Here is a 144,179-nt window from a genome sequence, read left to right on the forward strand (position 1 = left end):
GTTTTGTAAATTGATGTGTTCATTTACACAAATATTTTGTGTTTTGTAATGCAGGCTGGAGCGTCAAAGACCAGTGGTCAAGTGCCCTAGCGGATAGACGTAAGTAAAACACGGAACATATTTACAGAAAAACGTGTACACTTTTATAGATAGTAGATGTATACTCATGTTATAAAGCAAGTTTTCTCGTAGCTAATGTCACAACTTTCATTTTACTCAGAAACTGTATGGGTATCCTAGTCAATATGTCGTACCATATTGGATTTTGTTGCAATCTAATTTTTTCAAAGGTTAAGCCTGGTGAAAAACAAGACGCTAACATCTTGCAGAAAAGTTCAAAATGGGTGACAACACCGTACGGTCGGAAGATGTGTTAGGACAAAAATGGGATCGTTGCCTTACAGACACCGGTTTACAATTTATGACTGGTGCTGGTATTGGGCTAGTACATGTATTTTCATTACTTTTCTTTAAATGTTGCCCGTGGCCTGGCACTTTGGGCGGGGGGAATGGTCTTGGTATGGGGTATGCAAACTGTCAGCATGACTTCGAGGCGCCATATATCCTTCATGGGACTCCGAGGCGGAGAATGCAGCTGGAAGCTACCTTCTGACGAGCGATCTGCCTTTGTGACATTTAGCATTATATTGTGTACTAACGGACGTGATAACAAGCCATTTTACTACGTTGTTAATTAACATGTTGCTTAATGGGATAAGATCTTATTGAAGCGTGGACACTTGTAAATTGTATGTTGTGTTAGTTTTGCTTTTTCTGTAAACTTCATATAAAGGTCTTTTTGTTGCCATGCATTTGAAGTTGCAGGCTGGATTTTTGTTGTTATCACAATGCGTGATATGCATATATCTTACTGAATAATAAGGAGCAAGCTTTAATAATAGTGCTGTCGTGTCACGTGATTTATAAGCAGATAATAGTGAAATAAAATCGGTGCTTTGTTGATTTAAACAGCGAAAATAACCATTTTAATAGTGTTTTCTCAATTTCATACTAAAGATTGGGTCAGAGTCAAACTATTGAAATAAGGTCATTATTTGGACAATATCAATTTTTCTGCAATATTTACAAATAAAACACATTAACAATAAAAAAAGGTATTTTATTGTTTAAATTGCATGTCAATATTGTATATTACAGTATTGTTCTGGTGGAAATTACCTATGCATCTTTATTGGAAATAGAAAATTTTAACGTCATTTGTGACTGAAAATTTGCTATTTCTTATTATTTTAGATGTTACACTGTGTTTTAAAACTAATAGACTGATGTTCATTAGAATGTTATATACACAATGATAACTCTCAACAAAAGAATATTTGTCAACATACCTTGATTTCATACTTCGCAATGATGTTTTTAGTCCATATTTAAGTGCACATATATTGTATATATGTGTTTGTTATGAAGTAATATCTAAACATGCTCAGATAAACATGCAAACGTGAAAATTCATAATAAATGCTTTATATACTTTGATTGTTCAAATGTTCACCAGACATTCTGTTATTGTTATTTTTTTTTTATTCAATATATTTCATCTGCCAACATACTACTCGCCGTGGTTCTTGGGTAATATGCGCTCCGTAATTCAGAAAATGATGCAGCAAAGAACGTAATATATTTCTGCTTACATCTCCAAACAATCGAGTAGATATTCGGCATTGTGTTTTCATTAACCTATTTTAGGACAGCTGTCCGATAAGGATGCGTTTCCTACTTAAAAAAGTATCCCAATGACAACTCTTTTCAAAATGTATATGTCTGGAACTTCTGCATACTTATAAGCTATTAAAATCACATTAGTCCAGTAAGCATTATTGAACACCATGGTTTGCGCTGGTTTTTCGACTAAAAATAAAACAACAACAGCATCTAAACAACAACAGCATCTAAACAAAAAAGTGTCGTTCGGTCGAAAGTGGAAACAAACGCTCACACCTTAAAAATATATCAATATGAATTCAATTAAACTCGTATTAATAAGCAAAGGCGTGTATTGATATCACCCGCCGAATGTATAAAATCTTTATATTAAGATGGTTAAATGGATATAACTCTGAACTAACCAAGCCAATCAACGTAGAAGCCATAATTTTGTATTCGACTATAAAAAAAAACTTGCAAATGCACAGTCACGGTATGATAATACACATTTACTTGAACTATCATAAAAATTCTTACAACTATAGCTACTGAAAAACATGTCCAAACATACAAAGTCCTCAATTTCAATCAAGTCAAGGGGACATAAGTCAGGAGTAACCAATTCGACCCAAACCAAATAAACGCGTGCACCACCACAGTATGATGATGCACATTTAGTTTTAGATTCAATAGTTTAGAAGAAGGACGGAAAACGCCGAACTACGGAATCCGGATATTGCCATCTATAATATCGCCCTTCTTTCATCAAGGGCGACACACGAAGCGATACACGATATTTTGCGCGACAGTCGCGGCGACGCACAATATTTTGCGCGACAGTCGCGGCGACGCATGATATTTTGCGCGATACACGAAGCAACGCGCAAGAATGAACCACGAAATACCGCCTATGAAAGGGCGACGGTCGCCTTCATAAAGCGCGATGGTCGCGTTCGTAAAGTGCGACGGTCGTGTTCAAAAGGGCGACTGGTGCATTCTATTTTTTGAAAACGTCGACAGGCGATATTATAACAGCGATTTGAACATAACAAATATCGCGTGTCGCCGTGACTGTCGCGCAAAATATTAAGTATCGCTTCGTGTGTCGTGTGTCGCCCTTGATGAAAGAGAGCCGAGATTATAGATGGCACTATCCGGATTCCGTACTGAATCAATATCCATTCGCCTTTGACGAATGATGATACACTGAGAAACAGCTCCGGACATTAAAAGTGGAAGGACGGAGAACCACACAAAAGCAATATCCCTGCGACTTCGGCGAAATATGATGAATATTTTAAATAGGTGATGTGAAACAGCTCCGACGGACGACCTTCCTGAATTTCAATCAATTTAGCGGCCATAACTGAATAACGCGTGCATCGCAGAATGATTGAACACATTCATGTTAAGTTTTATGAAATTCAATAAATAATTATTAATAAACAGCTGCAGACATCGCCAAAACAATTTCCCTCCACTGTCGAAGAGGGGTAAAAAGCCATCATAATGGAGGTGCTGTCGTTTTGTCTTCTTAAAAAGAGTAGATGTATTCAGAGTAAATCCGAATTCCATAGTCGACTTGCAGTAATGGACGATGGTGTCATTTTAAGAGCCATTTACTGTGGCCATAGTCGACTTTATAGTAATGAACAATGGTGGGATTTTAAGAGCCATTTACTTTGGCCATATACGTCTTACAGTAACGAACCTTGGTGCGATTTTAAGTGTTATTTACTGTGGCCATATTCGACTTCTAGTAGAGACTCTAATAGACTATTAATAGGTAAGAACAATAATTCGATTGTATAATAATCTTCAGTAGTGTAAGATGAGGTGTACTAACGAATGCAATTTGAATAATTATTTTCTCACGCCGAGGCTAGACTCCGAGAAGGAAACAATTAAAAAAAATAGACGATTTTTGTTTAATTTATTAGTCCGTTGGTACCGTACAAATTACGAACACGCGTATTTTCTTTATAATTTAACTTAAATCTTTTTTTATCCTCCTACAGCTTAATGATTTTATTGAACAAAATATGACTCATACAGAGAAGATAAGGTTTTCTCCACGGATATTTTAGATAAGGTTTATTCCACAGATATTTTTAGAGCATAGGGACTACTTTTTTGCCTTTCACCCCTGATTGCGTCATTCAGGTCATTGGGTACGCAGTCGTTGGACGAGTTCACGAGTGTGTGTGTTTGCGAGAAGATAATACACGGCTGAGCCGGGCCGAGCACTTATAATCGGCCCGCAGGAAGCATAACGGCCCGAGGTCTTTAGCGACCTAGGGCAGATTATAACTGCCCGGCCAGGCTCAGCCGGGTATTTAACGTCTTTAAAGCATAATATATATCTTACTTTTATACTACATTGTAGATGGGCACAGGTTTTGAGTCATACAATCATACTTTTTTGGTCCTTCACTAAAATGTATTAAGAACCAGCTTTCCGTACTTATATTTTCATTGAATTGATTACGCAATTTATGACGTATCTCGTGTGAAGTTATTTAAATGAAGAAACAAGCTAGACGCTTTGGATTTAAGGACAACAACAATTCGGACTTGGATGGTTTTTGTTTAACAGTTAAATATTTTTTAAGCATCGAACGATTAGAGTGTGTGTTTACGATGGATTATGAATGTGAATAACAGTGTTGGGATATAAAACTGGAATGAAACTGGTGAGACTGCATTTTCGATTTCGTTAAAATGTCGAATGTACTCGAATAAAGCGATGTTTTGTTGAACGATTGATTGATTAAATTTAAGAAAAGTATCAGTTAATTGTTCTTTAACTGTTCGAAGGAAATCGATGTTGAGTTAAAAGGGTAATTCCTTTGATGAATAAGTCGTTCCTTTGTCAGTCGATCAAAGAATGTCTATTCACAAAGAATTGCCTGCTTGCATCCAGTGCGTTAAAATGAAAAAGATGGATGGCGATGAAGAAATGTGTCCAGAATTTTAACTCGTCATGGAAGCAAATTAAACTTTACGAAAATAAACATGGTTATTAGATCTACACAACTTCACGTTGGTCTCTACACATTTTGTTAATTTCAAAATGGCAACCATTTTTGTTTTCGGTATTTTACTGTGATGAAACCAGTATTGTAGTTTGAACACAACCGTCTGTGCTCTATGTGACTGTGTAACATTTGGAACGCTGATTTAATTTGAATCTATGGCGTATAGCGATATTTTGTCTCGTTACTCTTCTTTTGCGTGGAATTCTTAAGGACTATTTCCAGTTCCGTAAACGGGAAAGATCACAATTAATATTACTACGCAATGTTAGATTCAGCTAATTTAATGTGTTTTTGCTTTTATTTGATAAATTAAAGACTACTAATTTTATTGCATCAGGAATAAATTACATATAAAAAATATTGTAGGATTAAGCCTCGCCATGTAAACCTTTCTTCACTCGTGTGATAAATTTAAGTACACAAGCACACTAACATAGTATTCTATATGAACATCATGCATACACTATTTAGCGTTGAACTGTTTTGCTAAATAAAACAACTTTGTTGTGTAATTTAGTGTTTCACTGCCTTTTTTGCCGACGATGGAAAAGAGATGTTAAAAACGAAAGTCCCCATTCATTTCCGATGCTAAAACATGTGCTCTTGAACCTGGCTTTAGCTGTGAATTACACTGACAGAGCCAGGCACATAATTATCCAATGATCCAATCCCGAAAGTAGTCAGCTCGTACCTAAGTCAACACGTACCTTCGGTCAACTCGTACCCGATTTGGTTAACAGACAGACACAGTTTATTCAGACTTATACAATATTGCATCGTCTTCATACTAAATAATACAAATTATATTCTGTCACGTGAATGCAAATAAAAACATAACATTATATAACATAAAGTCAATACAAATGAACATAATATATGGTAAGAACACATAAGTTCTATCGAGGGGGTGGTGAAATCTAGTCAACGGTATTATTTAGGATCGTATTTCTTACAACTAGAGCTTCTTTGATATATTTGCAAACGTTGGAAATTACTAATCTATCACAAGAAACTAATATTTTGTGGAATTTATGCACAGATGGGTTAATATAAAATGTACTGCTAATATATTTTTTTTCTTAAATCAGTGTAACATCGGCATACACAAATGAAATGATATTCGCCTTCCTAATCAGTGTCATTACAACATAAACGTTAACTCGTACCCGATTTTTGGACAACACGTACCCCCACTAGTCAACTCGTACCCGCTTTGGTCAACACGTACCCTCGTTAAAATTATTTATATATATCAAAGACGTCGAATATGTTGTTTCTTTATATGTTTTTGATATGAATATAGGTTATATTTTTTTATTCTTGCTTTTTGTGATTTTTTTTTCAAAAATATACAAGTTCATTATTTTTCACACGTGTATAATTATAAACGACGTGTTTGTCGTGCCTATAACTGACACGTGCTGCAGTTGTCGGCGTTTTGTTTGATAAAATGTTGACTAATAACATATTTATGACAACAGGACCGTCATCGATTTGTTTAACAAATTGTTTGTCGTGCATCTAAAATGACACGCTCGGTAATTGTCGGCATTTTCTTTGATGACATGTTTGATTGAAAACACCGCATGAAGACATAACCAATTAAAGGTATGATCCACTTTGAAGTTTTATGAGTAAGTTTTTCTCACGTTTATATGAGAACATCCACTAATTACTATATAAAGGTTTTGCAGACTGTCTTTAATCATTAATCATTAATATCATGAATCAAAATACGGACTTTGTGTTTCGTGTCTTGGAGTTAATTTCATTTATTGTTTATTGTGGATTATAATTTATATTAAGTGTTTTGTTTGCCTAATCTTCAACATCATGGATGAGGGAGATAGTGACTGTGTTTGTGTTGATTGTGGATATTTTGTTTCAGATGAGTGTAAGGCAATTATGTGCGAAGAATGTGATAGATGGCAACACAAACACTATAAATCTGGTAAGTAATCCCTTTATTAACTATTTGATAAGTTCATTCGAGAAACGGACTACTACGGAGGCGTAGAAATGAGGAATACAAACATATTTTTTTTTATAACTGATGGTATTTACATCTTTATAAAATATAGCGTCAGTACATTCGTTTCCGTAGATTTAATTGTGGGGACGTTTTATGTATTTGTTTCAGTTATATAATTGTAGGGTCGTTTGGTGTATTTGTTCTACTTATATAATATTAATAAATATCATGTGCTTCAATTATATATATAAATAAGTATGTAGGATGCCTTATTTTGTGTTTGTATTTGTACATAGGGATGTATCATGGTATTGTAACGGCTATAAATATTTGTAAACGTTTAATTTTAATAAAAACTATTGTCATTGCCATAATAGAATTTGGCATTAAGCAAATTGGGTGTATTATGGTATTGTAACGGCTATAAATATTTGTAAACGTTTAATTGTAATAAAAACTATTGTCATGGTCATTAAAAAAAATTGGCATTAACATTATTTTTGCCAGTACTTTAGAACAATTAACAGGGATATTTAAGAATTGATAACATGTATAGCCGTGACGGCGTTAAAATCAATAAAATGCACTCATGTTTACAGAAACAGCTTAAAATATTGAAAAATAAATAAAGAGTTTTGTTGATTGTATATTTTTTATATTAAGCAATACCGAATGCTTCATATAAGTCCTTATCATTTTGAAAACAAAAGGAATTTTATGGATATTGACAGAAAATGTACGTTAAACCTATCTTCGCGTGAGAACGAAACTCGATATATAATAAGAGTATTTATCCATGTATTTGTTTACATGTTTTGAAAGCGCCCTTCAAAAGTCTTCTATCCATCCATGCGTTCGTACGACGTGGTGACCACGCAAAGCAGCTACCCCTGGTGTTTGTCTGCATGACCGGTAAGCGTAGTCGTACTCAGGATTACGTCCGTGACCTTCAGGCCGTCGGTCGTATGGTTGGCGGGGAAGTGGTTGTAGATGACTTCGTCGTTGATTTCGAGCGTGCTTTATGGGCAGCTATCCGAGAGATGTTCCGTGGAGCTTCCATCCACGGTTGTTCGTTTCACTGGGGCCAAGCTGTTTGGAAGAATGTTGTGGTACGTGTTACTTTTAAAACATGATTTTCTTGAGTGAATTGCAGGCTACAGATTATTTCTCGGATTAACACTGAAAAAGATATTCAAACACAAACAATAAAGGGAGTCGGTTAGGCAGAAAAAAAATCAAAGTACTGACAGTACTGGTGTGACGATGCTTTTGAAGAGGATGGAATTAAAAGCATCAACTTAACTGATCTACATCACCACAATTGTGTATGTGGGTACGAAAATTTTGGGTACGAAAAAAAAATGGATACAAAATTTTTGGGTACAAAAATTATGTCAAAATAAAATTGGGTACGGAAAAAAATTCGTTACGAAAAAAAATTGGGTACGAAACAAAATTTGGTTCGAAAAAAAATTTGGGTACGAAAAACATTTAGGTACGAAAAAAATTGGGTACGAACAATTGTGGGTACAAAAACATTTGGGAGTACGGGGAAGTAGTATCCGTGGGAGCTTAACCCATTCAGCGAAACCGGGAGGCGAGTTACATTCTCGATCGAATATAACAAGAAATATCTTTAAAAAGATATTCGACGTGTATTTTCTGTACCACTTATCTTAAAAAAACGTTTTCTTACAGTAAAACGTTTGTGGGTTATAACATAACGTTACGTAGCAGATATGTTCAAAACTTGACATGCTCTTTAATTACACATGCTCTTTAATTTCACATGTATATCATACCAAACTTTATATGTCGTTGTTTCCTTTTTTTCTCTTTTGATTATTGTATTTTCTCATATTCAATAAGCTTAGGCATGTTTGTTCGTTAAGTACGGCAATAATTTCATGATGATTCCCGAAAGTAGGTATGAGCACATAGTCGAATACGACTTGAGGTAGCGCACCCATAATGATTTCCCGCGATTTCTTCGAAGATTGAAGAGTCTGTATAAAGTTGCTGTTGCCGAGTGGTTAAGGCGATAGACTTGAAATCTTTTTGGGATTTTCCCGCGCAGGTTCGAATCCTGCCGACAACGCATACTTTTTGCGACGCGTTTTTATTTCTTTTCTTACGTTATTTGATTTAATTTAGCATATAAGCTATATTGATTGTTAAATATGTTGCAATTTTTATGTACATTCTTCACTTTTTAAAATTAAAACAACGTTATGGCTATGGGTGATTTACTGCTGAAAATACGAATCATGCATGTTGCCTTTTTATTTTTATTTCAAAAAGTTAAAAGTTAATCTGTCTATTTCTTGGTAGTTTGGCTGTATATAGTGTATCTATAAAAACTAAGTTCAAAATATTACTTAAATGATACTATTTTGAATTTTATGACACTTTGTTTTTAACAAACCAAATTTCTACTTGGCTGAAACCACTTCCATTTTATGTCGCTCTTCCATAGATAACAAGTTATGAAAAGTAAATGTCTGTAAAAGAAAACTTATTTCATCTTGTTTAAACTTTAAACATTTTACTGCATCTGTACACACCAACTGCATGACCATATTTGGAAATCTGGATGAATTGTGGAACTTTCATATACCCCAGGGGTGCAAATAAACTGGACAGAAGCCGAGCGTTGTGTGGTTTTGAAAAAAACAGTATATCGTTAAAAAGCACGGAAATCCTACCTAAAAATTTGCATGTAGTTCAGTGAAATGATGCTGATTAAGAAAATAATACATTAGATTATATTCGGAATGGTGCCCCTTTTGGGTGCGCTACCTTGAATACGTGAGAACCCATGAACACATGGTAAGGTTAACTAAATCTCCGCGATATGACCTAATATGTGTTTAAAACAGCAAACAATATCCAACAAACGAATGAATTATCAAACATAGTATGTGCACTGTTGTGGCCCTGTAATTTCTGTTTGAAAAGTTTATTAAATATGCAAAATGAGAAAGCACGCATAAGAGCGAATTTCATACATGTCGTACGGCTATTATGCTATTTATATACCATACTCGCTATAACGTTTACAAATGGCAGGTTCGAAATAATTCGTTTTCTTTACACTCATTATCGCGTTAAACGTTAATAATACACGTTTTCATTCGCAATTTATTTACAGAATCACGACAAATATCAAATACAATACAGAAAATGCATAGTTGTTTCATTTATCTATAAACATATAATGGCTTGAATATACCTGATTTAAAATTAACGTTTTCAAACTATTATTAAATCTTTTTCCCAGAATATGATGTCCTATTTATAGTTGAGCTTCCTTTACCTTTATCAATGACAATCAGCGAGGTATGCCGATTAGAAAAATCGAGCTATCTCAATCGACTGGCTCGGTCTTTTACATAGGTCGCCATTGTGAAGATTCTTTTCATGGTATGATAACTTAGACGAGCTGCTTCGCAGCATCGTCAATTAAGAACAGATATAATAGGGATTTAAAGGTTTTCTTAAATTTTACAATAGTGCAGATTAAATCAATTAAGATAGTAATGACCCTTGTTAAGTAATGTGTTAATCAATATTTAACAAAGCTGCAGATTAGGTTAATTGCGATATTAACGACCCATGTCACGTAGGTCTTAATAAGTATTTTAAGTGTTGATTAATTGATTAAATCATGGACCACTCAATTTTCAGACGAACCAGAATTTGATGCAAAATTTGTTAATCTATAAGTATTTTATATGTATGTTGTGTGTTATGTTTTACTCAAATTTACGAATAAAAAATAAATCAAAACGTAACTATCGTTTTTGTTTTCAGTTTAGTTGATGTCATCTTACTTAATCCTTAAGACAACCTGAAATGGTAAAGAGAACCAATACATATTACGTGCATATATCTAAAATAAGTTCAACAACTCGTACCATCAATGGAAAAAATGACCAATCTGAAAGATGACTAAAGTAGGAGTTAACCAAATCGGGTACGAGTTGACTACGGTACGTGTTGACTTAGGTACGAGTTGACTCGAATTCCTTCAATTCCATCAGCGAAGAAAGGGTACCACAGGACTGGAGACAAGCCAACGTCACTGCCATCTACTAGAAAGAAGCTAGGCAAGATCCTGCCAATTACCGCCCGGTGTCCCTTACCAGCTAATGTTGTAAGTTGCTTGAGCAGTTATCTTCAGCCAGACACTCAAGCACCTAGACAAGCATGAAATCCTACACGACTGCCAGCACGGTCTCCGAGCTAGGAGAAGTTGCGAGACGCAACTTCTAACCCTCACCCACGAGCTTGCAGAATCACTTGACAAGCGGATTCAAACAGACTTGATCATACTCGACTTTAGCAAGGCGTTTGACCGCGTGCCACACCAGCGTCTACTCAAGAAATTAAACCATTATGGAATAAGAGGAAACACCTTAGATTGGATATCGTCCTTCTTACACGACAGAACGCAGAGAGTTGTGGTCAACGGGCAACATTCAGAAGAGGTCCCAGTAGTCAGTGGTTTCCCTCAGGGTTCTGTATTAGGACCTATATTGTTCATAATCTTCATCAATGACCTACCTGAGGGGCTGCTGTCAAGAGTTCGCTTTTTCGCCGACGACTGCATTCTATAACGCCAGATCAAAACTGACCTTGATCGTCAAGCGGACCTGGATGCACTAGCCAGATTGGAAGCCACCTTGGTTATGGATTTCCATCCACAGAAGTGCAATGTTCTTCGAGTAACAAAGGCTACATCCCACCTTAAACAGTCTAAATTTTATACTGAAAGGCATCAAACCATCCATCGACAAAACAACTAAATACCTAGGTGTGAATCTTGACTCAGAATTGTCTTGGATGCATCAATATGACAGAATTACAAAGAGAGCAAACAACATGCTCGGTTTCCTGCGGCGGAATCTCCGAAACACCTCTCAACAAACCAAGACAAACTCTCAAGTATCAGATTGAGATGGTACAGCGTCGTGTAGCGCGCTTTATTATTAACAGTTTCCATAATACAAACAGCGTTGATAGTATGCTGGAAGAGCTTAACTTGGAAACACTCGAATCACGCCGCACAAAACATCAACTGACAATGCTCTACCGCATAATAAACAAGCCGGCTGACAATGATGCAAACAAGTACCTGACACCACGAAAGAAGATGCCTAGACACCCGCACGGATCCGGCTTCTTACCAGTCAAACCTACATCGGATAACTTCAAGTACAGCTTTTGCCCACGTTGTATACCACTTTGGAACGATCTACCAGCATCCGTTGATGATGCCCCCTCTCTGGCATCCTTCAAGAGTGGGCTAATCAGCAAAACCTTCTAAGAGAGAACACTCCTAGTTACGAAGTAAGCATTCAAATGACGGACTTGAGATATGTTGGCGGGGCCCTGTGCCCTGGTACCGTCACGGAACCTAATTTGGTGTTGAACTAATGTTTGTGAAAAGAAACTGGGGTCACTACTGCACTTTCTTACTGTTTGCTAGCAGCACGACACCTTTACCAGGACTTCAATTCTATTCTACCTTTACTATTGTAGCTTTACGCTTTACTTTATATTATTATATTGCGCACCGTCAAAAAAATGTCAAGCCATGACAGTTTGAAGAAACCATGTATATATATATATATATATATATATATATATATATATATATATATATATATATATATATATATATATATATATATATATATATATATATATATATATATATATTTATTTATATATATATATATATAGATAGATGTAGATGTAGTAGATGAAATTCTTGACAGTGGTGTATACGGTTTTAATACAAATATACCGGTAGAACTAATTGAGACCTATCAATTTACGTCGAAACATTGAGAGTGCTTATACGCTTTTCATTTAATCAAAAAACAAATGAACTTAATTTGCAGCCTTTGCATGGTCGTATACGGATTTTAATCCGTTAAAGAACTAATAAGACCTCATTAATCAGCGTCCAGCTTACACGGTTACAAGTGAGGTTTTAAATAAGCGTTTGCTTATGCCTATATTGAAATCTGCTTTAATTTGTTGGACGCAGATGATTAGGGATCTATTGCGCATTTATTGCAATAAAAACCGTAGACGCATATACGCACCGATAATTAATTAGGGGTCAATAAAAAATAAAACTAAATTTAAAAGTATAAGTGCCCTGTGACGCTCGTCGGAAACATTCATATTAATACGGTTCATACTTACCAGTTTATCGTCTCAATTAAACCCATATAATAACCCTAGGAATGCCCAGTGAAGGTTTTTTTTTTGCGTATTTCGGAGTAATAGAGCTTCATTAGATCTCTGTTGCAAAAACAATTCTCAATATATGATGACGTAGTGCACACTGTTTTACAGTCTGCGTTTTCCAATCCAACTGCATCTATCATTTTTCACGCAACTGTCAAAAGAAAACTAGTTTGTAACATTCGTTTTCAAAGGATTGGAAATAGAGGCGTACACATCAATTTTGACAGTTGGAAAGGATGCATGGGTCAGTATTTTTACAGTGATGTATGCTGAAAGAAAATTGTAATACAGTTGAGCAAACAAGTACACAAACTGCATTAGATAGGCTTCGCAACATACAATACATAACTATCCATCAGTATTGTTTTGTTATAAAATAATCCTAGCGGAAAAAGAGCACCACTCTTAGTACATCTATATGAACTTTTTATACGCCTTTTCTGGTATCCCTCAATGACCAAATAACGGATCGTTAAATAGAGTTACAGAATTCCTTAACTAATGCAAACAATGCAACAACGTTACTTAATTCCCTTGAAATCCTTGTAAAATTTGCTTATTCATAGCATGATTAACCAGGCAAATCCGATAGTTTCATACACACTGCAAAAATATTCACTACTTGCGTGATTTCACGCCAAAGTGAAAGTAGTCCATTGCAATTGGCAATAAACATGTTGTGTTTACACTTGTGGGTTCGCCTGCTTCTTGAATATGTGTGGAAATTTGTTAAAGGCGACCAATAAATTGTTATAATCTATGTGATATGGATAAATTTTGAATACTTTATTAGTTGAAGTGAGATTTTGAAATTTATTAAAACATGTTTGTTCATCATTTTTGTTGTATTTGTATTAATTTTTCCATCCTGGTATTGTAAGTTAAACAAAATACTTGAAGCGCATGAGTTTGTCGTCATCTCGAGAGTCTCGTTCTAAATACAAACAAAATCACCGGAACAGGTCACCAACCAATACATATTTATGGGAACCCCAGTAACACTACTTGAACTCTCAGGTCCACTATATATTGCGCTACTGTTAACTACTGTGGGCAATATTACCTCTTTGCGAGTTTGGTTATTTAAAAAACTAAAGCACGCAATATGGGTCATAACTTTGACTGGAAATACCCTCGCAATGCATGCAGCTATCTGGGAGACAGTAGAAAAATCTGCCCATGAGCATAAGTTGTCCAGCGTGGCTAGATTTAAAAAAAGAACTCGCAAAAGTATCAACATAATTATCTAGGCCAAATTCAAATCTGTGTCATGCATGTCAAAAAACTTGGTCACCAGGTCAAATCTTCGTAAAAACCTTGTAACCATTCTAAAAGCAAAATTCATAACACAATCTTGATGAAACTTGGTCAGAATGTTAATTTTTAAAATATCTAGTCCAAGTGTGAATGTGGGTCAAGAAGCCACTGTATGACTCAATCTTGAAGGAAGCTTGGTCTAAATGTTTATAGTCACAATATATATTCCTTATTATAGTCTTGGTCACATGTGTAAATAAACTAGCTGCAGTTCATCTCGAACAAAAATCGTATGAAAATGCCACATGTATGGCTCAGTTATGATGAACTTCAATAGAATTTTTTTAATCAACTCTGAGGAAAACCTTGTTACCACTCTTTTAGTTACATTTATCAGTAAATTGTGCTGAAAATTCGGCTCAATTTTTATTTTGATAATATCTAGGATAAATAAGTTTGAATCAGGTCATGTATTATCAGGTAAAATCTAAGAAGAAGGTTCATAATCAGTCTTTCTTGTCAGATTGTTTATTTGCACAAAACGTTACGGCCAAGTTCGAATTTAAGGTCACGAGATGTCAAAAGCTAAGACAACTTGTTAAATCTGTAAAGTCTTATCAGCCATATTTACACTATAGTCTAGTATAGGAGCAACATTTGTTACTCGATCTTGATGAAACATCATCAGAAAGTGTATCATTCAGGGGCGTAGCTAGCATTTTGTTAGCTGAAGGCCCGAATATGATACATAAAATGGTGGTCCGGGGGTCCTTCCCCGGAAATATTTTAATCCTATAACGCCTGTGGTGAGATTTGAAGCATATCTTGACAAATAATAAGATAAGAAAATATCAGACTTCTTTGATATTTTACAGTTGTATCTCAATGTCAGAGAACTAAATTTCGTTTTTGTTAGGCATCAAGGGACCGAACCAACCCGGATTCAGTAAATGGATCGGGATACGGGGGCAAGTGCTCCATTTTAAATTTCCGCGATCATTAACATCATTCGGAATGTTTCATAAAAATTCAACGATAATCGATTACAATTTACTTTAGTGTTGAAAGGGAGACAAGTAGATCTACATATAGATCTATATAAACTTGTATCAACAAGTCAAGTGAAAAGAAGAGAGATTGAATCTATGCACATAGAAAGAAGTAGAGTTGATAATTGGAAGATATGTCCTTTGAACACGACCAGAATCGATTGTCTGAGGATTATGTTAATATGAAATGCAGATTTTTAATTCCTCACCCCCTCAGGGTCAACATTTTAATGCGTTTTTCGAAGTTGAAGCATTTTTATTTTTTTCATGTTTCAAAAAAAATTGTAGGCCAGGGCCAGCTGTGCCTAATAGCTGCTACGCCCCTGTCATTCCAATATCATGTTTTAATGTGGGTCAATAAGGTTTACAAAAATACGTCACCAGGTCAATCTTTGACAATTGGTGTATTTGAAGAACTCAGATGTGTGCTTTTATTTATTATTAGATGAATTTGTGGAAAGAATACTGCATTGTTATCAAATATTTAATGTTTTGATGTCGATGAAGTAAATACATGATAAGCCACATGAGGACACACATGATGTGATCACTTGTAGTAAAACTTGTATTTACGAACACTGTAATGTGGCTTAATATACGTGCTATTCATGACAAACATTTCATGAAGTGGGTATGCGACTTTTAAGTGAAACAAAAAAGAACAAAACAATACTTAAACTTTTTTATAAATATAATAAATAAACTAAAATTAAGTTCTACCTTTATTATTTCAAAGTGAGGATATAAGCCGAATATCTAAAAAAAATCTTGTTTGAACTCATCAAGAAGTTCTTATGAGATTTGATCCAAACAAACTTCAACCAAAACAACACAATGTGTCTATGCACTCCCAACTATTCTTGTCTTAAAGCAGCACTGAATTGATTTGTTTGTTGTTCATATTGTTATTAGTAACGTATATTTTAACTTGAGGCGCTTACACCGTGAATTTATTCTTCAAATAATTATGCAACATATCTCACTTACATAAAAAAATTAACCTTGCTACAACCCTTATATTTTTGTAATGGACACATGAAAGATCGCAATAAAATTAAAACAATTACAGACATTAATTTGTTATTGGTTGATGCTTAGTATTTATACTTGTATCGCAAATTTGCTTTGCAATGTTAAATAAAGACATTTTCAGGATCTATAAAAAAGATACCAGGTACTTACTATTTCCAGAAAACAAACTTTATATACCGTCTCATTTTTTCTTTGGCTTTCGACACAGTTGAGCACGACTAATAACTAGGGTATTACCAAAACTAATAAATAGCACATCTATTTTATTCACCTTTTACATTAGTCAATATGTCATCAATGTTTCATTAGTGTACTCTATGTTAACATGATGCATTGGGAAACAATTCATAAAATTTGCAATTCATGATATGGATATGTCATAGGAAATGTTTGAATAGCACCTGCAGCTTTGACTTGTGCAGTGTGTTCCACAATGGCAATTTTTGATTACCAAGTTTTTTATTTGATACACGAACAAAAAAATGTAAAATTGTATTCAACCATAAAACAAGTTAAAATAAAAAGTATAGTATATATATTTAAGATGTTAACCGGATTTCACGTGTTAATTCATTACATGTAAACGTCTCTACTTGCTGTAATACTGACACGTGATTGGCACTAGCTTTATTTCAGAATTTTAACATTTAAATGGCAAAAAATCGGTTCATGTATATGAGCAGTTATCTTAGTTATGTGGAAAAGTGAATGATTTATGCACATACCGGCGCAGTGATGTAATGGTAGAATGCTGGTCTATGAGTTGGATCCCGCTCAGAGCGCTAGATTTATCTGAGCAAAGAAAACATCATACGCCTGCTCCTCTCCACTCAGGTGGAAAAATGCATTCGAGTGTAAACGGACGACACGAAAAATCAAATTTAACTGTAGTCACAACAAAGACAACACCACATTCTGTCATTCCTATTTCGTATCAGTTTAAATAAATGGTATTTTGTGACAAATGTCACCGTTATTTTCAAACATTTTCAAATTGTTTTCTTAAAGAATCAATTAAACTCTAAAACTTCAAAAAGTGTTAAAAGTCTGATCGCCAAAATAATGAAAACACATAGGTAGCTTGCAACTCCAGGAAACTGAGTAATATTAATATAATATAAATGCCTGACCCAAGAACGCGCAAGCATACGTTCACATAATTGTGAAGAAATTTATTTCAAAGATGGATGTTTAGTGGATGTGGGCTTCAAATAAACTTTTCAATGTATATTTTAGATTTAATTACAAGGAATCGATAGATGAGAGATGTTTTCTTGTAGATTTAACAGGTTCTTTTAAACGCATGTGTGTCTACCTTGGAGGTCGTTCCGCGTCTAAGCAGTGCCAGTTTAAGCTGTTTTGGGGCCCAAGGCTGCACATGTTACGGGGGTCACATTCCCTCTGGTCCCCTTCGGTATTGTGATAATCATATTTGATACTACCACTACAAAGATCAGAAAACTTGCATTTGTACACAGTTGACAGTTACATTATATATATATCAAAACAAGTTAAACCATGTATAACTATTTTATTAACTGAACTTAACACACATGTTACATGTAACAGATTCCAGCATATAAGCCTGTTCTACGAAACTCCAGCTGACCAAAGTCAATGATCAGCTGTGTCAGTCTAGTTCTCGGAGAACTTGACATTCAATAGACAGTAGCCCCAATTTGTTTAACATTTCCTGACTGTTTCTGTATAGTTTACCTGTTATTCTTTTCTGTGATCACAGTTGTAGAATATTCAGAAACAGTGAGATATCATTGTGGCAGGTGGCAGTAATCCGATAAGTCAGTGAAATACCATATAGGCTAGTATGCTTATCTTTCCGTAGACTTATCGAGGAATGGTTTGTGAATAAAATTCCGCAGGTTATAAACATAGTGTAAATTGAGTTTGAAAACCGTGACACAGTGTTAACAACATAAGGAAGCCAGTGATGGGCTCTGCAAATATTGGATATACACAATGAAGCAATGTTGTGCTACATATCTCAAGAGGCCCCCACTGGTGCATCCACATAGCATAGTGAATCAAAGCGAAATAAACGGTTCAGATGTTGTCATGACCATACGGGCAAGCCATATAATAAACAGTGAAATTAATGGTTCTAATTTGATATACACCACAGAAAAAATTGATAGCATAGTAAATCTAAGCGAACTAAACGCCTGCAATATGATATATATATGGAAACTGGTAAAATCACACAGAACGTTGCTAATGTAATCCTGATAGAGTCGTTAAATGGCGTAATAAAGAAAGGTTATACATTTGGAAACTGGCCTTCCGTTGGGGCCCCTGCAACCTTGTTACCCTAGTGCTTAATCTGGCCCTTCATTTCAGGCTGCATTATATGGGGACCCGGAGTGAGCCACATAAGATTTCAATTTTGGTGTAGTCTTGTGCTGTGATGAAAGCTGGAGTACCCGGGGAAAATCACACCTGTCCAGTATGGCGACCTACAACCAAACTCACATGGTGCCGGGAGCGGGCATTGAATCCAGGTTGCCTATGTGATTAGCGCTTGTACCAAATACTGGGCTAACCAGACAGCCTATTTGTTAATAAACAAATACATGCAAGAGGGGGTGGCGGTAATTGAAATACCGCTCTAATAGCATACCCACAAGAATATCGGGTTAGAGTACAGATTATAGAAATAATAAAAATGGAAGTTGTTTTTGGACTGTAGTTTGCCTAAGATACTGCACAATTGCGATCTCATTCAATTGAAAATAAAGAAATTATAAACATAACTTTATAAACAGACGTAATATACTGTCTCCGTTTGGCTTTCAACACAGTTGAACTCAAATAACTAAGGTTTTATCAAAACTAAAAATGCACATGTATATGTGCTGCTTTTGAGCTCACCTGTTATTTGATCGTGTGATGTCCGGCGTCCGGCGTGCGTGCGTGTGTCCATCAACAATTTGTTTGTGTAGACAGCAGAGATCACAGTTTTCATCCAATCTTTATGAAATTTGGTCAGAATGTTTATCTTGATGAAGTCTGGGTTGGGATTGTATTTGGGTCATCTGGGATCGAAAACTAGGTCGCTAGGTTAAATAATAGAAAAGCATTGTGTAGACAATAGAGGTCACAGTTTTTATCCAATCTTTATGAAATTTGGTCAGAATGTTTATCTTGATTAAATCTCGATTGGGATTGTATTTGGGTCATCTGAGGTCAGAAACTAGGTCACTAGGTCAAATCATAGAAAAACATTGTGTAGACAATAGAGGTCACAGTTTTTATCCAATCTTTATGAACTTTGGTCAGAATGTTTATCTTGATGAAATCTGGATAGGGATTGTATTTGGGTCATTTGAGGTAAGAAATTAGGTCACTAGGTAAAATCATAGAAAAATATGTTTTTATGAGACAATAGAGGTCACAGTTTGTATCCAATCTTGATGAAATTTGTTCAGAACGTTTATCTTGATGAAATCTGGATTGGGATTGTATTTGGGTCATCTGAGGTCAGAAACTAGGTCACTAGGTCAAATCATAGAAAAACATTGTGTAGACAATAGAGGTCAAAGTTTTCAACAGATCTCAATGAAATATGGTCAGAATGTTTGTCTTGTTAAAATCTTGGTTAGCATCTAGGGGCAAAAACTAGGTCACTTGGCCAAAGTTTTAAAAAATTGCGCAGACAGTAGAGGTCAAAGTTTTCATCCAATCTTAATACAATTTGGCCAGAATGGTAATCTTAATGAAATCTGGGTTGGAATTGTATTAAGGTCATCTGGGGTTAGAAACTAGGTCACTGGGTCAAATCATAGAAAAAATTGTGAAGACAATAGAGGTCATAGTTTTCATCTGATCTTAATGAAATATGATCAGATCTTCATGAAATTTTGTCAGAATGTTTATCGTGATGAAATCTGGATTGGGATTGTATTTGGGTCATCTGGGGTCAGAAACTAGGTCACTGGGTCAAATCATAGAAAATATTGTGTAAACAATAGTGGTCATAGTTTTCATCTGATCTTAATGAAAAATGGTCAGAATGTTTATCTTGATAATATCTGATTTTAGATCGTATATGGGTCATCTGGGGTCAAAAATTAGGTCACCGGGCCAATTCTAGTAAAACCATGTGTAGATGAAAAAGGTCACAGTTTTCATCACGTCTAAATGAAATTTTGTCAGAATATATTTATTGATGAAATCTGGCTCAGAACATATCAAAACATGTCTATATAACAACTTTTATGCCCCCGAAGGATGGCATATAGTGATCGCACTGTCCGTCTGTCTGTCCGTCCGTTTGTCTGTCCGTCACACTTTGCGTCTAGATTTCGAAAAATGCTCATACCTTCTATGTCCCTTTAGATATAACCTTCATATTTGGTATGCATGTGTATATGGACAACGCTTTTCCATACACACAAAGAATTGACCCCTGTGACCTTGACCTTGAACTTAGGGTCCGCGTTTAGGTTTTGAAATCTGCGTTTAGGTTTCAAAAATGCTCATTCCTTCTATCAAAACGTTTATAGGCGGCATATGTCATCATATTGTGACAGCTCTTGTTTAAATTTACTTTCCTAACTTTGTGGTAAAAATATGCTTCAGGGACCCAATGATAAAAAAAAAATTACTTTCTTCAATATTGTTTATTTGTCTCTGATAGAAATGTTTATCTGTTCTAGACGACATGCATTGTTTTCTCGTCTATTGATTCTTATTTATACATGTGAAGTTAATAAAAACATTGAGTTTCAGATGCTTACTTTTATTAACTGACCCAAAACATGGTATTTATTGACCACTACTATCAAGATTACTACAAAAATATATGTGGCTATTCCAGCCAATATTCTGACATTTAATTGATTCACAATTACAGTAAAAAGCATATTTTCTTGCAAATATCCGTCCATCTGTGTATATTATTTCACCATTGGTTGTATTTTAACATTAACTGACCAAGCTCGACTAGCTATCACATCTCCTGGTGTTGTCTGTCTTTGGTATAAATTTGGATTGCACACGAAACAACTGGGGTCAAAACACAGTCAAGAGGTCATATCTGTTTGTGCTCTAGAATGTCGATTGGAGTATAGCCATGCAATTGATATGATGTGATCAGGTTTCATTTGTATATGAGCCATCTTGAATCAAAATGTACATAATATTATAAAGAGCTTGAAGGAGCTCCTGTCCATGTATTATACCAGTTTTCCTCGGATGAGCGATCTAGGGCCATCTTATTTTTTAGCTATGGTCCTGAAATTTGGCCAATTTGTACTTCATGATATAGCTAGCCATAATCTGATAGAATTTAAGTTGATGTAGCAAAGTTAGTCAGGTGAGCGATTCAGGGCCATCATGGCCCTCTTGTTACACTAGTCAACCTGTCATAAATGTTTTACTATTGTACCCTCTCTAAACAAAGAACGTATTGGCATCATGGAATTTACAACTCACCATTTGTCATAGGATCTTTTTGAATACCACCTGTGGATTTGAATTGTGTTATTTGTAATACAAAGGCACTTTTGGATTATTAAGTTTATTATTTGATAAATGAACAAACAACTGCATTTTTTTATTCAGCACTGAACAAAAAGTTAAAATAACAATATATATATATATATATATATATATATATATATATATATATATATATATATATATATATATATATATATATATATATATATATATATATAATATGTGAACAGAATACCAAGTGTAAATTCTTAATATGTAATCGTCTTTACTTGCTGTAATACTGACAAGTGATTTACATTAGCTTTATTTCAAAAGTTGAAGATTTAAATGGCACACAATCGGTACATGTATATGTGTGGTAATCTAAGTCATTCGGAACATAGAAGGACTTATGCACATAAGGGAACAGTGATCTAGTGGTATGATGCTGGTCTATGAATCTCAAGGTTCCTGGTTTGCATCCCGCTCAGAGCACTGAATTTATCCGAGTAAATTAAATTATCATACGCTTGCTCCCCCTCTCCACTCACATGTATAAATATATAAATGCATATGTAAACGGACTACCTATATTCTAGTGATTTTGGGATTACTGTGAAAGTAGGCCGAAGATATACAATTCAATATTACAGACTTTAAAACTAAATATCTATAAATAACATGTTTATTAATAGATCTTTCATACGTCCTCTTCTTGCAAAAATATAGATAAAATAAATTCGCTTAAGCACATCTTCTGTAGACGTAACCCAGCCAAAAAAATCGACCACCATGACCACCATGGGGATCGAACCCATGGACGCCCGGTTCCAAGTCAGGCAGACACTCTACCGCGTCGTTATTAAAGCTAGCTCATATAGCAAGGCAGAATAAGTTCTCTTTATACCGAACCCTGCTATTTACACCACTTCCAATTGAGAGATTCTTTCATGAATTTCCCCATGGCACGACATCTGAGGGACGTCTAACACACATATAGGTTTTTTACGTTGGGCGCCAATGTAACCCAGCCAGAAAAATCCCCGACCACCATAGGGATCGAACCCGGGACCTCCCGGTTCCAAATCAGGCAAACACACTACCGCGTCGCTATTAAAGGGCCTGTTTTCAAGTTTGTCAGTAAATGCTTTATATTGATAAATGTTTACATTGGAAATAAAAAGCTCCAGTAAAAAAATCAAGAATAAAAGAAAAGAAAAAGAAAAAAAGGTAACCCTCAGCAGGACTCGAACCACTGACCCCCGGAGTCCTGCAGTAAAAGTCTACCACTTAGGCCACTCGGCCATTCTTCCGGATACAATGCCAGACGTATTTTATACTTTATATAACTTATCCTCGTAGTTTCACAAAATATAACAACAACAACAGAACTCTCCAAATTATTAATTCGTTTCGCGTTGCAACGCTTTATAATTTTCGGGTTTTTAAATCGTCAAAAGATGCATATAATGGATATTTAAGAGCATGGTAAATGTTCATTATAACTGTTTCGTCACAAAGATCATAACTAAAACGAAAATTTGCGATTCTGAAACAACTTTTTTCAATGTGTCAATTTACCCAAACGTTAAAAGGCCCTTTTCAAGCTAGCTTATATAGCAAGGCAGTTTATGTTCTCCTTATACCGAACCCTGCTACATAGACAAAGCTCCTGTGTTGTTACGTTATGTGTAATGTTTTGCATGTGCAACCAAAAAGTGTTCATCTTAAAGGTATGTTCAAAGTGTACCCTTTTGATTAAATCGGGGTTAAACTGGGGTTTAAATACTTAATATAAGTTGTATCAGTAACATGCTTTTCATGTTTCAATTCACATTTTGGACATAACTTGAGTGAGTGATATAGAGCCATCTTGGTCCGCTTTATTTTTAGTTTGCATTATCTACTGTCTCTTTGGTTTATTTGGTATTATCACTTACTTCAGATACTAGTAGACTACTAATCATGTATAATATAATATGGAATTGTAATTTAAAAGTTTTGGACATGTGTTTGTTATAATTGATACGTAATTTGAAATAACAATATCATGTTTGGGTCGAAGAAGTAAAAAAGGTAAATTTGGCATTTTCTTATTTTATGCACTCAAATGAAACGTGATTGGGTTTTCTTGTTACTCGTGAAGATCTATACTAATTTATAAAAAAATCCCAATGTAAGTCGAATTTACTCAGAGTGATGGCCACTATTTTTATAATTGGCATTGAGGCTTTACAATTTTATAAAATGATTGTTCCTTGTAAAAATGAAAGGCACACACTTTCCTCCCAGTCCATCTATTTCAGTTGTGTGCTGAGTATCTTCCATCCAGTCCACCAAGTAAAGCCTTCTTATTCTGCCAAGCTTGAGTAGGACACCAGCTCCAGTAGCAGTGAGCACTGAGTCAAACTTGAAGGTCCCAAGCCCTTGTAAAAGCAGAGGGGGAGAGCACAGCAAAAAGAGAGCTGTGGAAATTAGGCGTATATTTATTATACATTTGCCTTACTGCCCATCAGATTTCAATATAAGGCAATGACATGATGAACATATTTAATATAAACAATTATAATTAGTGGTCAGTTATGCGTTTTGTTAGCCTCCTCATAATTCTCTTGACCGGTCTTGCCGTTTGGTGGAAATGAGGGACAACGACACAGAGATCATCCGCCAGTCAGGTCTGCTGTGAGCTGCTGAGAGTAACTCATCTATGGGTAGGGATGTTTAATCTTTCACACTGTCCATCCAGCTTATCTTTTGAGGACCACTACGGCGACCTCCCTCTAGTGTGTTCTGGTCTCACACAGAGAGTCGTGCCTGGTGACCTGTCAAAAACCGAGCCAGCTTTCGTAGTTTGACGATCGCCAGTGGGGCTCTTATGGGCCAAAAATAGCTGCTGTCAGGTTTTGGACTTAATCCTTGCTCTTGTGCTCTATGTAGGAGATGCAAAGCAGTATTTGTGTTCAAATGCCTGTATCCTGCGTATCCTGTGTCAGGCCTGAGCCTGTACTTGGTTGGGAAGATGATTTAGCTGCTTGTCCGCAACCTGCTTAGTCCGGCCAACGCTGCAGTCGCTATTGCAATTCTTATTCGGACCTAATCGGTACATAAACCATCCATGGACATGGATGCTCCCAAGTACTTGAAGCTGGTAACTTCTATTCACTTCTTAAAGCTTCTATGGGATTTCTGAACTGGTGTTGTTTGTGCTGTTCACCATATTTTCGACTTCATCTGACCCTATCTCGTATACTCATGCTCTTTCAAAGAGTCTGTTGGTCAGTTCGTGGAGTTCACTTCTGGTGTCACCCATTAGATCAATGTCATAAGCGAATCTCAAGTTGCAGATGGGTCTGCCAAAATGGAGACGTGTTGTGGTCTTTGAAGGTCTCCTGTATTATCTTATCAAGGAAACATTAAACAGGACGGAGGAGATCAGACATCTCCAACTGATATCCCGCAAAGGTCACCCTTCTGTCCGTGATTTCAATCATCCCTTCGTGCATGTTGAAACCTCTCGGAACATGCCGTAGAAAATCATGCCACACGCGGACAAAAGCTTTTTTAAGGTCAGTTAAGTTGTGGAAGAGCTCACGTTGGGTTTGCATGTCTTTCTTAACGATGACTCTTCAGTTGAAGGTCTGTTCCACTGTGCTCCGACCAGCTTCGAATCAAGTCTGCTCTTCTGCCAGCATTTTTTCTGCATAACATTTTATTCGTTTTGTCTGATTGGTCCTTATATTGCGGTAAAGCTTGCCCAGGTTTAGGTTGCCCTTTTCTGTAAGGGGGTGACCAATGACTGGTTCAACTTATTGAGCCACTTCTTTTCCTTTCAGATTTCGGGGGGCATGGTTCCGTCATTGCTGCAGTTTTTGCTTCTCCTCCTTGATCGATCAGCCTGGAAGGAACGTTGTCCCCTCCCAAAGATTTATTGTTTATTGATATATCTTGTTAAACCGGAGACTTAAAACTTTCACAGAAATTGACAAAAAATGAAAAAACAGGATATTTTACAAGAAAAAATCTTTTACAGCCATGCCTGTTACAACAGTCTTTAGTAAGTGCTCTTATGTGTTCCTCTCACATTGCATAACATATTGTGCGTTATGTGATAAGAATGGCCCATGTGTCGGCACGGTTCTGTACTGCTGTGTATCTGACAATGTGAACTCGTAATGAAACATGAATGAACAGTTCAAGCTTCTTTAATATGTTATGTTATCTTATGTTATGATGTTATTTGAAATATGCGCATACATGTTCGAGAAAGTATTGAGTGCGAGTCATTAAATGAAATACAATCTGTCCGTAAATGTCATGGTGCTTATTCATATAAGTGTATATATGAATGAAATAATAATTCGTAGTATCGTGCTGCTAAAGCTATTTCAACAAATCTTCCGAATAATTGTAAAAGAAATAATCTTACACCGTAACTATTCGCCACACATTGATTTTCGTATAGCTGGTCAGTAGACCGATTGAAAAATTCAAGTTTGTAACGAATAATTATGCCTACTATAAAAAAGACTGAATTACCGGATGCATGAATACATAAATATCCAATGTAATAAACGCATACATCTTGAGTGTGTTTGGCACTCAAAATAAACCCAGCTTTGACACAAAGAGGTATAAATTACATTCTACACTTAACCGACACTTGGCATTTTCTTTAAAACGTTAATGCAGTAAATCTGTATTGATAGCGTTGACTTCGTCAAGGGAGAATAATAAGGATTAGCGCTCAGTGTGATCAACTATATTACCCATTGTTTGTATTGTGTTTTTCGGGATACTCCAGGGAAAACAGCCGACACACAGCGGATAAAAGACAAGAAATGCAATAAAAGATGAAGATATGTTATCAAAATCTGAATTAAATTGTTTCTGTTTTTTTATTCCAAACAAGTAGAAACACGTTGATTTGTATTTGTTGTTTGTGTTTTTCTACATTTTCTACATTAACTTGTATTTTATGTTTTATGTATAAATTTACATTAAAATCACAAACATATTTCGACCATTTGCACACAAATGTGGGTTTACTAAAAAAAATCATTTTGTCCCGATTTTAAGAAAATAGCTTGCACATGTTAAATGAAATCGAAATTTACAATAAGTTCTTAATTGGTCATATTAACAGTACACAAATGCACATATATCGCGTAAGGTAATTTACGCATTTTCATTTGGAATACCCCGGTCCCGATTGGACTTCTATTTCATCAAATCTTTAAATAGAAACATATGCCAAAATTCATTTTATACTTTCAATGGCGAACGTTGTTTTATGAAATTTTAAAGCACCATTATCGTCAATGTTTCACAAAATTTGCTTTAAATAATGGTTGTCATGGTTATAATGGATTATCGGGTAATATATAGCGACTGAAATAGTCCTAACTGTGATGGAATAAATGGAGTCAGGTCGATACGGATGTACTAAATATAACCCATAATAATCATACTTTCGCTAATTGTTGCTGATAAACAGGATCCATCTCCTGCAAGTGACTCACAAATGACCCCCTCTCCCCTGGTAGTATAACATACAAATCGGAAAATGGGCCACGCACATTTCTTTTTTTCCTACATCAGAGATCGGCGAATTAACGCGTTAACAAAATAGGCATTGTTTAACACATACGAAAATGTATGACGTTAAAAGGTTTTAAAGTTAACCACCAGTTAATGTGCGTTCACAAATGTTCGCATTGGTAATCCTTGCTGGGTTTGGATGCGATAGTGACCAGCGGATAGTCGACAACTCCATGCCAGTCTTTCAGCCAGCTCATTGCACTTAAGTTCTTCCACATATTCAGACAGTTCGACATCGTCGTCCACCAAGTACCCGGCAACAGAGGTTCAACATTATCATTGAAGAAATCAGCTCTCTTTGGTGCCATGCTCCGCAGTTTATCGGACAGCTGCTCGGTGAGGTTCTGTATGTTCGACCCGGTCTCCTGATCCTGGTTGTTCTTTACCTCTATGGTTCCACATTCTCCAGCGAACTCTTCACCTCTCCACATCTCCCACATAATAATCCCAACACTGTACATGTCTTCTCTAGTCCCGTAGCTGGCACTGGAAACAAGACTGAACTCACCAACGTCTGCGTCACAACGCGATATGCATTTGCCGTCAAGAAGATTAGGCGCGAGATGAACGTATTTTATAACGTTGAGTTTCCCGTCATTACTTTGAAGACGAATATGAACAGGTCGAACAAGGCAAATATTATTAAGTTTGATTTCACCTCGCATGTCCACCTAAAATAAATGTATCAAGTTTATATACCACACGTATTTGAAATATTTATAAAACACCACTAAGTAGTTTGTCTTTTATATGGTTTCTTCTTTTATTCTGTTAAATCCATTATATGAAGATTTGGTTCATACAACTAATAGTTATTACATTCTAAACTGAAAAATCAAAAACTTGAAATTAGTGTTTCAAACTATCAAATTTATATTCCAAAATAGATATACAATTATTCTAATAGCAAATAGAAATATGGGTAATGCTTCCGAAAAGTGCATACTGGTGCGGTAATGAAATACAAATAAGAAAGTTGCTAACGGAATTAATTGTTCCGTATGTCACTTGATGCAACAGCGAGTAAGATGACATTAAGGAAGTCATTAATTGTTTGCTTTTCAGGTAACGTGATACAAGTGCTATTAACTGTTGATAGAGGAAACAATTGGATAATATAATGTCAATTGTCGCTAACGTAGATACTTAATTAAGTAATAATTGGCTTCCACGAAAGTTTCGTGTTTCTAAAAATGTCATTTGATGCTTTGTAATAACATTTGTTACCACAAAATCGACTTGTTGCTTATTAATTTGTTGTTATGGTAAGCTAATTCTAATAACCCATGTTTCACATATATATAGTCAATTGGTATTATGAAAGTCATTGATTCCAAAGAAAATATACGGATATTAGGGAAAGTCACTTGTTTCTAAGAAAGTCACTGGTTGTCGTTTATTGTCCATCACTTTAGAACGTTGACAGGCATGTTATGTAGTTCTTATTGTAAGACGTTAATGTCTTTGATTTACATTTGGAAACTTGGTATGGACCAAAAAGTTGCAATGCAAACCAATGCAAGAGAACACTGAAAACAGCCCTTAATGTGATCTTCCCTTGTGATGAATAACCTTTTAAAATTCAATAAGTATTAAAGGTTTCAACGGGAATTCTTGTCCATTTCGGGTACCGTTGAGAAAGTGTTCGAGAAATTGACGCTTATTAAAATGTAACGTTTCATGCGGAGATGATAGAAAGCGAGTTATGACATATGAACGTGAATTTGACCGAACCAATAATCAATTAAGCCAAACACATTCGGAATATAAATATTGCTTAAGTTCTGTTTGCCCGCGGTTTTCATAGCCTCGTTCTGTGAATACAAGGCTTAATGCATAAGCGTAAAGTGTCGTCCCAGATTCACATGTCCAGTCAGCACAGGCTAATCAGGGGCAACGCTTTTATGGAATGTTCGCTTTAAGAGAAGACTCTTCTAAACGCAAATCCAGTCCAGGCGGAAAGTGTCGTCCCTGATCAGCTTGTGCGGACAGCGCGGACCAATCTGGGACGACACTGCACGCATATGCACTAAGCAAAGTCTTTACAGAGTGCGGCGTATTAACTCACAGCCACAGAGTCCAGTGAGAGGTCAAAGTGCACGCACAGCTCCTTCCGAGAGTGCAGGTATTCCAGCCCGCGGACGACAGCACGGATCAGGGACAGACTGTGGTTGTGTAGGTTGCGGATGAAATCTGGATCGCCTCTTCGCGATCTCAAATGTTCGCGTAAACTGTATTTCAGTGGCTCGAATACTTGATACACTCGGCATTCTTTTGGACCAGGTATCCAAAACCCTTTCAGTTGAGCAAAATTAATTAGGTCCCCGTCACTGAAATAAAACGACATTGATAGTATGAAATCGCCATCGAGTGTGCATGTCTAAAACGCTATGTTAAAACACTGCTTATCATTCCTCTGAATGTAAATGTGTAAATTGGCTCCATAATGAAACTAAAGGAAGACCAACATAATTCCACAAGCGAGACCAATTAGCACTACCATTGTATTAAAAACGGACGCATTACATATAGTCACTATTAGAACCTAAGCTGTTAAAGAAAGATGTACATCAAAATTTACCAGTAGGCTGCTAATATTTTTTTGTATCTCCTTATTTCACAGGGCTCGACTTTTTGCGTCGGTCGTCTTATACAAACTGTCCTTCTGTGACCTGTAACCGATTCTGCCATGGTACCTGTCTTTATGTCCGCAAACAGTCCAGAGCAAATACACGTTTCTTCCACTGATATGGCATTTGGATCCAGCACATTGCGGGAAGGAAAGTACAACATACAAAAATGTTCCACCATGTATGTTATGATCTGAAACTCCGCCGATATCGGCTCACAAAGCTTCAGCACGTTTTCAACGGTCTTTGTCTCTTCTGGAAGAAGATTGACGAAGTTTTTGTCGACCTCGATCTGTGCTTTCATCCGCTGCTGCTGAGTATTTAGCAGATCGTACAAAATCTGCATGTCGGTCTGTACTATTTCGTGCACACCGAGTTTTTCTGTGATGTTGGTAAACACTTTCGCCGCGTACAATTCTGCTACACTTGTAAGTGCTTCGGTGTTCCCCCTCGCCTTTTCGAACTCCTTTTCCATTCCATATACGTGGAAGGTATGTTGCAAGCGCCTTATACCCACGTAGGGCAAACGACCAACAACAGTGACAAACACGAACGGTAACAGCGGGGCATATAGAACTAACCTGTCGAATTTTTTATGGAAAATATTCTTAACAAACTGGGGAAGTATATCTGTGCCTTCCTCATCAAGCGAAATATTTTCACCCAATTTCACTGGCTTTCCAGCTAAACCACGTTTTAAATTATCCAATTCCGCTTGAAACCTTGGAAAGGATCTGTTTATGTCACCTTTAATTTTTTCTAAGACCGCCTCCGTTATTTTTCCAGTAGCTTCCCATTGTGCAATCGTTTCCCTCAAGTGTTCGTAAACTTTGATCCGAACTTCTACTGCCGCCTTCTCCCATGTATTCTCTTTTGGCAATTCCGTTACTGAAAACCTAAAGATAAAATAAAGGTTGATAAAACGCCAAAATGTCACACGCTCGAACAGTACTTACTGCTGTAGATTTACTTAGTTTTTATCCAAACATGCATCACAAATACTTAAAAATATATACACCAAAATCTACCTGCAGACATGCTCTTTTATCTTTGTATCAAGTAAATGAATACGCAGTTCTTTGGACACATCTTCAACGGCTTTGTCTAACATTGTTATCTGATCCTCAAAAAACGTCTCCATATTTGTCAGCAGTTCGTTCAACCGAACATTTGCTTCTTCTGTCTTTCGCTTTCGCTCCTCGGCATTCAGTCTACAGTAGCGAAGATGTGTGCTAATGATACTCTCGCCACCTTCCAGATACTTCTGTAAGAACCTGTAATACACGGAGACTTAACTCGCATACAAGCAACGTCTAATGTATCCCTTAGCCACAGTACAGTTTACTACCTGTGGATAAAAGCATTATCGTGTAGTTTTTTTCGTACGAAAGAACCGCTTAATACAGTTTCAAATAACAAGATATGTTTAAATGTCTCGTCAAGGGTTTGAAGATCAGAAGCGAGCACCAAGTCCAATTAATCATTGTATACACTTTATAATATTGTAATGCTCGCTACATAAATTTCATTTATATATATACATACAAGTATCGCCTACCGCATTGCTTTGTACGTGCTCATGACTTGAGAGGCGGGAATCAGCTCCTTGAGCCTGTCGAACACGCGGCTGAACTTGGGACTAACGCAGCCCCGGTCCTGAATAAGCTGCGCCTCCCGAGTAGAGAATGGTATAACCTGGCTCTCCTGGCACCCCTTCCAGAGCTCCTGGATCTTCCGGGTCGTGTCCGTCAGTACCTCGTGCTTGTCCCGTTGTTGAACCTGTGCAGTGTAGAGAATAATGAGCCTCGTTCTGGGAAAATTGGGCTTAATGCACGTGGTTAAAGTGTCGTCCAAGATTAGCCTGTGCAGTCCGCACATGCTAATGAGAGACAACACGTATCGCCAAGACTTGATTTTCGTTTAAAAGAGACTTCATATAAATGAAAAATTCCATAAAAGCGGAAAGCGTCGTCGCTGATAAGCCTGTGAGGACTGCAGAGGCTAATATGGGATGACACTTTACGCACATGCATCAAGCCCAGTTTTCCCAGAACGAAGCTGTTATATTTCTGCGCACGATTAGCTCACTGACTGAAAGTTATCACAATATCGGACGGAAGTGTTTTGAAATTGAATTGCCGATACAGCAGTGTGATGTATAGATAATTGCGCCTGAACTAATACATACCTTTTTGTATTGTAAGAGCAAGAATATATCTATCCCTAGGCAAGAAAAAGATATCAGATTTTTTTATTTCAGCGGAATTCGAACCTGAGACCTTTAGGAGTAAAGCTAACGCTCGGCCACAATACCATCCAATCTGTACAATTTGACCATTTTAAACACTGTGTATATAGTACACGTGTACACGTGTTTTGCAAATTATAGCTGAAAAGCGTTACATACGATTTATTATTTAATTGATTTTGATTGATGATCAACCATCGTAGTTTATGCATTAGTGTTAGTCGGAAGTGTTAGTTCGCTTGCTCCAATACAACGAAAATTTAAAAAAATATATATATATATTTCATGTTTAAAGTGTCATTTTTCAATCTGTGTACAAGTGCATTTAGGTAACGAAAATATAAAACATAAACCATCCGCTGTAAAACACGTGTATCACAAGAGTGATGTAGTCACCTCGTCCCACTTGTTGCAGATGAAGAGTGTCGTCTCTACCCCAGGCATTTCCTCCATCGTATCGAGAACTTTGCGGCATATATGGCTGATCAGGGCCTTCATCTGCAATTGAGTTTCTGAAATTCATCTGAATTTTCTTGGAAAACTGGGCTTAATGCACATGTTTGCACAGGCTAATCGGGACGACACTTTTCGCTTTATTTATTTTTCGGATAAAGGAAATCTGTTAATATCGACCAAAAAAGTTAAGGCGGAAATGGTCGTTTGTGATAAGCTCATGCGGACTGCACTTGCTCTTCTGGGACGACAGTTTACGCAGATGCGTTTAGCCTCTTTTGTAACTTATTATATACGATCAGTTAGAAATAAATCGATTTTGTAAGGTTGTGTGTCGATTTCTGAAGTTATGTTGTGTCACACTAACACAACAGCAGCACATTTATTGCCAAAAAATGACAGTCAACGTTTAACCATCACATAACCAACTGAAACGTAACCGTAGCTTAATTGCTCAATCCAAACACTGCACGGTTGAATCATTACAAAACGGGACACTTGTTGAACTATATTTGCTCAACCATTTTACACAAGAAATATAAGTCATTACGTGAAACCTACCCGTTCCTGCACCCCGCCGGCGTTTGTGATGTCGATGACGTAGATGAACGCTGCCGCTGTACAAACATAGTCCAGAACCATCGCGTTCATCTCCTCGGACTCCCCCACCCCGGGGCTGTCCACGATCACTACACCGCTCTGGTGAGAACACAACCGCATTATTACAGACGTAATCCGTTTGAATATCGATGGTAATATTAACATCAGACGTTCACTGCCAGATATTCGTGAAATGCAAAGTAGCTTTTATAACCACTACAGACAGCTGTTAGTTTATTCGCTCCGTTAGAAAAGGCTTAAACCTCATCGACAATTAGCATGCTCCTATAAAACAAGCAGTGCGAGATGAGTGAGACATTGTGAATAATTGTAATTCTAAGAGGAAATACCATATAATTCTCCTTTCAAACACGGTCTCATTGTGCAAGTGCCATTAAAATATCAATTTCATTGGAGTTATTGCTTGAGGAATTTCACGTCTTACTAGTATTTGGGGACAAAAATACTTTTACGGGCTTTGGAAAACTGAGGTCTCCGCAGTAGAATTTGGGTGCTGAGCCTTCCCGTCACAGTAATGATCGCCAATTGCGAGCGCCAATGACATCGCCGCCTGAGCTTCGAAAGCTCTCTCTTATGATAGCAACGTTTTTTAAATATGATATGCTCTCTTCTAAGAAATAATAATATAATACGTCAATTGAATTAACCGTTTAATACAAATGTTCAACGGCCGTAACGACACACGCTAATACAATCAACTCAACCGACGCGTAATAAAATCAAAATGTAAACTAGACATACTTTGAGAATTTCGAAAGGACCAAATATCTGTATCTTCTTATAGCCTTTCGGATCCTCAATCTTTTTCTCCAGATCTTTCTTTAAAGTATCCTTTGCCACTCCGTCCTCACTAGACGCTTCGATCTGCTCGAACGTACCGTCTGCCGCGTGGAATACCGCCCTGTAGTGACCCGTGCTGCAGTAGTGCAGCTCACATATAGTGTGTGTGTTACTGAGCAAACTGCAGGGCAGGAAGTGGTCACCTAGCAACAAGTTGATGAATGTTGTTTTCCCAGCCCCAGTCTCGCCTGATATAAATAAAATAAGTTTTTTTCTTGTTATCACGTATAAGTGTATTAAGCAAAATGGTAATATCTGACTACTAATTACTAAACAAATGAGATACTCTGATTTACAATTTGAATGATAACTCGAGTTTAACAAGGCAGTTTGTTCCCAAAATATTAGACAAGATAAGCTTGTAATTTTCTGGATAACTCTACGGGCAGAAATGTATGAACCGCTTTGTATTTAATAGTTTTAGTTAAATAAAAAATGGTTTGAGCTATTTTACATCAGATATTCAACATCCATATGATGCTTCATAAAACAGTCAAAATAAAAATATAAGGGAATCGAATTTTATGTCTATTTGTTAGAATATATTGAACATTGTGAAGAAGTTAATTAAGCCCATGGCTCATTAATGGCTTAACACGTTGAGGACGATCTAAATTGCAAATGTTCTGCACATACATGCAGCTTAATAAAAAAAACAATCCATTGAACATTAGCATTCGATTATCGCTAGGCTCAAGTAAGCCTGAAAGCTAGCACGATAAAATGAGTCGCGTTCTGAAAAAAACTGGGCATAATGCATGTGCGTAAAGTGTCGTCCCAGATTAGCCTGTGCAGTCCGCACAGGCTTATCAGGGACGACACTTTCCGCCTAAACTTGATTTTCAGTACTTAAGGAGGGACTTCCTTGAAACTAAAAATACTATAAGAGCGGAAAGTGTCGTCCCTGATAAGCCTGTGCGGACTGCACACGCTAATCTGGGACGACACTTTACGCACATGCATAAAGCCCCGTTTTCTCAGAACACGACTCAAATAGAGGTTTTTTTCTGAGAACCATCAGTACCTAAGACCAAAATCCGGGCGACGTTGTTGAGCAGATTGTCTCGTTCCTTCGACAGGTCCGCATAGGTGTCGGGGAAGTGTTTGAAGATATCAGCAATGGCGCTGTTATCCGCTGAGCTCAGTTGCAGAGTATGGGTGAAGTCCATCGCCTTGCTGTAAATGTCTGCAAGGGCCTCCATGCGAGGCTGTTCATAGCGCTTTGCGGCATCCAAGAACGATTCAGTCTGCAAAGGGGGCGTTTTGTTTCATGTCTTGTATCCAAGATCTATCAATGTTTATTGATAGATCTTCGCATTAAATTGAACCTCAGTCAAAGTGTTGCGATAATGCTATTCTGCTAAGTTTTAATACCACTTGTTTATTTAATAGCATTGAAACCGAACAATATTTCATTTCATTGTATTATTGCTAAATTTAATTTTATTGCGATTATATGGGTTTATTAATTTTTCGTTTTTGTTTATAAATAAAATGTCAATATTAGATGCGGTGCTACATTTTGGACAAATAATAATGGCTTCTTTACAATATTTATTACTAAACAAGTACGTGATTAATAAATGGTATCAGGACATCATCATTGTTGGAAAAAAATACAACAAATATTATGCTCATGTGACGATGAGCTGTACATGCTTAAGTCGAAAATAAACTTTCTGTTTTGTTCTATGTAATATGTAGGTACGAACAATGGTGTAATCACACCAATGATAAAGGCAACACTGACGTCATACTGATCAAATTCGCTTAGTTATTAATTCAGCAAAACACACACCCTTCATTAAAATAAATAAGACCGTTTACATCCGCTTATGGAGTGGACGGTGTATGGCTCCAATACGTGGATACACTTCTCTTCAAATATTAAAACAATTCATCAACGTTTTTTTAATCTCAAAGAAACTGCTACGATTATCGACGGATTTTGACGGAATAAGCATGCAGGCCATGTTAAACCTATCGTATACCATGGGCTTATTATCACGAACAATCGAACATACTAAAGTCAATATTCTTACTCAACTTCGAGCTTTTTTTTCAATTGTTGATATGAATTTGTATATCATGCTCAATTTTGTATTCACAAAAGCTCATTTTGAGTCCGACTCAACCCTAAGTTTTAGGAGGAATACAAAATGTTGTTGTTTCTTTCGTTCAAATTTGGGTCCAGTAGGGGGACCCATTCCCAAAGGGAAAAAGGTATATATTTTCCCAAATGGGACCCAAAAATTCCCAATTAAAGGTTTCCAAAGAATTTTTTAATAAGCTTAAACATGTAAAATTATCTCCAAATCTAGCTGTTGCATAGTGTATCTAGATACAGACTATAGATAGCTGCATGCTTGAATAACCTTACTATTACATTGTACAGTGAGCTGATAAGCCAGTCTCACTTGAGCCACCAACGTAGTAACATCATTAAAGAGTATAGCGCACATTTGTGTTTGTTATTACAAAGACTATTCACATGAGTTAATGAACAACTACGTATAACATCAAATATGAAACACTAGCTATATAAATTGAACCTTAGAAAATATACTATAGATATCACTTTTATTTTAAAGTATTTGTAAGCATAAAATTAACAACTTTAATTGCGCAATTATATGCGAAAGTATGCGATAATTCCCAAGCCAAAGAGACCTGGCCCCAGTCACAAAAATGGTGAAAAAACACACTGGGATGTGAGTACATTCTTATAGCTGAGATTTGAGAGTGTTCGTGAGCTGACTGGTATTCAGCCAAGAGATTACTCAAATATCATCTTCCGAGTTTAGTTAGAAAAAAAAACGAGAATTTTCATGATAACTGATCCCGTTGCGCTTATAATTTATAACACTGAAAGCGAAAGTACTGACCTGTTTTCGTGATTTTCCTTTACAGTGAAGTTGATACTTTAATTCCAACTTTAATCTCGCCACATCTTGAGGCTTTATTTCCTGATAAGCCACTTTTTGGTTCCGACATGCTGTGATTGCCATTTTCATGTTACTTATTCGATCGATTTCGTCTTCATCCATTGTGTCTTCCCTTAATCCCGCTATTTCTCACTGCTATGAAGCTAGATATCCACTGTAAAGCAAGTAGTGTAAAACCCACTTTCAGATAAATCGCCATAGTTTATCAGATACATGACATGTATTGACCTCAGCAATCAGCTGATGCCGCAAGTATACGAGGTTTAATTGAACTCACTGTGATGATAAACGTTGAAATCGACTCAACAGGAAGTAAAAATAAAACTTTATTAATGGACTTGATTACAGTGTGCGTTTTTTAACTATCATAAAATTAATGTACTAAAACAAACAAAAAACCCTGATATTTGGAATAGTTTAAAATAATTATAATTGCACGAAAAATGATGTTAAAAACGTGCATTTTCCAGGGAAATCAACGAACGGATTTTAAATATACACTTCTTTAAGGGGCCTTTTCACAGATTTTGGCATGAATTGAAGTTTGTCATTAAAAACTTTATATTGATAAATATAAACATTAGATCTAAAAAGCTCCAGTAAAAAATCAAAAATAAAATTTAAAAAAACACCAAAAGTTACCCTCAACATGGCTCAAACTACTCACCACTGACTGGAGTAAAAAAATCGACAATTTAAACCAGTCGGCCATCCTTGCACATGCAATAAGTGTGTGTATGTCAGAGTTTATTTACAGGTCATCGCTGAGTCTTCACGACTACCTTATGTGCTGACCAGGGCCCGTATTCACCAAACAATTCTTAGACGTAAGTCTAAGAATAAAGAAAATTCTTTATTTAGAATATTCAAGAATTTCTTTAATTTTGAGTCAAACTCTACAGTAAACATCTCAATTTATATTATTCTTCATATAGAACATTTTGTATTTATATAAGCAATCCTCGTAGTTTCACAAAATAAAACGACAACAATAGAACTCTCCAAATTATTCAATCGTTTCGCGTTGGAACAATTTCTAATTTTCTGGGTTGTAACATAACGCACACAAAACGCACATTTGGGGCATTGTTGGATTTATATAATGATCGAAATTTGTACCACATTTCATACAATCTTAAATAGGCAGCCATCTGGATCAACAAATCATTAGCCTCGGGTTATAATTACCGGACACGAATATTTGCTTACCGTATGTACCAATCTTCGGTCATTTCCGTATGTATTCGTTAGGTGTCCGTTGCATACGTATATTTAGGTTGCAGACACGTGACTTAACAAACGGCCAATCAGAATTGTACATGTAGACACGTGACGTTACACAGCCAATCAGAATTGTACACATAACAATTATCAAAGCTTTCGTTGTTTATATCAATATTTATGGAGAGTCTTACTTAAACGGCCGAACATACAAGTCGCATTATTGCTGGCTTTCGCGGGATGGGCCCGTTGCGGGCTTCGCATGTATCTTGTATTTGACAAACATTTTGGAAACGTTGTGTTGTGTTAATAAGCAGAAATAAAACGCAAAGAAATCAGAAATGAACTTTGTTGGTTACTGTGTATTATCAACGAACAATACGCAATTACGCTACAGGGTTTTAAATCGTCAAAAGATGCATATAATGACTATTTTAGAGCATGATAAATGTTCAGTATTACTGTTTGCTTCATAAATATTATAACTAAAACGAAAATTTGCGAATCTGAAACATTTTTTTATTTAGTCAATTTACCAAAACGTGAAAAGGCCCCTTTAAAAAGGAATAATAATTTGTTTGTTTAAGTATATATAATACATTTGGAATCATTTTTAAAGAAAATTGTCACTTTGCAAAACTGTGAACAAGTCCCTATTAACGCAAGATCGAGTTCAGATTTGAGACCCGGTGTGGCCCAGCAAGCAAAATATAATCCTGCAAATATACATATACATTTTAATTGGATCTACCGTATGTGGCATATTACTTATAAATATACAGATCGATAGCAAAACTTCATAATTTATTTAACAAAAACATTTCAGGCACACGGTGATTGAGGCAGAAATTTTGACTAGCTTTTTTACCATGACATATTTATTCCGTCCCTCACCGTCTTGAGCTCATTGTCTCGCAGCTTCTTGAACTCCCATGTCTTTCGTATTGGATGCGAAACCCATATAAGACCAACATGGGTTGTTCTTATAGGGCCTAAATAATGTGCTTGCTGAGATAATGGTAATGCTCTTTTTTCTTCTATTCACCCTTAGCTGGATAAAAATGAAGGTTCTTATGGTTGGTTATTATCATTCCTAGCAGGGTTTATCATCAGAAGCGTTTTATCTGAAGATTAGGGGCCGAATTATGGTCCTTCGAAAATTTTGACATAACATACCATTTAACTTATTTTTCGTAGCCATTAACTTGAACTCGAAAAACTGATCAACCGTAAACATAACTGTATGGGCTTACTTGAGCTTGTTGACATGCGTACATGGGTATTTGTGCGTCTTAACCCATTAATGCCTAGAGCGTCTAGAAAAAAGGCTTTGGCAAACAGCATAAACCCAGATGAGACGCCGCATGATGCGGCGTCTCATCAGGGTCTGCGCTGTTTGCTTAAAGAAATTTCTGTAAAAAATATTCTAAATATAGAAATAAATACTAGACATCCCTAATTTTGGAAATAAACTGATCCAATTTAGAAGGATGGGAGAGTCCACTAGGCATAAATGGGTTAAAGTGTGGAGGTGAGTCCTTTACATACGCAGGTTGGATCGTTTCTTACTCTATGTCTGGTGTGTTTGTATTTACATGTGAACATTAGGGATTGAAGCTTTATGACTTTCGTATCTTTATCATTGTATATGACCAGAGATCAAACATGGGGCAAACAAGTTGTTTTCACTTTTATGTCCAAACAAGATAAATGAGGTAGGTCGACCAAAAATGTGTTCTTAAAATTGTGTTTGTTGCAAGAGCTATAATACACGTTATGTAACCTTAAGTGTTAACAAAAATCCGTACTTTTTAAAACCATGAAATTAATATATTAATAAACAATACTGAGTGCTGTAATATTTGGAATAGTTTTAAATATTAGTTATAACAAGGGAAAAATTTGCCTGACTTGGGGATCGAACCCTGGACGTCTAGAACAAAAGCAGCGAGCACTTTTCAATTTTCACGATTTCTATTTTTTTATTATCAATAAACGAGCATATTTGGAACACGTGTCTCAGTCAAGAGTGTTAATTTGATTGTTTGAAAGTAATGCACACACTCTTCTTTTTTAATCTATGACATTTTGTTTAATTTTCATTTTTCTTAACTGTGTTTTAGTCATTTTAATCAGAATGTCTCATCACAGTAATCTTCTAAATCTCAACCATATTTCCTATACGTTATTTGTAATACTTCATTCAGCTCAACCATATTTCCTATACGTTATTTGTAATACTTCATTCAGCTCAACCATATTTCCTATACGTTATTTGTAATACTTCATTCAGCTCAACCATATTTCCTATACGTTATTTGTAATACTTCATTCAGCTCAACCATATTTCCTATACGTTATTTGTAATACTTCATTCAGCTCAACCATATTTCCTATACGTTATTTGTAATACTTCATTCAGCTCAACCATATTTCCTATACGTTATTTGTAATACTTCATTCAGCTCAACCATATTTCCTATACGTTATTTGTAATACTTCATTCAGCTCAACCATATTTCCTATACGTTATTTGTAATACTTCATTCAGCTCAACCATATTTCCTATACGTTATTTGTAATACTTCATTCAGCTCAACCATATTTCCTATACGTTATTTGTAATACTTCATTCAGCTCAACCATATTTCCTATACGTTATTTGTAATACTTCATTCAGCTCAACCATATTTCCTATACGTTATTTGTAATACTTCATTCAGCTCAACCATATTTCCTATACGTTATTTGTAATACTTCATTCAGCGAATGCTATTATTTGCAGCACCTCTGATCGAAAACTCAACACTGAATATCAACAAAGGTTTAGGGTAAGTACTTACAGAGGTCGATAAGGTCCGTGGAAACTCACAACTTTGTTTCCCGTCTCATGGTCTCTTGATTTATACATTCACGATATTACGATGCATGCGATTCGGTCATTATGGAAAGTATTGTTGCTTGTTTGTATGCAACTATATGAGAATAGTTGTTCTCGTGAAGTTGCATAGGCTTATGGCCTCTGTGTGTTTATATGGATAAGCCAGTGGCGTGTTTTTTTTTCACAAAATAAGACTCAGGCCCGTAGCCAGGGTTTTGAAAAGGGGGGGGGTGCGAATTTTCCCATCAACGAGTGTTATTGAGCAATGAGCAACGAAGTGGCGAAGGAGGTAGGTGCGGGAGAGGCTGGCCCCCTCCTGCAATCGGGGGATTTAGAGGTCCTCCCCTAGAACATTTTGAAAATGTAACTAAAAATCATGCATTCTGGTGACCATACTCAGTTACTGACAAAAAAAATGTTGGGTGCGAAACCTGGCTACGGGTATGTAAAGTTGACGCGTGATATCTCTGCATAACTGCTTACTAACCTTACGTAAGTCAGTGAATATACAACGTGTCTTTAAGGTCATAGCTTAAAAATGGTAACCCTTGAAAACAAATCACAAGAAGATGTAGTTCTTTTTTGTACGGTAAAAACACCTCAAACACGTGACCATTGTGTTTATCGTTAGATATTTATAGGAAGGCGTCAAAACGATGACAATGACGCGACAGTACAATGGTGATAACAATAAATCAAAATGACGATAACGCGTCTCCATGTCAGTAACATGATGATAACGCAGCAGCACGACCGTAACAGCACGATATAATAACGCATTATAAGCAGAGTACAATCGTAGTATCGTGTCTTCGTCACCTACTGTCGCGTTGTCATCATCGCAACGTCGCGTTATCGTCATCGTATTGTCGTTTTGTCGCGTTCTCGTCATCGTACCGTTGCGTTATCGCCATCATACTGTCGAGGACCAAAATTTTAATTAAACTCAATTCAATGACGATAAACCTTACAGGATTTCGTTGAGAAAGTCGACCCTGCATTATGTCAGATCAAAAAGTCGTTTCAACGCAGTAATTGGTGCGACAATCATACTGCGTAACAAGAATTATGTGTCGGTCCATAGCTTATGTTATAATGTTTGTATATCATACCGACAATAAATAAATATTGATTTTATTTTATTTAGAATGTCGATGCCTCGGACGACTCCGAGGTGTGAACAGGTTGTATATAGACCTGAGATCTTTGTGGCACACAAGTCTTCCGTAGTTTGTGACCTATACGCTCTATACACTCACCTAATACATACAACGTTTGGTATACCTGTCTTAAAACACCGGTACACTTTTTATGCATGAGTAGACATGAATAACAAAGTTAACATATCACAGGCAAATATGTGTAAAAACATAACGGCCTGCGAACTAATCATATACAAGTTGTTGATGGAGTTAACAAATCTAGTGATATGAATGAAGAAGAGTGTACACTGCTTTATTCGTAAATATCTAAATTAGTGGCAATTACTTTTCAAGTCATACCTCTACTTTACAAACTCATAAATTCAGGTTTACGTAGGTGGCTAAATAACAAACATCTGTGGCATGCAAACAATTTCATAAATATTAGCAAAAAAGATCGGGTTTCCACTGGTTTTAGTAGGTCGGGTATCACATGCGGAGATATTCGGGTACACAAGGAATACTTGATTAAGATACAATCAGCATTGGAATACTTGCACCGCTGCCATGGCTACAGCATCAGCATCAACTTCTGAGCCTCAACAACAGCCACAGCTGGCGCCTCCGAAGCATCCACGCATGCCCGCAGTGATGAACTGGGAGGAAAGTGTCAACTACTTTGTGAGTAAGGGCAATATCTCCCGAGTCGCCATCTATGACCAGGGCGGAAAACCGCTGGCGGGAACACCGGACCTGCAGTTCCAGGACGGAGACGTGCGTTCCATTTATAACTGTGTTAAACTTCCGCTTAACGTCTTTCATAAGTACAGGTTCGGTTTGTTTCTCGGCGCCGAGAGATTCATCTGTTTCAAAGTGGACAGCCTGACCATGATAGGTGTGTCACGTGACAGCCTCTACGTGGCGCATCTCTGTGACAACGTCATGATCCTGGCGTTCGTCGCCCTGCAGGGGCCGGAAACCCGTGTCAGCTGCCTCGGGGAGGTATGGACTTTCGCGCAGGAGCTAAAATCCCACATGGAGGTGTCGCAGTTTGTGCAATAATCATTGAGATCGTGTTGGACAAATAGTGAGCCGAAAAATATAAAGACAAGCGATTAATGTTTTCTTTGTTTGTTTAAAGGGATCTTTTCACGCTTTGGTAAATTGACAAAATTGAAAAAAGTTGTTTCAGATTCGCAAATTTTCGTTTTATTTATGATATTTGTGAGGAAACAGTAATACTGAACATTTACCATGGTCTAATATAGCCATTATATGCATCTTTTGACGATTTTAAAACCTAAAAATTATAAAGCGTTGCAACGCGAAACGATTGAATAATTTGGAGAGTTCTGTTTTTGTCGTTAAATTTTGTTAAACTACGAAGATTGCTTATATAATGTATAAAATACTTCAAATATATGTACTCGGCGGAATAGCTCAGTAGGCTAGAGCGTTTTTACTTCAGGACTCTGACAGGACTCCAGGGGTCACTGGTTCGAAACCTGGTCCGGGCAATGTTCTTTTCCTTTTTTTTAATTTTATTCTTGATTTTTTACTGGAGCTTTTACGATCCAATGTTTACATTTATCGATATAAAGCATTTAATGAATAAGTTAAAAAATGCCAAAATCTGTGAAAAGGCCCCTTTAAAGGTTCAACAATTTCGATACAACCAATTGGAAACTTAATAAGTAGATAGTACACGTGCACCAAATACTAATATATACTTTCACTTTTGTATATAAGTACCAACATTTAGTTCATCTACTATATAGTTATATAATTTAAACATAGTAAATGTAATATTAATATAACTTAAATTATCAATCTTGAAGTATTTTTTTTGGCAAAAAAACGAACATAGTTATTTCCGTATTTTTGTAAAAACGACGTGATTGTTCCCAATTCATAGGGACCCGGGCCCATTTTCAAACAGTAAAAAAACACTGACTAGAATAAGAACTTTAGAAAATAATAGGTAAATATTATTGTTTAAAATGTTGAGTGCTCCATAACAGTTGAAAACCATTTCCAGCATTCGCGTCAACCAATGTTTTGATTCTGCATCAGATGCTAATACCAGATGCAACCACGCAGGGCCCGTGCGCTTTGTGGGGTTTGTTAAACAGATCAATTAATGAGGTCCATACCAATGGTATAGTTGAGCTAACGAAACTGAACGAATAAGTGCTAAACTCAATATTCAATCCAAGGTTTAAACAAGAGCACCGCCTTGCGGGTGCAGACCGCTCATCTATTTTCTTTTTAAAGGTGAAGGGACTATCATTTTCAATCACAAAGGAGGGAGGGGTGGATAGAAGAGGGGTGCATTGTGTGGGGGTGTGGACATTTATTACATTATCTTCCAAAAATGCGAAAAAAAGGAAAAAAAAATCAGGGAGGGGGGGGGTGGTGGGGGGGGTGGGGGGGTGGGGATTCTTTGGTGCGATGGTTGGACGGTATTTCAAACATAAAATAATAAAAATAAATATTTGTGTTTTGTAACCGTTTCAAAAAACATAAATTGGGGGGGGGGGGGGGGGGGGTGAGGTGGGGGGGGGGGGGTATAGTGTGAGGGTGTGGCGGTAATTTGTGAGATGATCTTAAAAAAAAAAAAAAAAAAAAAAAAAAAATTGGGGGGGGGGATTCGGGTGGGGGGTGGGGGGAGGGGGGTGGGGGGGAGGGGGGGGGGGGGTGTTTCTTGGGTGCGATGGTTGGATGGTATTTCAAACATAAAATAATCAAAATAAATAGTTTAGTTTTTTAACCGTTAAAAAAAAATGGGGGGGGAGGGGGGGGGCACGGGCGATGGTTTGGGTGGAGTCTATTATGGTATGTCAGGTAAGAGTAGTTTTGTCAAAGTATCAATCAAATCTAATCATAAACAAAGAAGTTATGGCAATTTTAGCAAAATTTAATAATTTGACCTTGAGAGTCAAGGTCATTCAAAGGTCAAGGTAAAATTCAACTTGCCAGGTACAGTAACCTCATGATAGCATGAAAGTATTTGAAGTTTGAAAGCAATAGCCTTGATACTTAAGAAGTAAAGTGGATCGAAACACAAAATTTAACCATATATTCAAAGTTACTAAGTCAAAAAAGGGCCATAATTCCGTAAAAATGACATCCAGAGTTATGCAACTTGTCCTTTTACTGTACCCTTATGATAGTTTGCGAGTGTTCCAAGTATGAAAGCAATATCTATAATACTTTAGGGGTAAAGTGGACCAAAACACAAAACTTAACCAAACTTTCAATTTTCTAAGTATAAAGGGCCCATAATTCCGTCCAAATGCCAGTCAGAGTTACATAACTTTGCCTGCACAGTCCCCTCACGATAGTTAATAATGGTTGCAAGTATGAAAGCAATAGCTTTGATACTGTAGGAATAAAGTGGACCTAAACACAAAACATCACCAAATTTTCAATTTTCTAAGTATAAAAAGGGCACATAATTCTGTCAAAATGCCAGTCAGAGTTACATTACTTTGCCTGCACAGGCCCATTATGATAGTTAGTAAGTGTTTCAAGTATGAAAGCAATAGCTTTGATACTTAAGGAAAAAAATGGACCTAAACACAAAACTTAACCAAAATTTTCAATTTTTTAAGTATAAAAAGGGCACATAATTCTGTCAAAATGCATGCCAGAGTTATCTAACTTTGCCTGCCCAGTCCCCTCATGATAGTAAGTAAGTGTACCAAGTTTGAATGCAATAGCATTGATACTTTCTGAAAAAAGTGGACCTAAACGCAAAACTTAACCAAAATTTTCAATTTTCTAAGTATAAAAAGGGCACATAATTCAGTCAAAATGCACGCCAGAGTTATCTAACTTTGCCTGTCCAGTCCCCTCATGATAGTAAGTAAGTGTACCAAGTTTGAATGCAATAGCATTGATACTTTCTGAGAAAAGTGGACCTAAACGCAAAACTTAACCGGACGCCGACGCTGACGCCGACGCCAAGGTGATGACAATAGCTCATAATTTTTTTTCAAAAAATAGATGAGCTAAAAATGATTAATATGTAGATTGAATGACTTTTATCAAATGTGTTTTGGAAATGTTACTAGAACTACCGGTATACAGCTCCAGTCATTCGGCATATAATAAATTGAACCTCGTTCTGTGAAAAGTGGGCTTCATGCATGTGCGTTGTGTCGTTCAAGATTAGCCTGTGAAGTCTGCACAGGCTAATCAGGGGCAACACTACGCTTTTACGGTAATGTTCGTTTAAAGGAGGTCTCTTCTCAACACAAATCCAGTTTAGACGGAAAGTGTTCTCACAGATAAGTCTATGCGGGCTGCAGAGGCTAATGTGAGACGACATTTTACGCACATGCATTAAGCCCAGTTTTACCGCGACAAGGTTCATTTGTTTTGTGACATGAAAGAGCTCAAGTTATTCCTGTTATGCTAGGTTTTTCTGTGGTTTATGATGACACTGTTGATGTCAATTACTATTAAGAATATAATTTAACCCTTAAATATTCTTTAAAACACAAGAAAGTTCTGTTTATTTATCCTTTTATACTAATCGCATTAGTGTTAATAAATATAGACATCAAAATATACAGAATATACCGGTATATACATCTATAAAGCATACATGAGCCTTTTAAGAGGTTGTGGGATACTCGATCATTTACACCTTCTATTCAATGTAGATTTCTTTGTTATTTTACAGTAAACGTATACTGTATTATGTAATTGTATAGTGTTATTTACGAGTTAAGTACGAACGAGTTATGTACGAACGGCTGTTCATTATTTCTCTAAGTTCATACCAAATCTCAAGTATTACCTTAGTTCCATGTTATTTATCTTCATGTATAAATGGTGTATTTTGAAATTCATTTTTGTTAAAGAAATTCAACTTTTACATGTATTCTGTTGCATATATTTTGAATTATTTATTTATACACACTTATGCTAATATTATGATTGTAAGTTTATGTTACCATTATTGTTATCAATAATTATATTATTATAATTAAAAAATAATTATTATGTTACAATGTCTACATTGTTAACCAAATGTAATAAAAGTACTATAATCAATTATGCACCTTTGTTTCCTGTCCATCTATACAAATAGGAAAGAAGGAAACTGAGCACGATTTTTATGCTTTCCGTAACCCGATGTTTGAAACAAATTATGTATCTCAATTTATATCATACATTTTACTTACAAAATCACCAAACTTAAGTATTGTGCTAAACTGTGTAACCTTTACAACCACCAATATTACGGTCTACCATTTCACTTGATGCCATCAGATAACTGTAGAATTTAGGAACGTCGTGCAAAAACGGGTCCTATGCCCGTCGTGCAAAAACGGGTCCTATGCCATATGCTGCCAGCGAGCTAACTTACCTGACACTGAGACTACGAAATAGTGCATGACTTTATAGCAGACAGGGTCTGATCAGACTGAGCAAATGCGCAGGCTGGTATGGAGCTTAACTCTTTCAGTGCTGGAACCGAATTTTGATGGCCTTTGCAAACAGTTTGGATCAAGATGAGACGCCACAGAACATGGCATCTCACCAGGATATAAACTGTTTGCTATTCTGATAGTATTCTTTGAAAATAATTCGAAGAAAATGCTTATTTTAGAACTTCAGCAGACAACATTTTAGCAGACGACAAATTTCCCAGCATGCAAATGGTTAACAGGCCGTAATCATGGCATACAAACCATTTTGATATGATGCGGCTCAATTAATGGAAAGTGAATCACCTCTTATTATAAAAGCAAAATCTAGTTCTTGAGTAAGAAATGAGAAATTCTTTTCAGTCAACATATTATCATGAATGCAAGCTCTGGGCGGATTTTATAATGTACCTTCCTTCTTGCCAAGAATTTGGCCTTTAAAATCGGCATAATAATATTGTGATTAAAACCGAAACACAGAGTGTTTATGTGCCCAATGTTAATGCTAACGGTTAGCAGTTAAACCGAAGCCAATTGCAATATATACAAATATCAAATGAGTTCATATGTAATAATTTCAAAAGTACTTTTTAAAATTCACTTTCAAACTATTTAAAATACTATATTGTTTACTCGTTCACCATCATCAAACAAAAATACATTTACAAAGAACATTTTATTCCATATACTACATAACAATTGCACAACAAATATACTAAAGTGTTATTTGCATTTGATTTTGATGGAAAAATATGGAACTAACACTAATAAAAAAGTTAGTAAAAGTATTAAACGATTTAATCCATTTATCACAAAAGGAGTATATAACATCTGAAACATTTTATGAGAATGCATAACATGTTATTTTTGCATATAATATTATAAATAAATAACAAACACAATTATTGAAAGGAAATAAAATCATGGTCAATTTTCTCTAAACAAAGCACCTAGAAATGCAGCTAAAGTATTGGTCATAACAGTTTTATTTAATTCACAGTTAACAGATTATAGTACAGTACATGTATGCTGAATTTAGTTTACAAATATGCTTCAATTGAGTTGGTTTTTACCAACATTATGTTTTGCTTAGTGTAAATACAACATAATAACATATGATAATTGCATCACACAACTTCACTTTTAATGGTTAACAAAATCTACCACAGTTGCATTTATCACAGCAAAAGAGAAAGCAAATTTGTTAATCTACAGACATGTGAACACCTTCAAGTGAATACACAGGTTGTAAGGGAAAGTCCTTGTTATCCTTGTGAATGTTCAAGATGTAAAAGAAATATAAACATCAATAAACAGCTAAATGCTTACAAAGTTAAAGCATGAAAGCAGAAAAAAAATCAGCAGAAACGTTATGTTGTACAGTTTTAACACTTACATGTACCCAGAGGTTACAGAACCACATGTCAAACACAAAACAAAATATTTCTGAGAGCACTTCAATTTCGGAAAATAGATTGATGCAAGTAACTTGCAGTCTGTTCAGGTTTTATGCTGTTTGCTGCTCTTCATTAACTAAGGGTTGGAAATGAAGCCTTTAAAACTTGTCTCTAGTAAGAAAGGTCTTTAACTAAATTCAACTATGTGACGACAAATGCATAAAAAGACCTATCTAAGTGGTAAAACAAATGCATCAAAAGACCTATCTTAGTGGTAATACAAATGCATCAAAAGACATATCTAAGTGGTAAAGGGTTAAATAAATAAAGCCAGAGTGTACAGTCTTTGTGATGCAAGCATCTGTGAATAATTATTTAAGGTAATCATTCATAGGTAGAAGGTGTTTTTTCTATGTTACATTACATTCAATGCATACATGCCAAAAGATATGGAAGTCTGATATTAGACAATATACAAAGTGCAAAAGAATGAGCTATTATTAGTATTGCTTGGAAGAAAAAGTAACTAAACTATGGCTATAAAGTCAAACATGCCAGAAATGATAGGAGAGACTATACCCTTTCAGTGCTGGAACCAAATTTTAAAGGCCTTTGCAAACAGTTTGGATCCAGACGAGACGCCACAAAACGTGGCGTCTCATCAGGATCCAAACTGTTTGCTATTCTGATAGTATTCTTTTAAATTTTTTTTAAGAAAATGCTAATTATAAAAAGTCAGCAGACAACATTTTAGCAGACGACAAATTTCCCAGCATGCAAAGGGTTAACAGACTGAGCAAATGATCACATCTACAGTCACAAAGATCCTTTGGAAAGATATAACTTAATAAATACAATTCCATATAACGTTGTTTTGAAATTAAATTATCTAAACTAGTGAATACTAATTCTATGTTGTTTTTTTTTAAATATTTTGTTGCTTTCATGTAGACATTTTTTATTTAAGTACATATCGAGTTAAGATTTCCCAAAGAAACTCAACATATACAAGCCTTATTCACAAAAATACAGAGGTACCCCAACATGACATGGCTCCTAGTTCGATCATGCATGTCAAACCAACAAATTGGCCTTGCTCAGGGAAAATGGGGCTTAATGCAAGTGTATAAAGCATTGTCCCAGATTACCCTGAGCAGTTCCCATAGACTGATAAGGGATAACTCTTTCCACCTAAACTGGATTTCACTAAGAAGTGACTTCCTTTTTAATGAAAAATACATGTACAAAACAAGAGCTGTGTTTGTGAAACACAATGCCCCCTACTGCCCTTTGAAGCCATATATTTGACTTTTGACCTTGAAGGATGACCTTTCACCACTCAAAATGTGCAGCTCCATGAGATACACATGCATGCCAAATATCAAGTTGCCATCTTTAATATTGCTAAAGTTCAGACCAAGATTACAGTTTTGGACAGACACACACAATGACAGACAGACAGGCCAAAAACAATTTACCCCGATCATTCAATCCGGGGGCATAAAAAGCGTAAAGTGTTGTCCCTGATTAGACACTTTATGCACATGCATTAAGGCTTTTCTTCCCAGCTAAAATATGGATGCTCTCTTCATGTATAATTTCCTGGTCTCTACTGTTGATTGTCACCAGTTTTTGCCTCCTTCACAAAGTTTAGTGCTTTCTTGGTGCGTTTCTCCCAGGAGTTGAACTCCCCCATGAATACCTCCAGACTGCAGGGGGCCTCATGCAGCGTTGTCATGGAAACCACGGTCTCCAAGCGGGGGTTGTCACGCAGCCAGTGGGAGAGCTGGATCTGAGTTGCATCCACCTGGCAACAGAGACAGTGACAGTTATGGAGGAAAGTATTGTTGCTGATTACAGTGATTAGCCTGCGCAAACTGCACAGGCTTATCTGGGAAGACCCTTTACACACATGCATTAATACGAGTAACAACATCTCTCATGTAATAGTCCAAACATATCTCATAGTTTTTGTCTTGTTTGTTCCAAACACGAGCACTTCTGGGTTTATAAATCAGGTTTGAAGACACAAAGAAAGCATTGTCAAGATGAAATTGTAAGAATTATAAGATAAACATAAAATTTCTTCATTATTGATATCTTTACTCTTTTTTTTTAAAGGCAGAGTAAGAGAAAGAATACTTAAATTGGTGACCAGGACTTTCAGTCAGCATGATTTATGACCCGTGACTACTTGAAATCATCTGTTTTACATTGACTTTATAAAAATATACTTCAATGGGTACAGGAGATATGAAGCTGACATACAAAACAATAAGAGTTGTTACTGTCATGGCTGAAATACGTCACTGATGTTGCTTTGTCAGAGGGCATATGCAGTTCACTTTTAAGAACTGTTTTCCCGACATAACAATCTTCATACATATAAAGATTTTACTTTATTATTTATGTTGTATTCAACATGTGCCCTTCACAAAACTATAGCAGAAAAATTCACAAGGAAAATTACTGTGAAAATATAAAAGCAAAAGTTATAGCTGTTGAACACTGCAATTTTCATCATTCAGATTCTATTTAACTATAATGAAAAGTTTATACCACCTTAGTTTGTAAGATATGCCTCATTCAAAATTTGATATAATAAATTAACTAAGGCCAAAGACTCTCAAAATACTGAAGCAAGGCTTATGGTTCCTGTGCAATACACATCATTGATATCTACCTAACTAATAAGTTTTAAGATCATGTCTCTTATAATTGTAAAGATGTCCTCCATACAAAATTTTAATTAAAATACAAAAGGGAAATAACTCTTAAAAAATAAAAGCAAGAGTTATAATTCCTGTGTGCTGCATAATTAGATCTAGTTACCTATAAAGTTTCAAGCTTATTAGTTTCACGATACTCTCCAAACACAACTTAAAAAGAAATCTAAACAGGCAATATTTGCAAATGTATAAATCATGGATGTATATCATGCACTCAATATGCAGAGTTCACAAGCTGTTTCATAGTGAGTGATGGAATAAACTGTTCACAACATGTATACATGTAATCATGAGTGAGGGTATCCATTATTCACAACAAATATCAGTATGAATGAAGGTATCAATACTCACACCATATATAAATGACAAATAAGCCATGTTACCTGTTTGTTGATATTGAGAGACTGCAAGGTATGTATGAGGTTCTCAAAGCAAGTGTGCACCCACTTCATGTACACCCCTGGAGAGTCTGCAACAGAGACCGCCATGCTTACATACGATATATTGATATCTGAGCCTTGTTATTGGAAAACTCATCTTAAAATCAGTCTGCACAGGCTAATCAGGAAAAAACCTCCCCCCCCCCCGCAAAGACCACATTAAATATCTTTTTGTAAACAAACAGCAAAATAAAATAATTAAAAGTTTGTCCCAACTTTTGTGAGCCTAGTTGGTTAATACGGGAGGAGTGCATGGGAAACCCTCTTGGTCCTCATATAATGCAGGCTACGGTGTGGACGGACCTTATAAACTTTGAAACATTCACATGAACTAATGTAGACCAACAGGTGAAATACATAATTGAAATTATTTATTTTATCACTTCATTATGACTTAGATATCATATCAATACTTTAACATGGAAAACAATATCATTATATAGAATTAAAAAAGTTATGCAAAATGGTAATGGTCACAAAATATTTGTATTTTCTACGTGTTCAACTGGACCTTAATCAAAGTGTTCCTAAGATATATATTGAGATGGTTTAGTGTAATATGTACTGCACTTGCCACAGTGCAGCTTAAAGCCGCCCGTGTTGATATTTCTCAAAACAATCTGGTTTTCTCAACTTACCAGAATTGATTAGTATTCGTCAGATACATTCTAAAGCTTAACTCTTTCATACTGATTTTAGCAAAAATTGTGCCAAAAAATGCCCGAAGCATAAAAAATACGAAACCTAATCGTGTACTTAACGGAATCCTCAAGACTATTATTAACCTGTGACGTATACACGCTATGGGTCACGTGAGCACCAATTTCACGTGATGTCTACTTCCGCGCATGTCAAAACAAAGAAGAACTACTAAATAACACAATCAGTTGGTTTGTGTTTGGATCTATATCCATTAATGTTAATACTTAGTACGTTTAAAGACATATTTTAAGTTTTTTTCCTGTACAGTAGAAAGTTATCTACCCTTATACAAATACGAAATCAATACGAAACAAACATGACTGCTTGTGTAAAAAATACATTACAACTGTAGATACACGACAAACTATACACGAGCTTAAAATAATCAAGTTAATTACATGTACAAATAAAGATGGCTGCGCCCATGAATTAAACGTTAACGGGCATTTTATATTGACAAGGTAAAAATAAATCATAGCAGACGATAAAACGTGTATCAGTAGAGATTTAAACTACGTGAAAACAAGCGGTTGATAGTAACGTTAACATGGGGCGGGTTATACAAGTATTGAAAATGTAGACATAAAGCAGACGGAGTGTATTTATGAATTAAATCGGCACTATAAAACAACATAATGAGAACATTATTTAAACGAAATCTTCATGTGTAAGTTAGCATATATTTAAACTGGTAATGTCATTATTATTCATCATTCATGCAAATGGCGTTGTAAACATGGTCACGTAGTTTTACATGTGACCCACGTGTGTTTAAATTAAGATCATTTCTGTCCATGGACAGAAATTGAAAAGCCCTATCTTTGTACTGAATTTTGGCATTTCTTGACCGATTTTTACCAAATTTTTTGCACATCTGACATTAATACCATCAAAGTTTGACTCATAATCACTTTTTTTCGACACATAACAAAAATGGGAAAATATACCAAAATCAACTCGGCCGGCTTTAAGGAAGATGTCATGTCTTGATAAGGGAGACACTTATGCGTATTGTTAGAAATTAAAATTATTACATGAAAAAAATCTTAGTAACAAATAAAACCAGTTAACAATCTTGTACTCTAGAACTTTGGGTCTACGGAACATATGACTCTGTTCACATTGTTTAATTTGATAAACTCACCATGGTCTATACAGTGATGTGAGAAGTATGGAAATATTATTTTGATGCACCTACGCAAAGAACACAATAAAATATTGTGAACTGTTCGGGAAAACTAAAGCTTCAAAGAGGTATTCTTAAGCTCTACAAAAAAAAAAAAACTTTTAATTCTTGAATTCTCAAGTTTCACCATTTTGGATCCAACAGGTTTTAAATGTGGTCTTAGTCTTGGCAATATTGTTTTGATTGTTATAATAGAATACTTTCAAATTTGCTCAGCAAATACTGCTACATGAAAATCCTTTGAAATATATTGAACATTATCAAATAACATTTTGCGATATGTAGTATATAAAAGAGACCAACAAAAATGTTGCCATATATACATTACATATCTTTCCTTTTCTGTTAAAGTAAGATTCTGCAAATGTTAATGCAATTAATATAATTAACTGACATTATCTGAACACTATCAATGTTGTGAAGGTTGTTATTAATTATTGAGTGTCAAAGTGAAGGTAACGTTCATGTTCTAGAAAAATAGCGTACATACATTTTGGTGCATTAAAAAAATATGTATTTTAACGGTAGCTTCTTTAAACATTATCTGCTGGATATGACATCCTATCAAAAAGCTTTATTATGGTCTCTAAGAAAATGCCAGACAACCATTGGTGAAAAATGTAACTGCGAAAACTGCATAACGTTAAGTCAAACACCAGTTGTGCCTGGAACTTTGTGAACACTTTGCATTTTACACTGAACAGATTACAATAGTATCAAACTCATTTCAAAACATACAAATAGGCAAGTATTTTATGACAAACATGCTTTTATAATTGATTCATAAACCTCAATTATAATGATCAGCAATAAAACCTCATCTTGCATAACATTACTTAAATTTTCCTGAATAACAATTATTTTGTCTTGTTAAAAACGATCAAATATAACATACACATTTTTTTAAGAACATGCACAATAAGAAGCAAAAATAAAATGAAATATAATAAATTGCTGTTACAGATGGTATATTCGATGTCAGGGGTGCATTATTAATGAAAGGGTTCAGTATTAATTTGCAATTGAAAATAAAAGAAAACCTGCAATCACAAGCTAGGCCCTGGCATTATGTACTTTGAAACAAAGGACAATTACAAATACCTTGACAAAAAGCATTGTAGCTTCAGGATACATGTAATACTATACTGAGAATGATTGGAAAACAAGGCAAGCAAAATATAATTTGCTCACAGAGGCTTTTATAATTATGTAATTTAACAAAATGGCCAATGACTAATAAAAACACATTTGGCAAACATAATTTTTAATTTGGCAAATTGACAAAAACTCCCTAAAAAACAGAGGGTCATGATGGCCTTTTAGTGCTCACCTGAGTTTGCCAACGCCAGTTGTTGAAGACTTGACCTTATGATCTAGGTATTTACCTCACTTGACCCAAATAAAAAAATGGCCTTCATATTGCCAAAATAAACATTCTTCCAATTACATGTAGGTTCATCAGGACTGAGTCAAAAATGTACCCTCAAAGCAGTAACATTGTTTAAGATTTATCCTGGTGACCTTATTTTTGGAGATCTATCGAGATTGAGTCAGAAATGGTGCATCTAGAGTGGTAACAATATTTTGTAAGATTTGACCTGTTGACCTAGTTTTTAAAACACATAACCTATACTCAAGCTCAGCCTAGATAATGTCGATATTTACTTTCTCTTGAGAATTATCCTGGTGACCTAATTTTTTGAAGATCTATCAAGATTGAGTCAGAAATGGTGCATCTAGAGTGGTAACAATATTTTGTAAGATTTGACCTGTACGTTGACCTAGTTTTTAAAAACACATAACCTTATAATATTCAAGCTTAGCCTAGATAATGTCGATAATTACTTTCTGACCAAGTTTCATCAAGATTGAGTCATAAATGTTGCTAATGATGTAGTGACACAGGTTTTCGAAGAATTGACCTCATTACCCCCTATTTGGAGGCACCAGACCAGATTTATTCTATAAATTGCCTAGGTTAACATTCTTACCAAGATTCATCAAGATTGGATGACCAATATGGCTTCTTAAGTGGTAACGAGCTAAAAGTTGACGTTGCACACCACACGAGCAAGGATGCAGGACATAGGGCGACCACAATAGCTTATTTTGAGCACTTTGTACTCAAACAAGCTAAAAATAGCTTTATTGCAAAACCTTGATAAAATGCACTGTAGCAATTGGAGATTATAATTCAGTTAAAGTTTTATGAACATTGACCGCAAAATGTAGGAATATATGCTCACAAAAGCCTTTCTTTGTCATTTAAAACAAAGGGAAATAACTTCTTTAAAATAAACTAAATCGCAAAGCCTTGACAGTATGGTCTTGGAGATAATGTATCTGTGAAAGTTTCATGACAATTAAATGCAAACTTTAATGGAGATGCAGAAAGACTATTGGTACAGAAGCAAGCATACGAGTAGGCTAGCAGCACAGGCAGAATTAAGCCTACCGTTACTATACACATGTAGTCCTAGCAATACTAATTGATGCCATGCATTTCAAAACTACAACAGAAAGGCGTCCTAGTCTAGATACGCATTTCTGTATAAACATTCAGCGTTACAGCAAAATTAATTTAATATATAAAGTACTGCACTACGTCTATGACTGCTCTTAAAGCTTGATGGTTTACCTTGGGTATAAAGCATGCTTGCTAAAATGAAGGCAATATAAAATGTTACATAAGTACTATTATTGTGCATCATCTATTTCTCTTCTAAAACCTTATAATCTCCTTTTTTAGGTTATAACATCATTAAATGAGTTAATTTACAAAAAAGCTTCTTTTTATTGAAAATCTGAAATCTTCAGAATGCATTACTAGAACTAATAATCTATAATTATGCAAATGTATATTTAACATTGTAGAATATACAAAGTTCAACAAGCGATGTGTGTGTGAAACACTATGTCCCCATATATTTGACCTTTAACCTTGAAGGACGACCTTGACCTTTCACTACGCAAAATGTGCAGCTCCATGAGATACACATGCATGCCAAATATCAAGTTGCTATGTTCAATATTGCAAAAGTGTGCATTAAATGAGCAATTTTGACCCATATATTTGACCTTTGGCCTTGAAGGATGACCTTTACTGTGACCTTTCACCACTCAAAATGTGCAGCTCCATGAGAAACACATGCATGCCAAATATGAAGTTGCTATCTTCAATATTGCAAAAGTTATAGCAAAATGTTAAAGTTGGAGCAAATAAAGCAACAAACCAACAGACAGGGCAAAAACAATATGTCCCCCACTATAGTGTGGGGGATATAAAATTACTGCCTAATGGTTACTTAACAGTGCAAAGTAGAGTCTTGGTGCAGCTTTACCACATAGAGCAACTCACCTATGCTGTCGACCACAACTCTCAGGATCATGATACACTCTTTAGGTTTTTCTGTGATCTTATAGAAGGTGCCGAGCGTTGCTGCTGCGAGTAGACGGAAGTAGCTGGTACTGGGCTGACACAGCTTCATCAGCGCCACACTCGTCTGAAGCATGTCTTCTGCCACCTGCAGCCTGCAACCATGGCAACGGTGAAATGTCAGCTTCAAGTCTCTTTTTTAATAGCCTCATTTCCAACCCTAAGATACCAATAGCATCAAACAGCATAAAACCTGAACAGACTGCAAGTGACTTGAAGGCTGTTCCTTATAGGCTGTTCTGGTTTTATGCTGGTTGCATGCAGCCATTTACAATTTGCATCTGAAAAGGAAAGGGTTAATCACATTTTTATTTATAGACATTATAGCCTTAACATAGATAATTCACAACAATATTTTAACATTAATTTTATGTCATATATCTTCTGATATAATAAAACAATTTAGCAAAATACATGCCTACATAAAGCAGTTCAATATTTTCAATGCACATCCAACTATACACTGCAGGAATTCATTAACCAATTTTATTGACATTATATAAGTCGCGTTCTGAGAAAACTGGGCTCAATGCATGTGTGTAAAGCGTTGTCCCAGATTAGACTCTGCAGTATGCACAGGCTAATCAGGGACGACACATTCCGCTATTATGGTATTTTTAGTTTCAAGGAAGTCCCTCCTTACCGAAAATTAAGTTTAGGCGGAAGGTGTCATCTCTGATTAGCATGTGCGGACTGCACAGGCTAATCTGGGATGACACTTTACGCAAACGCATTAAGCCCAGTTTTCTCAGAACAAGGCTCATATTAAGCACTGTAAAACAGACTCCTGGTAAATGTGTCAGAACATGTATTCAATAGTATAATGCATATTAATCAAAGGTCAACATATCCAAACATAATAGACATATCAAAAATGTTTTTTAAAGTTTTAATATTTAAAAGTTTAAAATTTGAGTGAGATCCACCTAGCAGTTAAAGGATGTTTAGAACACAAGTTATAGCACATATGGACGGCCAAACAGAGGGATAGACTGTCAAAGGCCATGTTTTATGCCTGCCACTCTGTCAGAGGGGGTAATCATGTGACAAACAAGATGGTGATCTCCATGCCTAGACATGTTTTTTTCGCCGTTTTATATCTTATATTACTGTATTTATGTTAAAATTCTGCTCACTTTCCAGCCATATCGGCAAGAAATTGTATTGATACTCGCTCTACATCTCGACTTTATTTGCTGCAAAATTTCTTTGCAGATTACTAAATTAAAGCTCTCGCTTTGAATAAAATCGCAACAAGTGAAGTTGGGATAAAGAGTGAATATTAATACGAAATAGACGCTTAACACTTTCTTGTTGGTATGGCTGGAAAGTGAGTGGCATTTAACAATCAATACAAGTAATAAAGGGTAAAACACAGCGAAAAATACCAGTCTCTGCATGGACATCGCCATCTTGTCACGTGATTACCCCCTCTGTATGTGGATGCATAGACTAAAGAAAATGGCAAATCTTAAACTTAAATAACACAATAAACTTAGCTAGCCCTATTATATAAATAAACCAATGGTAAGCCTAACAAGAGCACCGCATAACAGGTGCCAACGCTCGGCTGCTGGGCAGTTTTGAATAAATGAAAGCTTGTCTTTTTTTTTTTAGAGGTCACAGTGACCTTGACCTTTGACCTAGTGACCCCAAAATGGGTGTGGCGTGTAGAACTTATCAAGGTTCATCTACATATGAAGATTCAAAGTTGAAGGTGGAAACATTTTGATTTTAGAGCAAAATGTCAAGGTTTTAGCACGTTGCCTACGGTGGACAGCGGACAACACAACGAGCTGGCTATGACAATACCTTGGGTTTTCTCCAAAAACAGCCGCACTAATAAATCAAGGATAATTCACAAATGTTAAAATCTATCAACTTACTGATAAAAAGTAACAAATGCTTAAGCATAAATAGCCTGTCCTGCAGCAAATGCATCTCTTAACCAAAAACAAAGCAAAACAAGGGCTGTTTGTAAAACATGCATGCCCCCCATATGGGCTGTCAGTTTTTGTCACTGTGACCTTGACCTTTGACTTAGTGACCTGAAAATCAATAGGGGTCATCTGCCAGTCATGATAAATGTACTTATGAAGTTACATGATCCTAGGCCTAAGTATTCTTGAGTTATCATCCGGAAACCATTTTACTGTTTCAAGTCACTGTGACCTTGACCTTTGACCTAGTGACCTGAAATAACAATAGGGGTCATCTGCCAGTCATGATCAATGAACCTATGAAGTTTCATGATCCTAGGCCTATGCATTCTTGAGTTCTCATTTGGAAACCATTTTACTTTTTCAAGTCACTGTGACCTTGACATTTGACCTAGTGACCTGAAAATCAATAGGGGTCATCTGCCAGTCATGATCAATATACCTATGAAGTTTCATGATCCTAGGCGTAAGACTTCTTGAGTTATCATCAGGAAACCGTTTTACTGTTTCGAGTCACCGTGACCTTGACCTTTGACCTAGTGACTTGAAAATCAATAGGGGTCATTTGCCAGTCATGATCAAAGTACCTATGAAGTTTCATGATCATAGGCGTAAGGATTCTTGAGTTATCATCCGGAAACCATTTTTCTGTTTCGAGTCACCGTGACCTTGACCTTTGACATAGTGACCTAAAAATCAATAGGGGTCATCTACGAGTCATGATCAATGTACCTATGAAGTTTCATGATCCTAGGTGTAAGCATTCTTGAGTTATCATCAGGAAACCATTTTACTGTTTCGAGTCACTGTGACCTTGACCTTTGACCCAGTGACCTCAAAATCAATAGGGGTCATCTGCCAGTCATGATCAATGTACCTATGAAGTTTTATGATCTAGGCCTAAGCGTTCTTGAGTTATCTTCCGGAAACTATCTGGTGGACTGACCGACCGACCTACTGACGTGCAAAACAATATACCCCCTCTTCTTCGAAGGGGGGCATGAAAAGCATAACTAAAACAATGCTAAAGCATTATTTCATATGATGAACCCCATTTGGCAGGAATATTAGCTTGAGACTTGTTCAGACATTTTTATTTTTTTTTGCTTCTACTATGAAATGGTTGAACTTGACATATTATAGCATCAGAATTGAAGCGCAAAAGTATTGTAACGAAAATTATTTAGGAAATGAACACATGGCGCCCTCAACCAGTGTTTCAACATGGATTAAAAGGCTTTCATCTAAATGATTTGCCATTCAAACATTTATAATTATTTTGTAATGTGATTGATTCACATGCTACTTCATTTTTGAAGAAAGCGACAGAGACATAAACAAAACGACATGTACAGTGTATTATGTCAGTTACGTGACTTTGCTGACTTAAATACTGTTACACTTTTTTTTTTAATCTTTGAAACTTATCAATTCATTCATCTAAGAACAAGTCTGTTTCATGACAGTCTGAAAGGTCAATAATGAAATATACCATTTTACCAAAGATATAGGCTATGAGGATAATATATAGCTTATTTTACCAAGATAAATATGAGTCACATCATGGGAAAAAATGGGTCTTAATTCATGTGCAGCCAGCGTAGGTCCAAAACCAGCGTGCAAGGTTTGTCATAAGCAGACAGGATAGCTATGGACCAGATTCCGTAGATGCACAGTCTTGGATGTAGCTTCTTTGGCTGCATATGGCATAAGACCCATTTTTGCATGACTTGGTTCATATAGTGTGTGAGATATTATAAAACAAATAACAAGGGATAATTCTAAAATATTGTCTCAGCGATAACATATTGCAAAACATGGAATGACGAGGTTGATGGCACAGGCAAATGATATATCGCGAAACATGACAATTTTATATCAGTGTCTGATATTATCATTTTTTCCCATTGTAATAGAAACACAATAAACAATTTTTTATATTAATTATTTAATCCAATTTGCAATCTAAACATTTAACATCAATCAGGCCTTTTCCTGACCATTTTGGGAAAAAATGAAAGTTTGGGATTGGGATTTTTTGTGTGATTTAGGAAAACTAATTTAATAAAACTCTTTATTATAATTTAAATTAGAAGAACACAAATACAATTAATAATAATTATCATTTGAAAGATGTAATTAAAATAAAATTGAGATATAATAATCATTATAATCACACTTCTTTCTAAACAAATTTATATTTACTTTTGGAAATTCTGATTATTTTTTCTGCAATTTTTTTCATATTCGGTTTGGGAATGAGTCCGTTAAAGGACCCATAGATACGACAGGAAAGGGCCTGTCAATTTTATTGAAACTTAAAATAAGCATTAACATTAGACAAATAAAAACTGAATGCAGCAAACAAACCGCACTGAATGTATGTAGCAAAATGACTAAAAACTAGCAATGACCAATAGGCAGTAGTGTAAAAATATTGTTTAAGCATAAAATAAGCTGATCTTACTGATCATACACTTATGTATTTCATGCAAGTCAGACTTAAATAAAACCTTAATATGAAATATGCTTTAGCAGTTCTCCAGCTAGGATTTGAAAAGGGCAGGGGGGGGGGGCTATTTTGTCAAAAGGGCACTTTCTAGCGCACAGTATTTTGTTAAAAGGGCACTTTTCAGCGTGAGGTCATATCTGGAATGCTCCCTGTGGCATATTAATTTTTATATTATTAATAATTTATAGAATATATTATCTCCATTTTTATTAAACCATGCAAATAAAATGTCTATAAAGAGGAATTCATTAATAACAATGTAGTAGGCCTATAAGATTTATAAATTTCAACATGTTAAAACAATTAATTTTTTTAAATAAATAGAACAAGATTATTACCAAGCAATATATGTCCCCTACCGGCTTCACCATTGTCAGAAATTCCACCATTGTCAGATTTTTTTATATATTTGTTGCCATAGCAACCAGAATTTTCGACGTAGGAACAAAATGAAATGACGTTCATAATGTCCATATTGCCATCTATCCATTTTTCAAGTTTCATGAAAAAATATAAAGAACTTTTAAAGTTATCGCAGGATCACGAAAACCACCTTTTTCAGCAGTATTTCTAGTCTATTTGTTGCCATAGCAACCAGAATTTTTGGCGTAGAAACAAAATAAAATGACGTGCATAATGTCCATATTGCCATCTATCCATATTTTAAGTTTCATGAAAAAATATGACGAACTTTTAAAGTTATCGCAGGATCCAGAAAAGTTTGACAGACAGACAGACAGACTCAGACGCACAGAGCGCAAACCATAAGTCCCCTCCGGTGAAACCGGTAGGGGACAATAAAGACAACTGAGCTTTTAGTCAAATAGAAAATAAAAGAAGCCTTCAGTGAGTAAATAAGAACAAACTGGTAGCTTTAAGTCAGATAATCAGAATATACCAGCAGCTGATCATGATCCTTCATGAAGGGAGCATATGGTTGGTAAGATAATGTAGCCATAAGGATCAGGGGAGGGAACTGGGGAAAGAAATCAGGGCTAGGGGAGGGAATTTGGAACTTACGGATGTTTCGCCAGTTCGGGCATTGTATTTCTGAAGATCAATCATACACAGCAATGAAAACATACAGACAAAGATAAGTCTTAAAACAACATCATCAAATCAAATTACTTCAGGCTCAGCCTTTAGTTATTGGTAACAAAGTATAACCCTCCAGCATTACATGTTTGAATATGTGTTTTTTATATTAAAAAAAAAGCCAGCAATCTCTCTTAATAAAGGTAATTTCAATAAATTTTATAGTAAAACTTTCTGATATTATCTTAATACGTATAAACACAAAAAACACATCAGCTTATTCACTTTGTTGAAAAACAACAAGAAAACAAAAACTTGGAATGATGACGACATTACTCGTAAAAAACCCTGGAAAGGACGTCTGTTTGCGGGCCTATCTTACCTGTCCATTTTAGAGTAGACCTGCCCGAGCAGTGAGTAGACCTGTGCAGTGCGCAGGCTGACCTCCCCATAGTGCTGAATGACCAGCTCCAGGGCCTTGCGTGCCTCGCCCTCAGCCAGGGCCAGGGTCCGGTCCTGGGACTCCTTGCTAGCGTGGAACGCCTTCCACTGAAGAGCAGACGCTGAAATTGAATTTAACTCTTTCAAAGCTGGAACCGAATTTCGAAGGCCTTTGCAAACAGTTTGGATCCAGATGAGACGCCACAGAATGTGGCGTCTCATCAGGATCCAAACTGTTTGCTATTCTGATAGTATTCTTTGAAAAAAAAATCGAAGAAAATGCTAATTTTAGAAATTCAGCAGACAACATTTTTGCAGACGACAAATTTTCCAGCATGCAAAGGGTTAAACTGTTCACTTTATGAATATCAGAAAACGTCAATGTTATAGGAGAACCTTTTTAAGGACTGTGTATGGATATCAATGCCTTCTCATTTTATAAACATTACCAGGCATAGTCAGTTTTCAAGAATATAAATAAGATTTTAAAAGTCCCTGTCTCTAATGCCTCCTACAAACATTGGAGAGCAGATTACAAAGTCAGTTGGCAAAAATACTAGATAACCTTAATGAGTATGCAAAATAATTCAAAGACAAAATTATTTTTTTTGCAATCTCTCTCATTTCACGTTCTTTCTTATTTTTTCACCAAATACAAGAAACACTGTGAAATGTGAAATTTGAATAAGACATAATACTATAAATGGAAATATATATGGTGCTTTTCTCTCACAAAACTGTGAATTCATGAATGTCATCTAGATAATTTAGATATAATAAGCTATTTCCTTGAATTTCTTATTAACATGGACTGTGTTTTAGAGCATTTGAATAGTATTTTTTAACCAAATTCATGGATGCATGGACACAATTTCATTTTTAAGGATTTTATTCGAATCAAAACAAAATGTTTGCGGTAAAATCCGTTAAAACAAAGCAATTCTACACCTGGATTATTCAACCAAATTCATGAAAACAAAGCATTGTTGACACAGCAAATTTTATTGTAATTTAATGTGTAAGTTATTGTTATGTTAAATGGCTAGTTTTAACATCACATGATAGTGCTCTCTATGTTTTACCGGATGTATGGAGGAAGAGGTAGAGCATGGGATGGTCCTCTGTGAGTATCCTCCTGGCGATACGCAGCCCCTCATATGCGTGATAGTAATACTTCTCTGTGTCAAACCTCTGACACACCATCAGCGCCTTGCTGGCCGCACGGTGGGCAAACGCCAGCTCAATGGTGTCACAGCAGTAAATCTTCTTGGCAGTCGATAGGGTGTACTGAAACACCAGAATACATTTAATTAAATTATAAACATATGGAAATAATGCACATAAATTGTAAATGAAATCACTGAATTTATGAATATCACATTGGTTACCTATTACAATTTATTATCAAAATATGAGTTTTAAGCACTTAACTAAACACATCTGTGTACTAATTACTAGTATATGCATATGCATAGTTTTCTATGCCTTCAAAGTCTGAAGGGAGGTTAATTCCAATATCAAAATGAAGTCGAATTAAGTGGATGTATTTGTAGAGTTCAAAGGCATCATGCATGCAAGTAGAAAAGCTTTGTAGATACACTATTGATGTAAGATGAAAACACATCATTTTGGGTTAACAAAGTATTTGAAGCTTATGAATTTAAAAAATTACAAGTAGGTCAATATAAAGATAACAAGAGCACCGCATAACGGGTGCCACGCTAGCTGCGAAAGCTTGTCAGAATTTTTTTAATTATTTTTTTAAGAGGTCACAGTGACCTTGACCTTTGACCTAGTGACCCAAAATGGGTGTGGCATGTAGAACTCATCAAGGTGCATCTACATATGAAGTTTCAAAGTTGTATGTGGAAGCACTTTGATTTTAGAGCCTATGTTAAGGTTTCAGCACGACGCCGGTGGACGTCGGACGACGAGCAGGCTATGACAATACCTCGGGTTTTCTCCGAAAACAGCCACGCTAAAAATTACCTCAGGTGATGCATGTGTGTTGAAAGTGTTCATAGATAACTAACATGCAAGTATTAAAGCTTTGTAGAAAAGAGTAATGGTATTAGACGAAACGCGCCATTTGGAATTACAAAGAATTTGAACCTTCTGAATTAGTTTAAGTCCTAAATCAGATTAATATCAAGTTCAAATGCAACATTCATGCAAGTATCAAAATTGTTTGGCAAATAGTATTGATGGCGTCAAAAGTGTCTACTAGGGTTAACCAGGTACAGATGGAGAGAATAGTACAAAGGCCTGGAGATGTAGATGACAACAATATAAGACACAATATTGTGAAATGACATTATAGCCATGTCATTAATTTATATGTACCAGAGTTATTTCACAAAATAGCTATCGACGTGTAAGAAAAGAATACAATAAGCAAAACATACAAACTTCAACAAAATATATATATTTCCTCAATACCTATATATTTTGGATATAACTGCTCATCTTATTACAACACAAGTTCTAGCCCCAATTTCAATGTGGACATACCATTGCAAGCTGCAACCCTGACTCATCCTGCTTAAACTCCGTAGAGAAGTGGCACAGATGTAGCAAGGCCTTTAGGTAGAGAGGATTCCTCTTGCCAAAGTGATGACTGCAAAAACAGATATAGACAACGTTAAACTCTGTGGAGCAGTAGTACCTTCAGTTATAGCAGATATAGACAACGTTAAACTCTGTGGAGCAGTAGTGCCTTCAGTTATAGCAGATATAGACAATGTTAAACTCTGTGGAGCAGTAGTGCCTTCAGTTATAGCAGATATAGACAATGTTAAACTCTGTGGAGCAGTAGTGCCTTCAGTTATAGCAGATATAGACAATGTTTAACTCTGTGGAGCAGTAGTGCCTTCAGTTATAGCAGATATAGACAATGTTAAACTCTGTGGAGCAGTAGTGCCTTCAGTTATAGCAGATATAGACAACGTTAAACTCTGTGGAGCAGTAGTGCCTTCAGTTATAGCAGATATAGACAACGTTAAACTCTGTGGAGCAGTAGTGCCTTCAGTTATAGCAGATATAGACAACCTTAAACTCTGTGTAGCAGTAGTGCCTTCAGCTATAGCAGATATAGACAACGTTAAACTCTGTGGAGCAGAAGTGCCTTCAGTTATAGCAGATATAGACAACCTTAAACTCTGTGGAGCAGTAGTGCCTTCAGCTATAGCAGATATAGACAACGTTAAACTCTGTGGAGCAGAAGTGCATTCAGTAATAGCCGATATAGACAACATTAAACTCTGTGGAGCAGTAGTGCCTTCAGTCATAGCAGATATAGACAACGTTAAACTCTGTGGAGCAGTAGTGCCTTCAGTTATAGCAGATATAGACAACGTTAAACTCTGTGGAGCAGTAGTGCCTTCAGTTATAGCAGATATAGACAATGTCAAACTCTGTGGAGCAGTAGTGCCTTCAGTTATAGCCGATATAGACAACGTTAAACTCTGTGGAGCAGTAGTGCCTTCAGTTATAGACGATATAGACAACGTTACACTCTGTGGAGAAGTAGTGCCTTCAGTTATAGCAGATATAGACAACGTTAAACTCTGTGGAGCAGTAGTGCCTTCAGTTATAGCAGATACAGACAATGTTAAACTCTGTGGAGCAGTATAGTAGTGCCTTCAGTAATAGCAGATATAGACAACATTAAACTCTGTGGAGCAGTAGTGCCTTCAGTTATAGCAGATATAGACAACATTAAACTCTGTGGAGCAGAAGTGCCTTCAGTTATAGCCGATATAGACAACGTTAAACTATGTGGAGCAGAAGTGCCTTCAGTTATAGCAGATATAGAAAACGTTAAACTCTGTGGAGCAGTAGTGCCTTCAGTTATAGCAGATATAGACAATGTTAAACTCTGTGGAGCAGAAGTGCCTTCAGTTATAGCAGATATAGACAACGTTAAACTCTGTGGAGCAGAAGTGCCTTCAGTTATAGCAGATATAGAAAACGTTAAACTCTGTGGAGCAGTAGTGCCTTCAGTTATAGCAGATATAGACAATGTTAAACTCTGTGGAGAAGTAGTGCCTTCAGTTATAGCCTATATAGACAATGTTTAACTCTGTGGAGCAGTAGTGCCTTCAGTTATAGTAGATATAGACAACGTAAAAAACTCTGTGGAGCAGTAGTGCCTTCAGTTATAGCAGATATAGACAACGTTAAACTCTGTGGAGCAGTAGTGCCTTCAGTTATAGCCTATATAGACAACGTTAAACTCTGTGGAGCAGTAGTGTCTTCAATTATAGCAGATATGGACAACGTTAAACTCTGTGGAGCAGAAGTGCCTTCAGTCATAGCAGATATAGACAACATTAAACTCTGTGGAGCAGTAGTGCCTTCAGTCATAGCAGATATAGACAACGTTAAACTCTGTGTAGCAGTAGTGCCTTCAGTTATAGCAGATATAGACAACGTTAAACTATGTGGAGCAGTAGTGCCTTCAGTTATAGCAGATATAGACAACATCAAACTCTGTAGAGCAGTAGTGCCTTCAGTTATAGCAGATATAGACAACGTTAAACTCTGTGGAGCAGTAGTGCCTTCAGTTATAGTAGATATAGACAACGTTAAACTCTGTGGAGCAGTAGTGCCTTCAGTTATAGCAGATATAGACAACGTTACACTCTGTGGAGCAGTAGTGCCTTCAGTCATAGCAGATATAGACAACGTTAAACTATGTGGAGCAGTAGTGCCTTCAGTTATAGCAGATATAGACAACGTTAAACTCTGTGGAGCAGTAGTGCCTTCAGTTATAGTAGATATAGACAACGTTAAACTCTGTGGAGCAGTAGTGCCTTCAGTTATAGCCTATATTGACAACGTTAAACTCTGTGGAGCAGTAGTGCCTTCAGTTATAGCCGATATAGACAACGTTAAACCCTGTGGAACAGTAGTGCCTTCAGTTATAGCAGATAAAGACAACGTTAAACTCTGTGTAGCAGTAGTGCCTTCAGTTATAGCAGATTTAGACAACGTTAAACTCTGTGGAGCAGTAGTGCCTTCAGTTATAGCAGATATAGACAACATTAAACTCTGTGGAGCAGTAGTGCCTTCAGTTATAGCCGATATAGACGACATCAAACTCTGTGGAGCAGTAGTGCCTTCAGTTATAGCCCATATAGACAACGTTAAACTCTGTAGAGCAGTAGTGCCTTCAGTTATAGCAGATATAGACAACGTTAAACTCTGTGGAGCAGTAGTGCCTTCAGTTATAGCCGATATAGACAACGTTAAACTCTGTGGAGCAGTAGTGCCTTCAGTTATAGCCGATATAGACAACGTTAAACCCTGTGGAACAGTAGTGCCTTCAGTTATAGCAGATAAAGACAACGTTAAACTCTGTGTAGCAGTAGTGCCTTCAGTTATAGCAGATTTAGACAACGTTAAACTCTGTGGAGCAGTAGTGCCTTCAGTTATAGCAGATATAGACAGCATTAAACTCTGTGGAGCAGTAGTGCCTTCAGTTATAGCAGATATAGACAATGTTTAACTCTGTGGAGCAGTAGTGCCTTCAGTTATAGTAGATATAGACAACGTTAAACTCTGTGGAGCAGTAGTGACTTCAGTTATAGCCGATATAGACAACGTTAAACTATGTGGAGCAGTAGTGCCTTCAGTTATAGCCGATATAGACAACGTTAAACTCTGTGGAGCAGTAGTGCCTTCAGTCATAGCAGATATAGACAATGTTAAACTCTGTGGAGCAGTAGTGCCTTCAGTTATAGTAGATATAGACAACGTTAAACTATGTGGAGCAGTAGTGCCTTCAGTTATAGCAGATATAGACAACGTTAAACTATGTGGAGCAGTAGTGCCTTCAGTTAAAGCAGATATAGACAACGTTAAACTCTGTGTAGCAGTAGTGCCTTCAGTTATAGCAGATATAGACAATGTTAAACTCTGTGGAGAAGTAGTGCCTTCAGTCATAGCAGATACTTCTTACTAAAGTGATAGCTGCTGCATTCAGACAACTTATAAAAGGATCCACACTCTGATTGATCACAAAGCTTATTATTGAAGTCCTCATACAGGATTTCATTTGTAATTTTTTTTTTTTTTATATAGTTTTTATATGTTTATGTTTGCTAATAGTAAATATACTCAGCAATCCTGTGTTAAAAAGGTGACAAAAAGTCACTAATAAAACTAATCAAAACCTTATTAAAAGCATCTGAAAGCTTTTTTGACCCTATGTTATGCACATTTATGTTAAAGTACAGAGCTATGTCAATTACATCTTTTGGCATTAAATTGAAGTTAAAACTACTGGTACTTACTGTGCAAACTGTGTGGCATATATGGCCAGTTTCTCAGCCTTCTTCACCTGCCAACGTGCACAGAAAGCCATTACAGCGTTACACAGAGTGTTCACCACGACTACTTTGTCCGTCTCCTGAACAGCCTGTAACAGGAACATCAAAGTCAATTTGACATGTTCTATTTACATACATACTAGTCTTATTGGAGTGAAACAAAAAAATATATAAATGCCTTACTGCACATTGCTGGAAATGCTGGAAATATAACACAGCATGAAATGAGATAGATGGTTTTATCTGCAAGTAAACTTCATAAAGTTCCATGTACTGTATAAACAATTGAAAAAAAACAAGTGAAAAATAGACATTCCTTGATGTAACAGCATACCAGCAAAACATCATTCACTACAGAATAACAGGAAGCCAATCCCTCACCATTAATCAATGGAAACAAACAAAAGAGCCCTTACATATCCAAATAATAAATATTCAATCATGTACATAGGAACGGAACTCTGAGAAAACAGGGATTAACGATTGTGCATTAAGTGACGTCACAGATTTGCCAGTGCAGTCCGCACCTGCTTATCAGGGACGACACCTTCCCTTTAAATGGCATTTTTTGTTTAACGGAATTCTCTTCTCAATTTAGACATAAAGAGTTGTCCCAGATAAGCCTGAGCAGACTTCACAAGCTAATGAGAGTCAACACTTTACACACATGCATTTAGACTTCACAGGCTGATGAAAGTCAACACTTTACACACATGCATTTAGACTTCACAGGCTAATGAGAGTCAACACTTTACACACATGCATTTAGACTTCACAGGCTAATGAGAGTCAACACTTTACACACATGCATTTAGACTGAGCAGACTTCACAGGCTGATGAGAGTCAACACTTTACACACATGCAATTAGACTGAGCAGACTTCACAGGCTAATGAGAGTCAACACTTTACACACATGCATTTAGACTTCACAGGCTGATGAGAGTCAACACTTTACACACATGCATTTAGACTGAGCAGACTTCACAGGCTGATGAGAGTCAACACTTTACACACATGCATTTAGACTGAGCAGACTTCACAGGCTGATGAGAGTCAACACTTTACACACATGCATTTAGACTGAGCAGACTTCACAGGCTAATGAGAGTCAACACTTTACACACATGCATTTAGACTGAGCAGACTTCACAGGCTAATGAGAGTCAACACTTTACACACATGCATTTAGACTTCACAGGCTGATGAGAGTCAACACTTTACACACATGCATTTAGACTGAGCAGACTTCACAGGCTGATGAGAGTCAACACTTTACACACATGCATTAAGACTTCACAGGCTGATGAGTCAACACTTTACACACATGCATTTAGACTGAGCAGACTTCACAGGCTGATGAGAGTCAACACTTTACACACATGCATTTAGACTTCACAGGCTGATGAGAGTCAACACTTTACGCACATGCATTTAGACTGAGCAGACTTCACAGGCTAATGAGAGTCAACACTTTACACACATGCATTTACACTGAGCAGACTTCACAGGCTAATGAGAGTCAACACTTTACACACATGCATTTAGACTGAGCAGACTTCACAGGCTGATGAGAGTCAACACTTTACACACATGCATTTAGACTGAGCAGACTTCACAGGCTGATGAGAGTCAACACTTTACACACATGCATTTAGACTGAGCAGACTTCACAGGCTGATGAGAGTCAACACTTTACACACATGCATTAAGACTTCACAGGCTGATGAGAGTCAACACTTTACGCACATGCATTTAGACTGAGCAGACTTCACAGGCTGATGAGAGTCAACACTTTACACACATGCATTTAGACTTCACAGGCTGATGAGAGTCAACACTTTACACACATGCATTTAGACTTCACAGGCTGATGAGAGTCAACACTTTACACACATGCATTTAGACTGAGCAGACTTCACAGGCTAATGAGAGTCAACACTTTACACACATGCATTTAGACTTCACAGGCTGATGAGAGTCAACACTTTACACACATGCATTTAGACTTCACAGGCTGATGAGAGTCAACACTTTACACACATGCATTTAGACTTCACAGGCTAATGAGAGTCAACACTTTACACACATGCATTTAGACTTCACAGGCTGATGAGAGTCAACACTTTACACACATGCATTTAGACTGAGCAGACTTCACAGGCTGATGAGAGTCAACACTTTACACACATGCAATTAGACTGAGCAGACTTCACAGGCTCATGAGAGTCAACACTTTACACACATGCATTTAGACTGAGCAGACTTCACAGGCTAATGAGAGTCAACACTTTACACACATGCATTTAGACTGAGCAGACTTCACAGGCTAATGAGAGTCAACACTTTACACACATGCATTTAGACTTCACAGGCTGATGAGTGTCAACACTTTACGCACATGCATTTAGACTGAGCAGACTTCACAGGCTAATGAGAGTCAACACTTTACACACATGCATTTAGACTTCACAGGCTGATGAGAGTCAACACTTTACACACATGCAATTAGACTGAGCAGACTTTACAGGCTAATGAGAGTCAACACTTTACGCACATGCATTTAGACTTCACAGGCTGATGAGAGTCAACACTTTACACACATGCATTTAGACTGAGCAGACTTCACAGGCTAATGAGAGTCAACACTTTACACACATGCATTTAGACTGAGCAGACTTCACAGGCTGATGAGAGTCAACACTTTACACACATGCATTTAGACTGAGCAGACTTCACAGGCTGATGAGAGTCAACACTTTACACACATGCATTAAGACTTCACAGGCTGATGAGAGTCAACACTTTACACACATGCATTTAGACTTCACAGGCTGATGAGAGTCAACACTTTACGCACATGCATTTAGACTTCACAGGCTGATGAGAGTCAACACTTTACACACATGCATTTAGACTGAGCAGACTTCACAGGCTAATGAGAGTCAACACTTTACACACATGCAATTAGACTGAGCAGACTTCACAGGCTAATGAGAGTCAACACTTTACACACATGCATTTACACTGAGCAGACTTCACAGGCTGATGAGAGTCAACACTTTACACACATGCATTAAGACTTCACAGGCTGATGAGAGTCAACACTTTACACACATGCATTTAGACTTCACAGGCTGATGAGAGTCAACACTTTACACACATGCATTAAGACTTCACAGGCTGATGAGAGTCAACACTTTACACACATGCATTTAGACTTCACAGGCTGATGAGAGTCAACACTTTACGCACATGCATTTAGACTTCACAGGCTGATGAGAGTCAACACTTTACACACATGCATTAAGACTTCACAGGCTGATGAGAGTCAACACTTTACACACATGCAATTAGACTGAGCAGACTTCACAGGCTAATGAGAGTCAACACTTTACACACATGCATTTAGACTTCACAGGCTGATGAGAGTCAACACTTTACACACATGCATTAAGACTTCACAGGCTGATGAGAGTCAACACTTTACACACATGCAATTAGACTGAGCAGACTTCACAGGCTAATGAGAGTCAACACTTTACACACATGCATTTAGACTTCACAGGCTGATGAGAGTCAACACTTTACACACATGCATTTAGACTGAGCAGACTTCACAGGCTAATGAGAGTCAACACTTTACACATGCATTTAGACTTCACAGGCTGATGAGAGTCAACACTTTACACACATGCATTAAGACTTCACAGGCTGATGAGAGTCAACACTTTACACACATGCATTAAGACTTCACAGGCTGATGAGAGTCAACACTTTACACACATGCATTTAGACTGAGCAGACTTCACAGGCTAATGAGAGTCAACACTTTACACTCATGCATTTACACTGAGCAGACTTCACAGGCTAATGAGAGTCAACACTTTACACACATGCATTTAGACTGAGCAGACTTCACAGGCTGATGAGAGTCAACACTTTACACACATGCATTTAGACTTCACAGGCTGATGAGAGTCAACACTTTACACACATGCATTTAGACTGAGCAGACTTCACAGGCTGATGAGAGTCAACTCTTTACACACATGCATTTACACTGAGCAGACTTCACAGGCTAATGAGAGTCAACACTTTACACACATGCATTTAGACTTCACAGGCTGATGAGAGTCAACACTTTACACACATGCATTTAGACTGAGCAGACTTCACAGGCTAATGAGAGTCAACACTTTACACACATGCATTTAGACTTCACAGGCTGATGAGAGTCAACACTTTACGCACATGCATTTAGACTCGTTTTCTCAGAGCAAGACTAAGATGTGGAGGATTGATAATTAATGATTTGAAAATGTAAGGGCTCTGTTATTTGCATCATATGTATACTCACCTTGAGAGCACTCTGTGCCCAGGAGTATGCCGGGTTTATTGAGCCAAGCTCCAGGAGCATGTGGCTCAGCTCATTCTGTAGCTCCCCCTCGTTGATGATGTTCTGACCGAACGACATCATCTTGATCTGCCATGTCATCTCAACGGCGTACTGGTACGCCTGACTCGCAGACAGGAAGTTGTAGTTGCGGTTGCGGAGGTGCATCAGCTTGACATAGCCCCTATACTTGGTCATCCAGATATCCAGGTGGTGGGACTCGCTCAGGAACTGCATCAGTACCGACATGACCTTCTCAGCGTCTGTGTAGTAACCATACTCTGTCATGAAGTCAATGAGTTGAAATGCCAGCGAGGTGAAGTGCTTGACGCTTTCTGAGTTCCTCGCTTGTTTGGTGTTACTCTTCAAAACTGAGTAGAAAGAGGTGACAATGTCTTGCAAAAGATTCACATCATTGGCTTCCAATGACTTCAGGTATTTAAAATACAGATGATAATATTGCGGTTCTCTAAATATCTCCTGAACAATATCGCACATGCAGAGCTCGAAGCCCGTCGGCAGCATTTTACGGCGTGCAAGTACAGTGACGATCTCGAGTTTCTTGATACGCTCCAGCGCCCTTGTCTCATGCTCCAGTTGCTCCCGGTCTGCAGGGTCTGAGGACCGGCCCAGCTGGTGCAGATGCTCCTGAGGGACCTGGGACAAATAAGGGGCTTAGATTTATGCTTTACAACTCAGATACGCATTTTAACGTGTTTGTAGTGTCTAACAAAATCATATTAAATTTAAGACCTTTCTAACTAGAATACAGTCTTCATTTTTTCCAAGCCTTAATACTGATGAGCTGCAAACAGCATAAAACCTGAACAAACTGCGAGTCACTCGCAGGTTGATCTGGTTTTAGGCTGTTTGCATATAGCCATTTTCAATTGCTTGTGAGCCGGAAAGGTTTAAACCTTCAGTAATACAAATAGTATTTGTCTGACACTAATTGTCATATATTTAGGTGGGTCGTCTCAATCACAAAATCAAAAGTCCATCTGACATTCAAGTCCAAAGTCTAATATCAGACTTTATTAAAAAAAATCCATGAATTTAATGAATCCACAAAATCTAATTAAAATTATTATAAATGAATCTTCAGTATCTATTTGAGCTTACTTGCATTTCAAAATTACGGCTTATTGAGACACTCTCATTTTTCTCTCTTGTGTAGATGCTTGTGAGCGCTCACATTGTGGGGATTAAGCATAGAACCGCCTGCTCAATAGCTGGCAGACACCATTAAATTATCCAATATATGCAACCACAAGACTTATCACCTAATCAGCTTGCCGAAATTTCTCTAAAACTTCTTAAATAAGTAGTTATAACACTATTGGCTTGATCTCTCTAGTGTCATATTACATTCAGTGCACATTCAGTATGTTGGAATAAAAACAGAATTCATTAAAATTGTGAGCAAGATGTTAACAATACTTTTTTAGTTTGATGTAATAATAATTTTCGGGAATGAGAATATTATCTTAAACAAGAGCACCGCATAGCGGGTGCCAATGCTCGGCTGCGGATGCAGTTTTGAATAAATGAAGGCTTGTCAACATTTTTTTTTAGAGGTCACAGTGACCTTTGACAAAGTGACCCAAAAATGTGTATGGTGCAGCTACATATGAAGTTTCAAAGTTGTATGTGGAAGCACTTTGATTTTAGAGCCAATGTTAAGGTTTTAGCACGGCAGATGAGCTAAAAAACACCTGTTTAAAACTGAGAAAATTTAAGCCAAAAGCCTTGTTTACATTTTACAATTTAATAATGTATAATGTGCAATAATGTCATAATTAATTAAGACTCTTTCGCTACTTCTGATTAAACAAAACTCAAATTTGATAATGTCATATTACATTTTGACAAATATCATGCTAAAGTGAGAAATACAATGACTCAATTTAATAACATTTACTTATACAGCAACCCTTACAAATACTGAAGACACATTTAACACCATAAATAAGTCAGCTTATCTCACTGCTGTTCACAAAAATTAACACAACAATATAGTCCATACCGTGAGCAGGGATCGAAAGTTGTCTGGTGTGGGGATCCACTGCTGAAAGTACCCCTTGACAAGCGTCACTGAGTCATTGGTCTTCTCAAACGTTCCACTCCACATGGAAATCTTCTCATCCTTCTCATCAACCTCTCTGCAACACACAAAATATACATACATTCCTCGCTCTGGGAAAATGGGGATTAAATGCATGTGCGTAAAGTGTAATGGGGACTAAATGCATGTGTGTAAAGTGTAATGGGGACTAAATGCATGTGTGTAAAGTGTAATGGGGACTAAATGCATGTGTGTAAAGTGTAATGGGGACTAAATGCATGTGTGTAAAGTGTAATGGGGACTAAATGCATGTGCGTAAAGTGTAATGGGGACTAAATGCATGTGTGTAAAGTGTAATGGGGACTAAATGCATGTGCGTAAAGTGTAATGGGGACTAAATGCATGTGTGTAAAGTGTAATGGGGATTAAATGCATGTGCGTAAAGTGTAATGGGGACTAAATGCATGTGCGTAAAGTGTAATGGGGACTAAATGCATGTGCGTAAAGTGTAATGGGGACTAAATGCATGTGCGTAAAGTGTAATGGGGACTTAATGCATGTGCGTAAAGTGTAATGGGGACTAAATGCATGTGCGTAAAGTGTAATGGGGACTTAATGCATGTGCGTAAAGTGTAATGGGGACTAAATGCATGTGCATAAAGTGTAATGGGGACTAAATGCATGTGCGTAAAGTGTAATGGGGATTAAATGCATGTGCGTAAAGTGTAATGGGGACTAAATGCATGTGCGTAAAGTGTAATGGGGACTAAATGCATGTGCGTAAAGTGTAATGGGGACTAAATGCATGTGCATAAAGTGTAATGGGGACTAAATGCATGTGCGTAAAGTGTAATGGGGACTAAATGCATGTGCGTAAAGTGTAATGGGGATTAAATGCATGTGCATAAAGTGTAATGGGGACTAAATGCATGTGCATAAAGTGTAATGGGGACTAAATGCATGTGCGTAAAGTGTAATGGGGATTAAATGCATGTGCGTAAAGTGTAATGGGGACTAAATGCATGTGCGTAAAGTGTAATGGGGACTAAATGCATGTTTGTAAAGTGTAATGGGGACTAAATGCATGTGCGTAAAGTGTAATGGGGATTAAATGCATGTGCGTAAAGTGTAATGGGGACTAAATGCATGTGCATAAAGTGTAATGGGGACTAAATGCATGTGCGTAAAGTGTAATGGGGATTAAATGCATGTGCGTAAAGTGTAATGGGGACTAAATGCATGTGCGTAAAGTGTAATGGGGACTTAATGCATGTTTGTAAAGTGTAATGGGGACTAAATGCATGTGCGTAAAGTGTAATGGGGACTTAATGCATGTGCGTAAAGTGTAATGGGGACTAAATGCATGTGCGTAAAGTGTAATGGGGACTTAATGCATGTGCGTAAAGTGTAATGGGGACTAAATGCATGTGCATAAAGTGTAATGGGGACTAAATGCATGTGCGTAAAGTGTAATGGGGACTAAATGCATGTGCGTAAAGTGTAATGGGGACTAAATGCATGTGCGTAAAGTGTAATGGGGACTAAATGCATGTGCGTAAAGTGTAATGGGGACTAAATGCATGTGCGTAAAGTGTAATGGGGACTAAATGCATGTGCGTAAAGTGTAATGGGGACTAAATGCATGTGCGTAAAGTGTAATGGGGACTAAATGCATGTGCGTAAAGTGCCAAATGGGGACTAAATGCATGTGCGTAAAGTGTCATCCCAGATTAGCCTCTGCAGTCAGCATGAGCTTATCAGACATGACACTTTTCGCTTTTGTGGAATTTTTTGTTCAAGGAAGTTTTTTCTAAACAAAAATTCAGTATAGGAGGAATGGTCAATCTGGGACAACACTTTACAAACATGTATCTAGTTCCTTTTTCTCATAGCGAGATTCATATACGACAACAATTATTTCAAACCTCTCTTCAACACACACAACATGCATACATACACAACAACAATAATTTACAACCTCTCAGCAACAAACATAGCATACATAAATATGCAACAATTATAATTTCTAACCTCTCTGCAACACACGCAGCATATAACAAGATGTGTTTGTGAAACACAATGTCCCCCTTTATGATGTTTGACCTCGAAGGATGACCTTGACCCCTATATGATGTTTAACCTTGAAGGATGACCTTGACCTTGACCCTTCACCACTCAAAATGTGCAGCTCCATGAGATACATATGCATTTCAAATATAAAATTGCTAGCTTCAATATTGCAGAAGTGACATTACATGAGCAATTTTGACCCATATATTTGACCTTGAAGGATGACCTTGACCTTGACCTATTACCACTTAAAATGTTCAGCTCCATGAGATACACATGCATGCCAAATATCAAGTTGCTATCTTCAATATTGCAAAAGTATTCATAAAACAAGGGCTGTTTGTAAAACATGCATGCCCCCCATATGGGCTCTAAGTTGTAGTGACAGCCATTTTGTAAATATGTTTTTTGTCACTGTGACCTTGTCCTTTGACCTAGTGACCTGAAAATCAATAAGGGTCATCTGCGAGTCATGATCAATGTACCTATGAAGTTTCATGATCCTAGCCATAAGCTTTCCTGAGTTATCATCAGGAAACCATTTTACTATTTTGGGTCACTGTGACCTTGACCTTTGACCTAGTGACCTGAAAATCAATAAAGGTCATCTGCCAGTCATGATCAATGTACCTATCAAGTTTCATGATCCTAGGCATAAGCGTTCTTGAGTTATCATCCGGAAACCATTTTACTATTTCGGGTCACCGTGACCTTGACCTTTGACCTAGTGACCTGAAAATCAATAGGGGTCATCTGCTAGTCATGATCAATCTACCTATGAAGTTTCATGATCCTAGGCATAAGCGTTCTTGAATTATCATCCGGAAACCATTTTACTATTTCGGGTCACAGTGACCTTGACCTTTGACCTAGTGACCTCAAAATCAATAGGGGTCATCTGTGAGTCATGATCAATGTACCTATGAAGTTTCATGATCCTAGGCCTAAGCGTTCTTGAGTTATCGTCTGACAACCACCTGGTGGACGGACCGACCGACAGACAGACCGACCGACCGACAGACCGACATGAGCAAAGCAATATACCCCCTCTTCTTCGAAGGGGGGCATAATAAGCGATTTGGGCCACATATATTTGACCTCTGACCTTGAAGGATGACCTTGACCTTTCACCACTCAAAATCTGCAGCTCCATGAGATACACATGCATGCCAAATATCAAGTTGCTATCTTCAATATTGCAAAGTACTCATAAAATGAGTGATTTTGGCCACATATATTTGACATCTGACCTTGAAGGATGACCTTGACCTTTCACCACTCAAAATGTGCAGCTCCATGAGATACACATGCATGCCAAATATCAAGTTGCTATCTTGAGTATTGAAATACTGCAAAAGTGTACATTAAATGAGCGATTTTGACCGATATATATTACCTTTGACCTTGAATGATGACCTTGACCTTGACCTTTCACCGCTCAAAATGTGCAGCTCCATGAGATACATATGCATGCAAAATATCAAGTTGCTATCTTCAATATTGCAAAAGTTATTGCAAATGTTAAAGTTGGCGCAAACCAACCAACCAACAGACCAACAGACAGGGCAAAAACAATATGTCCCCCACTACTATAGTGGGGGACATAAAAATATGCAACAATAATGATTTATTAATTCTAACATCTCACCCTATAAAGAAACACACTTCAGAACATTTTACATACAACATTATACCACCAATTATTCCCTTTCTTGAATTTGTAGTTGTATTTTATGTAACTGTTTTATTTATTCTTTTGATTGAAAAAACCCCTCTCTAAACTGATATTGAAAGAATAAAAGTACCTTAAGCACAACCTATTTAAATGTAGTTTTTTTAACTTTTGTTTTTCTATTATTTATTGTTAATCAAATGTTATAATCGACAGTGCAAGTTTACAGAATTCATGTATAGCTCCTCATGATTACCTAAGACTGTTGTCTTCTTTCTCATCTTGTTTTCTCTCATCATCCAGAATAAGTACATTCTGAGCCTGCCCATTCGCTTTAATGTTTGGCAAAGGGTCATACTTCGGTAGCTTAAATGAGTCCTTTCTTGGATTGGGGAGTTCTGAAAATTTGGATTGCTGTGAATTTGGTCGGTGGATGACAGTGTTGTCTAAGAAATCAACCAGCAGTCTATATCGTTTCTTGATGTCTTGGGCTGCTTCAGGGTTTTGCAGGGCTTCACGAAATGATCTGTACCAGTCAATATGCTGACCTTTACCTAGAATACAATAACTTGACATGAACAAGAGATGTGTTTGTCAGAAACACAATGCCCTCTCTTGCGCCGCCTTGAAATAAAATTTCAATATATCATTTGGCAAGTTTACAAATTATCTCCCTTTTAAAGCCTATTACTTCCGTTGGATTGTATTTTTTTACTTTTGACCTTGAAGGATGACCTTGACCTTTCACCACTCAAAATGTGCAGCTTCATGAGATACACATGCATGCCAAAATATCAAGTTGCTATCTTCAATATTCAAAAAGTTATGACCAAACTTTAACGAAGGTTAAAGTTTTGGTTAAAGTTTTGGGACACAAACATACAATGACTGACAGACAGACAGACAGGCCAAAAACAATATACCCCCGATCTTTCGATCCGGGGGCATGCAAGTGAATATTAAATACCTATTATTTCTCACACATAGTGATTTTTTTCCTTCTTTACAAAGTACCTGTAAAAGGTACTTTACCAATCGAGTACAAACTATAAAAATTCCCAATTACCGCCTGAGAAATTCCCAAAATGAATGAACATTTCGTTAACATTGTTCGAAAAAGAGCATTACATGAAAGTTAACAAATAAAATAAGCATTGAAACTAAACATTTCAAGCTAAAATTCATGTTAATGAAGATTTGAAATTGAATTGATTTGAGCAATTTATATCAAACAATTTTAAAGATCCATAATTCTCAATCTGATGATTTCTGTTCAGGACGTGAATTTTCCAGATTTCAGGGTTATACTAGCTTATTTTCCCTATGGGTATGGTACAGGTACTTTTCCCTAATTGACAAAAGCAATATGATGAGACCATTGTCATTGTGATGGCTTTCTTTTTGCATAAGATGGTTTTGAACCAAGTGCAGTGGACACTGTTTCTATAACACAGTGACCTGTAATGGCTGTATCAGCAGACAAAAATACACAGCACGAATATGTAGTATTTTATACCTGGCAATAAATCCACAAGTATTCTGGCTTTGTCTGAGTGAGAGGAGCCAGCATGGATCTTCTTTAAGTCTTCCTCAGACAAGACTTGTGTGTCAATCAAGTGGTTGAGGATGTGTTCCACTCGCAACTCCTGCACAAGAGCTATTCTGTTTATCCTCAGTCGCATCACATTTTGCTTGTCCATACCAGATTCTCTTGTTGGCTCTGGACTGGACAAAATCTTATTTCATAAGAAGGCAATTACAGTGTAAGAAATATGACTGGTAATTTGTGAACTTATGCTATTTTCATGCAAACCATAAATAATGGTTCACTAGTACCTAGGTCATACATGTTTTCATATCAGTGCATACTGTTATAACTCTAAGTTTTTGGACACTCTAAACTATTATACACCCCCTATTTTGGTCAAAATTAAAAAAATTGTGCCTAGAAATTTTGGGACATACTGAGGGTTTTCTTCAATAATTTATTACTCTAAATTTTACCTCAGTACATTTTACAGCGCTATTTTACCAGATTTCTTCTCTGACTTTTCGCATATCTGGTGTCACTTCCATCACCTGTTTTAATTGTTATATATGTCGAACACATGTCTGCATGTTTATCTCTATGCGCATGCCCACTGACCGCTACCCGGCACAAGCACATGTTATCTGCCAGTTGTAAAATAAACGTCTTAGAAACAGCACGCTTGTGTTCTTGACATGATTGTCTATAATAAATTGCCTTATCACATTTGTGATACTACTAAGACTATGTATATTGCACGACAAACAAACTATAACTAGTTAAAACAACATAACATAACATTTATGACTGGATTAAGGTCATAAAACCTGGCAAATGACTGCCTTAGGGCCCTACCAATTGCGTAATTGGGTAAATAACCATGTACATGGGTAATAAAAAATGGATTCACCCCTGAGAGATAACTATGACAAATAATAAACGCTTCAAAACAAAAAGCACCCCTATTACTATACAAATAATTTAAGGTGTTAGACTACGGCTGATGAACAAACAAAGACTTAATAGTTTGCAGATTTATATTTAAGTGCCCTAATTTCAGGTTCATACTAGAGTATAGGTACTCATCTTTGAACCCGTTGGTCAAAAAAGTTTTACTTATTGCAAACCCACATCTGAATGTCAATGCAACAGTTTTAATTTGTCCATAAATTTTCGGACACATATTTTTTATATATTTTATCTTATCTTCAGTTTGGGACTGAAGTTATTTTTAAGTGTACGAAATCTTAAGAGTAATAACAATAGCTTTTGTTGGCATGAGTTCCAGTCCAACTACAACCAGGTAGCAAAAAAAGTTAGTTTGGCATATATGTTGCTGCTATGTAAATATATGTTTGTAAAAGTAAAACACGTAAAACACGTAAGATTTTCATTTTCCTCTAGTACTGTTTTACTTTATGGAAATACTGCAGATATTAAAAGTTAATGTAACATTTCGCTTAGTTTACATTATTTTTCAAATGAAAAAGAGACCATTTGGTTTAAAAAAAATATATAAAGTCAACATATACATGCGGTTATCAAACAATAAAAATTACTAATTTGGCTTCCCTAGCAACTTATGATTGAAATTTGATTGACCAAGTGCTATTGAAGATGGAAATGTAAGCATAAACAATAGACATAAATCTTACTCAGACAGAACAAATGTTCCTTTTCTGTTTACAGCGGCTGTCATATCTGCTTATTGTTTTTTTACGCTTCTTTGTAAAACAAACAATAACCTAACACAAAATAATCATCAAAACGTCGCTAGACAGCCATTTTTCGTCATTCGGATACCTTCGGAAGTTATGAAGATAGATTTCAACTGTCAACATTGTAAACACGAATACAATGCTTTCAAAAACTATAAAATCTCTAATAAAGGTTTGTGAAATAAAAATAAATTATTAAATTTATTATAAAAATGAGATTGATCAAATAAATGAAATGAACACTCACGGTAATATGAACGAAAGTACTGACATTGAAACTGTCATATATTTTCGCGATGTGCAATGGTTACACAATTCATTGCTTATGACATAAGTTATGTGCCAAAATAGTTCGCTACTTAACATTGAAATGAATGTTTCGGCATCAATGACATTTACAACATCCTTGTTATTGGTTGAGCGATTTTACAAGCAGTTACAAATTATCCCCCCCAAGATGAGTAATATGGTACAACATCTTATATTAACTAAGTCTAGAAGGAATGCTGTATTTAAAGAAGAATCGGTTTCCATTCTGAGTCCTGGAACTATGCAACATATTCAATGATCATGATATTTCGAATATAATCTTTAACGTTCCTTCTTGAATTTGTAATCCAAGATGATTTTAGTTTCATGAAACAAAGTAGCAATTGGCTTCAAGACTGTTGACAACAGCTGAACTTTAGCAATGAAAAGTACTTAATTACAGGGTACTACACTTAAAAGTTATTTTACAATATTGGTTAATCATTATGTTCAGGGCTATATCATTTTTCTGCTATTGTACTATTTCTCTGCGATTGTAGGTAACAGCATGCCAAAACCTGGCATTACGGAGCTGTATCCACATGACCCAAAGCAGACACTTGTGGCATGTTCCAATAGTAGTGGAGAACACAGGGTCTGGGGAGCGTGCATATGACATCTACTCCAGGCTGCTTAATGAACGCATTGTTCTTCTAATGGGTGAGGTAGGTCAGGGTGGATAAAGACAGTTTAGCAATAATATGCAGCCATTGAAGATGGCACTTTATACTTGTTTTCAAATGTAAGCCAGTAGCAAGTAAGTAGACCACAGCTTGTTATCTTATTTCTCTTCATGAAATAAGCTTATGTTTACCTGTTTTAGTGTTGATGAACAATTAATATCTTGTGATGTACATAAGCAACCGCAATATAGGCATGTTCCAAATGTTAACAAAGGCTCAGCTGTAGTAATGCAATGTTTAGTCAGAAAGTTGTTACTTCACACAAACGATGCAAATGATCTATGTGAGAGGTTAGCTAATTTTATATCTTATACAAACCTTTCACTCCTAAGACTTTAAACATATTTAAGTCTGAAGTGTATATTCATACTATCAAACGTTTGCAGTATGATGCTTTATTTGTTTTATGTGCTATGTTCTGGGAAAACTGGACTTAATACATGTGCATAAAGGGTCTTCCCAGATTTGTCTGTACAGGCTCATCAGGGACACTGCTGAAACAAGAATTTTACGAAGAAGAGTCTTCCGTTGTTTAAAAAAATGCCATTAAAGCGTACATGCATTAAGCCCTGTTTTCCCAGAGTGCTACTCATTTGTATCTTTTAGATTCATGATCAGGCAGCCAGCACGGTAGTTGCCCAGCTGTTGTTCTTGCAGTCAGAAAATGCCAAGAAACCAATCAATATGTATATTAATTCACCCGGTAAGTCCCTTCACTAGATGCTGAAAATATCTGACATCAAGGGTTAGAGGTAACATGTTGTGGTTGTGAATAAGATCCTTGTAATCTCTTTATCAGGTCCCGTATTCACACAACTTTTTATTGACATTGAAATTTAATATATCTTGACAATGAAACATTGATTTCAAGTCACATTGATGTTTACTTTGGTGGTGCTGAAAATGGATTAAATGACGTTGATTTATAGGAAATATGGCTTTTAATAAGATGTCCAATTCGTTTTCACTTTGTTGACATTTATTTTAATTTTTAACATTTATATTCATTTTATGTTTGTTTACACCAAATTACAAAAAGCCATGAAAGAATAAAGAAAATCAATTTCAAATGCAATTGAGAATCCAAGTCAGATTGCTTCAAGAAAATGTGGCTTAGACTTGATAAACGTGAATGTTAACTAGATGGTATATTCTAGAATTATGTACAGATTATATTAGCTGTAAATATTGTGCAGTTCATACCATTCAATTATAATTATAATTTAAGAAAGACAGCATAACCCATGTGTACATTCTTTTATTTGACAGATTCCTGTTTTAAATGATCAGACGGTTTTTAAGCCCTAAACTATGGAACCTTCTCTCTTAATGTAAGCATATCTAAAGCAAAGCCCACATATAATTGCCACTTTAATTAAAAAAAAATATTTTGGTATCTTTCTGTCTGACCTCATGACTATTGAATGAAAGTTCCTGTCTCAAAATAAGTATCTTACGGTAACTTGAAATATTTACCATGAGAATGCTTGTAACGTGTGAATGTAAATATTGAAAGGCTGAGCATAACAGTGATGATAGTAATGTGGTCTAATATTTCCTTGTATGTATACTGCTGTAGAATAAAGCCTCATGCCTCTCTAAAGAACTGTTTTTAAAATGTTCCTGGTTTTCTTAGGTTGTCAATTAAAAATGTTGTGCATATTCTGAATATTGCACTCAACTAAATGGAGTTGCACATCTGTCAAGTCTGAAAATATCCCATCACAAGTGACTGACATTTGACATAATCTGATACAGATGATGCCATTAAAAAACATTGCTTAACAGTGAATTAATGTCTTGCCTCATTGTTACATGTAGCAACAAAATACTGGTACAGAGTTTGTAATTATTATATTAACATTTTCAATAACCTAATTGTTAAACAATTGGTCAGCAAAAGTATGGGACATTCTTAATCAAACCGGTTTTACTATGTATGGCTTTTCCCCAAATCTGTGAACTCTAATATATTAATCCTGTTACTTAAAAACAGACTACGAGACCAGTATATCACTAACTGGAATATAAATGTCACACAATCAAGTTCACTGATTTTATATAAGGAATTCAAAACCACTTTTCGAAAGATTTGCATATCTTGATATTGTTGAAAATAAAAAACATAGGTAGGAACATTATTGCTAAATTACGTTTGTTGTCTCACAAATTATTTTATTGAAACTGGTAGACACCAGAACATGGTCAGAGATCAACACAAATTTGTTTAATGCAACCAAAATGATATTGGGGATGAATATTACTTTGTTTTTAAATGTCCTTACAATTCCGATGTTGGAAATACATTCATTCCAAAGTATAATAGATCTCGCCCAAACTACTAAATAGTTGAAACAAAATAGTGATAAGAAAATTAGCCATGTTTAGTTGAAATTGCTTTAAAATGCAAGATGTCTTATATATGTATTATAAATTATATATGTTTTACAAAGACAATAAGCTTAGAATAATGTAATACTTGTTGCAATTATTAAACTAAGTTTCTACATCATGTGGTCAATATGTATTAATCTCATCCAATATGTTACATTCTCACTAAAACATGTTGTATTTCATTCCTTTATAAATTGATCTTTCTTCGAAATATTGTATGTTTTGTATTTAATTGAAACGCATGCTGATATTGCATATGTATGTTTGTGACGATGAGCTGTATATATTCTTAAGTCGAAATAAACTTTTCTGTTCTGTTAAAATGAAAAATGAATTAGAATGTTTTCTTTATTTTGTTATAACCAGTATATAGCAAACTGACCAATAAAAGTTTTAGTAATTTAATCAACTTTAAAAACTGTCATAAATGTTACTTAAAAATAAATCTGCACATGACTCCTTTGAGAGTGCTAAAGCATTTGTTTCTGCAAAATTTGATAAAAGGAGAACAAACTCCAAGCCCTGTGACTTCAAACATACTTAATTTGTATTATAGGCTATATTGATCAATTAAATTAATATGTTATTATCTGTTGTCAAGTTGAGAAATTGTAATTAGTCTACGTCTGGAGTCGTGTGGTGTGCATCCTGCCTCATCAACTTTTAACTATTGCCACTATTATCAGCCACATTTTTTTTGCTCAAACTTGATGATAAAAGGTCAGAGTTTTAACCTCAACAAATTATTGGCCAAGTTTGTTTCTGGGTCAATTTGTTAGCAGGTCAATCAAAGCAAAATCTTGTTACAACTTCTTTAGAAGGTACATTAATCACTTAATTTTGATGAAACTTGGTCAGAATGTTTATCTTCATTTCTTGATATCTATGACAAGTTTGTGTCTGGGTCAAGTGTGGTCAAAAACTAGGTCATCAGGTTTAAACCTGTAAAAAAAAACACTTATTAATATTGTCATTGTAAGTGTGGAATTTGAGACACAATTTAAATTAGAGAAAGAATGAATGTTAATATTGAAATAACAAGACATGGGAAATAAAATACAAGTTCACAAACTCAAATCTTGCACAATTATTGTAATACTTGAACTTTGGTGAGCACGTTAAAGCCATCATTGCCCGCTTGTATTTTATTAGTTCATCAGAGCTCAGCACATAGTGCTAACGGGGAGTTTTCAGGATACTGTTAGTTCAGAAATTGGCTGTCAGTGAATTTTTTCTTCCATCAACTTCATCCTCATGAACCGTTTGGTATATTTTATAAAACCTTTACAGGAATGAATTTTGGATGACCTTCTTTCAACTGACTTTGGTCTGAGGCAAAGTAAAAATGGCTATGTGCAAACAGCATAAAACCAGAACAGCCTGCGAGTAACTCGCAGTCTGTTCAGGTTTTATGCTAAGTGTTTGCTGCTCAGCAGTATCTAAGGGTTGGAACTGAAACCTTTAAAACTGGGATCTAGTAAGAAAGACCTTTAATAAAATTGAACTTTCTGAGAGACTACGAATGCCTAAAAATACGTATCTAAGTGGTAAAGGGTTAAGTCACAAGAGCTAAACATGGATTAAAAAATCTATTCAACTAGGTAACATCATTTATATAGTCTTGTTAATTCAAACAATTTTTTTAAAATTCTTTAAAATAACAAGGAACATATGCAGTTAATAACAACATGGAGAAATAATTATGATGTTGATATGAAAGTTAGTAAATACTATTTAAGAGATTGTAAATATAAAGAAACTCTACATTAATTGTGTTTTTTATGCACATACTAAAAATATACTAGTATTCAAAGATTCAAAGAAAATAGTTTTTATAGTTCTTAAAACATTTGGTACAACCATTTTGAAGCACACACAATTGTATATATAATTGATGCTGATTAATTAACATGTGTCAATCAGCAGTGACTTGGTAAGTTAGAAAGCATGAATGGAAGGCGCAAACAAATAACTGAGCAATTAATTACTTCCAAGTTACCACAATTTTTAAAAAAGACAGCTTTGCAAAGTTCTTAGAAATAAACATTGCTTAAAACATGGAATAAAGGTAATTAAACACAAACTTTAAGTTTGATACAAAAACAAAATCAAATTAGGACATTTAAATTAATAATGTACATTTTACATAGGACCGTCAAAGAAGTTTTCCAAAAAGTGAATAATTTCACTGACTTTTGTATCATTTATACGTTTCATATGTTTTGTTTATTTTTTACAGAATTATGATATAAAAAATAGAGTTGCATAAGCACCATTTTAGGTATCTGAATTTCAATGCGATGTTAGTAATATGTGTATTTCCAAATCATTTTATGAACACTTTACAATTAATTTTTAATTCGATTGATGATTCTCTATTTTAAACTTTTCTTTTTGAAACTGTTTACGATCCCAACGACTTCAAAGTAGTCATGTTCATCCTAAATTCCTCTTTTCATTCCCTCCCACTGTACATTCTGCTTTTGATTCCCTCCCAACAGGCGGCAGTGTGACAGCAGGGATGGCGATCTATGACACAATGCAGCTCATCAACTGCCCAGTGGCCACATGGTGTGTGGGTCAGGCAGCCAGCATGGGGTCCCTCCTACTGGCCGCAGGCACACATGGGCGCCGTCACGCCCTCCCCAACTCACAGATCATGCTGCACCAACCACTGGGTGGCGCTTCAGTATGGCAGAACTTATTATTTTTATTTATATATAACCATTAAAAATCAAATTATCTTTCTAATTTCCCAGTTCAAAATATTGTGTGTGTTTTTATATTGAAAAAGTCCTCCATGCAAACATCTATACAAGAAAATTACTTCAATAATAACTTATAACCCTACTCTGTAAAGTTGTGCAGGGAGTGTACTAGTTTTAGATTGTCAGTCTGTCCTTTTTATCTCTTGTCTGGAAAATATCTAAATAATATTAAAGTTTTCAGCTTGAAAATGTAGATACATGTAGATCTCATTGAGACGCTTTGCAGGGCACAAGAATCATAACTCTTACTCCCTTATTTTTAGCTCACCTGAGCACAATGTGATCACCTTTTGTCAGTCGTCCGTCGTGCGTTGTGCGTCGTGCGGCTTCAACATTAGCCTTGTTAACATTTTAGAGGCCACATTTATTGTCCAATCTTCTTGAAATTTGGTCAGAAGATTGGTCTCAATAATATCTTGGATGAGTTCGAAAATGGTTATGTTTGCTTGAAAAACATGGCTGCCAAGGGGGGGGGGCATTTTTCCTTATATGGCTATATATGGTTATAGTAAAAACTTGTTAACATTCTAGAGGCCACATTTATTGTCCGATCTTCATGAAACTTGGTCAGGAGATTCATCCCAATAATATCTTGGACGAGTTCAAAAGTGATGCCAGTTGGTTGAAAAACATGGCAGCCAGGGGGCGGGGCATTTTTCCTTATATGGCTATAGTAAATCCTTGTTAACACTCTAGAGGCCACATTTATTTTCCGATCATCATGAAACTAGGTCAGAAGATTTGTCCCAATTATATCTTGGATAAGTTTGAAAATGGTTTAGGTTGCTTTAAAAACATGGCCACCAGTGGGCGGGGCATTTTTCTTAATATGGCTTTACTAAAACCTTGTTAACACTCTAGAGGCCACATTTATTGTCCAATCTTCATGAAATTCGGTCAGAAGATTAGTCTCAATGATATCTTGGATGAGTTTGAAAATGGTTACGTTTGCTTGAAAAACATGGCTGCTAAGGGGCGGGGCATTTTTCCTTAAATGGCTATAGTAAAATCTTGTTAACACTCTAGAGGCCATATTTATTGTCCGATGTTCTCGAAACTATGCCAGGAGATTCATTTTAATAATATCTTGGACGAGTTCAAAAATGATGCCAGTTGGTGGAAAAACATGGCCGCCAGGGGGCGGGGCATTTTTCCTTATATGGCTATAATAGTAAAACCTTGTTAACACTCTGGGGGCCACATTTATTTTCCGATCTTCATGAAACTGGGTCAGAAGATTTGTCCCAATGATATCTTGGATGAGTTTGAAAATGGTTTTGTTTGCTTTAAAAACATGGCCACCAGGGGGCGGGGCATTTTTCCTAATATGGCTATATATTGCTTTAGTAAAACCTTATTAACACTCTAGAGGCCACATTTATTGTCCGATCTTCATGAAAGTTGGTCAGGAGATTCATCCCAATAATATCTTGAATGAGTTGAAAAATGATGCGGTTGGTTGAAAAACATGGCCACCAGGGGTCGGGGCATTTTTCCTTATATGGCTATTGTAAAACCTTGTTAACACTCTAGAGGCCACATTTATTTTCCAATCTTCATGAAACTTGGTCAGAAGATTTGTCCCAATGATATCTTAGATGAGTTCGAAAATGGTTTTGGTTGCTTTAAAATTATGGCCACCACGGGGCGGGGCATTTTTCCTAATATGGCTATATATGACTTTAGTAAAACCTTATTAACACTCTAGAGGCCACATTAATTGTCCGATCTTCATGAAAGTTGGTCAGGAGATTTATCCCAATAATATCTTGGATGAGTTCTAAAATGGTTCCGGTTGGTGGAAAAACATGACTGCCAAGGGGGCGTGGCATTTTTCCTTATATAGCTATTGTAAAACCTTATTAACACTCTAGAAGCCACATTAGTTGTCCGATTATCATGGAACTTGGTCAGAAGATTTGTCCCAATGATATCTTGGACAAGTTGAAAAATGGTCCCATCCCAGTTGCTTGAAAAACATGGCCACCACAGGGCGGGGCATTTTTCCTTATATGGCTTCATGAATCTTCATGAAACTTTGTAAGAATATATGTTTAAATGATATCTTGGATGTGTATGCAAATGGCTTGTGGCTTGTGGCTGCCAGGGTGTTTACTAGTCATGAAAGTTGGTAAGAACATTTGTTCTAAAGACATCTTGGGCTGCACAGAACAGGTCGTTTCCTTTGATTCTCAGGTGAGCGACTTTGGGCCTTTCCGGCCATCTTGTTAGTTTTTTCCCTTTGTTTATTAGCTCACCTCAGCTTTAGTGATTGCCTTATTTTCTTTATCAATCAGGCATACTCCATTGTCAACATTTACCTTGTGAGCACTCTAGAGGCCATATTTATTGTCCAATCTTGAAAGTGTTGTCAAAACGTTTGTCTCAATGAAATCGTAGCTTACTTTAAAACTGGGTCATATGGGGTCAAAAACTAGGTTACAAGGTCAATTAAAGAAAAAAGCTTGTGTACACTCTTGAGGCCACATTATTGCTCCAAATCATGAATCTTTGCCAGAAATTTAGTCTCAATAATATCTCAGCTGAGTTCAAAACTGGATCATATTGGGTGGAAAACAAGGTCTTAAGGTCAAAAAAGCTTTTTCACACTTTAGAGGCCATCCTGAATGTGATATCACAGAATGCGTTTTATACTTGAAATAAGTGATCCACATGTTGTAACAAAATTTAAACTGAAAAATAATTCAAAATAACTTCATTGTTTTGCATTTGTAAAGCTGTATAATTTTTATACATTTCAAATTATGTGTTATACTTAACAAAGCTCTTTTTATGCCCCCCTTCGAAGAAGAGGGGGTATATTGTTTTGCACATGTTGGTCAGTCTGTCGGTCTGTCGGTCCGTCAGTCGGTCCGTCAGTGGGTCCGTCCGTCCACCAGATGGTTTGCGGATGATAGCTCAAGAACACTTAGGCCTAGGATCATGAAACTTCATAGGTACATTGATCATGACTGTCAGATGACCCCTATTAATTTTCAGGTCACTAGGTCAAAGGTCAAGGTCACAGTGACTCGAAATAGTAAAATGGTTTCCGGATGATAACTCAAGAATGCTTAGGCCTAGGATCATGAAACTTCATAGGTACATTGATCATGACTCGCAGATGACCCCTATCGATTTTCAGGTCACTAGATCAAAGGTCAAGGTCACAGTGACTCGAAATAGTAAAATGGTTTCCGGATGATAACTCAAGAATGCTTAGGCCTAGAATCATGAAACTTAATAGGTACATTGATCATGACTGGCAGATGACCCCTATTGATTTTCAGGTCACTAGGTCAAAGGTAACAGTGATTGGAAACAGTAAAATGGTTTCCGGATGATGACTCAAGAATGCTTACGCCTAGGATGATGAAACTTCATAGGAATATTGATCATGACTTGCAGATGACCCCTATTGATTTTGAGATCACTAGGTCAAAGGTCAAGGTCACAGTGACTCAGAAAAGTAAAATGGTTTCCAGATGATAACTCAAGAATGCTTACACCAAGGATCATGAAACTTCATAGGTACATTGATCTTGACTGGCAGATGACCCCTATTGTTTTTCAGGTCACTAGGTCAAAGGTAAAGGTCACAGTAACTCCAAACAGTAAAATGGTTTCCTGATGATAATTCAAGAATAATGAGGCCTAGGATCATGAAACTTCAATAGTACATTGATCATGACTGGCAGATGACCCCTATTGATTTTCAGGTCACTAGGTCAAAGGTCAAGGTCACAGTGACAAAAAACATATTCACACAATGGCTGCCACTACAACTGACAGCCCATATAGGGGGCATGCATGTTTTACAAACAGCCCTTGTTTTAGTATGTGTCTACCTCATTATTATGGAATTATTTTCCCTGATAATTATTGTGTTTTTTCAAATCTGTTAAAAAAAGTTTAAAAATTGTCATCTTGACAATCTGTGGACAAGTCTTTTTAACATTGAATTTACATAAATATCTTAAAGTTAACAGCTGTTGAGCAAAATTTACTCTTTAAGTTGTGTGCTATTGGCACAGATGTTATTCATGACCCTATCCATGTGATTCAACTGCTGACTTTATTATCAGGGTCAAGCAACAGATGTTAAAATACGAGTAGACAATTTGCTGAGAATCAAACAACAGTTGAACAACATCTATGTAAAGCACACTAAACAGCCATACGATGTGATAGGTAAGTGTCAGCCAAGCAGTCATTTAATGTCATAGGTAAGTCTCAGACAACTAAACAGCCATATGGTTTGATAGGTAAGTGTCAGACAAGCAAATAGCCATATAGTTATGCCCCCCTTCGAAGAAGAGGGGGTATATTGCTTTGCTCATGTCGGTCGGTTGGTCGGTATGTCGGTCCGTCCACCAGGTGGTTTCCGGATGATAACTCAAGAACGCATACGCCTAGGATCATGAAACTTCATAGGTAGATTGATCATGACTCGCAGATGACCCCTATTGATTTTGAGGTCACTAGGTCAAAGGTCAAGGTCACGGTGACCCGAAATAGTAAAATGGTTTCCGGATGATAACTCAAGAACGCATACGCCTAGGATCATGAAACTTCATGGGTAGATTGATCATGACTTGCAGATGACCCCTATTGATTTTGAGGTCACAAGGTCAAAGGTCAAGGTCACGGTGACCCGAAATAGTAAAATGGTTTCCGGATGATAACTCAAGAATGCATACGCCTAGGATCATGAAACTTCATGGGTAGATTGATCATGACTCGCAGATGACCCCTATTGATTTTGAGGTCACTAGGTCAAAGGTCAAGGTCACGGTGACCCGAAATAGTAAAATGGTTTCCGGATGATAACTCAAGAATGCATACGCCTAGGATCATGAAACTTCATGGGTAGATTGATCAAGACTGGCAGATGACCCCTATTGATTTTGAGGTCACTAGGTCAAAGGTCAAGGTCACGGTGACCCAAAATAGTAAAATGGTTTTCGGATGATAACTCAAGAACGCATATGCCTAGGATCATGAAACTTCATAGGTAGATTACTCATGACTCGCAGATGACCCCTATTGATTTTGAGGTCACAAGGTCAAAGGTCAAGGTCACGGTGACCCGAAATAGTAAAATGATTTTCGGATGATAACTCAAGAACGTTTTTGTCTAGGATCATGACACTTCATAGGTACATTGATCGTGACTCGCAGATGACCCCTATTGATTTTCAGGTCACTTGGTCAAAGGTAAAGGTCACGGTGTCAAAAAACGTATTCACACAATGGCTGCCACTACAACGGACAGCCCATATGGGGGGCATGCATGTTTTACAAACAGCCCTTGTTTGATAGTTAAGTCAGACAAGGAAACATTTATATAGTGTTATAGGTATGTCTCAAACAAGCAAATAGCCATATGATGTGATAGTTAAGTCTCAGACAACCGAAACAGCCATAGGTTGTGATAGGTACATGTAAGTCTCAGTCAAACAAATAGCCATATAATTTGATAAGCAAGTCTCAGACAAAGAAACAGTTTGTTTAATGTGGAAGGTAAGTCTTAGACAACCAAACAGTGTAATAGGTACGTCTCTGAACCAAAATGACATACATGTATAATGTGGTTGTTAAATTTTAGACAACTGAACAGTGATATAATTTGATCGGTAATTCTCATATAATTTGAAACAAAAGAGAGCTGAAAGCGGCAGTTGGAAAGCATTTAGCATCTAGTTGTTTTTCATTGAAACTGCTATCACGTAATGAAAAGTTCAATGCCATTTCAAGCAGTGATATAATTTGGTTGCCTAAAATAGTTCCTTTAGGTACTCATTTTCCACTAAACAAAATTGATGCAGGACGTTTGTTTTGGTTAATCTCAAAATATATTTTGCATTTAGTTGATGCTTTATATACTGTATGACAGATAACCCACAATTGCTATCCCGAACTGTATGAAAAAAATAATCTCCCATAGAAGCGGGGTGTATTAGGTTCATTAATTAATGGATGTTATTTTATTATGCCCTCAGAACATAGGTTCTGGGGGCATATTAAAATCGCCCCGTCCGTCAGTCAGTCAGTCAGTCAGTCCGTCCGTCCTGATTAGTTTCCGCTCAATAAGTCAAGCAATTGACATCAGATCTTCACCAAACTTCATGACAATGTGTAAGGCATTAACATCTAGGTCAAGTTCGATAATCGGCCAAATTGACCCAGACACTCTTGAGTTACGGCCCTTGAATTATTGTAAAATTGTTTTTTTCTTGTTTCCGCTCAATAACTCAAACAATTGTCATCAGATCTTCACCAAACTTCATGAAAATGTGTAAGGCAATAATATCTAGGTCAACTTAGATAATCGGCCGAATTGGCCTAGACATTCTTTGAGTTACGGCCCTTGAATAATCGTAAAATTGTTTTTTTTCTCGTTTCCGCTCAATAACTCTAGCAAATGTCAGAGGATTTCTGCCACACTTTTTGAAAATGTGTATGGCACTAACATCTAGGCCAAGTTCGATAATCAGCCAGATTGACCTAGACACTCCTGAGTTACGGCCCTTGAATCATTGTAAAATTGTGTTTTTTCTCGTTTCCGCTCAATAACTCGAGCTATTGTCATCAGATCTTCACCAAACTTCAAGAAAATGTGTAAGGCAATAACATCTAGGTCGAGTGTGATAATCGGCCAAATTGACTTAGACACTCCTGAGTTACTGCCCTTGAATCATCGTAAAATTGTTTTTTCTCTCGTTTCTGCTCAATAACTCGAGCAAATGTCATAGGATCTTTGCCACACTTCATAAAAATGTGTAGGGCAATAACACCTAGGTCAAGTTTGATAATCGGCCAAATTGACTGAGACGCTCCTGAGTAACGGCCCTTGAATCATTGAAAAATTGTGTTTTTTCTCGTTTCCGCTCAATAACACGAGCCAATGTCATAGGATCTCTGCCACACTTCATGAAAATGTGTAAGGTCATAAGATCTAGGTCAAGTTTGATAATCAGCCAAATTGACTAAGACACTCCTGAGTTATGGCCCTTGAACCATCGAAAAATTTAGTTTTTTTCCTTATGTTACGAAGTTGTGCATGTTGGATTGTTATTGTCCTATATCAAAACTTTACTTTTGTTATGCCCCCCCTGTAGGATGGCATAAAGCAGTCACACTGTCCGTCCGTCTTTCTGGCCGTCTGTCGCACTTTTGCGTTTCCGTTTTGAAAAATGCTTGTAACTTCTATGTTGATTCAGACCTTCATATTTGGTATGCATGTGTATATGGACAAGGCCTTTTCATACGCACACAAATTTTGACCCCTTTGACCTTGAAGCGTTTTTTGGGGGCATATGTATTCCGTTGGAGACAGCTCTTGTTAACTTTTCATTTTTGAACATTCTTAATTACTTAAACTGCAAGTTGTTAAAATTGTGTTAGTACATTTTTAGCCGGATTTTTTTCGAAAAAATCTCGGCTTATAGATTGATGTTGTCGGGCGGGCGGGCGGGGGGGCGGGGGGGCGGGCGGGCGGCGTGCTCGAAAATGTTAAAGTTCTTATTTCATGGTATAACTTTGGTATGCTTGGACCTAGAGTCTTCAAACTTGACATGAAGGTTGGCCAGGATTAACAGATGACCACTGGTCATTTCAAGGTCATTCATTTGAAGGTCAAGGTCACTGTGACCTTCAATATAAAAAATGTTAAAGTTGTTATAACTTTGGTATGCTTGGACCTAGAGTCTTGAAACTTGACATGAAGGTTGGCCATAACTAGTAAGTAACCACTGGTCATTTCAAGGTCATTCATTTGAAGGTCAAGGTCACTGTGACCTTGAATGTAAAAATGTTAAAGTTCTTATTTCATGGTATAACTTTGGTATGCTTGGACCTAGAGTCTTCAAACTTGACATGAAGGTTGGCCAGGATTAACAGATGACCACTGGTCATTTCAAGGTCATTCATTTGAAGGTGAAGGTCACTGTGACCTTCAATATAAAAATGTTAAAGTTGTTATAACTTTGGTATGCTTGGACCTAGAGTCTTGAAACTTGACATGAAGGTTGGCCAGAACTAGTAAGTAACCACTGGACATTTCAAGGTCATTCATTTGAAGGTCAAGGTCACTGTGACCTTGAATGTAAAAATGTTAAAGTTGTTATAACTTTGGTATGCTTGGACCTAGAGTCTTGAAACTTGACATGAAGGTTGGCCAGAACTAGTAAGTAACCACTGGACATTTCAAGGTCATTCATTTGAAGGTCAAGGTCACTGTGACCTTGAATGTAAAAATGTTAAAGTTCTTATTTCATGTTATAACTTTGGTATGCTTGTACCTAGAGTCTTCAAACTTGAAATAAAGATTGGCCAGTACTAGAAGATGACCACTGGTCATTTCAATGTCATTCATTTGAAGGTCAAGGTCACTGTGACCTTTAATGTTAAAATGTTAAAATTGTTATAACTTTGGTATGCTTGGACATAGAGTCTTCAAACTTGACATGAAGGTTTGCGAGCACACTTAGATGACCACTGGTCATTTCAAGGTCATTCATTCTAAGGTCAAGGTCACTGTGACCTTGAATGTAAAAATGTTAAAGTTCTTATAACTTTGGTAGGTAAAAATGTTAAAGTTCTTATTCCATGTTATAACTTTGGTATGCTTGTACCTAGAGTCTTCAAACTTGACATAATGAAATTGATGGAAACTTCAAACAATATGTTACTAATTTGCTAATAAAAAAATTGAGATCAAACTTTCCTAATTGTCAATTCAAGTTCATATTTGTGACCTTAAATGTTATTGTTGTTCATGTATATGCATGCATTCAAAACATAACACAAGGTTTGCTCATGCCTTGAAAAGTACTTACATTTCATTTTGACCTTTGAACAATATTTCAGTAATTTAAGTATTGCATTGACAAAAACACGAAAGGTACTTTCCTGTCATTTAAATCAAAAATCCGGCTTCAATGCGGTCATCTCCGACCGCGGAACTCTTGTAATTTGATTATATCCCTGAAAACAAAGTTTTACCATGCATATTTTGTAGTAAATATGCTGGTCGGTCAGTTTGTTTTTCGGACTGTCTGCATTAATTGTTGTCAGTTTGTTAATTAGATGCAATTGAATTTAAACTTAAATTAATAATTACCATGACATTTATATGGGCCAGACATTTTTGTTCATTCCAAGTTATCGACATGCTCCATGGTACTGTGCCACTGAGCAAACTTTTTACTCATCCACATTTCTCAAGCGAAATTATTGAAACTTGACATGTATCATCAACACACTATTTTCATGCTCAGTGATACATCTATTTCTGAGTTATGTGCCCTTGAACCTAGCCATAGGCATGGATGCTACTCCTGTGACAAAGTGGTATGGGGGTATTTTTAGTCGCATTAGTAACACAAATCTAGTTTTGTAATGCTAAGGAAGGGCAGTTTTAACACTCACTAGAATATAATTCCATTAATATTTGAACGAAATCTTACACATTATTTCTCTAAAGAGATCTTGCAGCTTTTTTTATATTTGCAATACCATGGTCTCCTGCAGTCTGAAGTGAGATTAGAACCTAAGTTAAGTATTGTATAGACCTAGGCATGTCATTGAATTTATTGATCATACACCCTAGACTATCAGCGTGATTAATAAAGGTTATACATGTATTGTTGTGTGCTTGAATGGGAGGATAATGCCTTATCATAGCAATGTTCATCTTCTATGGGAAGAAGCAACTGTTTCAGATACAGTTATCACTGAGACCAAAGTGTCAGATATGTACAGTAACAGTACAGGATCTTGTTTTATTATGACTATTCTGCTGGTTTTATCAGATGGCAAATCCTCTTAGTATCAACCTGGCCATTGGTTACTTGTGTGACGTCTCTCTTCAGCTAATGGAAACACATTTTTATCGTGCACTGTGCACTATAGTGAAATATTTTTGGAAAATTGTATTAAAAAAATATTTAATATTAAAAAAGCGGCTGCAAATGACTGTCATAAGCATCGGAAATCTTAACAGATACAAAGTCGATTTTAAAGCAATGCTAATAAAATTGAGTTTAAAAAAATACATAGAAATAAATTTACATACCAATTTTACTGTTGTGGAATTTCAATTATTTTTTTCCTAAATCTTTGAACATGTTTAAGCCTTTAGAATAGACAATTCATTACGTTTTTTACTTTGGCTGTGATGCAAAAATACCCTTGTGTTTGAAATAAAAGTATCTGGTTATTAGAACATTTGTTGGAACATGGTACTAGTATTTATAAATGACATGTATTTAACTCTTTCCTTGCTGGAACCGAATTTTGAAGGCCTTTGCAAACAGTTTGGATCCAGATGAACCGCCACAAAACATGGCGTCTCATCAGGATCCAAACTGTTTGCTATTCTTATAGTATTCTTTGAAAAAAAATGAAGAAAATGCTAATTTTACAAATTCAGTAGACGACATTTAAGCAGACGACAAATTTCCCAGCATGCAAAGGATTAACTAGATTCTCTGTACCTTGTAGAGGCAGCATTGGATCGTGACAACTACATGTCACCAGAGAAGGCGAAGGAATTCGGACTGATAGATCATGTAGTGGGCACGGCACCCCCACCCCAGAGCAGCCCTAACTGACCACGAGGAAACATGCCATCATGTGTCCTTCATTGTTCTGTTGTTGCAGTATACATTGTATTAAACTCTTGTTATACAGAGCATTGTGTATTCTTGTTAAGGATTGCTAGTATTTGGCAAGTTCAGTATGCTGCCTGCATCTGTGCCTCTCAGAATAAAAACATGATAATAGATGTTAAGAGTCAGAAGGTCAAAAGCAAAAACGGAAATATTTTAATCACACTATTTTAACTTGTAAATTAACATTGAAATATGCTTTCATACAAGTGTGAATGACCTGTTTTGTACACAATTGTAAATCTCCGGCCAAGAGTGTGAAGGTGCAAAGCCTGTAGGGGCGCAAAGTGGGTGGAGTATTAAAGGAATGCCTTTGGTCCATCTGTCAGTTTATCCGTCTGTCTTTCTGTAATACTATCATTTATGCTCCATATCTGCTATACCCTATACATTTTAATGCCCCCGGATCGAATGATCGGGGGTATATTGTTTTTGGCCTGTCTGTCTGTCAGTCCGTTAGTCAATCATTCATTCATTGTGTGTGTCCCAAAACTTTAACCTTGGTCATAACTTTTGCATATTGAAGATAGAAACTTGATATTTGGCATGCATGTGTATCTCATGGAGCTGCACATTTTGAGTGGTGAAAGGTCAAATATATGGCTTCAAAGCGGCACAATAGGAGGCATTGTGTTTCTGACAAACACATCTCTTGTTTTTACATGAAACTTGCCTCAAATGAAACAGGCATTGAGACGCTTTGCAGACGACATTATTCAGTCATGCTGGCTCAAGGTCTTCCTTCAAGGCCAAAGGTTTTAGCCTCATTCTGAAACATGCCTCACATGTTAAGGTCATTTCGATGATTTGGGAATGCATGAATCATACATGCAGGGTCAAGGTCACACTTCAATGTCAAAAGTTAGTGCCTTTATATTTGTTTCCCATTTTGATCTTCTGTACCTATTCAAAGATATACATGAAACTTGGCAACACTGTTCAGGTCATTGAGACAATGTACTGAAGGCACAAGTCTTTAATGCCAGATCAATGTCTAGGTTGCTGCAGAATGTCGAATGTAATCGCCTCAATTCCGGGGTGCACTTCTTAGCTGCCATACCCTTTGAAGGATTTTCAACTTGGGCACAATGATTAAGTCATTGGGACTGTGTGCAAAAGTTATGTTAGTCATGCTGATTCAAGGTTAAGGTCATACTATTATGTTGAATGTTTGAGCTTCAAATTGTATGCAAGTTTTAATCTTCTACTCCCCTTGAAGGATTTTCATGAAACTTGGCTGCAGTGTTACCCTCAATATGACAATGTAAATTGTTTTTAGATATGCCTCATATCCCTAATACCAATTATAAGATTGTCATGGAAAATTTGTGTCTTTAAAAGGTGTCCAGAAGTCATGAGTCGATCACGCTGGCTCAAAATTTAGGTCAAAACTTCAAGGTTAAAAAAATCTCCACAGGGCATATAGCTTTTTGAGACTACATTGTACTGTTTTTGTCTTACCGTCATCCTTATAATACCACTTCAGAATGAAATTGAAATATGAAAGACATTAATCTTTTAAATACATCCGTATTTTACATCAATTTTAAAGTGTTTGTTATTTGTTCCCTATTTGGTGATTGCGCATTACTGTACTGCACATTCGCATCATGTAGTTTTTATTAGAGTTTTGTGCACATCAAGTACTCTGCATGGTATTCTTAAAACACATGTATTAGCAGGGACCTATACAAACAAGCTTGTTTGTATTGGTCCCTGGTGTTAGTTAATTCATGGAAACTCCTGTTGACCGTTAATATTTTCCTGCAGAAGTGCAGTCTTTGCTGCAAAGATATTAAAATTTCTCTTGCTCGTCTCTCACTGGACCCATTAACATGTGGCGATTTGTGAGGAGGAACATTATTAGCAGCCCAATCTTAAATCAAACATGAAATAATGCAATTAACCTGCTGTGAATTGTGCACTAGGCATGTGAATACCCAATTCAGGGCAGGGTTTGTTGGAGCAACTCTTGAATGTCATTCAATTAATATACAAACAAGATGTGTTTGTGAAACTCTATGTCACCACATATTTGACATTGAAGGATGACCTTGACCTTTCACCACTCAAAATGTGCAGCTCAATGAGATACACATGCATGCCAAATATGAAGTTGCTATCTTCAATATGGCAAATGTTAAAGTTGGCGCAAACCAACAGACAGGGCAAAAACTACATGTCCTCCACTATAGTAGTGGGGGAAATAAACATGTTAAAATTATCTAGCACTGTTTACTTCAATTTCTCAAGGGATTAAATTACAACCTTCAATGTCATCAACACAAGAGTAGCTGTATGGGAAGTCTAGGTAATTAGTTTAGAAAACCTTAACCAGGTCCCTTGGAGAGCAATTCAATTTTTCTGCCAAGCAAATCACTTTTCGATGGTTGATGGCTTGAAAAGAAAGGAATTTTTGCCTCAACGAATTCAGGAAGGATATTGTACTTTTGTCCATTTTTTCAGTAAAAGAATTTATTCGTATTTTTTTTTGTTTTCATGTCACTTTAGTATTGGCAGAAATATTTCCCATGCTCTGTTTTTCCACTTGATAATATAGTCCTAAAATGCGGTGTTCAAATTCTTTTTAACTAGTTAACTACGTCATTAATCTATGCATCGATGTCTCCTGCACATTTCTTGGGTCTGTTTTCATTATGAAAGTAAACAAGAGAAAAGGGCTATGAAGACCGCTCAAGCCATTAACCTTTATAATAATAGAGATCATTTAATGACTTCATGAAAATTACCACAATGTAATCAGGATTAATTAAACCAAAATTTTATTGAATGTGTTTAATTTTTAAAATTTACTGCTGGTTTGATTAAATGCATCAACTCAGAACTCTGCGAATTAGTGAGTTTCGTGCACAAGCATTTTAATACCAAGACAATATTCCTTGTACCAGGACTAGATACATGTGAATTGAGAATGGCTATCCCCATTTTTGCTTTGGTCTGAAAACTCCTCATATATTGAAAACACACACTGAAAATAGGGGCATTAAGTTGTGGAGTTTCAACAGGTTTTTTTTTATAAACGTGCAACAAGAGTTAAATAAGATACATGTCCAAAATATGCAAGGGTGCAAATTCACATGCTGGTTCATCGTTTGTTCAGTTTCAGCACGTTAGCAGCAATCCTTTTTTAGTTCATATTTAATGTGATTTTTTAAGGGCTATCAATGGGTCCTACTTGTTTGTACAAGATGATTACCGGTAGTGGGTTTTCCAAATACTAGCTCATTCTGAATACACCAATTCATGTGGAGGTTTCATTTAGACCCAGGAGGCTGGTAAATTAGCTTAGCGGCTTGAACAAAATTAACAAGAGATTGCCAAGTAATATGGTCCCCTACTGTTGAAACTCCACCATTGTCAGTAATTTTTTTTTACTTGTTACCATTGCAACCAGAGTTCTTGACGTGCATAATCTCCATATTGCCACCTGTTCATGTTTCAAGTTTCAATAAAAAAATTATGAAGAACTTAAAAGTTATTGCAGGATCCAGAAAAGTGTGACGAACTGACAGACTGACGCACACAGCGCAAACCATAGGTCCCCTCTGGTTTCACCAGTAGGGAAAAATAAACAATACTCAGGCAATTTTTTCAAGCTTTTGACAAAACACGCTTTAATTTCCCTTATCTTTTTGAAAGCACCCACCTTTTTCAAAACTTAATGAATCTCCTGTTTTGCACAAGATGTGTAATAGGGTAAAATGCTAGGGGAGGTATCAAAGTTGAAGATATGAACATCAAGATAATTAATATCATATGTGATACATTAATATCCAAATAATGCTTGTTTCATGTTTCATCAGTACCACCATAAGACAACAAGAGCGGTTGATATTAACACATTTACTGTCTGTATAACAATACTCGGATGCAAATGTTCATGATATATTGCATCAGATATCAATAAAGTTTAAGGCACAATTTCAAAAGACTACACTACCAATGTATCAAAGCCTGTAAAAAAGCAACATCAAACCTGAAAAACTTTAATATTCAGTCAACTTGTTTAAGTACATGATAGGTTTAACATGAAAACAATTGTCAACCAGACTTAGCATACAAAATAGTAGAGAAATAAAACAATGAAATATGGCAGAAAAGAAGTAAACCACATACCTAATTAAATTTAAATTGAATATAAATTTGAACAAATACTATTTCATTTACTCCAATTTTTAACTAACATAATTAACAAGTTATTTTAATCAACAAAAAACATAAGAGTTGATCCAGGTTGTTTGTCCTTTTGTTGCAGTCTAAGGAACTGACGAAAGTTTTAAGGCTATAATTCACTGGAAGTTTTTGAAACTTTAGATAAAATCACAGCATAAAAATCAAGACATAAATGGTAAATCAAAATTGATGCAGATTTTAAGCGGCGTCACCCGTCATTCCTGAACATTTTGTTTCTCACACTTAACACAAATTGTTTGAATCTTTCAATTATAGATAGTAACACAATTATCACCATTTTTAAAACAATATTCATTAAAAGTTTTAAATGGTACGCTCATTAGAAAGCAAGAAATGATGAGGAAAAATAAAGATATTAACACAAATGATACATGGAATCAATTTTCAACTAATTGTGATAGAAATCCAATGTTCAAATCTTTTATGAAATGAACATTTATTTTTTACAAGGAAAAACACGTGATGCTGATTTTGATATTGCTAAAAAGGTTTCTGAATTGAACACAATGTTGGTGTACATTGATTACATTAACCGAGAGATTCCATACATAAAAACAATTCTTAAAGTTAAAATTCTGCACATTTTGCAAGAAATCTTGCTACAAACACCTAAATACAACTGTGTATCACACGGAATGGCTCTGCATAGTTTACGTTTTTAATTAAAATGGCGTTGTAAATGGACAGTCAATTATCCGAGTTTGATTCACTTTCTTTCTGCTTCTCTAACTCATTCATGGCAACATCAACGAGCATGAAAAATGGCCTGAATCTGTCTTCTTCAACTGGACGGACAATGACATTTGGCTGCGGGGGTGAAGGTGGAGGGCTGTTGCCATTTGAGCAGACACTCTGGCCATCAGACTGTGAGGCATCCTCGTGATCGAAGCCCAAAAATCTGGCAGGGTTTAGCAGGGTTGGTTTATGGAACGGCACCCCATGAAGAGAATCTGAGCCTTCACTCTCAGAAAAATTGTCACTTGAAGTACCCTCATAATCTGACATATACCCATCTATTTCTGATGTAGTTACAGTTTCCTGGGATGCAATGTCATTGTGATCAAAACGTCTTATTTTCAGAGCGGAATGATAGCTGCTGTCTATATCTGCATTGTTGTTGGCGGTGTCCATTTGATTGTCATACACTTCTCCAAGCGTCATTTTCTGCCGTCTCACATTGTTGTTTGATTTGTCTAACATAGACACCTCGAACCTGTCAAGTAGGGATTGTTTGTGTTTTCGAGTGATCATGTACTGCTGAGGGTCATGACCATCTTCTTTGATCATCTCTGGCAGTATGCGTCTCCTGGCGTTGATGAACCAGTTGCACACCTGCAAGACCGTCAAGTTAGCTGCATTGGACAGATACACCTTCTCCTGGTCTGTGGGATAGGCGTTGTACCGGTGGTCATACAACCACTGCTTTAAGATGCGGACACTTTCCTTGGACAGATTCCTCCTCTTTGATCCTGGCATGTCAGCATCATCAGACTTCTGTTCTCCAGAGTCATACATGGTCCAGGGTTTCTCAATATCTCTCACTGAAAATAACAAAGATAAAATTATGTTTTTTTAAACAAAGATCTAAAAGTTTTGCAATTACAGCATTTAAAATGCATAAACTTGAATGAAGATTGTCAATTGCATGTGAAACCATCATTTTAATGAAATGTAATGGACACATATCGATAAGTGAGACATTAAAAAGTAATCTTTCATCTTTACATTATACAGAACAGCATCAACAATCCAAGTTGGAATCATGGAACAACTCTCAAATTCATATAAATAACTGCCTTATAATTATAAGTGACATTTCAACCCATATCTCTGCAGTGGAATGTACCTAATCATGGAAGAGATGCCAACTTATTGGCAAAATTTGAAGAATTATCAATAAAACTACATGACATTCAAATTGTGGTTGTACACATAGTCATAAAAATTGTTTTCATACATGAAACATTATATTTTCAAATTGTCCATACACATGAGTCAAACCATAATTTGGGATTGTCAAATCAGCATATTTCAAGTCTACCTTGATTTCAAAGCTGTTGTGCAATTTTACTATTACATTTGTATAATGGCTTCTTTCCGAATGTATAACTTAAAAACTTGTCAAACTTAATTATTTTTTATCATTATTAAAATATAGATCTAGTGAATAATTATATTTGTTTTATGATGGCTTGTTAAGATTCTTCGGAAACATTCCGATTCGCATTAGCGAAAAACTATAACATTGTTCACTAAACTTTAGCGTATATCAGTCAATGTGTTGTTTCTAAAAATAGACATCTACGTTGCGCGGGAAATACCGTGTATCCACACCGCGCTGTCAAGCTGTCAAACTAGGTCAAGTAGTAAAGTCTTTTGTTCGCTGATAACAGTGCATGTATTATATTAAAACATGTTTCCTTTGCACATTATGTATTCCAAAGTTGATTTTACAAATAATATTAAGTAATGGTGTAAATTGCAAGGTCTTATGTCGACTTAGCAATGCAGTGAACAAAACTGTATTTGTCAACAAAAGAAACATGGTCGCGCGGAAAACTGTCAAAATAGAAAACCGCTCATATCACCGTCAATATGGACAATATTTATCTGTTAATATGCTCGTATAATATTTATCTATCATTAAGCACAATTTTAATATTGCCATGAGCGTTCGTGTTCATTCAATGCACAAAAACAATTATAAATTTCAACACCACGTGGTCTGACAGTTGCAGATCAACAAGTGTCAGTTAAACAGCCGATATAACAACAAAATGTACATATCCTTACCTCTCTTTGTTCTGATCATCGTTTGAGAATATCCTTCACACAAATACTTAATAATTTGCTCGTTTTAATGCTCTAAAACAATGTTTTGAAGTAAAATTGACAACCACGAGGTATTCAAGATGTCGAAGCCTTTCTTGTTTGACAGGCGCGCTTCACCACGTGACCTAACCACGTGGTCCTGATAGTCAACATTGATTGGTTTATTACCGACATTCCCGCAAGGTTAAGCTTTTCCCACCAAATGTCAAAGATCGTACTCCAGTTGGCTAATTGAAAATTGTAAAACGAATTTAATTTAATATAGCAATCAAACATATCATGAAATTTTATGGGCGGTTTTTAATTGGCGTATAATTGTTACTATTTTAAAGGGGTTAGACTCTACTGTTTTGTTTGTAGTACTGAATTGGTCGATTACAGTGTGTGTGAATGTGTATGTGTATGCCCACTGGGAAACTGCAACGTTTGAATGCAACCTAAATACAACGCTGCAGCAACGTTGGAAAAAAAAAACGTTGGGAAAACTTTCATATACACCATTGTGACAACCAAACTGCAACGTTTGATGAAACGTCCGGGTAATGTTTTGTATGCAACGTTGTGGCAACGTTCGGTATTGGTTGCCGACGTTGCGACCTAAATATTAGATCTACGTTGCAGCCATAGGTGGTTAGCGTGTGGCTACGATATTAATTAGTGAAAACATCATTTTGAATGATATATAATCATATTATAACGAAAAATTCAATTGTATGAAAAAATATTCACTATCACATATATATATATATATATATATATATATATATATATATATATATATATATATATAATAAAAGTAAAAACACGTGTCTGGGATTTTAAATATATATTGATTTAGCCAACGCGTTTCGCATAGCTCATCAGGGCATAATACAATATATTACAACGTCAAAATGTCATGGAGATAACGTCATATCAATTATGACGTCATAACGTCAATAAATATTAAATAAAATTTAATTTGGGTTTAAATACATGTATAAAATGTTGTTCTTTTGCTAACCTAGCTGAAATATTGTTCGAAAATAGCTTATAAAATGGAAATATTTTAAATTTTGGTTCATTATGTGAACATTCATCTAAATGTTTACTTAAAGGCATCTGTCTTGTTGAGGGGTCTCGCATTTGTTGTTCATGGACATATACAGTGCTCCAGCTAGGCCTTAATCGAAGGGCGCTGCGCCCTGCCCTCCCGAACCTCCGCCCTGCCCCCCCGAACCTCCGCCCTGCCCCCCCCCCTCAAAAAAAAAAAAAAAAAAAAAAAATTTTTTTTTTTTTTTTTTTTTACATATGATAATTCATAAATCTCTTATTACATTGTAATTAGTTTTATCCTCATTGTAGACATTATATTTGAATGGTTTGATAATAATGGGAATAATACAATTATTTATAACATATAAATTAACATGCAATAGAAAGCATTCCAGAAACACCCGCGCGCTCGAACGTGCCCTTTTCACAAAATACTGCGCGTCGAAAGTGCCCTTTTCACAAAATACTGCGCGTCGAAAGTGCCCTTTTCACAAAAAAGCCACCCTGCCCTTTTCAAATTCTAGCTGGAGCACTGCATATATATATTTGATAGTGATTTTTTTTCAGAAAAGATAATTTTTCGTTATAATATGATTATTTATCATTCAAAATGATGTTTTCACTAATTAATATCATAGCAACACGCTAACCACATGTGGTTGCAGCAATGTTCGCAAAACGTTGATGCCCACTGGGAAGGTATCAAGGTCAGTTCGCGGTACCGGTAATTAAGTTACGGAATCGTTATATCAACGCTATCGTTTAAAAAGGGATCTTTCCACGGTTTGGTAAATTGACAAAATTGAAAAAAGTTGTTTCAGATTCGCAAATTTTCTGTTTAGTTATGATATTTGTGAGGAAACAGTATACTGAACATTTGCCATGGTTTAATAAAGCTATTATATGCATCTTTTGACGATTTAAAAACCTAAAAATTATAAAGCGTTGCAACGCGAAACGATTGAATAATTTGGAGAGTTCTGTTGTTATCGTTTAAATTTGTGAAACTACGAAGATTGCTTATATAACGTATAAAATACGCAACATGTGTATGCTAGACAGGATAGCTCAGTTGGCTTATGCGTGTTTACTTCAGGATTCCGGGGGTCACTGGTTCGAGCCCTGCTGCGGGCTGCTTTTTTTCCTTTTTGAAATTTTATTTTTGTTTTTTTACTGGAGCTTTTAAAATTTAATGTTTACATTTATCAATATAAAGCATTTAATGACAAACTTCCAAACATGCAAAAAATCTGTGAAAATGCCTCTTTAATTAAACTAAAAAAAAAGATATTAAATGAAGATATTCGGCGATATTATTATGGAATGTCAATCATATAGATTCTTCATGTGTTTTCAACAATTGCTTGATAAGTGCTTGTTTTGATTTATTTTATAAGAAATTTTCAACCATATAGACCAATTTATGATTCACGATGATTCACGATACTTCTTCGATAATGGAATCAACTAACAATTAATGTCCGACAAACCACAAAAACAAGACTGTTCGAAAACGCGCGTATAAATATTACGAATATGTACGACTGATTCGTGTGTTGCCGGCTTACCTATATGCTTTCATTTATTTTCATTCTTCTTGTGTTGTTCTATTCTGTAAATACAGATATCTGATCAATAATATTTAATGAAGCGAAATAAACCACGATATCTGGCACAACACACCGTAATAGATCTGCGTGTAATGCAGCTAAGAACTGCGCAGAAAAGGGGCCTTTTTGATCTCATAGATACACCGTTTTATCGTTCATCAACACCGACCACAATCAACGCCGTATATCTTTTTAAAGATATTTCTTGTTTAAAATAATATCTGCAATTTACAGCTTTCTGACTTTTACTGTAAGTTATTAAAGTTTGATCTTTTGATGAGGTGCAAAACCGGAGCAACCTGTCTGTCGAAACCAAACCGTCCGTTATTGCTATCACTTACGACGCGCACGTGAGCTGGGAGCTGTAATCGCTTGGTCACAGGAGGGTATATATATATATATATATATATATATATATATATATATATATATATATATATATATATATATATATATATATATATATATATATACTAATACACAGTGCCAGTTACGCGGTCTCGGTAGTTTTCAGACTAAACTTAAGGGGTCAGTTTAAAAAAACGGGAAATGTCTCAATAAGGTCTTAAATCGAAAACCACAATCACGTCTGAAATTAAATTTTTGTATACCTCGCAATTAATGTTGCTATATATTTCATTGTATGAGGCGTTAAATAAACGACGCATATATGCATATATATATATATATATATATTGTTAACGTCACGTGAATATTATTTTTCAGCGTGTGTCGCTAAGGAAGCCGATGTGGTATTCGTGGTGGATACATCGGGTAGTATAGGCATCGACAACTTCGATAAGGTGAAGGGGCTTCATTAAACACATCGTCAGGACATATGATGTAGATCCTCGGTACACGCAAGTGGCTATGGTTGAATTCAGCACTAACGCCAGAAAATAATATAAATGAACATTCCAACTTTACGGATCTCATAGCCCCAATAGACAACATCCACTACTCTGGGGGCGGCACTATGACGTCAGACGCTCTGGAGTTGATGCGAGGTCCGGGATATGAAGGGTAATATTTTAAACCAGTTTCTGGTTGCACTTAATATCTAGATTGTTTCAAGTGTCTCGTAAAATTGTTTCAATCATCACCGGTTCTTTTACAGCCAGATACGGTTCTTTTACAGCCAGATTATGATTCTGGGTCAAACGCATTCCTTCATGTGCGCTCAGTTCAAATGAAAATTCTGTTGACCGTTCTATATTTCTGTCAAACGCTTAATTTTGTTTGCGTTACTTGAATCATTATTATTTATTATGCGAATACTACAGTGTCAAACTTCGACGTTTTTTTGCAAATAGTATCATAATAACACGGATAAAATCTTCAGGTGATTTGGTACAATTAGAGGTTGCACCTCTCTTAATATATATACACATTCTAATGGATTTTGTTTTATTAAAAAACACGCTGTTGATCATTGGTAAAAAAAACCCCACATTTTACATGCATGTTTATGATAAAAATGAGCTTTTACAAGTCCATGACATAAAATTCGACTCTATAGCATACCAATTCTTTCAGAGAGCGGCCCGGTGCACCAGACATAAGCATCGTGATCACCGACGGGCTTTCAAAATACCCGTCAATAACGAAGATCCAGGCGGACCGGGCCAAGGTGGACAGCATCACGATGTTCTCCATTGGTATCGGGAACCAGACGGATCCGACGGAACTAACGGGACTCGCCAGCGGACCGCAGTTCCAGTTCCAAGTCGAAGAGTTTTGGGCTCTCTCGAAAATCGACAATGTCCTCGCGAATTTGGCTTGCGGAGGTACGACCATGTTTTGTCATTATCAAATGTCCCTGCTTTTGTCGTGTGTTGTATATGTAAAGCGCAATTTCTCTTGGAAGGTCAAATATTTCAATAATTATTTATTTTTAATTTGAGGTTATAAGATAGCTCTGATTATTCATATACGACAATAATTACGCCACAGTTATTTTGCCGACGAACCCATACATTCGTTTAGCTACCACAATGACGCCGACGCCCGCCGGCTGTGTGGACCAGGTCGACTGCTCTGGATACTACAAGGATTCTTGCTCCGACTTTGGGCCATACGCCCGCGGGCACTGTGCCAAGACATGTGGCTTCTGTGGAACTGAGGTGAGAGCGTCTTGCTTGCGTCATTGATTGACATTGACAGAAACATTTTATAGAGCCTTGACATGACATGATATATATGTTATCTTGATAGCATAAAGCGCACGAGTTAAGTCAATTTGACCAGACTGATAATACGATCAACATTTGAAGCTCATACGTTATTTTCACTCTCTGACTGTAAACTGAGCGAAATGCTTAAAAAAGTTAAAAAAACAACAGGAATTAATCATTGAAACCCGTGTTCAATAGGCATCAAGAAAATGTTTGTGTTGGCCCCGAAACAAATCGCATAATGAATAAACATATTACAGACCATTCGTGTGCTCTGTTGTGTTTGCCATAGGTAGTTGTACCATACCTTATTCATGATATTTTACTTTATGTATAGGTTGAAAGTCCCTGCAAGGACGCGATTACGAACTGTGGATCTTACGGAACCTACATGTGCTTCGATATCAGCCAGTATCAATGGGTGGACAAGAACTGCCGAAAAGTCTGCGGTTTTTGTGGTAAGCCATTCTTGTAAATGATTAAAACTAGTCAAGCTAAGCCGGAGATTAAATAAAACATAGGCAAAACAAGCAGATGTACTTAACAAAACTAATTGGTTGTACGATCTGTGGGTAAAGACACATTTTGGTACAAGTTAAGTCCTGTCTATGACTGTGTTCGTTTGTAAAGATAAACCACTAGCATGTTTTCCATTGCAGGCAACAAGACAGAGATTCTGATCGAGTCATCCACGGTTACAACTCCCGTTATTACCACTCGTGAGTCATTTCACTTACCAATGCAATACAACTTGAAAAGCGTCTCATCGTCATATTTGACTTCATTTCATGATATAGCTCATTTAAGAGTATTTCTTACTGATTATAACAAAATTTTAACAACCTCAGAAGCGACACGTACATGAATGTTTTACTCATACTGCCGAAAACATGCAGTATATGTCCCACTTTTTTTAGCTCACATATAATTTGAAACTTCTTACCTTCAGAGACACAGTGTGCTGATTTATTAACTTGTCGGGAGTATAACGCCGACCTGTGTACAAACTCGGAGTACCGAGGCTTTGCTGAGAAGAACTGCCGGAGATACTGTGGCTACTGCCTGGCGGATATTCACACCGTGACGCCCCACACGACCGGAGACAGAAGCTGATGATCGAACGTTCATTTCGTTTTTTAAACCACTGTCGATTTCTATTTTAAACTTAACAATTAAGATATATCAATCTAACAATGCGCATGCCGATTCGAAGCCTGTGGCATTTTATTTCGTTCATAATTGAATTGTTAGCATCACAATATGTGTTTTATGTATTTTATAAACAAAATAGTTCACGTTAAACATACACCCTAATGTATTTTTTGTATTAAAAGTATTTGTATAGTGTATGACCTTATTGATTTTGAAACCTTTATTCTTTTTTAATGATAGTTTCGTTAACAGTATAATACCAATTTTTACTCCGTGGATTACTTAGATGTCATATCATGTTAACAGGTGTCCGGCTTGGGTACTACACAAGGAGTGTAGGCTTGAGCGTGAACACACCAATTGATGCCCGGTACCTATATGCACGGATGGATTCAAACTTTTAGTGAAGCGCGCTTGAATGTAGCATTCAACAGCGGGCTTCTATTAATTTGGCTCGCCTTTGAAAAGAGTCAAATATTTCTCTCATTATAGTTAAAACGCACATTTAGTTATAGCTGTATATACCAATTACGCTTATAATGTTAATATGCTTTTGAATACGACTTTGATATATAAAACAGTCTAAATGGGTAATTAAAATGTTTACTATTGAATACAATATGCTTAGATATAAAACTCTATACTTGTGACAAGTTGTGTTTTAACGTGTTTAATTGTTATATTTTCATAAATTTATAAAGAAACAACGGTCACGTACTATATATGTTTTGCTTTTCATTGTAACGCCAAAGAAATTAACATGTGTGTCAGTAAAAGTATTCTTAGAAATTTGAATAATTTTTACATTATATAGAGTTTATTTGATAATACAGTTGACAATAAGTCCATGAGTATACATGAAATGTCAAAACAATATACATAAAACAAAGTTACAGGTCATTCAAATTATAAGCATCACACATAAAGATCGGTACATTGTCCAAAGAGCAATTAAAAAAAAAATATTGGGTATTTTAGAAAAGACAATATACAGTGAGAATCGGTGCATAAATATATACCAACAACCAACACTAATCATAATATGTATTATACGTATTTCTTATTTCCCATGCTGTATAAATATACATAGCTAATTTTTTAACAATATTACCATTTTGAGAGGTCAATAAATCTATAAACTTTAACGTATTTGGTCTTATGTAATAATACGGTTCTAAATAAGCTTTTCTGACATCAGTTTATAATGTACACTCCATAACAAAGTGGTACTCATCTTCTAAAATATTGCATAAAAGACATTTTCTTTCTTCATAAGGAATAGCTATTGGTTTTTACCATCTACCCGTTTCAACTTTAAGCAGAGACTCTTAATCTAGAGAGGGCCATTCTGTATTTTGGAATGTTTACATCATTTAAATAGGATTGAAATTTAAAATCGGATATTTATATGTATGCTTTTGCTCTAGTTGATTCATTCAATTCGTTTTTCCAATTTTGTATAAACATATCCGTGACTCTTACTCTAAAGATTTTCGAAAACATGTCTACATCCCCTACCCCTTGATTCAGCCACACATCGTTAAAACCACAATTACCTAAAAGACTTTTTACAATGTAGATATATTTGGTTGCTGTTTGTTGTAATATCTTCATGTCATATTCACGTTAACTGGTTGTGCTTTGTTTTGCCATGTCTTTGTATATTCTGTGATAAAGAGGCATTTGAATAAAAAACAAAATGTTGTTGTTTAGTTAAAACGCATTTATCATAAACAAAACGTTCGTTAAGTCAAAATAACTATTCCAACTGTATCATAATCATTAAATCTACTGAATATACTTCTTGCGACTTAAGGGTTTGATCTATTCGTAATCAAAAACAGTTTAGAGACTTCCGTTCATAGTTGTAGTTAGAAATAATGTTGTAAGACTAACCAGTCCTTTTTCCGAGGCTCTCTTTGCAATCAACCTTGCGCTGATTCGGTTCCGATATTACAATCTTTCAGAGCTTTACATATCACACATATAATATGCAAGGCCTCAATAGAGCAGCATGTCTTTCTTTATTTCGACCTTAAAACAAAAATTACCATCTAATATAATATGACCCTTGCGACCAAAAAACGATGCGTAGTCTACAACAAAATATTCTGATACAAGTTTATTTTCTTTGTGAGATTGGCATATGTTGGTTTTATCATCTATGATATAAACAAGAATGCGCGTGTCCATCATGCTAGTGTTACGTTGTTTAGCTTTTTCGGTCCATGTCCTGTAACATCACTAAAGTGGTCACATCTTAAATGCCACGTTTTACGTCGGATGACTTAGGTTAACCGTTGTCTCATGCATGCTTTTTGTTTGTTACACGATCTGGAAGCTTAACGACCGTATTTGAAATCAGAATGAAAGAAAATCCGTTTCTGCTATTAAAAAATGATACAAAATACAGAGGATGTGACCGCACATGGTCGGATTTAATGATGGTTTCTATACCTAAAATTGTAGTTTATTTAGAAAAAAGAATTGAAACAACACATTTTCAATATTAAATGTAGGTTATGCGCTTTTATCATCAAATCGCACTGATACATAGCCAAATGATTCATGGATAATCATCTTGGTAAAATATATATGTTGTATAAACACAGCGACGAAAAGCCTTTGACAGGTTCTTTACTCGAACCCCCTATGGTTCATGCTTTTTAGCTGTAGAAAATTTACTCCGTTGTATTCGCACATAGAAAATAAACTTACCTGTGTAACTTACGTGAAATTATATTGATCCCATAATTTTTGCATGTTTTTGTCTTCGTTTCAAAAATAAGCGAAACTAAATATCGAATAACGTAATAATAAACAAAATGACGTCATTATATTTCGCATGTGTGCTGTATCAACAGGGTTAAAAACACCAACTATCATCAAATGGGGTGTTATCTCGCTAATGCTTGTATGATGATGGGATAAAAGTTGAAATGGCGATAACGAGTCCTCAAAAACGTTCATTTCTTTTAGATGTCTATTTAGCTCATCTGAGTGCAAGTGCGAGCTTGTGTGATTAACCGTTCTAAGCCTTCTCTCATCCAAATGTCCGTCGAAAACCTTGCCAAGTATATCCATTCTCATTTCCTTGTCGGATTATCAGGACTCTTTAAATGAATGATGACCCGCTCTCAAAACTGCTATTGCTCCGGTTTGCAGCAAACCGTTGTTGCGACACTAAATATACATTTGTTCCAATTTTTAGATGCAACCATGAATGTGATCGAATATTTAGGCGTACGCAAATTGAAACTTCAGCTGCACTAGCAGAAAAAACACATTTAAGCACGTGGTCTTTTATTTCTCGCAAGGAACCTATTGCCAAACAGTGCGCCACAACACAAAAGCAAGAGACACAACACACACAAATACCAACTGATTAAAACTGGGGACACCGCCTTAGAACTGTTTATATAGACTGAAATTACAAGCTGACTTTTAAAAACACAATATCCTATGTACGGAATGATACAATAGGTGCATTGCAAAGCTTGTTCAAATCATGATATTAAATTGGTTTCAACACGGTTTCTAAAGTATTATACGCAAGCGGGTTGTAATCAAACTTCTTTTCTGCAACGGCATTGCACAGAGATTTCGATTCTGAGAGTAAATTTAATTAATAAAGTAAACCGTATTGCTTTGAAATAAGTCTTTAACTTGGACATGAAGTTTATATAATGTTTGTTTGCACCTGAAAAAAATCATAGTTGCTTATATTTGCGAATCATTTTGTTTCGAATTTATTTCCATAAGGAATTGTATACGAAAAACATAGTTTACACAATAAATAGTTTATCTTTGCTGTGTTTAAATTTAATTAACTACTTTCAATCCCTATTCTTTTGCGCTTTATTTGTTTCATAATGTCGTCGTCGCGTTTTGTAAGTCTTTATCATCTATTGACACGTATATTACTTCATTGCAATCTGTATGCATTAAGGGCATGTTAGTCTTAAACAATTGTATGTTCTTTTTGGCTCTGTTTATTAGGAAAAATATTGTTTCTTTGTCTATGTCTCCGTTTATTTTCAAATATATCCTTAATTGCTCTCCATAGTTATGCTAGTTAAGTACAGACTCACGTTGGGAAGTCGAACAAGTGCCATAAGCCTCCTGATTTCCAATAAGCTATCAGGCGTCATGTCATGTTCGACTGTCTATCGTCAAACTGATAAAATCACAGTCGGAGATCCGTTATAATCTACCAATGCCGAAGTAACTAACTGTAAATGCCATTCGAATAGATGTCCTTTTCGCCGAGTCCCCTTCTCTCTGGTTCCCATTTTCTCAGGTTCCCATTCCATTTGGTTCCCCTTCTCATTGAATCCCATTCTCATTGCATCCCCTTCGCATCCTCTTCTCTCTGGTTTTCTTTCTCTAGTGATTCCATTCTATATCGTTCTCATTGACACTGGTTCTTTTCTTCCATTTGATCTGATTCGCTTCTCTATGGCTGTGAAATAATACTTCTTTCAGATATGATGTATCGAAATATAATAGAAGGGCCTCAATAAATAATTAACACATTTCGGTAAAATGATGCTACATGTTTTTGCCAGTGCTTATTTTTTTAATTTCCCTGTATAGTTTAGATAATGGTCTTTGATTTGATGCATTGAATGACGGTGACTTCATAAGTAGGTGGAGCCGAACCGTAAGATTGAATAATTGCGTGCTTATTTTGTTAAAATTTAATTCATGCTTCTTCACGCGCAATATGGCATGAAACACATGTACCATACTTCTTAAATTCAATATACGTATATTCATACAAGTATAACAATGTACCGAATGTTTGGTAGAATAACACCGTTGTATTGGTTTTGTTTTCAATAATAGTTGGTCTCTGTCCGAAAGTTCGAAATATCTACGCAATTGTAATAGCTTGTTTTGTTTTTTTCCATATATTATATTCAGAATATTTGGCCATGAAATAAAGAACTCTAAAAAGAGGGTCAGAATATAACTTCTTTAACTACCAACATGAATTCATTAATTTTAACTCAACTAACCATAGCTGACGTTCCAAACTGAAAATCTTCAGTATAAATATAAGTAAGTTATAAAGATTCCTAACCCTTACGGTTCTGAATTGATTGCAACTTTATTAATTGTCAGTGATGAATTTTTATGTGATAAACAGAAATAATACTGAAACTGATTATGAATACATGCACAATACACATGAACATTGATTGAACTATAGTATGTGTATTTGATGACCTACCAACGGACTGAAACAAGGAGCGTTTATTATCGATATGTTACCATTGGTTACCATAGTTATTATAAGAACAATATAACATTTCACTTGTTTAATGAATTGCATGTGTGTATTCATGGATGCGTGTTAGTCCTCTAATTATTAAATGTTTATAATGTAAAAACGCACGTTCAAACAAACAAATACAAAACATTATCACGATGAAGGTATAGGGACAAAAAAAACGATAACACGAAAAGCCACATTATACTAACAGCACACAGATTTTCTCGTTGTAGATATTGTAAATTATAATTCAACACCGGTGAACGAATTGTATTATTTTACAATTAATGTTACATAATGTGTACTTTAATGAAAAGATTTATATGTTTGTTCGCATAAGTTGACAATCTCGAGAAAGGTTTGAGCAGGTTAGAGTTCTTTGGAATTAAAGTTAACAAAGACACATGTGTTTTCTTTGAAAAACGGATTACATACTGTTGTCATGAGATTGACGCTGAAAGACTCTGGAAATGTCAATATAAGGTTGAGGCAGTGTTATTCACACCGGCTCCGCGAGACATCAAATCATTGAGAGCATATTTAGGGGTGCTTTATTACTATCACAGATTTTTGCCAAATCTTGCGACAACCATTAAACCGCTGATATCGCTCCTTGAGAAAAATCGAAATTCATATAGTCGAGCGAATGTGAAACCGCGTTCGAAAATTCAAAGAAACTTCTGACTTCATAACCAGTTCTTACTCATTACAGGCCAGAACTTCCGGTACGCCTCGCGTCCGACGCGTCTCCGTATGGTATATCCGGAATACTGTCTCATGTAATGCAAGATGGTTCTGAAAGGCTTATTGCATTTGCGTCAATATCGCTAACGAAAGAGGAACGTAAATACGCGCCGGAAGCTTTAGCGATTTACTGGCAGTTCAAAAATTCTACCCGTATCTTTATGGAAAAAAGTTTACGTTAGTTATGGACTGTCAAGCACTAACATCAATATTTAGCCCCAGTTATTGTATTCCCGCGACCACAGCCGCGCGCGTACAAAGGTACTCACTGTTTCTTTCAGGGTTCGATTACGACATTCAGTACAAGACCACTAAACATCATACAAATGTCGATTGGTTGTCGAGATTACCCGCGCCATCGAAAGGTCAAACAAATCTCCAAACAGAAGACGTATTTTACACGTCGCAATTAGAGCAGCTTCCCGTCACTAGTGCTAAAGTTAGCCGGAAAACAAAACGAGAGCGCGTGCTCTTGCGCGTGTTCGATAACGTACAAAATGTCTGGAACGAAATGACTGAGTGTCCGTTGATGAAACCCCATTACTCGCGACGTAACGAATTAACAATTGATCGCGGATGCTTAATATGAGACATCAGAGTCAGTATTCGTGTCAAACTGCGAGTGCGCGTGTTATCTTTAATACATGTCAGCCACCCAGGTATCGTCCGAATGAAATCATTAGCGAGAAGTTATGTCTGGTGGCCAGGCATCGACAGCGATTTAGAGCATTTATCAAGGCGGTGTAATGGCTATCAAATGCTACAGAAATCGACAGCAAGGGTACAATTACACCCATGTGAATGGCCAACACAGAGCTTTGAGCGCATACACGTTGATTACGCAGGTCCATTTTTGGGTCACATGTTTCTTGTTTGAGTAGATGGCCACTCAAAATGGCCGGAGATCGTTGTAATGAAATCCACAACTACCGAAATACAATACAAACTCTTCGAACAATTTTTGCCAGGTACGGAATACCTAAGCAACTTGTTACCGACAATGGAAATAAGTTCATTTCAGACGGTTTCGCGAAATTCGTGAAAAGTAATGATATTCTACACATTCGCACGGCAGTAGCCCACCCTGCTACGAACGGTCTAGTGGAAAGATTTAATCAAACATTCAAGTCATCATTGCGTGCTATGCGAACAGAACCCGATGATTTTATTTTGAAACTAAATGCATTTTTGCTTCAATACCGGAATACGCCCCACACTGCATCAGGCGAAACACCGTCCAAATTATTTCTAAGGCACACGTAGCGCACAAAACTGGATATGATGAAACGGTTGTTAACAATTTGCAGATGAAACAATCTTTGGCTGATGGTCGCAACTATCGCGATTTTGAATTAGATCAAGCTGTTCACGCGCGAGACTACTGTCCAACAGCAAGACATAAATGGATCAGAGGGTGCATTATATCGCGCGACGGATCGCTTTTGTACAAAGTTGATGTTGGAAACGGCGTGATATGGAAACGACATGTCGATAAATTAAGACCTACAGAGGTCAGCCGTCAGACACTTCTCGCGAGTGTTCCCCCGGTTAATAGACCGTTACATAATTTTGTAATTACCCAATTATCTCCCCTGAATACTCTCCGCGTCCGCCATTACACTACTGCCAAACAACCGGTAACATATATAAGAGAGCACCGATTATTCAACGGGTGAATTTCTTTCTTTTTGTAAAACTTGTTTGTTTGTCATGCAAATTGTATGAAATAAAGTTTTTCTGCTAGAGGAGATGTTAAGTTAGTGTTATAACAGAAAAATGTTTGAAAAACGTGCATTTTTTAGGTATTTGTCTAGGAAAATAAACACGTTAACACATTAAAAAAAACCATTTAATTAAACTTAATGCAATATTTATCATTTGATTATATGCATCAATCTTAAAATCGCGTAATCCTTTGCATTCCAGTGTTGAATTGCCCGTTTGTTCTGCATAATCCGATTATCTCGTTTTGATCAGATATTATGGGTTTTAACCTTATTTGAACTATCGTGACTACAAGTCACAAATAGACTGACCACAAGTGTGACTACAAGACACAACTTGAAGGTTAAAATTACAGTGTGATTATAAGACACAACTAGAAGGCCTAAGCATGACTAAAAGGCAGCTGGTTGATGTAATTCAATCATTGAGCAAAGAAGCCCTAATGATTCTTGGTTACCAGTCACTTGTACAATAAATATCCATTTCGAGCAAAGAGCCCGCACAATTCTTTAATTGCTTGCTCCTATGAGTCCTAGTGAACAATAAGCCCGTACAACTGAGTCTCGATTATTTTTTTAAATCACAGGTATTCCAATTAAAATAGGTTGTAAAAGTCTCTGAAGAGAAATGTTTTCAAATTTCTTTTGAAAATGTTTATTGATGCGGAAGTCCGGATGCTTGATGGAAGGTCATTCCACAGTTTCGGACCAACAACTCCGAAACTCCTGTCCATGAAAGTTTTTCTCTTTGTGCGTGTCACATCATAACATCCGTCATACGAGACGGTAGATCGTAGGTTACGTGCTGGTACTTTTTCTTTTAAAAGTTCTGTAAGGTATTTTGGCGCGTTACCAACAGAACAATTATACACGAAGTTCAGTAATTTGAATGTTATCCTAGCCTTTACTGGAAGCCAGTGTAGTTCATACAAGGCATCTTTTGAACTGACATATTTCTGTCGGCCGAGTACCAATTTGGCACACATGTTTTGGATACGTTGCATTTTGTTTATTTCGCATTGAGCTGTTCCATACAAGATGAGATTACAATAATCTAGATGGGATATTACCAAAGACAAAACGAGTATTTCTGTTGCTTCTTTTGTTAAGTATTTCCTTATGTTTTTGATTTTAAGGTAGTTGTACATGGCTGTACGGCACTTAATTTTGATGTGTTCTTTAAAATTTAGTGTTTCGTCTAAATATGCACCCAAATACCGTATGCATTTTTCTGCTTTAACAGTGTCACCAGCAATATCTATTTCTTTAGATTGACATTTATTTAATTGGGGTCTACTACCGAACATGATGAATTCCGTTTTTGATGCGTTCATTTTCAGTTTATTCTCGTTCATCCAGTTGTTAATAACGAGTGCACAACTTTCAAGTTCTTGAATGGCAGTTCTTTCAACAGAAGAAGATGTAGGTTTGAATCGCTTGTTTGCGGTGTGGTCGTCTGCAAAACCGTAGACTGTGATGGAGGTAGGAACGACATCAAACAGTGTTCCAGCGTACGTCAGGTAGAGCCATGGACCAAGACAACTACCCTGGGGGACACTACACTCCAAAGAACGTGCCGCCGATAAAGCTGAATTAACACTTATGCGACAGCTTCTTGGACGAAGATACGAGTCTATCCAGTTTAGTGCCGTGCCACATGCACCGTATTGTTTTTGCAACACGTCTAGTAGAATATCATGATCGACTGTATCGAAGGCAGCACTCAAATCTATGGCGATAAGTGCTGTAACCTCTTGTTCTTCCATACCTTCGAGTATATCATTGACTAGTCTAAGTAAAGCAGATTCACAAGAATAGAATTGTCTGTAGGCTGACTGATTTTTTGGAAGGAGATTGTTTTCATTTACGTGTATATTGAGTCTAAACAGAGCAGCCTTTTCAATCACTTTCGATAGAAATGATAAGTTGCTCACTGGTCTTAAGAAGTGGTCTTACTATTGCCTGTATAAATTTTGAAGGAAAAACTCCTTGACTCAGAGAGAGATTAACCAATTTTGTCACGAACGGTAGTAACTCGTTTAAAAATGATTTGAGTACTCTTGTTGGCAATGCATCTAGTTCGCATGATTTTGTTTGAAGATGATTGATGCTCTTTTTCACTTCATCTTGGGTTAGCTCCTCGAACATACCGAAACATGGCACTTCCTTGTGATCGGGTGTGAATTTTTCGAAACTTGCAAGGCATCTCGAATTTTGTTAATTTTATCCAGGAAGTGATCGGCAAAATTTTCAGCTATCGCGGTGTCGCTTTCACCTTCCGGCATAGGGTTATCAGTATTTTTTCCTGTTAATTCTGATACAAACTTGTAGAGTTTTTTAGAATCTCCGTGAAAATCAATTACTTTTTGACTAAGCGATCGTTGCTTCTCTGCATTCAACTCGAAAGTGTATTTATTTCTGGCATTTTTGAAAAGTTCATATGGTCTGGTTGTTTGTATTTTCTCCACATGCGTTCCAGTTTGCGTGTTTTGCGTTTTAGTTCAAGAATGTTTTCATTAAACCATGGTTTTGGTGCACGACATATTTTGTTTTTCTCAATGTATGGAGCGTGTTTATCAAGAATTCTACCGATTTCATCTTCAAATTGCTCTACAAAAGTGTCTACTTTGTCTGCTGTAATTGACATTTCATTGAGGTTGTTAGTAAATGCTGAGTGGTCTATGTTTTTAAAATTTCGAAATTTTATTGTTTGACTCTTGATTTTTTCTTTTTGTACTTTGGTAACGACTTTAACTACACAATGGTCCGAAAAGAAAGGGCCTGGTTTACACGAATTGATTTCAATACCATTTGTAGCCTCAGAGATTACTAGGTCGAGTGTATTTCCCTCTGTGTGTGTGTTGAAATTAACATGTTGTTCCAAACCCATTGCTACAAGAGAATTCTTAAATTCAGTCACAACACTGTTAGTTTTGTTAACATGCAAGTTGAAATCTCCAAGAATCATAGGATTTGAATAGTTGGGAACAATGTCCTCCACGAATTCGAAAAATTCTGTTAAAAAATGATGTTCAGTCCCTAATGATTGTGGTCTGTAAACGCCAATTACATTAATTGTAATGTTTTTGAGAATCAGTTGCCATATACCATGTTCAAATGCCCGGGTATTACTACTTGACACTTTTCGTACAGTAACCCCAGTCCGACAAGTTAAAGCCACTCCGCCGCCTGTTCTATTTGAACGATTTACAGTACTCATTGTATAACCATTTTGATTTAAGTCTGAGGTATCTATTTGGTGTTGCTTTTCATCTGAGAACCAGGTTTCTGTGAATACGGCAAAGTTGATTTTTTCTTCTCTCAGATATTGACCAATCAAAACATCTTTGTTTCTGACAACAGAATGACAGTTCAATGTAAGGCAAGATATTTTTTCGTTTAGACCATTTAGTGTATTGCATTTCTTGGGGTATGAGAGGTTGTTTACGTTTGCATCTGAAATGTTTTGTGTGCTGTGTCTTTTAAAAGATGTTGCAGTTGTAATTTGTGATGGTAAACTATGTAGATTACTTAAATTTACTCCACTATTTGTGTCCCATACATGTAACTCTTGATCTCTACCGCCTCGGGTACCTCTATATTTTAAAAAATTGTATTGCTTTAAAATGGTTAACGTTCCTTTGTTTGGTATTGTATGATTTCTCGACACTGCAGATAAATCCAATAATTGGTCCCTATTATATCTAATCAGACACATTGTGATTGCAAGTATGTTAATCCGTTTAGAAAGTGATCACCACAGGTAAAATATTAATCTGTTGAGAAAGTGTTCACCACAGGAAAAATATTAATCCGTTGATAAAATATTCCCAAAATATTAACACAGATCAAATAGTTTCTACTAGTATTCTACTTTTAGCATATCTTTTTTTAAAGATAAATTAAGTATTGCATCCGTCAAACATTAATGAATATCACTGACAAAAATCACATTTTTCCTGTCACTGGTATTCTCAAAATAATCCGAATTATGAGAGCACAAATTTTGGCAGCCTACACTTTGGCGCCCACACTAACAACATATTCCCAATAGTTGTGGTGAATTCAAAGATACACAACTTTAAAACACTTATTAACTATGACAATGCCTTAGTAAGCCATTCCGAGTAAATCAGAACGGAACGTATGGTCGTATAAGCGTGAATTGTTCATTGTCGGTCGGGAAAAGACTGAAGGGTTTTTAGTTAGTTATTTAATGACACTACGAGTTTGCATCGAAACATACGTAATTAGCGTTGAAATTTAATAATAAGTGCACATTTAGTTACATATAACTTTACTTTGGTTTCAGCGGACCACGTGACTGCATTCTACGTACCAGAAGTACTACGTAACTCTGACGTTTGCGACTTGTGTGGTCAGGAATGCGATTTCTGCGCCAAACAACGAATCAACATTGTACGTGTAACCCATTTAACTAGTTTTGACAATCAGCTTGATAACGCGTTGTTTTAACGCCCGGTTACATATGTTATCATACCGTTACGCTGGCATCGACCTGATATATAGGTGAATGTTATTACGTTGTATAAGAGGTCAGTAGGAGTTTATATCAGTCTATGTTTGGATGTTCGTCATATTACTCGGAATCAAGTAGTAAGCCATCATTGGCGTCGCTCTGGAGAGCGGCGACTAGTATGTAATGCATTTCTTTTTCGCTTATGGGAGGAGAAGTTATTTTACGGATCAATGCATATATTTTTATTTTAAGAATATCTTGCATAGTGGTGATTTTTTGTGTAAATTAGTGTAGATAAGTACTGCATTTGTGCCTATTACATTAATTACAACATTTATTTCCAATAATGCAAAGCTAATTGTTTAAAATAATAACTGATCCACAACTGATCACAGGGGAAAGATCACAGGGACTGGGCAAATACGCGAAACTTTCTGGTTTTGTATAAAAACAAAACATAATCAAAATATCTTTATTTTGTAGTTTTTCTAATTTGCTTATTTAGTGGAGAATCAATGTAGTACGATATTTGACGACCTATCGCGCAAGCAAGTTTATTGGAAGGCGTATTGGTACGAAAACGTACAATGTATTAGTTTATAAATAGACATATACTAACGATCGCTATACACAACTTCACCAAATAGCAGTACATAAATGATGTCAGCCGGAATACCTCAGTTGGGAGAGCGTTAGACTGAAGTAGTTTACGCAACAATCATCTAAAGGCCCCCGGTTCAATCCCGGGTTCCGGCACGAACGGAACAGTTCGACGGCTGACAATTTTTTCAGTCAGGTTAATAAATATAATAAAGCTTTATTTTATGTATTTTAAAATCTATTTAAATATCATAAATACAAACCCTATTATCCCTAGCTATACCTTTTCAAGGTGGGTTAGCTACTCCAGAAATCTTCAAGTGCCGGATTTCGGCCACCTCTCCTACTGAAAACAGATCAGGTTAAACATAGTATAATGTAACCTAACCGGAAATCAAGAACCGTAACTCATCTTCCTTTTCTGGAGAACCCCAAGACAGACCGCCGTTTTTCTGCTCCTGTGGAATTTGGTGTTTTTATTTCATTTCTGCGTGGTGTTTTGGGTTTCCGATTGGATAAATTACATAATTTGTCATTTCTGCTATATTCAGAAATATTTTCTCTTTAAATTTCGTTGTAAATATTGTTATTTTCAGATTTTGCCGGGTTTTTCTACGGGCTCGTGCACTTGTGCACGAGCTTTTCGTGCGTTAGTCAAAAAGTATTGACTATATTTTGTACAGTTTATATACCGTATTTAACGGTTTTATTCATCATAATTGTCAATAAATATTGTTTCTTGCGTAAATTCTTTTCTATTTTCTAATTAAGAAATTAGAATGAGTTTTTTAATTACGTGCCGTTTGTGGTCATTTAAAAGCGTCGTAGGATAACCACGACACTTGTTTATCATGCACTTTGTGTACAGTTGACCATACATGTTCTATTTGTAGTTCATGGGACGACGACATTTGGCAGAAAGCAATACGTCGCAGAACGTTTTTGAGCAGGAAACGACCAGATGAACAATCAACAGATGGTTTTTACCCGGTGACTTTACAGACGTCAGATGATAAATTGCAGCATCAGTCACCGGGTATCAGGCAAGATGGCGATCGTACTTTACCATCGGAAAGTCGATCAACATCAGACCTTATGGCGACAACCGTCAGCCGGTCTTTGCCTGATGGCATTGGTCAAGGACATCGACCAATGCCAGACCAATTGGCACCCGCCATACGGTCATTATCCGTTGACAACGCTGGTCATGTCATGACCGGTACGTCACCGGGTACCGGACCGGTAACCGGGGACCGGTCCGGGCAACGACCGGTCACCGGTTATCGGGGACCGGTCCGGACACCGGTCACCGGTCCAAGGCACCGGTCACCGGTCAACGGAGACCGGTCCGGTCACCGGTCACCGGTCCGACCCACCGGTCACCGTAGACCCGTCCGGTCACCGGTCACCGGTCAGAACCACCGGTCACCGGTCAGAACCACAGGTCACCGGTCAACGGAGACCGGTCCGGTCACCGGTCCGACCCACCGGTCACCGGTCAACGGAGACCGGTCACCGGTCAACGGAGACCGGTCCGGTCACCGGTCCGAACCACCGGTCACCGGTCATCTATTATTGATGACCGGTCTGACCCACCGTGCACCGGTCATCGATCATCTGTAACTGATGACCGGTCCGACCCACCGGTCACCGGTCATCTGATACTGATGAGCGGTCCGGTCACCGGTCAATGGTCAGTACTACCGGTCACCGGTCACCGGTCAATACTACAAACCGGTCACCGGACACCGGTCAACATGCACCGATCATTAACCGGTCAACAGTTGCGAGTCGCCGGTCAACGATCAGAAACAGACGTTCTTCTTCATCGGATTATTCCACTTCTTCATCGTCGAATGCACATTTGTCGTCGACTAGTTCCGATTATAGAGGTAGACGTCGGACACGCTCTTATTCATCGAGCAGTCCTCATTCCCATCATCGTTATGATCATGATCGATCATCTCGATCATAACGGAAAAGATACTCGAGGAGACGTTATTCCCGTCGTAGCCGTTCTAGCTCTCGGCGTCGTAGCCGTTCTTGATCTCGGCATCACAAGAATTAAGGTCGTAGACAAGTTTCACGGAAGCATTGTCGTTCCGACTTTCATGACCGGTCACATTACTATCCTTTTTCTGATTGTAATGTCTCCATACCCTATGCACCAGTTTGCAGTGTGATTTCAACACATGTTGTAGTGACTGATCCGATTTCACAGCCCTTCAATTCTGGTGTTCATCTCACCATAACGGCTGTTTTGTCTGCACCGAGGGTATCTACTACTATTTCTAGTCGGAAACCCCCGGCTGCTACTCCGTATATGCGTGACACATGGGTTCAAGATTCCTTTGGAAATTATGTACCTATCACTTCTGATAATTCACCGTCTATTTCCGGTTTAAATTATCAGTGTGTTGACTTTGAGGATAGTCATTCTTCGTTACCGGAGAATCATCAATTGGTGCAAGATAATCCTCCTATCATTTCTACCACGGTTTCAATGGATTCTTTGCACACCTCTGGCGTTGTTGACAGTGAGCATGAATCGGATGCAGATAATGATACTGATCAGTATTTAGCACCCATTCATCAGATGTACGAGCTCATGTTCCAGACTCATGGTGAAGAGTATTGTTCACGACCTGTGGAGGTGTCTGCCAATTCGACCATCTCGGTCACTGAGCAGTTGGTTCGTACATTTGATCCTAACAGGGTTACTAAGGCGAGTTCCCGCCTTGATACACGTCTTCCGATTGGTGTTTCAGTCGTTGGAATCAATCAATAAAACGAGTCCTAAACGAGGAGAGATATGGAGAGTACCTAAAGATTTCTCCGAATCAAAAACTCAGGAATGTACTCTAAGCTATAAGCCTCCAGTACCTGATCCGTTTTCTGGTTTAGATTTCTCTAAATTACCTATTCAGGATCCTGACATGAATAAACTGTTGCTTTTCATACCTAGTTCTTAAACATCGGTTTCGGTTCCTTATTCCATCTTAGAACAATGGGAAGGAAGAGAGAGAAGAGCGTTAGGTCTATCTAACCAAATAGACTTAACACTAGCAACTATCTTGCGCCTTGTTTGTGATTGGTCAGATTCGGTTCCGGATGAACTTCGGGATTTATTGATACATTTATCCCGAACGACATTGAACCTTTCACATAATGCTGCTTCTTCAATGTCGGAGATGTTAAGGATTCGTAGAGATCTTATCCTTTCGTCTTTACCTAAAGATTTTCTATTAGAGCCAGGTATGATATCGCTCAGGGCAGTACCTCTCTCATCAGGATTTCTTTTCGGTGGAAAGATACAAGAAGCCCTCACAGCTGATAAAGATGATCACCTTTATGCTTCTCTTGCAAGAAATAACTCTGGACAACGCCTAGGGGTCTTTAAGCGACCGGCTTCTAGACCACCGGCAGGTCCAGTAGTTAAGAAGGATAAGAGGACTAATCTTTTCTATAAGAAACCTTCCTGGAATCCTCGGTCAGGTTCTAATAGATCTACTCCAAGTGACAGACCATCTTTTTCTCAGAGGTCCTCGGTTAGGAACCCTGCTTAAAAGAACAAACCTAAGCTAGATAAGAGGAATTCCAAACCTCCTGTCGGCAGGGGCGGGCCTCTTTCTTATCAGCCATAGGAAACAACCCTTTCTACCACCATCTCCGCCGATGCTGGAAATACCAGTATTAGCCAGATTTCTACATTTTTCAAATCGTTGGCTTCAAATAACTTCGGACGCTTGGGTTCATTCTCTTGTTGCAAAAGGCCTGACTTTTCAATTCGAGAACAGACCTCCTCTTTCACGCGTCCCCATAGAACTGGTATCTCCGCATCCTCATATTCCAGAGTCCATTCTTTATCTTCTGGAAAAACAGGCGGTAGAAATGGTACAAGATCCATATTCTCCAGGATTTTACAGTCGTCTTTTTCTTGTTCAAAAGAAAAATGGTTCCTGGAGACCAGTAATAGACTTAAAAGCCTTCAACATGTATCTACTCAAACCAACTTTCAAAATGGAGACTCCGTCCTTCATACGGGACTCCAACAAACCTCAGCACTGGGGGGGGTGTCCTTGGACTTGGAAGATGCATACTTCCATGTTCCTATACATTCCAACTACCGGAAGTACCTGCGATTCGCCTTTCAAGGAGGCCAGGTATACCAGTTCCGAGAGATGCCATTTGGGTTGGCAACGGCTCCACTAGTCTTTACCAAGCTAATGGCTGCGGTCGGAGCACACGTCCGGGTGCAGGGTATCCTTCTTCTCCAATATTTCGACCACTGGCTGTTACACCAGCTCGATCGTCAATTGCTTCTTCATCACCTAGAATTCTCTTGGAAGGAACTCCTATCGTTAGGACTCCTTCTAAATGCGGACAAGTCAGATCTCATTCCTTCTCAAGATTTCACTTTTGTGGGAATGAATTTTTTGACTCACGTCAATCGGGTCAGAGTTTCACGTCAACGTATATCAGACCTTTTGCTGAAAGTCAAATGGATTTTGTCCCAATCTCATATAACAGCTCAAGAATTCCTCTCTCTCAACGGTATCCTGAGCTCAGTAGCAGACTTTGTGCAGTTGGGACGTCTGTTCCTTCGTCCTCTTCAGCATTACATATCAGCGTGTTGGAAATGGTCTCCGGACAATCTGTTTACAAAGATTCCAATTTGTCCAGATATAGTACCCCATTTTCAGTGTTGAATAGACGAGGACAATCTCTTGGCAGGAGTACCCCTTCTTCCTCCGCAACCTTCTTTATTCCAAATTACGGATGCGAGCGAGGAAGGGTGGGGTGCTCATCTGGAACCACTCAGTCTGATAATTTCAGGGTCGTAGTCTCATCAGGAGTCACAGCTACATATCAACAATCTAGAAATGCGAGCAGTTTTTCTAGCAGTATCTCATTTCCAGTCACCTCTTCGAGACTCGTGTGTGATGGTGTCAACAGACAACACGTCAGTTGTGACTTACATCCAGGCACAGGGGGGAACACATTCTCACTCTCTGTATCTGGAAACCAAAGAATAACTGGTTCTCTGCAAGACGCTCAATATTTCTCTTCAGGCCAAATATATTCAAGGTCGCCTCAACGCCCTGGCGGATGGATTGTCTCGCAAACACCAGTTACTACTATCAGAGTGGACACTTCATCAAGAAGTGACCAATCAGATCTTTCACATTTTCGGTTATCCTCTGGTCGATCTATTTGCGACCAGACACAACCACAGGCTTCCACTGTATGTCAGTCCACAGTACGATCCAGCAGCGTGGGCAGTAGATGCGCTTTCGTTCGATTGGGACCAACTAGACGCCTACGCCTATCCCCCACCCATTCTGATTCCCCAAATATTGGCGAAAATCAGGGTGAGTGCGTGTCGCATACTCCTGATTGCTCCTTGGTGGCCCAGAAGAGCTTGGTTCAACGATCTTCCCAGTCTCCTGTACGATTATCCCAGGAAACTCCCTTACAGGTCAGACTACATGCGGATCCAGCAATGTTTCACTTACACGTTTGGCCATTATCAGGCAATCTCTGCAGAAGAAACGATTTTCTGTCAGGGCTTCAACCCTCGTTGCTTCGGCAAGGAGGAAGTCCACCAGAGCAGTCTATGATGCTCGCTGGAAACTCTTCTCTAATTGGTGTTTTCGAGGGAAGATTGATCCCCTCAATCCCTCTGCTAGACGTGTAGCAGATTTTCTCAGCTATCTTTTTGATGATAAGAAACTTTCTCTTAGCTCCATCAAAGGATACAGATCTATGATTTCGCATACTTTGGCTTTTACTAAGTCATCACAAGTATGTGCTGATCCAGAAATTTCGGAACTTATTCGAGCTATGGAACTAAAACGTCCTGTTTCTCGTACACTTGCACCTAAATGGGATTTGGCCTGTTTTCTTGATTCTCTTACTAAGGCTCCATACGAACCTCTAGATCAAGCTTCTTTACAGTTCCTAACTTGGAAGACAGTTTTCCTTCTTACTATGGCTTCAGCCAAAAGGAGAAGTGAAATTCATGCCCCTTCTATCGAGGATGGTCATCTTCGTTTTGATTCCTCAGATGGATCTGTAACGTTGTTATGTCAGCCAGGATTCCTTGCTAAGAATCAACTCCCCTCTATGGCTTCTAAACCCTTCAAAGTTCCAAGTCTTTCTAATACTTGTGGAAATGAAGATGATGATAGACTTCTTTGCCTGGTCAGGGCGTTAAAATTCTATCTTAAAAGAGTAAAGTCTATTCGAGGTTCTCGTAAGAGACTTTTAATTCCGTTAAAAGAGGGGGGGGGGTGTCTAAGGCTTCTATTTCTCGATGGGTAGCCTCGACCATAAGGAAGGCTTCCTCTTCTCTGTCATCTAGGGATTTATCCCTGTTTAAGATTAGACCGCATGAATAAAGAGCTCTTTCGGCTTCGTGGGCGTATATTAATAATGTTCCACTTTCTGAAGTGCTTCAAGCTGCTTTCTGGAGGAATCCGACCACCTTTTCCTCATTCTATCTTCGTTCTCTTGAGTGTCAACAGGACAATTAATATATGTTGGGTCCTCTTGTGGTTGCTCAAACAGTAGTTTCTTCCATGGCGTAATGCACTGGTGCTATCCAGAAACTAAGTACAATACTGTACTAACGAAGATTGTAGGAGGACACATTTCGACTATCTCTGGCTGAAAAACCTGATTATCGGTTTTTGCTGTGAAGGGAAAATATAACGAGAACCTCCCGCCACAGCTACAAAATTAGCTAGGGAAAGCAGGTATGTATTTATGATATTAAAACAATTTTTTCTAAATAAAATTCATTTTAATTATTAAATACTTACCTGCTATCGGTAAGTCCCACCTCCCAACCCCGCTCATCGTTTTATATTTTCATAATTAATTTGAAAAGGAAGATAAGTTACGGTTCTTGATTTCCGGTTAGGTTACATTATACTATGTTTAACCTGATCTGTTTTCAGTAGGAGAGGTTGCCGAACTCCGGCACTTGAAGATTTCTGGAGTAGCTAACCCACCTTGAAAAGGTATAGCTAGGGATAGCAGGTAAGTATTTAATAATTAAAATGAATTTTATTTAGAAAAATTTGTTTTACTACAATTGGACATTTTTATTAAAATTAATGGATGCCGCGTGGTGACAACGTTAATTAAATTTTCATACATCACTTAAATATCTTATAAAAAATACACGTGTTTTTATATTAACAAATAAATGCAAACAACACATCTATTATCCATGTATTTTTATGGTTGTCTATCATAGGCCCTAAGTACTATCCCTACCACATATAGAGCGCAAAGCAGAACACGTATTATTGATTGTAACAATGAGTTGCGATAAAGGAAGCAGCCGCTTATCAAGGAGGAGCTGTGTCCCAGCAATCCGTTTCTCTAGAGTCAAGCACTCCTCGGAGTTTTTTTTTTAAGAACCATATATAGAGAGCGAAGCGCGACACGTATTACTATCCAGGTGGTATGGGCCCTTTAGCATTATCCGACCATTACGTCCATAGTTATCTTCCTTAGAATTTGAGAAATTTTGAAAACGTTGTTCGAAGTCCAAAATTTTCATCCGATTGTTCCCAAACTTGCACAGGTTTTTTTTTATCAATGAGGACCCAACCCAAACTCTATAAGAGCAATATCGGACCATAAGTCCAGAATTATGTCTCTTTGAATTTAATAATAAAAGTGAAAAACTGCTTGGTTAGGTGATTATGTCAACATTTTTCATCAGATTCTTTCCAAACTTACAGTGTCTTCATATCAATGAGCATGTTTACCTCATTTAAAATGAGAAACATCGGGACAATAAGTCCAGATTTTTTTTCTATTAAATTTGACAAAATAAACAATTTCCACTTGTTTAAAAGATTTCACAACCTTCGTCTGAATCTTTCCAAACTTGTTAAGTGTTTTTATATCAGTATTACTCGAACCCTATTGAAAATGATGAATATCGGAGCAATAAATGTATTATGATATTTTACTGAATTCAAAGTATTGTGAAATGCAGCCTCTTTATGCAATATACAGTTTTCATTCATTTTTTTTCAAACTTTTACAGTGTTTTCATATCAATGAGTACTCAACCCCTATCGTAAATGAGCAACGTAAGAATAAGTTCAGAATCATCTCCCCTTGAAGTTGAGAAAATGTAATTCCCCTTGTATTTTCAAGGCGCAGGTCATGTTGGAAGAACCTAAATAGAAGTCCATAGTTATAGGACAGTAGCTCCATCGATTGAAATGCATCTTTATATCAATGCATGATTTTAGTTTTTTATAATTAAATGTTCGCCTTCTCATCTTAAATTGTGTTTATTTAAGTTATCTTACATAAAGCATTATATTGTTTCTCAGAAGAAATTCAGAATGTTGTGTCTGAGGAGGTAATACTATTATTCTACCATGTAAGCAAAATATACATTTTCAGTTTTGTAACTTGCATGTGACTAACGATAATTCTTATGCGTTAAAGCTATATTGCTTGTATAGATACATCTAAACAAAAACAATAAAAAAACGTTGTTTACTTAAGGACAAACAAAAATAAAGCGAACCTTTAATTTATTTAGAATCTAACATGTCAAAAAAACACATGGAGTATGAACTAAATATATTTAAGCTTTTCGTAACTTAGTTATCGGTTGAAAATGGAATTGTTACGACAAGAGGATCTACCTTTTCGTGTTTGGATACTGAATCTATGACTAAACTTTGATCTAATTGCAACTGCTGGTATATGTATCTACCGTTTATGTATTGTGCTAGTTGACATAACGTAACAAGAGATACACTTTGTATTTTTATATATTCTTTTCTTCGTTGTGATGCTTTTAAGATTAAATGCATATAATTTGTAAAAATAATATATACTTTATTTTGTGTTTTGTGTAACATATTAGTCAATGTAATGCAATAACAAAAACAAATGAATATTAACTACTCTTTGATTTCCATCATCGTAGAAAAATTTAACAGTGGCGGTTCATCCTGTCGAATTTCTATAAGTTGCGCTACGTGGTGAAATTAAAACAAGCTTCTATGGTACAAAGCGGAGTAGCACCATAAATACCAAATTTGACTGTTTTTGAGATTTAAAAAAATGAAGGACTTATTTATAAGAATGCTAATTAAATTGCTGTGTTATGTTGTCTCTGTTCGCGTACTTAAAGCAATTAAACAGTAACAACGACTGCTAATGCTCTCAACATAATTAAGACATTTAATTCAAAATTCAAATCTCACGTGGTTTAAACACACAAAAAGAAACATCGATTTGATATGATTTTCTAAATGCAGAGAATACTTTTACATTTAGAGTTTAGAGTTTTATAGCAGCATTGCTAGTATTTTAAAACAAATATCAAATTCGCATCATTACATCGGCCACGGAGAAATGGCTCTCAAAGAAACACTGATTTGTAGTTGATAAATTACAGGATTTCACGGTTGAAACCTAAATTGTTTTTGGTATTAGCCGGATTTGTCAAAGTACAGTTATGATATCACGATGTTTACTCAAGGAGCGCTGATACTGTCTTGCCTATTCCAAGAATATAAACTTTAAACAGCTTTATGCGAGCGTTTTAACCTATTCCCACATATGGGTAGGTTATTTAAATAAATGCATGTGTGTGTTGTATCTGCGTGTCATCTACGTATTTGTAAACGTGATTTAAGTTTTCCATTTGTTGTACCTCTTTAACGCAAAACTATTGTGTTAATATTTAGATAATTGACGAACCAAAAATACTGTTGACATTTCATTAACTTTTTAAACGATAAAAATAATATATAGTATTGCAAATGATAAATATGACATATGCACTTACGGTATTTAATAACATTTAACGAATGTTATAATCTATTTTTCGGAGAAAAGCACGCTATGGTTTGTGACTCGTTGTGCATTAGCTGTTTGAATAAACGTGATACGTTTCCCTTATGTAAGTTACATGCGAACCGTATTCTGTTATGGCCCTGTGCTATTTGCAGTTTTTTTTTAAATATCTGAGAAGTGAATCAAACGTATTTTCATCCCAACTCTTTTGCTGCATCTAAATATTTTAAATGTATGATCAAGTTTGCAGTAACTTATATCGCAATCTTAATTTTCTTAGTATATGTGTGAATAATCGAAATCAAGATGAACATTATTGACATAATCCGTTTTTTATATTTCTTACTCCAGAATGAACTCTGGTTATTTTTCGACAATAAAAATAACAACCTTGGTAGTAGGACTGACAATAATTACGGCGATATCTTCATTGCAGATAAGAAACAAGATAAAGTGTTCTCTAAAAGTAACGATTCTTCTTCTCACAAGTCTCCCTTGTCAATATGCGCTAACCAGATGCATTTGTATCACTTATATTGAATTAATAATAATGTGTAATTGTTGGGGATATGGAAAAGCGATTACCATTCTTCACCAGTTGATCTCTCCATACATTTCCGTTGACTCGTAAAGAGAATTACGATTTTTGAACAAGGTATGACTGGTGCTATACTAAGTGTTTGGATATATGTATTTACTTTTCCTACTTAGGAATCCACCGCTATTAATCGGCAACAATCGGTTAATGGATTAACATCGAAGACGCCCGGAAACTCATTCTGACAGCCATAATTATTAAATTATGTGATTAAATAGTTAATACAGAATAATGAATTTATTTGTTGAAATCTTGATTTTAACTTCGAACCATAGTCCATTTTAATGTACGTTGCAATTATGTTTGCGAAATATTTGTAATGAGTATACCTAGAAATTCACTCACAGTCTAAATTGAGCAGCCTCATGCAAATGTTGTCGTCTACAATATGCGCCGCCAGGTTAGCCCCAAGGGTTAGACAGGTGCAACCTTTTCCTCTATAAAATAACGTAATGTTTCGTGGTCCAATTAGGGTAAATGGTATCGCCGGGCCAGTCTGGTCGATATGCCATAAGATCCATATGTACATGGTGCGGTTCTTATAATCAATCTGGTTATTTATGAAACAATATTTTAAAGTAAGCAATATGAAACATCTTAAACAACACGGATTTCATTGTTTTAAGTTTAAGGCCATTTTAATATTTGTAATTATAAGAAACCCCACGTTGACGGGAGATGGTTAATCGAGTATAAAATATGAATTTCATTATGAATGCATAGCTGTAAATAATATCGAACATTATATGACAATTTGGTCGTTATAGTGTCTGCTAATGTTATTTTCGTCGAATTTGAAACAAAATTAGCAAAGTAATTTGATGTGATTGATTGATTCATTCTAGAACCGTATTATGTTATGTTGGGAGACGAGAACTTGGCCTACAACTTTCAGTGATCATGCGATACTGTTTATTCTTACAAAACTAATCACACATTTAAAAGTCCCAGGCTCGTCGAAGGCTGTAGATGATCAGGACCACGTTTTAAACAACATGCATACTTTTGCAAGCAAACTGTTGCCTTGATATTTGAGAGATTTTGTAAATTGATTTCCTTATTGCTAAGGAAAATGCTTTATATTTCATATATTGTCAATTAAAATGTGCCGCTCTACTTCCCCGTTTGAACAAACAACGTTCGCTTTTCCAACATCACCAATTATTCACTTATATAGTCATCTTATCATCATTGATTTAATGGTCTTTTTCACGCACGTTACCTCTGGGGTTTTTAATGGTCCGAAGTATATTTGTTCGCTATGGCGAGCCTTCAAAACAAATGCTTCGGCACATTTTATCCAGCTAATCACGTGATTTACTTCATCGTTGGCATATCATGATGTGCAGAACTCAACTGGATGGCACTTCCATGTGTGCGTACGTGCGTCTGCGTGCGCACGCGTGTGTGTGTGTCACAGAATCATTTAAACTGTGTGATGTCACATTAAGCGTACATCACGAACCACGAGTAACATGTGATTGAGAAGCTGTTGGTAGACAGTTTTATCATATACTTATATTCACATCAGAAAACTGCATACTATACAGTGAAGAACAAATGGAGGGCCTATTTAGTTAAAATACTTCAAAATAAAACAAATTCTCTGATTTAAATTAGTATAACACAATTGTTTTTACTAATGACACTTGATATGCATACACGTTTATGAAAAAATGACACAAATAAAAAATATATCCGACTACATAATACAAAACTACACAATACATACACTTTACGTTAAACGAGGGTTTCATTTTTTTTATGACGTTATAGTCAAAATCAGTTCTTCTGTTTTCTCTGAACCTGTAATGGGCGGAGGTAAAGTACTTTATACTAACCATTGTGTAATGATCATTTACAGAGTTTGTTCAAATCATAAACGTGATTCAAAAATCGTCAAGCAAAGGTTGAAATGTTTTAAGTAGATGTATTTAGCAAGCACATAATAACCCATCTTCTCTAAAATCACTGCACTGTAACAACCCGTTTTGCAATAATTTTATTGCAAAACGGGTTGGAGTGTCTTATTGGAATTTGATTTTTTTACAACAACCTGTTTTGCAATAAACCCGTTTTGCAATAAATTTATTGCAAAACGGGTTGGAGTGTCTTATTGCAAAACGGGTTAGAGTGTCTTATTGCAATGGGAATTTTTTTTTAATAACCCGTTTTGCAATAAACCCGTGCAATAAAATCATCAATCTTGTTTTAATTAATTCAAATGGATTGGAAGAGTTAAAAGGGAGTTTCAAGTGTTGTATTTAAAAAAAATTGTTATAAAAAAGACACAACTGTGAGTTAAGACTTAAAATGCATTGAAGGTGATGAATTTCGAGATTTAATACGATAAAACAACACAGAATGTGTATCGAAAGTGATTTCAAACACTTTAGTACTTAAGTTAAGATAACGCAAAAATGCAATAATTTATGGAAAAACGCGTTGAAATGTCTTATTGCAATGTGAATTTTGTGTAACAATCCGTTTCGCAATACAATCATCACATACATACTAATTGTTTCATATTGATTTGAAACGGTATAACGCAAGTTTTAAAGTCGTCTCTAACGTAAATATGATAAAACAAGGCTGAATGTTTATATGAAGTGATGTTCACCAATTTGGGAATTAAGTGAAGAATACCCAGAAGTGCATAATTTTATTGCAAAACGGGTTGCAGTGTTTTATTGCAATGTGCATTTTTTATAACAACCTGTTGTGCACTAAACTCTTTTTGCATAAACTCATTACACATGAACTAATGGATTCAAATCGATTTGAAACGCTAAAAAATGAAGATTCAAATGTCTTATATATGGAGTTTGTATACATATAAAAATAGAGAGGTGTAAGATTCGACCAAAATTTAACAGACATTAAAAGTGACCAATTCCATGAGTAAATGTGATAAACAAAAAGGATTGCAGTGTCTTATTGCGATGTAAAAAAAGAAATAAAAGCCCGTTTCGCAATAAGCTCGTTTTGGACTAATACATCACACATGTACTAGTTGATTCCAAGTGATTGGACACTTTTCGAAGAAAGTCTCAAATGTTGTTTAAAAGGATTTTTTTTTTCAAAATAAAACAGAGGTGTAAGATTCCACCAACAAATAAAAGGCAGTCAAAGTGATCAACTTCATGAGTAAATGTAATACAACAACACCGAATTGGTGTAGAAAGTGATTTCAACCGATGCAATACTTAATTGAAGAAAACCGAGCCATGCAATAATTTTATTGCATAACGGGTTAGTGTGTTTTATTGCAATTTGAAATTTTCATAACAACCCGTTTTGCAATAAACCCGATTTGCAATAATTTTATTGCAAAACGGGTTGGGGTGTTTGTAACAACCCGTTATGCAATAAACCCATTTTGCAATAAATTTATTGCAAAACGGGTTGGAGTGTCTTATTGCAATTTGATTGTTTTACAACAACCCGTTTTGCAATAGACCCGTTTTGCAATAAATTAATTGCAACACGGGTTGGAGTGTCTTATTGCAAAACGGGTTAGAGTGTCTTATTGAAAAGTGAAAATTTTATAATAACCCGTTTTGCAATAACCCCGTTTTGCAATAAAATCATCACTCTTGTTTTAATTAATTCAAATGGATTGGAAGATTTAAAATGAGTTTCAAGTGTTGTATTTAAATAAAATTGTTATAAAAAAAAAACAACTGTGAGTTAAGACTTAAAATGCATGGAAGGTGATGAATTTCGAGATTTAATACGATAAAACAACACAGAATGTGTATCGAAAGTAATTTCAAACAATTTAGTACTAAAGTTAAGATAAAGCAAAAATTTAATAATTTATGGAAAAACGTGTTGAAATGTCTTATTGCAATGTGAATTTTTTGTAAGAACCCGTTTCGAAATAAAATCATCACATATATACTAATTGTTTCATATTGATTTGAAACGGTATACAGGAAGTTTCAAAGTCGTCTCTAACGTAAATATGATAAAACAAGGCTGAATGTTTATATGAAGTGATGTTCACCAATTTAGGAATTAAGTGAAGAATACCCAGAAGTGCATAATTTTATTGCAAAACGGGTTGCAGTGTTTTATTGCAATGTGCATTTTTTATAACAACCTGTTGTGCACTAACTCTTTTTGCATAAACTCATTACACATGAACTTATTGATTCAAATTGATTTGAAACGCTGAAAAGGGAGATTCAAATGTCGTATATATTGAGTTCGTATCAATATATAATAAGAGAGAGGTGTAAGATTCGACCAAAAATTAACAGACATTGAAAGTGACCAATTCCATGAGTAAAAGTGATAAACAAAACGGCTTGCAGTGTCTTATTGCGATGTAAAAAAGAAAGAAAGAAAAGCCCGTTTCGCAATAAGCTCGTTTTGCACTAAAACATCACACATGTCCTTATTGATTCCAAGGGATTGGACACTTTTCGAAGAAAGTCTCAAATGTTGTTTTTAAGGATTTTTTTCAAAATAAGACAGAGGTGTAAGATTCGACCAACATATAAAAGGCAGTTAAAGTGATCAATTTCATGAGTAAATGTGATACAACAATACCGAATTGGTGTAGAAAGTGATTTCAACTGATGCAATACTTAATTGAAGAAAACCAAGAAATGCAATACTTTTATTGCAAAACGGGTTAAAGTGTCTTATTGCAATTTGAAATTTTCATAACAACCCGTTTTGCAATAAACCCGATTTGCAATAATTTTATTGCAAAACGGGTTGGAGTGTCTATTTGCAATTTTCAATGCAACAACTTTCAATGTCTGTTAATTTTTGGTCGAATCTTACACCTCTCTCTTATTATATGTATACAAACTCCATATATACCACATTTGAATCTCTCTTTTCAGCGTTTCAAATCAATTTGAATCAATAAGTTCATGTGTACTGAGTTTATGCAAAAAGAGTTTAGTGCACAACAGGTTGTTATAAAAAATGCACATTGCAATAAAACACTGCAACCCGTTATGCAATAACATTATGCACTTCTGGGTATTCTTAACTTAATTCCCAAATTGGTGAACATCACTTCATATAAACATTCAGCCTTGTTTTATCATATTTACGTTAGAGACGACTTTAAAACTTGCGTTATACCATTTCAAATCAATATGAAACAACTAGTATATATGTGATGACTTTATTGCGAAACGGGTTGTTACACAAAATTCACATTGCAATAAGACATTTCAACGCGTTTTTCCATAAATTATTGCATTTTTGCGTTATCTTAACTTCAGTGCTAAATTGTTTGAAATCACTTTCGATACACATTCTTTGTTGTTTTATCGTATTAAATCTCGAAATGCATCACCTTCCATGCATTTTAAGTCTAAACTCACAGTTTGTCTTTTTTTATAACAATTTTATTTAAATACAACACTTGAAACTCCCTTTTAACTCTTCCAATCCATTTGAATTAATTAAAACAAGAGTGATGATTTTATTGCAAAACGGGTTATAATAAAATTTTCACATTGCAATAAGACACTCCAACCCGTTTTGCAATAAGACACTCCAACCCGTTTTGCAATAAATTTATTGCAAAACGGGGTTATTTCAAAACGGGTTGTTGTAAAGAAAATCAAATTCCAATAAGACACTCCAACCCGTTTTGCAATAAATTTATTGCAAAACGGGTTTATTGCAAAACGGGTTGTTACACTGCACTTATAATACGTAGTTGATAACCTACTCTTACGTTAATTCTAATGATGAATCCCGTGGCAAACTGAACTCACGAAAGAAGTCACAACGCTAATTTAGACATTATTAGCAAACTTCTTGTTAATTATATTGCGAAATTGATCCTCGTTTTTATGTATTAAATAAGGGACTGGATAAATATGGGAAAATAGACTTCAGTATGTTTCTAGCTCAGCAATTATTTACAACTGTTTCATCACACATGTTTTCTTTTACCGATACGTGTATAGAGTACACACGTATACTCTATAGCCTATGCTCACGTATACAAATTACTCCTTTAGTACCTCGAAAAAAGAAAGATAAACAAATCTAAGATTTTAATTTACCGACATATTTATTGATTCTAGTAGTAATACGCATTACTTTTATTTTAATAATAGAACATTAATTAATCTGCTTAGAATACGTGTGTGTGTGTGTGTGTGTGTGTGTGTGTGTGTGTGTGTGTGTGTGTGTGTGTGTGTGTGTGTGTGTGTGTGTGTGTGTGTGTGTGTGTGTGTGTGTGTGTGTGTGTGTGTGTGTGTGTGTGTGTGTGTGTGTGTGTGTGTGTGTGTGTGTGTGTGTGTGTGTGTGTGTGTGTGTGTGTGTGTGTGTGTGTGTGTGTGTGTGTGTGTGTGTGTGTGTGTGTGTGTGTGTGTGTGGTGTGTGTGTGTGTGTGTGTGTGTGTGTGTGTGTGTGTGTGTGTGTGTGTGTGTGTGTGTGTGTGTGTGTGTGTGTGTGTGTGTGTGTGTGTGTGTGTGTGTGTGTGTGTGTGTGTGTGTGTGTGTGTGTGTGTGTGTGTGTGTGTGTGTGTGTGTGTGTGTGTGTGTGTGTGTGTGTGTGTGTGTGTGTGTGTGTGTGTGTGTGTGTGTAATGCATTCATCAGCTGCTCAAAATTTTCAGAAACAATTAAGTGAATTATACAAATATTCAATATTTGATAACATATACAATATATAAAAAACGATCATAAACTATGTTTATACAAACAACGAGAGACTGACCGAGCATAAGCATTGGTAATTAAACTAATCAATATTACGTAAAATGAAACTAGAATATACGCATTGATATAAAAGAACTATGATATATGTACAAGCATTGGATAAATTATCAATGCTAAAATTACTTTAAGTACACGCATACAAATACGGTCAACAATTATTCTGATTTGTTTGATTGGTATGACTTTGGGATATTGTTTTGTGTATCTAGTTAACACAAGTATTTTGAAAAATGTTAATTTTGCAAATTTGTTAAATATTTTTATGAATAATAAAAATTTATTTTAATTAAAAAATAGCATTACATACATAAATAAAGTACAATTATATTGGCGAAAATAAGGCGCCCTTTTGGATGACATTATATGGACAATTTTTGCTCTTAACCTTATTTATAGATATTTCCAAGTGCATAACCTGATAAAGAATGTCATAAATGTACTTAACATAGAAGTAATCTTTTGGATATAGAATATGAATTTTAACAAACCATTTGATCACACAATTCCATACATTGACTTGTTCTTTGAACATGCATCGATATGAAAATACATATTGCCGTGCTATCAACAATCAAATTGCATAACAATAATATATGGACTACAATAATATGTAGTAAAATATTAATCGAATAGTTATTGCCAATGCTATTTTCGGATATACGAATTGAACAACTACCATTCTCTGCATGGGTATCAAGTGTTCTCAAAGTATTGTGCCATTGTTGGCTGCATGAACAACCACTATTATAATAATGATATTGGCCATTGGCAACTCAAAGCTAGTTTTTATAATAACATCTGCACGAATGCTGATAGAACTATGTGTGGTAATGTTTCATACAAGATTGAGTTCTTGCTTTTTCTCATCCAAAATGTTCGTCTTCTGTTGCCCTAGCAAGTCTTAAGAGAGTTAGTTATAACACATTGTCCTTGATTTGGTAAACCTTTACAAATCTGATAACAAAGCTGTTTGATAACTGTTAAGTACATATAAACACTTTGATCACTC

At 36.3% G+C, this 144,179-nt stretch overlaps 5 protein-coding genes and 1 non-coding gene across 9 annotated transcripts; 3 read left to right on the forward strand and 3 right to left on the reverse strand.

The window, feature by feature from the left end:
* Positions 1-8,690: 8,690 nt before the first annotated feature.
* On the forward strand, positions 8,691-8,773 carry Trnas-uga (transfer RNA serine (anticodon UGA)). Its single transcript has one exon. It is a non-coding gene; the product is annotated as a tRNA-Ser (tRNA).
* Positions 8,774-26,721: 17,948 nt separating this feature from the next.
* Positions 26,722-37,250, reverse strand: LOC127878040 (uncharacterized). The gene is made up of 10 exons (XM_052424433.1): positions 37,010-37,250; positions 35,149-35,371; positions 34,026-34,312; positions 33,225-33,362; positions 32,607-32,708; positions 31,521-31,741; positions 30,991-31,236; positions 29,914-30,858; positions 29,401-29,662; positions 26,722-28,003 (listed from the first exon to the last, which is right to left on the reverse strand). Exons 1-10 carry the CDS (start codon positions 37,169-37,171, stop codon positions 27,434-27,436), a joined length of 3,156 nt encoding a protein of 1,051 aa, XP_052280393.1. The 5' UTR covers positions 37,172-37,250; the 3' UTR covers positions 26,722-27,433.
* A 12,168-nt stretch (positions 37,251-49,418) lies between these two features.
* Positions 49,419-83,425, reverse strand: LOC127878043 (amyloid protein-binding protein 2-like). Of its 4 annotated transcripts, XM_052424441.1 has the most exons (14): positions 83,290-83,425; positions 81,623-81,831; positions 80,363-80,660; positions 76,326-76,461; positions 74,264-74,956; positions 69,869-69,993; positions 66,084-66,189; positions 64,655-64,859; positions 63,514-63,694; positions 63,117-63,146; positions 57,567-57,739; positions 56,847-56,867; positions 52,264-52,349; positions 49,419-50,958 (listed from the first exon to the last, which is right to left on the reverse strand). In XM_052424441.1, exons 1-14 carry the CDS (start codon positions 83,331-83,333, stop codon positions 50,761-50,763), a joined length of 2,505 nt encoding a protein of 834 aa, XP_052280401.1. In that variant the 5' UTR covers positions 83,334-83,425; the 3' UTR covers positions 49,419-50,760. The 4 variants fall into 4 exon arrangements, with proteins under 4 accessions (XP_052280401.1, XP_052280403.1, XP_052280402.1 ...); XM_052424443.1 differs by lacking the exon at positions 63,117-63,146; XM_052424442.1 differs by lacking the exon at positions 56,847-56,867.
* A 7-nt stretch (positions 83,426-83,432) lies between these two features.
* On the forward strand, positions 83,433-101,723 carry LOC127878049 (ATP-dependent Clp protease proteolytic subunit-like). Its single transcript, XM_052424456.1, has 6 exons — positions 83,433-83,524; positions 84,162-84,326; positions 84,951-85,047; positions 89,240-89,427; positions 93,592-93,697; positions 100,013-101,723. Exons 1-6 carry the CDS (start codon positions 83,492-83,494, stop codon positions 100,120-100,122), a joined length of 699 nt encoding a protein of 232 aa, XP_052280416.1. The 5' UTR covers positions 83,433-83,491; the 3' UTR covers positions 100,123-101,723.
* Positions 101,724-104,028: 2,305 nt separating this feature from the next.
* On the reverse strand, positions 104,029-107,358 carry LOC127878046 (homeobox protein AKR-like). Its single transcript, XM_052424452.1, has 2 exons — positions 107,188-107,358; positions 104,029-105,935 (listed from the first exon to the last, which is right to left on the reverse strand). The coding sequence occupies exons 1-2, from the start codon at positions 107,204-107,206 to the stop codon at positions 105,082-105,084; spliced, it is 873 nt and encodes a 290-aa protein (XP_052280412.1). The 5' UTR covers positions 107,207-107,358; the 3' UTR covers positions 104,029-105,081.
* A 3,290-nt stretch (positions 107,359-110,648) lies between these two features.
* LOC127878297 (uncharacterized) lies at positions 110,649-112,520 on the forward strand. The gene is made up of 4 exons (XM_052424816.1): positions 110,649-110,894; positions 111,408-111,658; positions 111,858-111,994; positions 112,383-112,520. The coding sequence occupies exons 1-4, from the start codon at positions 110,848-110,850 to the stop codon at positions 112,518-112,520; spliced, it is 573 nt and encodes a 190-aa protein (XP_052280776.1). The 5' UTR covers positions 110,649-110,847.
* Positions 112,521-144,179: the final 31,659 nt, after the last annotated feature.

Source organism: Dreissena polymorpha, chromosome 4 (assembly GCF_020536995.1).
Source record: "Dreissena polymorpha isolate Duluth1 chromosome 4, UMN_Dpol_1.0, whole genome shotgun sequence".
Taxonomy (NCBI): Eukaryota; Metazoa; Mollusca; class Bivalvia; order Myida; family Dreissenidae; genus Dreissena; species Dreissena polymorpha.

Coding starts and splice junctions, on each gene's coding strand:
- LOC127878297 (XM_052424816.1), top strand. CDS start 110,848: ATGACGTCAGACGCTCTGGAGTTGATGCGAGGTCCGGGATATGAAGG. Junction 110,895..111,407: donor CGAGGTCCGGGATATGAAGG/GTAATATTTTAA, acceptor CAATTCTTTCAG/AGAGCGGCCCGGTGCACCAG. Junction 111,659..111,857: donor CGCGAATTTGGCTTGCGGAG/GTACGACCATGT, acceptor ACATTCGTTTAG/CTACCACAATGACGCCGACG.
- LOC127878040 (XM_052424433.1), bottom strand. CDS start 37,171: ATGGATGAAGACGAAATCGATCGAATAAGTAACATGAAAATGGCAATC. Junction 33,363..34,025: donor GTCCTTTCGAAATTCTCAAA/GTATGTCTAGTT, acceptor TGTTCTCACCAG/AGCGGTGTAGTGATCGTGGA. Junction 30,859..30,990: donor ATAAAAGAGCATGTCTGCAG/GTAGATTTTGGT, acceptor TTTTATCTTTAG/GTTTTCAGTAACGGAATTGC.
- LOC127878049 (XM_052424456.1), top strand. CDS start 83,492: ATGCTTTCAAAAACTATAAAATCTCTAATAAAG. Junction 83,525..84,161: donor CTATAAAATCTCTAATAAAG/GTTTGTGAAATA, acceptor CTGCGATTGTAG/GTAACAGCATGCCAAAACCT. Junction 85,048..89,239: donor TATGTATATTAATTCACCCG/GTAAGTCCCTTC, acceptor CCCTCCCAACAG/GCGGCAGTGTGACAGCAGGG.
- LOC127878043 (XM_052424441.1), bottom strand. CDS start 83,333: ATGACAGCCGCTGTAAACAGAAAAGGAACATTTGTTCTGTCTGA. Junction 74,957..76,325: donor ACTTTCGATCCCTGCTCACG/GTATGGACTATA, acceptor TATTTGTCCCAG/GTCCCTCAGGAGCATCTGCA. Junction 63,147..63,513: donor GTCTACTCTAAAATGGACAG/GTAAGATAGGCC, acceptor ATTGATCTTCAG/AAATACAATGCCCGAACTGG.